At 39.2% G+C, this 136,908-nt stretch overlaps 3 protein-coding genes across 7 annotated transcripts; 2 read left to right on the forward strand and 1 right to left on the reverse strand.

Annotated features, from left to right (window-relative positions):
* The first annotated feature begins 13,950 nt into the window (after positions 1 to 13,950).
* Positions 13,951 to 23,506, forward strand: LOC308631145 (uncharacterized protein C2orf72). 3 transcript variants are annotated; one of them, XM_081262120.1, is made up of 4 exons: positions 13,951 to 14,688; positions 17,876 to 17,989; positions 21,188 to 21,223; positions 21,368 to 21,469. In XM_081262120.1, the coding sequence occupies exons 1-3, from the start codon at positions 14,082 to 14,084 to the stop codon at positions 21,190 to 21,192; spliced, it is 726 nt and encodes a 241-aa protein (XP_081118246.1). In that variant the 5' UTR covers positions 13,951 to 14,081; the 3' UTR covers positions 21,193 to 21,223; positions 21,368 to 21,469. The 3 variants fall into 3 exon arrangements, with proteins under 3 accessions (XP_081118246.1, XP_081118244.1, XP_081118245.1); XM_081262118.1 differs by lacking the exon at positions 21,188 to 21,223 and having other exon boundaries at positions 21,368 to 23,506; XM_081262119.1 differs by lacking the exon at positions 21,188 to 21,223 and having other exon boundaries at positions 17,879 to 17,989; positions 21,368 to 23,506.
* A 5,238-nt stretch (positions 23,507 to 28,744) lies between these two features.
* PSMD1 (proteasome 26S subunit, non-ATPase 1) lies at positions 28,745 to 121,027 on the forward strand. Of its 2 annotated transcripts, XM_081260572.1 has the most exons (25): positions 28,754 to 29,097; positions 33,815 to 33,858; positions 34,840 to 34,913; positions 35,080 to 35,249; positions 38,227 to 38,432; positions 40,528 to 40,671; positions 42,752 to 42,978; positions 47,764 to 47,824; positions 48,624 to 48,752; positions 50,146 to 50,234; positions 50,817 to 50,895; positions 51,379 to 51,552; positions 53,222 to 53,333; positions 53,887 to 54,083; positions 55,386 to 55,481; positions 56,523 to 56,587; positions 89,774 to 89,888; positions 92,697 to 92,813; positions 99,502 to 99,604; positions 105,378 to 105,547; positions 108,370 to 108,462; positions 109,715 to 109,801; positions 110,583 to 110,729; positions 119,233 to 119,388; positions 120,811 to 121,027. In XM_081260572.1, exons 1-24 carry the CDS (start codon positions 29,082 to 29,084, stop codon positions 119,377 to 119,379), a joined length of 2,862 nt encoding a protein of 953 aa, XP_081116698.1. In that variant the 5' UTR covers positions 28,754 to 29,081; the 3' UTR covers positions 119,380 to 119,388; positions 120,811 to 121,027. The 2 variants fall into 2 exon arrangements, 1 of the variants encoding a protein (XP_081116698.1); XR_014017945.1 differs by lacking the exon at positions 120,811 to 121,027 and having other exon boundaries at positions 28,745 to 29,097; positions 109,715 to 109,808; positions 110,589 to 110,729.
* On the reverse strand, positions 62,748 to 78,018 carry HTR2B (5-hydroxytryptamine receptor 2B). Of its 2 annotated transcripts, none has more exons than XM_081262400.1 (4): positions 77,906 to 78,018; positions 76,366 to 77,063; positions 67,799 to 67,999; positions 62,748 to 63,904 (listed from the first exon to the last, which is right to left on the reverse strand). In XM_081262400.1, exons 2-4 carry the CDS (start codon positions 76,712 to 76,714, stop codon positions 63,012 to 63,014), a joined length of 1,443 nt encoding a protein of 480 aa, XP_081118526.1. In that variant the 5' UTR covers positions 76,715 to 77,063; positions 77,906 to 78,018; the 3' UTR covers positions 62,748 to 63,011. The 2 variants fall into 2 exon arrangements, with proteins under 2 accessions (XP_081118526.1, XP_081118527.1); XM_081262401.1 differs by having other exon boundaries at positions 76,366 to 76,836; positions 77,906 to 77,971.
* Positions 121,028 to 136,908: the final 15,881 nt, after the last annotated feature.

Genomic DNA, 136,908 nt, shown 5'->3' on the forward strand with positions numbered 1-136,908 from the left:
GAACAATCGAGTAGCTTGTAGAACAACAGCAGATGTACTGACCCTGAGGAAAAAATAGGTAAAAATAAAGGGAGCCAATTAAGACATGTCAAAAAGGAAAGGCCAGGACTGGGGTTGGGGCTCAGTGGCAGAGCGCTTGCCTCGCACATGTGAGGCAATGGTTCAATCCTCAGCACCACATAAAAACAAATAAATAAAATAAAGGTATTATGTCTGTCTACAACTAATATATATATACACACACACACACACACACACACACACATATATAACTGAGTTAGCCCAAATATAAATATTTATATTTTATATATGTGTATGTATATTTTATTTATATATTTACTTGACTTTTTTTTATTTTTATTTTTTAGTTTTTGGGCGGACACAACATCTTTGTTGGTATGTGGTGCTGAGGATCGAACCCGGGCCGCACGCATGCCAGGCGAGCGTGCTACCGCTTGAGCCACATCCCCAGCCCCTTTACTTGACTTTTAATGGACAACAGGATGACCTCAGACCTTTAAGCGTAATACACACACACACACACACACACACACACACACACACACATATATATATATATATATATATATATATTTTTTTTTTTTTTAAAGGAAAGACTAATGAGGCTCACTCCTGGCAAAGTTGACTAAGGTCATTGTAAAGTGAGGATTTATGGCCATAGGTTTCTCAACGTATTTCAGAAGGGAAATTTCATAAATAGCACAGGCACTCTAAGATGAAGTCTGTTAATGCAGGTGTTGACCCCCAAAACTGAATTCACACAGAACTGACTTGTAGATGAAGTCCCCCTAAATAGGGTGGTCATCATGACAGTTCTGAAGAGGACCAACCAGGGTCACAAGTTCCCCTTCCCAATGTGATCGAGGAGCTAAATGTGATTGGTAAAGACCACAGAATGTGGACCCCAAAGAGTAATAAATTTGGAAGGGACATTATTTTTTTTTTATTGTTCTCTGCTTAGAGTCTCTCTCTCTCTCTCTCTCTCTCTCTCTCTCTCTCTCTCTCTCCCTCTCCCTCTCTCCGCCCCCCCCCGCCCCGTCCCAATCCAATTAAGACATCTGTCAAAAGAGAGAGAGAGAGAGCCCTCTGCTTGATCCTTTCTATATTTTTCACTCATAAAATTCTTTTGCCTGACTTTTGTGTCTGACTAAATTTTCCTTCATTGGAACACAAGAAGCGAGGTTCGGGGCTTCAGTTCTACATGCTTCTGTAACATTGGGACAATAATCTGGTGGGGGTCCCAAAGCTCCTCTGGTACTCTAGTGGTCTTTGTCCTTCTGTTTCAGGGCTGGGAACTTCCACTTTAAGCCCCTATTCTTGCAATTGATTCAGAAAGATTTCAGACATGTTGCTCAGAGTAACAGGTAACAAGCTTATTAGAAGGGATGGGATGGGGGAAAGGGAACACTCTCAAGGGACAGAGTGGGCCTCTCAGAGAAGAGAGCTACTGTGCCCTATCCAGTTTTATTAGGGATCCCCCAGAAGTTTCTAGAAAGAACCACCCAGGTTTACTTCTTGACTTTTAATGGACAACAGGATGACCTCAGACCTTTAAGCGTAATACACTAATACAACTGCCATGACAACTCTACGTCACTTCTGTCCATGCTGACCGGCTCTAATTGGATTCTTAACCATAAATTCTTATAGATTTTATGGTTAGGAGGAATTATCTTTATCTCCCTGAGTTCCAGGATCTGGTCTTCAAAAGGGATCACAAAAGTCTCCCCCTTTACAGTAACTTGGGCTCCTCTTATCGACATTATTTGGGGCCTGCTTTTCTCTGCCAGATAAGGGGTAGTTTGCTGAGGAATGTGACATATCCTGTCCACTTAAGCCAGGCAGGGCTTCAGGTAAATTGTTTCTTGGAAAAGATAGTGTGTGGGGTCACTGTGCTTACTGGGAGAAAAAGTAGGCCCAATTCTCCACCACGTTGGCTTAGGAACTGACTTCCTCAACAAGACTCCTAAAGCACAAGAAGTAAAATCAAGAATCAATAAATGGGATGCTATTTAAAAAAAAAAAAAAAAAGGCTTCTTCACAGTAAAGGAAGCTATCAAAAATGTGAAGAGAGAGTCTACAGAATGGGAGGAAATCTTTGCCATCGGCACCTGAGATAGAACATTAATCTCCAGGATACATGAAGAACACAAAAAAATTAACATCAAAAAAACAAATAACGATCAATAAATGGGCTAAGGAACTGAACAGACACTTCACAGAAGAAGAAATACAATCAATCAACAAATTTGAAAAAATATTCAACATCTTTACCAATTAGAAAAAGGCAGATTTAAACTACACCCAGATTCCATTTCACTCCAGGCAAAACGTCAATTATCAATAATACAAGCAACAATAAATGTTGGCGAGGATGTGGGGGGAAAGGTACACTAATACATTGCTGGTGGGACTGCAAATTGTTGCAACTACTCTGTAAAGCATATGGAGATTCCTCAGAAAACTTGGAGTGGAACGTTCATTTGACCCAGTTATCCCACTGCATGGTATATACTTAAAGGACTTAAGATCAGCAGACTACAGTGATGCAGCCACATCAGTGTCTATAGCAGCTCAATTCACAATAGCTAAACTATGGAACCAACCTAGATGCCCTTCAACAGATGAATGGATAAAGAAACTGTGTACATATACACGGTGAAATATTACTCAGCCTTAAAGAAGAATGAAAGTATGGCATTTTTTCAGTAAATGGATAAAACTGGTGAATATTATGCTAAGTGAAATAAGTCAATCTCCCTCAAAACAAAGGCTGAATGTTTTCTCTGACATGCAGATGCTGATTCACAATAAGTGTGTAGGGGATGTTCACCAGATTGGACAGGCAGGAGTTGGGGGAAGAGAGGGAGATTGGGAATGGGAAAGACAGTAGAATTAATTGGACAAAACATTCCTATGTTCATATATGAATGAATACACAACCAATGTAATTCCACATTATGTACAATCACAAAAATGGAAAGTTACGGGGCTGGGGATGTGGCTCAAGCGGTAGCGCGCTCGCCTGGCATGCGTGCGGCCCGGGTTCGATCCTCAGCACCACATACCAACAAAGATGTTGTGTCCGCCGAGAACTAAAAAATAAATATTAAAAATTCTCTCTCTCTCTCTCTCTCTCTCTCTCTCTCTCTCTCTCTCCTCTCTCACTCTCTCTTTAAAAAAAAATGGAAAGTTATACTCCATGTATGCATGATATGCCGAAATACATTCTACTGCCAGGTATAAGTGAAAAGAACAAATAAAAAATTAAAAAAAATAATAATAATAATATTTTTTGAAAGTGGGGGGGGGGTCAGCACACTGGGTGTATTTTTAAAAAATAAAATTTTTTAGTTGTAGATTGACTCAATGCCTTTATTTGTTTTTATGAGGTGCTAGGATTGAACTCGGTGCCTCACACTTGCAAGGCAAGTGCTCTACTGAGCTACAACTTCAGCCCAACAGTGGGACTATTTTACAGAATGATTCCCTAAACCTCATGTTCCCACCACTCTTGCCTGTCTGTCTCCTATCACTTCAAAGAGGACTCCCTGACGGGTGGATGTGGGTGGAAGAGACAGGAATGGAGGAGGTATGTTGACCAGACACGTCCACCTTTCTCACTCTGACCTCCAGGGGTTGTATATCCTGAGGTGAGCCAAAGACTCATAGCTGGCTCCTGTACTGGGTGAACTTTTAGGGGGTCAGGTATTAAATAATGCCTTGCTTCCAGGCTTTCTCTCTCACCTTTTTCAGAACAAAGTGATCTAGGTTCAGAGCCAAAGATGCATCAGCGGGTGAGTCCTGAGGCAAGAAGATATGGAAGAGGAGGTGAGAGTGTTTGGTGGAATTCCATTTAAATACTAATAGCCGGCCTCTGCCCTCCAAGCCACCCAGGGCCCTCCGTTGCTCCTCTTCAAAAGGAGAGGCAAGGAGAGGCTGCAGGGCTGGGAACGAGGCCCTTGGCACAGGGGATCGGCTGCAAGTTTACCTCTTGAAAAGCAGCTCCCTGGAAACCTCCAGGGGCAAAGTGACTCAAAACACACATCCCAGCATCCCGCGGGCTCTTGGCATGGGCAGCTTCCCGCCTCCTCAGCCTATTGGGCTGGGGCCATGCCCAGCTGCTCCTTTCTCGTCCTCCCTGCACTTTTCACAGGCCATGGCAAACATGCAAAGCCCGTATTCAAAGCCCCCTATTGAAATCTTTCTGAAAATGCAAATTTCTCAAAAGTAAATTCTTCTTTTCAAACACTTCAAACTCGCACATAGCCTTAAGAGGTATGAGGCACAACAGGATTTCCCCTGGCACAAGCAACGCCTTTAGAAATACTGTTTGCATTAAAAGGGGCAGAACTTGGAGCTGGGAAGCCAGGCTGGAAAATCAGAGGCAGGAGGCTCACCCCTGGGAGATGCCTCACTGCCACCTTGGCCTTGGTCTCCTCCACCCTTTTTATTCATTGCTACTCCTTTGGTGCCACATTAGTCCTGGATGACTAGGGACTCAGCAAGACAGATTTGTTGCCCACCAGCAGCTCAAATCCAGTGAGCTGCCTAAACCTCTAGCCAAGCCACTTCCTCCCCTCTCCAGGGGCCTGTTGCTGCCTGTTCCTTTCACTCCCAGAACCAGGGGCCCTGGGTTCAGCCCCTCCCCAGAGGAGCAGACCCCACAGGCATGACTTCTGTCGGGGAGCAGGGCACATTTCTGTCATCCTTCCCCAGCCTGCTTGGCATCACAAAGACTAGCGCCCTAAGCTGGTGCTCCTGGCTCAGCCACCGCCCCCCTACCATTCCTGGGTGTCCTTGCTCCCCAGAAGCTCCCCCAGGAGGAGGGGTGCCTCTTCTTCCTCCTCTCCAGCATCAGAGAGATTGGAGCTGAGATAACTGGGAAAACAGATTTCTTTTCCCTTCTCCACACTTTCCTCCACCAAGCAATCATTTGGTTAAAATGGCCATTTTCCCCTTTGGTTCTGATTTCATACCATATATTTATAACCTGCTTTTCCCACTTTTCAAGAGCACAGCAGGAGACAAGACAGGAGGAGGGCAGAGAGGCTTGGCTCTAAGGTTGCTTCCCAACCTTAGAACCTTGGACAAAAAGCTATGAGTGATGGTAACACGCTGAGGGGAACCCCACAAGGCCTTCTGCTCAGATTCTTCTTGGCCTCTCTGTGCAGCACTCCTTCCTCCTGGGTATGAACAGGACCCTTTAGAATGAAGTTCTTCAAGGAAGAAAGTTCTACAGCTTCCAGATTTTATGGCTTGCTTTGGGGAAGAGAGGTTCTAGGTTCCATGACCTGCCTTGGGAAGAAGAATTCTAGTTTCTATGACTCACTTCAGGGGAGAGAGCACAGCAGGAGACAGAGGACAGGAGGAGGGCAGAGACACTTGGCTTCTGAGGTTGCTTCCCAGGGTTCCTCAGAAGGCCAAAGTGCCATGCTTTGGGGTATTGTATTCTGAGCACCAACTGCTGCCAACAGCATCCTGGGTTGCAATGGGTCATTGGCCACATCCTGAGAGAGTGCCTTTGAGCCTGTGAATTTCCTAGCATTCCAAGTGACAGTCCTATGATGACTCTTTCTGGACCATGTAACCACCAATGGTTGGAAGCGGTAGGTAACTCTTTTTTTTTTTTAATATTTATTTTTTAGTTTTCGGTGGACACAACATCTTTGTATGTGGTGCTGAGGATCGAACCCGGGCTGCAAGCATGCCAGGCGAGCGCTACCGCTTGAGCCACATCCCGAGCCACATCCCCAGCCCCAGGTAGGTAACTCTTGATTGGCTTAAGCCACCCAGGACCCACCATGAGTTGGGTTGTGGTCATCTTCCCTTGAAGCAAGTAGGCTGCATGAGGGAAAACAGATTATCTGAATGGAAATTAGTTTATTTTCATAAGAAAAGGGAATGAGGTAGCCAACAAATGGTTACCAGCAGGTAGCCAATTGTAGCAGGAAAGCATTCACATAGGGCCAGAAATCCAGGTCCATAACCCTCCCTGACTCACCTATTATGTTTTTAGTCTGATTATTTCCTCCTCCTCATAAGCTAGAGACATTCTGCTAGAAGTTTGTCTTGGCATCCTATATTCCACCAGTAGGAAGTCATGAGAGGCTGAAGAACTGTGTCTGTAGTGAATGCTGTAAGGTACTCCCCAGAGCAAGATGCTAATCACCCCAGGGGCCAGCCTGTTTGCTGCTAAGTGTTTGCAGCCACGCCTCTCGCTGGGCACTGCTTTGGCTACAGAAAGTTGTCTCACCCAATACCAAACCACTTCCCAGAGGCAACACAAATTGACAGCAGGTCCACATAGGGGTAAAAAGACCTGGATCTCATTTTAGGATAATTCTGAAAGACCATCCCTGATCCAAAGCTTCTTCTGTGTTTCAAAGTGTCTATTGCCACTGTAACTAACCACCTCCAAAATTTAGTGGCTTAAAACAACAATGAAGCGTTATTTCTTGTGACTCTGTGGGTTGGTGGGGCTCCACAAGGTGGTGGTTCTGCTCTGGGAGGTGGAGTTGAGGCTATTCATGCTGCTGCATTCACCTGGGAGTTTGGTAGGAGCTGGAGCACCCCAGCATGTCTCTCATCCTCCAAGGTCTCTCTCCACATTGGGACTGATTACAGATTTAATACCTCAGATCTTGTATATTTCCAGCTCTTTGAAATTTGTTAACACTTGTTTTATTACCCAACCTATAGTCTACTTTGGTGAATGTTCTATACATTTTTCTCTTCAGCCTGACAATCTCCACTTTTTGCAAAAAAGAACTGATTTCATTAACAGTGAATAACCATTGATATGGTTGAGTTTTCTATTTGTCCCCTATGTCTCCCCCAACCCCCTTCATCCTTCTCTCTCTCATCTTGGGTGCATTGACTATGATTTAATTTGTCTTTTTTTTTTTTTTTTTTTTTTTTTGTACTAGAGAAGTGAACTCAAGCTTTGGGCATGCTAAGAATGCACTCTACCACCAAGCCACATCCCTAGCCCTTTTCAATTTTATTTTGAGATGGAGTTCAAGTGGCCCAGGAAGGCCTGGAACTTATGATCCTCCCTCCAGAGCTTTCTATAATTTGCCATTATTCCATCTATTATCTTTTAAACTAAGTCTCTTTGTGTTTCCAGTGTTTTTTCTAGAACTGAGGCATGCGTCTTTAGTTTATCCATGTTGTTGAACTCAGGCCTGCTAGCTCATCCGCCTCCACTTCCCTTCTGTTACCTCCTACCTGTGAACTGTCTGTTCCTCAACCTGGAATCTGTCCAGTCATTCATTCATCTTATCTGATATACATTTGAGTGCCAGGATAATGCCGGAAGAGTGGTGTTAAGTAGAAGGGGAGTTGACTTTCTCCACCACCAGAAGTGAAAAGGCAATTTAATCATTAACAAGTGACTAGGGGGTGGGCGTGTAGCTCAGTGGTAGAGTGCTTGCCTAGTATGAATGAGGCCCTGGGTGGATCCCCAGCACAAAACAAAATGAGACTAAACAAGACCAACACATGAGAGGATGCCATTGCTATAAATAGGAAGCGGAACACCCTCTTCTTGCAAGCAGACTCAGTCAGCAAAACCCAAAAGAAACAAGCCAGACCAGTGCACAGGAAGACCACCCAGGGACAACCGCAGCCATGGAACCAGAAAAGTCAAAAAGACGCTGAGGCGCCGGACCAGTTTTCTTTTACCTTGATATATTGGAGGATGATTGAAGAGCATCCTGAAATGGTAAACACAGCTCCTGGGTGTGTGCATGTAAGTTTGTGCACAGAAATTGCTTTTTATAATTGCATAAAAGTTCACAGTAGTGGGGCGCTCACTGGGATGAATTATGGCTGATTGTCTACACAATATATTCAGCTGTCTGACATGATGTCAGTCTATAGGTGTTGACATGGAAAAGTATGGAGAAAATATAAACCCAGTGACTAAACCAGATAGAAGAACACTATGAGGCTATGTGATTTATTTGTAGCAGTGTACTATGGGCTGTGAGGTCTGGGGGAGGCATAGAGTGACCATCTAAGTTTTAAACTATGCATATCCCAGGACTTAATCCAGCAATTGATACATAATGGGCCCTCAATAAATATTTGTTGAGCAAATACTTTGCTAAAAATCTAGAGTGCTAATAATAGTAATAACAGGAAAATGGGTGGGTTTTTAAATTGTCCCTATTCTTTTTTCTTTAAAAAAAAAAAGGCTGAGAAGAAGATTGTGAATTACACCAAAATAAATACCCAAGTTTTATAATCAAATAGACATCCAGTTGCTGGGCCCCACTGAATCTACTAGTGACCAAGGAACTAGGGGCCAAGAAGGTTGAACTTCATTACAGATTTGTCTTCTCAATTTGCCTCCAGAACAAATTAGTGACTTTTTTTTTAATGTTGATCTCCCCCAGGTCCATGCCCAAAGAAAGAAGAGGAGAAGAAGAAGAAGAAAAGGCTGAAAAACTCAAAATCCTTAAATTCTTATAGGATTATAACACTGCGTGAAGACATGAATTCCTAAGCATATTTCTAGATGACATTCCACTCTCCGTACAATAAAGATAAATTCATAATGATTGTGTCAGATATCAAGTAAACACCAGATGCTTTCCCATAATGTGGATGGAGAGGAGGAAGGAGCATTCTTGGCACATACCCCCCCCCCCGCCTTTTTTTTTTTTTTAGTTTTTTTGTAATTTTCTGTTAATTTCCTACCAGAATCTTTGCCATGTAAATAACAGAGAAAGATAAAGTCCACTGGCCCTGGACTCCAACCTTTGCTTAACATTCCACCCCTTCTCTGATCTGTCCCTCTTCCCACCTCTGGAAAGTTTGGGATTTGTTACCTGAAAATTCAGGGGCTGAGAATACATGTCTCAGGAGGCAGAGTGTGTTGGATTTAGATCAGCCTCGCGAGAGAGGCTAAAATGAAGGTTCTCTCATCTACAGTCTGGCTTCCCCTGCTCCTCCAAAGGTGACCTAGGTGGACTCGGTTTCCTTTCAGCTCACCTGGTAAGGCCCTCCTTGGCTCTGCCACCTTCTCAGCTTGCGCCCACAGACAAGGTTAGCAGTGTCCTGGAGGCACTGTCCCCTTCCTGTGCATAGAACCCTAAGCCTGCCACAGAAGCAGAAAGAGGCTATGAGGACTGCTAGAAACCAATGTGAAAACACGAGGGAGGGAGGCCTCCAGCACACCCTCCACCCAGTGCCAAAAAAAAACAAAAAACAAAAACGGGGGAGTAGGCTAAGTGAACACCTTACACTGTGCTCTTGTCTTTGGTGGGGACTGTCACCAACCCCACCCATACCAGGCACTGGAGGAGAACACAGCTGTGACCTGGGGTTCCCAGCCCAGAACAAAGAGACCTGGCAGTCCTTCCTCCCCATTCTACGGGTCAGGGACTCCAACTGCAGCCCTCAGCTCATGAGCGAACTGTGGTCAGGAAGGAGAGCCAAGGGCCTGAGCTTGCTGGCTCTGCAGAGAATGGAGGCAGGGGTTTAATTAACCCCCTTTCCCTCTTCTTGCTATCACTGAGCACTCTGAGACTTCTTTTTCTTTTCTTTCTTTCTTTCTTTTTTGTGATGATGCTGGAGGTGAGCCCAGGGCCTTGTGCATGCCAGGCGAGCACCCTGCTGCGGGGATGTGTCCCCAATCCCTGATTTACTTATTGGTGGAATAGTTCCTCTAACTGTGTTTTCAAAGAGGAACTAAATATGACAAGCTTTCTGATTCTGTGTCCACCTGATAATCTAGCTAGAAATCCACATCCAGGTTTAAGGTATAAACTTCAATACTTCAATACTTTGAAACGATTTTCAATTTTTTCTCAGATCCAATGTTGCTGTTTAGATTTGATATCAATCTGATTTTTATTCCTTCTTTAGTTCTTTACTATCAAACTGCTCAGATGCAATGTGATGGCTGGAGCTTTATCTGGCAGCTTGGGTCATGAAGATATGAGAGAAGAACAGTGACCTGGAATCAAACATGAATCCTCAGAGACCTAGAAAAACAAAGCTACTGTATCAACCATAAGTCACCCACTGACAAGTGTCCATGAGAAAGAGAAATTAACTAATGTTGTGCTTATGCCACAATTTAGACTCTGTTATTAGTAGCTGAAGCAAAACTTAATTCGTGTGTGCTTTAAATCAGCTTTGTTTTAGGATTTCCAGAAACCTAATTATTTTTCCCAGTGAGTTCATGTTTCCCTGGATAACAGCCACCTGAGCTTCAGTCTACCTTTATTCTCTGCCTCCTGGGGAGCTCAGGGAATGGGGACAGAAGGGAATTGCCTGTGGCTTTATGATATGAACCTGCCCAGAGAAATGCAAATCAAAACCACCCTAAGATACCATCTCACTCGGGTAAGATTGGCAGCCATTATGAAGTCAAACAACAACAAGTGCTGGTGAGGATGTGGGGAAAAGGGTACTCTTGTACATTGCTGGTGGGACTGCCAATTGGTGCGGCCAATATGGAAAGCAGTATGGAGATTCCTGGGAAAGCTGGGAATGGAACCACCATTTGATCCAGCTATTGCCCTTCTCGGACTATTCCCTGAAGACCTTAAAAGAGCGTACTACAAGGATACTGCCACATCGATGTTCGTAGCAGCACAATTCACAATAGCTAGACTGTGGAACCAACCCAGATGCCCCTCAATAGATGAATGGATAAAAAAAAATGTGGCATTTATACACAATGGAGTACTATGCAGCACTAAGAAATGACAAAATCATGGAATTTGCAGGGAAATGGATGGCATTATAGCAGATTATGGTAAGTGAAGCTAGCCAATCCCTAAAAAACAAATGCCAAATGTCTTCCTTGATATAATGAGAGCAACCAAAAACAGAGCAGGGAGGAAGAGCAGGAGGAAAAGATTAACATTAAATAGAGCCATGAGGTGGGAGGGAAAGGGAGAGAAAAGGGAGATTGCATGGAAATGGAAGGAGACCCTCATTGTTATACAAAATCACATATAAGAGGTTGTGAGGGGAATGGGGAAAAAATAAGGAGAGAAATGAATTACAGTAGATGGGGTAGAGAGAGAAGATGGGAGGGGAGGGGAGGGGGGATAGTAGAGGATAGGAAAGGTAGCAGAATACAACAGTTACTATTATGGCATTATGTAAAAAAAGTGGATGTGTAACTGATGTGATTCTGCAATCTTTGTAATGTTTTGAATAACCAATAAAAAAAATAAATAAAAAAAAATAAAAAAAAGAACCTGCCCACCCTGAGGGCCACCTCCCATCACTACAGAAGTTCCTCTCAGAGAACTTCAGAGCACTCTCCCTGGTCACTGTTCTTTTCATGAGCTGAGTCCTGTGACTGGAATCCATGGATTCTTGAGCCATGAAGTGCAGAGAAGGGACTGCCAGGTCTCATTATTCCATGCTTCTAGCCCAGCCTGACATTGTCATACCCAGCCAGCAAGGCTGTCTCTGCCTCCCAGAGCTGTGGTGGGGTAGGGGTGGGCCATGATCCCCACCAGAGACGAGAGCGCGAATGTAAGGTGTTCATTCAGCCCACTTTTCAACAGTGGGATGGAGGATGTGGGGGTTTCTCATGCTTTACCTTAGTTTCTAAGAGTCCTCATTAACCTCCCTCTTGCTTCTGTAGCATGGTGGGTGTTATGTGCACAGGGGCTGACGTCTCAAGAGACTGCCACCTTGTCAGTCCTGCACTATTATTATTTTTTCATAACATTGATGTTAATCTTTTCCTCATGCTCTTCCTCCCTGTTCTGTTCTTAGTTGCTCTCTTTATATCAAAGAAGACATTTGGCAAACAAAGACGAGTGGGGGGAGAGAAAGGGAGAGAGAAGGGAAAGCATATGGAAATAGTAGGAGACCCTCAATGTTACACAAAATTACATATAAGAGGTTGTGAGGGGAAAGGGGGAGGGAAACAAGGGAGAGAATTGAACAACAGCAGAGGAGGTAGAGAGGGAAGATGGGAGGGGAGGAGAGGGGGGATAGTAGGGGATAGGAAAGGTAGCAGAATACAACAGTCACTAATATGCCATTATGTAAAAATGTGAGTGTGTAACCGATGTGATTCTGCAATTTGTATTTGGGGTAAAAATGGGAGTTCATAACCCAATTGAGTCAAATGTATGAAACATGATATATCATGAGCTTTGTAATGTTTTGAACAACCAATAAAAAAAAAAAAATTGATGGCCATTTGTGTGTTTATTTGTTTATTGTCTCTCTTCCCCAACCCACTAGAATGGCAGCATCTCAGAGGTAGAAACTTGCTGGTTCACAGTTGTCTCCCAAGCACTGCATACAGTAGATACTCAACTAATACAGGTAGAATGATTGTATCTCTAACCTGGTGGTGCTGGAACTCTATCTTGACACCAGTCTAGGGATTCTCACTCCAAATCTGGAGCCCTGATCTGTGCTTTGAGCAGAGATTCCAAGGGAATGTAAATTAATAGCAAGGGAGGAGGAGAGAGAAAGGAAAGGCACTGAGGAATGAGAACGACAAATTATGTGTGTGCATGAATATGGCATAATGAATCCCACTGTTATGTATAATTATACTCACCAATAAAATGAAAGTTAAAAAATTCAAAAGTCACATGAATGAAGACCCTGATAAAGATACAGAACCCTCCCTTCAAACGCTGGCTAAAAGAACTGTTGGATGATTATATTTAGTGCGGGGGTTGTCTTATACATGTTTGAATCTCCACTGTTTGCAAAGAGTAAGGTGTTCAAGAAAGATTTGTTTTAGGGACACACAAAACCCGTCCGGGGAAATGTTTTAGCATAATTATAAAGGGCAGGAAACAGGGAACTAGAAGAAAGAACTGAGGGTTATAGAGTGAAGGACAGGGCTGGGTATTAACATGTTGCTGACACAAAGGGGCCTATGGTGTATTACTTTGCAATAGATGAAGAAATAAAAAGCCTTAGGCACTAGCCACACACAGCTATTTAAATTTAATTGAAATTAAATAACATGTAAAATTCTGTTGCACTGGCCTCGTTTCAAGTGCTCTGGAACAGCCACATGTGGCCTGTGGTCACTGCCTTGCACAATAAGGGTAACAAGTCAGTCTGATGGACAAAACTGACCTAGACCTTTAGGATGAAAGGAAATACTGTCCTGCTTCGGACATGACCTACCAACAGTTTCCAGGCAGATCAGAGCACCAAGGCAGTCCCACTCCCGTTCCCCTAGATTTGCCCCACAGGGAGCCAGTTTGCCTCCATGCCAAGGGCTGTGATCCTAACCAGTAAGCATTTGTGGAAATAGTGGGCCCTCCAGCAGGTTTTTTTTTTTTTTTTTTTTTTTTAAGAGAGAGGGAGAGGGAGAGGGAGAGGGAGAGGGAGAGGGAGAGGGAGAGGGAGAGAGAGAGAGAGAGGGAGAGAGAGAGAGGCTTTTTAGTTTTCAGCGGACACAACATCTTTGTTGGTATGTGGTGCTGAAGATCGAACCCCGGCCACACGCATGCCAGGAGAGCGCGCTACCGCTTGAGCCACATCCCCAGCCCTCCAGCAGGTTTTGATAATGTTCAAGGCCCAGGAGAAGAGCTGGATGGCAGAAGTAGCCCCTGCTTCCCCTCCCTATCCCCTTATCTGCAGGCTCCACCTCCACTCCAAAGCCAACAGCGCACTGGTAGCCAGGCCCTGCCCCCAAATCATGTGGGACTCCTCAGAAATAAATGATCTACTGCAGGTCTTAGAACAATCTTACCTTGTTTACATGATAATTTGTCTTCCTCCACCCTGAGCCTGCACCTAGTAGGTGCCCTGTAAGTATTTGTTGGGTGGATGGATGGATGGTGAATGAATGAATCGAAGACACTCATTTCCCTTAGTCGGTCAAGGCACTGCGGGAGGAGCCACCCTCAGAGGGTTGGAGGAGAAAGCCCCCTCCCTCCACTCCGCCCCCGCGGACCCGCTCTGGGCGGGTGAGCCGGAGCCGTCGCCTGCGGGCCGGGGGTCCGGCGGGGCTCGGCCCTCAGGGGCGTGTCCTCCCGTCCCGGGCGCAGCCGCCCGGATTGACGGGCTGCGGTGCTCCCGGGCCGCGGCGGCCGAGGGACATGGAGCGCGAGCTGGAGGCGCTGGAGACGCGGCCCGCGAGCCCGGCCGAGCCGCCCTTCCAGGCGCTGGTGGAGGCGGCTGGGGGCCGCGGGCAGGTGCTGCTGGTGGGCGAGCTGTGGGAGCGCGAGCAGAGCCGCGCGCTGCTGCGGGACTTCGCCACGGCCGTGTTCCCACCCGAGCCCGCCGCGGGCAAGCCGGGCGGCGCGGCGGCGGAGAGCGCCGGGCCCGGGGCGGCGTGCGGGGCGCAGAGGGCGCTGGGCACGGCGGCGCGCGCCATCCGCTCCCCGCTGGTCTTCGTGCTTTGCCGCGCGTCGTCTCTGGCCGCCAGGGAGCCGCGGCGCCGCCTGCGGGAGATGCTGCGGGACGTGCGCGGCCGGAGGCGGACCGGCGCGGCGCTGGTCGGGGTGCTGGTGGCCGAGGCGGGGCCGGAGGACGCGGTGGCGCCCGGGCTCCGGCTGCTGGAGGCGCTGCTGCGCACAGTGTTCGGCCGCCAGGCGGGTGGCCCGGTGCAGGCAGCCGCCTACTGTCCCAGCCATCCGGAATCCAGCCTGGCTGTCCAAGCGGCCGCCTGCAGAGCCCTGCAAGCCGCGGGGCCCGGGCGACCCGGTGAGGCTTCGCCGCGGAGCAGGGCAAGGCGCGGGCCGGCGGGCGGGCAGCGACTGGGAAGCTCCCCGGGTTGGACCCCTTTAGCACCCCCTGTTGTGCAGCTAAGTAAACTGAGGCCGAGTGCGCGGAGGTGTCTAGCAGCCGTCCCCTCAGCACTTTAGCTTTAGGGGGCGGGCCCTGCAAGTCAGCCCTGGGAGATTTGGAGTGTTTGCCTGATGCAGGGCGCTAGGAAGGCCGAAGGGACGAGCATAAGGTAGGAAGGTGGTAGAAGAAGGATTGGACTGGCCAGGGTTGGTGGGGGGAGGGGGATGGGGAAAGAGGACGGAAAAGCCTTGGGACACCTGTGTGTGGAAACTGGGACTGTGGGGTGCCTGGAGCTTCCAGGACGCAGTGCAGCCAGGGATGCGTTGAGACCTCTAGGCCACCCTGGAGGCTCGGTGGGGAAGTCTGGCGGGGTAAGAGACCGAAGGTAAGGGACTTGTGGGCCTGGAGGAGGCTGCCAGGAACTGAAAATACTGAATTTTCTAGTGCTTCCTGGTTTCGGGCTCAGGTTGCACACCCGCTGCAGAGGGCACCTTTCCATCCTCCTGCTCTAAAGTGTAGAGAGAGGAGTGGGTTCCCCCGGCGCCCCCCCCCCCCCCCCCCCCGCCAGCGGAGACAGCTGAGCTGTCCACAGAGGGAGCAGGCTTCAGCATCTCCCCCATCCTGGTTCACAAGGTTTTACAGGAACTCTCCAGTGTTTGGGGGTTAAAATGGGGACATTTAGTAATGCTGAGTCTGGCAAAACCGGGAGATCTTTGCACTCAGCTCCCCACTCAGCTTGGGCAGCCCTCCAAACCCGGCAGCCTCCACCTCCTGAAGGGTTAATGAAAACTAGAGTGGTTGTGTTGTGTTTCCTGGGGTATCTGGTTGGACAGCTACTGGGAGATGCCGGACATGGGGAGGGGTTGCTTTCTCTGCTGGGAGACCTGCTTCCTGTGATGTTAAAAAAGTCACAGACTCACCCCAAGTCTAGCTTGCCTGGCAAGGGCTATCCCTCTCAGCTGGGATGCACCCCAGCATCCCCACCCTCACCCACTTTCTGTTGAGGCCTCTAGGCCTCAAATTCAGCCACTAGCAAGGGAAATACCTCCTGTGGAGCCTTGTTCTAATCAAATTTTCAGCCCCTTCTTCCCTGACCTGGCCCTCTGGGGGAAAGAAGGAAATTCACACAAATTTTATGCACCCTAATGAGCTGATGCCTAGAAAATTCTTCCAGGCTTTAATCTCTTGGATTCTCCCATTCCCATGGGAGCTTGCTCTGGCCTCCTAAATTTTTGTACCCAAGGCTGCTGCCTGGGCCTGAAAAGCCTTTTCTCTCCTCCTCCTCTCTGCCTGGCCAGTCTCACCTCTCCATTCAAACTGGACTTCCTCCCCCAGGAAGTCCTCCCAGAAAGCTCCCCACTCCAGTTGGCAAGTTCAACGATGAAAACCCAGAACCCTTTGCCTTCCTGCTGTCTAAGCTCTTACCATGTGATTTTGTGCCCGTTCCCTGTGGGTTTAATCATGCTCGTAGTCCCCTTCCTAACACCCTGCCTGGCATACAGAATGAGATAAATGACTCTTCACCTCCTTTTAAATAAATACTTTAAAAAGTTTAATGCTTTGCAAAGGCATCATTTTATGTTAAACTCTCTTCTACTTTTTTTTAAAAAAAGCAAAACACACACACACACACACACACACACACACACACACACACACTGAACAAAATGAAAGCTTTCATTACTGAATAAAGGGACTATAGTTATGATTCATTGCCTGCCCATTTCTTTGCAACTTTTGCAGTGGACAGTGTTATTACCCTCAGGCCAAATGGACTCACGTTGCTAAGGTTTTCCTATTGGATGCTCTGGTTTTTAAGTTTTCTGATTTCTTTCCTTACTGCCTGCAGATAATTCTTATTTTTTTTTTAAGTTGCTTGCCTTGTGTCAGTTCTGCTTTACACAGTTTCAGTGTCTCATCCAGCTGCCTTTGGGTTGAAAGCCTAAGGATCCCATCTTGTTAGAACTGGATATAAATTAAGAGTAAATAATCTGTGAATAAAGACTGTAAACAGGTTTTTTTGTTTTGCCTATCTGCTGCCAGAAGTTTTTATTCTTTTTTTTTTTTTTTTTGCAGTGCCTTAAAAATGATAAGTCAGGCATGGTGGTGCATGCCTGTATTCCCAGTGGCTCAGGAGGCTGAGGCAGGAGGTTCATGAGTTCAAAGCCAGCCTCAGCAACATTGAAGCACTAAGCAACTCAATGAGACCCTGTCTCTAATAAAATACAAAATAGGGCTGGGGATGTGGCTCAGTGGTTAGGTACCCCTGAGTTCAATCCCCAGTAACTCTGATCCCCAAAAGAATGATAGGCAAGTGCTCTACCAATGAGCTCCAACTTCCCCCTGCCTTTATTGGGGATTAAACCCAGTGACATTCTACTTCTGAGCTACTTCCCCTGTCCTTTTTATTTTCTTAATTTATATTTTTGTTTATTTATTTGTTTTGCAGTACTGGAGATTGAACTTGGGGCGCTCACAACTGAGATATATCCCCAACCCTTTTTATCTTGAGACAGGTCCTCCCTAAATTGCTGAGGCTGGCTTTGAATTTGCAATCCTCCTGCCTCTGCTTCCTGAGTTGCTGGGATTACAATCTTGTGCCACCACACCTGGATCCAAATCGTTCTTAAAAAAAAAAAAAAAAAGGAAGAAGAAGGAAAAGAAAACATTTCCTGTTGACTTTATTCCAGATGCTTGGGGATCCCAGGTGATCTCCAAATAACTGGGATGGTACTTTAATTTTGCTAAGAACTAGAATCAATGTCTCAAATTATAATTGTTTCATATGTGATTACCAAAAAAATATTAAATCTATTTCTGTTAAGCAAGAGTTTGAACTAAAAATCAGGGAGGCATTTCTGCCCTTGAGTATTCTCTTTGGTGCTTTGTCATTGTAATTAATTTCACGTTTTGTTGCTACGGTTTTCCCAGCATGGTACCAATGTCATAGAGTAATTTGCGAGGATGACATGAAATGATCACAGTTGAAACTAGGACCGGTGACAGTTGAGACTCTTGGTTTGCTGGACAGAACGTTTTCCAGTCTTATGAAGCAGGAGCCATCTTTCTGACCTTGACCTGAGGGGCTTTGTGTTCTTCCTAGAAGAAGGAACTTGGGAGAGACCTGGCCTCCCAGGACTGCTGGCCTGTTTTACTTGGGGTCCTTGGAGCCAGAGGAAGGACCAAGATGCCACCTCCTCCAGAAGCCCAGCTCAGGGTGAGTGCTTCAGCTTCCTAGACCTTCCTGAGGGCTGGGTGTGTAGACACAGGGGCCTCAAGGACAGAGCAAAAGAACATCCATGGAGCACCTGCTGCATACATGTGGGCATGGGGGGAGCCATGTGAGCTGCCTCCCCTCCAGGCAGTGGGAAGGCAGGGCTTTTGCCCCAGGAGTGTCACCTAGTAAAGGAGGCGTGAGAAGGTCTGTAATGCAGGTGAGCGGCATGGGGGCCTCTGCAGTCAGGCACCCTGAGGATCCAGGGAGTGTCAGATGAGTAACGTGAGCCGGGAATGGAGGTCTTTCTGTAAGTAGGAATGAGAAGGTTGGCGGGGAGGACAGCCGGGGCAGAAGCTTGACAGCAGATATCAGAAAAGCCCTCGGAAGTGTCCAGGGTTGAGGTACAGAAGGAGAGTAAAGGCCTGAGGTGAAGAGGAGAGTTAGGCCACACCGGGGGCTTTGAATGTCCTTCAGGGGTAGAGGGCCACTGGTGATTTCTGAGCAGAGCTGTCAAGATGAAGGGGGTTTAGAAAGGGGGCTGGACTGTGGGGCAGGGAGAGCACAGAGGTGGAGCCCAGCTGTCAGGGACTGCAGCAGCCCAGGAGAGACTTCTTGTGGCCTGGACCCAAGGGTCAGTGAGGGACAGGAGAGAGGGAAGGGAAAGACAATGGGCAGTAGTTTAAAATAAACTGACATTGTGTCCTTTATTTTAAAAATAGTTGATATGTCAGCCTTCTATTGCTGCAAAATAAATTGCCACAAAAGTTAGTAGCTTCAAACTAGAAACATTAATAGGTCCCTGACTTGCTGTTAGTGGGGCGTTTGTTCTTGCTCCCACCAGGCCCCCCCAACAACATCTACTCCCTTGTTTCTAATCTGAGGCCGTGTCACACAGTTGAAGGTAGTTACAGGAGTGACTAGCCATCCCCTCTGTCTCATGAGGCTCCCTGTTCAACACCTGTCTCTGTATTCCCAGTGCCCACTCGAACCGAAGGAGGGGTTTATACAGGGGCAGCTCACTTAAAGGGCCATGATCTTGGGGCTAGCTTCAAATTTTGCCTATTGTAGTTGAAAGCTTAAAAAATATTTTAAGAAAAGGGAAATGAATACTAAAAGTTCACTTGATCCTATCATTCAGCAGTAACAACAATCAATATTTGGGGGTAGACCATTCCATTTGTCTGTCGGTCTTTCCTTCTCTCACTCTCTTTGTACTATTTAAATTTTAATATTTACTTCTAGGTAATATCTAATCTGCAGAATGAAGTAGGTATTCAAAACAGTCAATCAGGGGCTAGGGTTGTGGCTCAGCGGTAGAGCACTCGAGCCTCGCTCGTGGGAGACCCTGGGTTCAATCCTCAGCACCACATAAAAAATAAATAAATAAATAAGTGAAATAAAGGTATTGTGTCCAACTACAATTCAAAATAAATAAATATTAAGAAAAAAAACAGTCAATCACAAAAATGTTAACTTTTAACTTTGAGGTTATCATTTAGCATCTGTCATGAACCTAGCGGGGAAATAAAGCAAAGGAATCATTAACAGTTGACCATAAATTTTGGATAACTTCCTTCTCTGTAGCATATAACAAATCTCATGTAGAACTCAATTTATTAAAAGGCAAATTTCACTTATGGATTATGTACTTTTATCCCACGGTATCCAAGGGGATGGGCTCCAGAACTCCACTTGAAAACCAAAATGTGTGTATGTTCAAGTCCTTTATGTAAAATGGTGTGTAATTTACATATAACCTATGTACATCCTTTTGTATGCTTTATTCACTTATTTATTTTGTGGTGCTAAGGATGGAACTCAGGGCCTCATACATGCTAAGCATATTCTCTACCATTAATTTACACACCCAGACTGCCTGCTGGATACTTTAAATCATCTCTAGATTACTTATATCCCTATAGTATTGTGAAAGCTATGTAAAATAATTGTTATACTGTGTTATTTAGGAAAATAATGACAAGAAAAAAATCTGTATTTGTTCAATACAGATAAAACTTTTTTTAATTGGTTGAATCTGTGGATGAAAAATACAGGGATATAGAGAGTCAACTGTACATACATTTTTTTTTAAAGAGAGAGAGTGAGAGAGAGAATTTTTTAATATTTATTTTTTAGTTTTCGGCAGACACAACATCTTTATTTGTATGTGGTGCTGAGGATCGAACCCAGGCGCGCTACCGCTTGAGCCACATCCCCAGCCCCATGTACATACATTTATAATAAGCATGACAAATATAAGATCTTATACTTGGGCTGGGGTTGTGGCTCAGTGGTAGAGCACTTGCCTAGTGTGTGTGAGGTGCTGTGTGAGGCACTGGGTTCGATCCCCAGCACCACATAAACAAATTAAACAAATAAAATAAAGATATTGTGTCCATCTACGACTAAAGAAAAAAATTAAATTAAAAGACCCTATACTTAACATGGAATCTGTTTTTTTCATCCATAACATATTATGGCAATAATTATGTCAGTAACATCTTTTATCTTTTTTAAGGTAGTTGTAGATTAACATGCAATTATAAGGAATAAGAGAAAGAGCTCCTGTGTACATTTTACTTAGTGTCCCCCATGGTAACATCTGAAGTTCTTTTTTTTTTTTTTTTAAAGAGAGAGAGAGAGAGAGAGAGAGAGAGAGAGAGAGTTTTTTAATATTTATTTTTTAGTTTTTGGCAGACACAACATCTTTGTTTTTTTAGTTTTTGGCAGACACAACATCTGAAGTTTTTGTAACACAATGGAGATACTGACATGGGCGTAATCCACAGATCATATTCCAATTTCCCTAATTTACTGCACTCATTTGTGCTTTTAGTTCTATGGAACTTCATATATCATTTCTAATGCTGAATCCCACCATATGTGTGAGCCATAGTTTTCTCTCTGAGTCCCTTTGCTGGACACTGAATCAGAATCAGGATGCTTTTAGATGCTAGGTAAGAAGCCTGGGACTCAAAACAGCATAAGATATATAAAGGAATTCATTATCACACCTAAAGGACAGTTCAGAGGTGGAGTTGGCTTCAGAGTTGGTTGATCCAGGAACTCAGTGAACTCCACAAAGACTCAGGATTTTTCCTCCTCTCTTCTGGGCCATCCTCAATGTATGTTTCCTCCTTAGACTGGAAGCAAGATGGCTGCAGCAGTTCCACTAATTATTCCTAATTATTTCCTCAGGATAAAATCCTAGAAGTGGAATTGCTGGGTCAAAGGGTATGTATATTTTTAAGGTTTTTGATCTGTATTTTGTTTGGCTTTTTAAAGTAGATTCGCACTGGGGCAACTTCCTCCCTTTCAGTCCTTGCTTACCGACTTATAAACTTTTTCTTCTGATTGGTCATTCCTTCTGTGTTCCAGAGAACTTCCAAGACTCACAGGAGGAGCTGGCACTCACAACCATATTTCCCAACGGAGACTGTGAAGACCGTGGAAGTGGACCCAAAGCCTGTGATGGAGTCGTTCACACGCCCCCTGAGCCCACTGGAGAAACCAGATGAAGGCTGGACCCTCGGACTGTCCCTGGTTCTGACCCACACCCTGAGGCCTGGTCCTTCTCACTGAGCCCTCAAGTCGACCTTGTCTGGTGGTGACTGTGAAAACCCCTCTTTTAGGGGGCTGTCACATTCCCAGTTCGGGAGCAGGACTTGCTAAGACAGGCAGGGCCTAGGAAAACTGTCCCTTGGGACCGGCTCTCCACTTGCCATTTGCTACTGTGATCATAGTAAGGTTATTTTAGCTCTCTGTACCTCAGTTTCTCTAAGCCAAGGAGACTGGTAGCTCTCTATTTTGAGGCTCTGCAGAACTGTGGCACCCCAGGGTGTGTGCAGCTCTGGACACATGCAGGAGAGTGCAGCTGGAAGGAACTCTGGGCCAGATATCATCAGATCTGGGCTGTGACTTGGGGTGTGTCATTCCATCTCTGGGACTTCTGTTTTCAAATGCATGAGGGGCTGCCAAACCACTGGCTTTTCAGCCAGGGGCCGGGCTGCTCTTCCAGGCAGCATTGGAAACCTGTGTGTTGGGGTGGGTCACTGACTGTGGGGCACCCCTGGCATTTAGTGGGAATCCTGCAATGTACAGGGTAGTCTCCAACAGCAAAGAATTGGTTCACTCAATATGGTGACACCTTTGAGACACTGGAAAAACCAGTCCCTTTTTCCTGTCAAATTCTGGGAAGAGTCCCCCAGAGAGTGTCAGGCTTCTTGGGACCTTGGCTCTTAGAACAAGCCAAAATAAAGACCACATTGTTGCCCCGGGGGCCTGTCAGGCCAGAGCCAAGATGGTCCGTGTGTTGCAGGGCCAGGACAGAAATAGCCCTGCATGCCGGTGAGAAGAAAGGGCAGCTCTCTTTCTCATGTTGATATTGACTTTCTGTGCCAAGTCCTTGGAGGGTAAGAATGCTGGGAGCTGTCCACAGCACCACCCAGAGGAAGGCAGGGGGCAGGGGAGGCTCCGGTCAGCTCTAGGTCTCAGTTCCTATCCCAAGGTCAAAGCAGGTGCAGCCCTGTACCTCAGTTTCTCTAAGCCAAGGAGACCGGTAGCTCTCTACCTTGAGGCTCTGCAGAACTGTGGCACCCCAGGGTGTGTGCAGCCTTTCCTCTAAGTGGCCTGATTCAGACAGGGCGATGATGTTCCCTGCAGAGCCGGCAAGGCCTGTGTTCACCCACAGGCGGCTCAGCATCCCTCTCTTGTCGACTTTGAGCGCTGGAGAAATCCAGTCTTCAGACTCAAGCGGGAGGGCAGCTCCTGATTTCCCCGGTGGGAACCCCCCACCCCTCAGGGAAGTGGCCACGCCCATTCATTCCTGCGATTCGATTCGCTCTGCAGACACAGTCGTGCCCACTCTTTAGCTCTCGACCTTCCAAATGCTCTGGACCTTCCAATTGTTATTTCAGCTTTCTCTGCGATGTTGCCAAATTGTAGAACGGAAGCCTAGTCTAGCCGAGGGGCTCTGTGATGTTCAGGAAGGGCCCTCTCTACTCTGTGCCTCAATTTCTTTTCCATAACAGGGAGCCAGGTCCTACCCCTCCCTGGCCTCGCAGGGATGGTGTGAGGTCCCACGAGACAACATCTTCCTTGGGCCTGGGTGGCAGTGACATTTTTTAATAATGCAGGGTTGTCTCCCCAGTAGATAGATCCAGCTGGCATCTTTACATAGCAGGAATTCAAGAAATTTTGATTCATTGATTTTACTTTTAACTGGGGAGACTGGTATATCTGAAGCTGCTATATTTTTCTATTTCCTCATTGATCTCTTTATAATAATTTTGGTTGGAATTTTATCTGGTGGTGGGGAGGGGGCTTGTTATAAGTTAGGAATTTGTCTAAGGCAGAAGTTACAGGGTTTAAAAATCTTTTGTATTTGTTGCCAATATTTGAAACTTGGCACATTAAAAAAAAATCTAGTTTTCTGGGTAGATGTGGGGCATGTTTTCATTTCCTTCTCCACTTGGATGCCCTCTCCTACCTTCCCACCCACCCCATCCCCCACTGCACTTCCTTCACAGGACACCTGCCTGGTGCTGGCTCAGGTGAGCATTTGAGTTTGCAGTCTATGGTTTAAGTGGTGTTTTATACATTATTTTTTCATTGCTTTCAGGATTTCTTTTGAATAGTTAAGAAAAAGGTCTTTGTTTCCTGAGATTTGCGTGCTTGCTCTCAACTGGTAAAACAGAGCTGAGATGGATCTCTGTTTCCTTGAGACATGGCCGTGATGTGCACCATCCTTGAAGGGACAGTCTCAGTGCTGTTTCCTAGCAGACATATTAGTTGGGTGCTACCAGGGATGATCTTGATGGTGGGTCTCTTCCCTGAAGGACTTTAGAAGGCATGAAGTTTAGTAGGCCTGTGGGAAGCCAGAGACCTTGAATTAGATCAGTGGTTCCCAGGAGCCATGGTGAGGGTCTACTAGCCAGCTCAGCGTCTGGGTTTTCTGGTACTAATCTCTAATGTGGCAATAGTTTGCCGCTTCTGACTTGAATGGATAATTCCTTATATCTAATAAAACCAAACAGTACCCCACTGGTGTCTAATCAAAACGGAGTGAATCTTCCCCTTTGTTCTCATAGCGTGTTCCTCACAGGCTCTTGGGAGTAGGGAATCTGAGCAAATGGCCAAAGCCTCTCGAATTGTTGGCAGCCTGAAAGTGACCCAGTCCTGGGTGACAGCCCCACAGCCCTAGTGGCTGGAATTGGAAAATATGTAACAGGAAAGTAGAAGTAAATATTTAAAAAGAGATTTTTTTTTAAGAGATAACAGTTAGGTAGACAGTGTTTTTGCAGAGCTAAACCAGCTTCAACTGAGTCTCAGAGGAACCTCTGTAATATTCATGTCACAGTTTCTCTTCTTTCAAAGTGTTTGTCTCCAAGAGGAATCTCTCAATTGTCAAAGCAAAAAAAAAAAAAAAAAAAAAAAAAAAAGTCAAGGTTAAGGGCTGAAGCCCTCAACCTGAGATGTAAATAAGCCACTTACTCCAGGCCAGAACCAAGGACCTAACCTCTTTGGGAAGGTTAATGACAATGTAAACTTGAAAGCTTTAAGGGCAGCACAGTAACTCTGCATGCTTGTCGCCTGTGGTCAGGAGGTCTGGACTTTGTTCTGTTTGCATGGCAAACTCAGCCAGCATAATGAGCAAGTGGAGGAAGCTGGCTGGCTGTTTGTACCAAGGGCTGCATAAGCCCTCTGCCCTGCTTTTTTGTGTTAGTGGATCAAGAATTGGGACTAAAGCGAAATCTGGCCAGGTAGCCCTGCCACTTGTGTGGCCTTGGAATTTGGGGGGGGTGGGGCCCAGTGCAGGGTGCAGGGTGGTCAACCTGGATCCTACACACATGCCTTCAGCCTCTGAGCACTAGTCCTCTGTAAGATTATACTTAGGGCTGCCTAATTGGGAGCAGAGGCACACAGGGCCCACTGGGTCAAGCTATGGTTCAGAGGGTACCAGGAATCCCACAGGAGTGGTAGGTAAGGAGAACAATGTGGGGTAATCTGGTCCCTAGTGGGGCTGAACCCAAGGGACGATATGGGATCATGACTTTGGTAAGGGTAAGAACCTTGTCTGGGCTTCCTTCCCCAGTTCCCCAACCCCAGCTGTGTCTCCTGCCTCATACGCAGACGTAGGACTTCTAGTGCCTTGACAGATGGAACTCAGACTCTCAGGAAGGAGCTGGGTTCTGAGTCTTACATGGGGCTTGTGCACCTGCTCTCCAGAGCACAGTCCTTGTGACCAAACCCTCATTTTGAATACAGGTTGCAGAAACTGGCTGTTTTGTAGCCCTGAATTTTTTCCCTTCCAGACTGGTTCATGAGAATTTCTCAGAGCCAGATATTCCTTGATCATTACCCTAATCCCAGGCAAACCTGGCCCTGAAGGTCTACCATCCTAGTGTGCTCCCTGGCTCCTGGCTCCCAAACTGGCTGTCAGGATGGTCACTTACAGTCTCTTGTTCTTGGAAGAGAATAGGTCTTCCCTTCAGCCTCTGCATGTGATCTGGCCTCATCCAACACCAGCTGTTCCAGAGATCAGGCTGCTTTTCACATAAATGCGTTTACTCTAAAAATAAGAGGTAGGCGTTTTGCACGTGAGACAGCCCCAGCCTTGAGGCCGAGTCGCCTTGAGATCTGTGAGAGCTCGCGGGTGGCTGGGTCCGGGCCGCCAGGCAGGTGGGTCCGCCCGCCTTAGGGGAGAGGCTTGAGTGCCCAGGGCTCGTCCACAGTGTCAGAGGGGCCCAATAGGGACAGGATTCGGGACGCCGGGGCGGCCACGCCCGCCAGTGCCACCCCGACCATCACTGCAGCTCTACGGGGACTGAGTGACCCTCTAAGACCCGGGCAGTTGCCTGCCTGCAGGCTGAAGCCCCCGCCCCTGAGTTCTCGGCCTTCTGGGAGCACTGTGACCATTGGTGGGCGCTGCAGGGACAAGCTCTGGCCCTCTCCTTCTTCCTGCCTTCTTCCAGACCAGGCCCCCAGCCCAGCTCATACATACCTGGGTGAGGCCACAGATGACCTCAATTAGGCCTCCAGACGTTTTGTGACTCTTCTGAATTTGAAGAGAGTTAGTGTTCATCAGCAGAACGCACTCTGGCGGGAATTCTTTCTGTAAAGCCCAGTGCAGTGGCACACACCTGTAATCCCAACTACTCCGGAGGCTGAGGCAGGAGGATCCCAAGGTCAGCCTGGGCAATTTAGGGAATCCTGTCTCAAAATAAAAAAATAAAAAGGGATGGGGATGAAGTTCAGTGGCAGAGTTCCCCTTGGGTTCAAAGCCCAGTACCAGGGGTGCAGGTGGGATGAGAAAATTTTGTATGTGATTTCACTATGTCCCCCAAAAAGATACATAGATCTCATTTGAGAGTGTTGGGGAGGACAGGGGTTTTACAGCCATAGGTCTGAGTCCAAGCCTTGTGCCAATAACTAACCATCATTCATTCAACAAACATTTACTGAGCACCTTCTATGTGCCTGACACTCTGCTAGCTACTGTAGGAGATAGTGATTAATAAGACATGGCCTTGCCCTTGAGTTGGGAAGGGGGCAAGATGTGATTACAGTTGTGTGAAGTAAAGTCTCTAAGGGAGCATGTGGAGGGGTAGGTCAAGGTAGGCTTCCTAGAGGAGGTACTGCTTGACTGGGCCTCAAAACTAGTGGCATTCATCAGGCTATAAGGGAGAGGGCCTTGAAGGCAGAGGGAAAAACAGGTACCAGGATCCAAGAGAAGGTATCTAACTATATGGCTGTTCTGGGAACTTTAGGGGCTCCAGATGGCTACAGTGGGGCCAGACAGGACAAAAGGGACCTTAAAGATGGTGGAAGTCCTGGGGGTGAGGGTAGTCTTACTTGGCTTTGACTGGCTGTGAAAAATGAACTGGAAACAAGATAGTAATTAGGAAGTCAAATTTCTTGGAGGTTGTGGCAACCAGAAAAGAAGAGGGGGAGACAATCATTGGGTAATCGAGTGAGGATGGGAAATGGCTGGTGCCAGAGATATTAAGGGGACAAAATCTGGTGCTGAATGGCTGAGATGGAAGAGTCAAGGGCACTCCCAGATTTCTGCTTCAGAGGCTTGTTGGGTGCAGAGCAGGCTGAACTGTATTGTCTGCAGGGCAGGGTGAACAGATGTTGGCTGCAAGATGCAAGATAGCCCACGCACTCAAACCCCCCTCTATCTGGTCCTTTATCACCTGTTTGCCTCAAGTCTGAACATTCAACCCCGCTCAAGGCTGAACACTTAACGCCCCCCCCCCCCCTTGGGCCAACAAGGCAGCTTGCAGACCCAGAGGTCCCTTTAGATTTGGGCTATAAAAACTCCCTCCTGCCAGGCCCCCCTCTCTCTTGCTCTCTTTGTCTTTCTTGCGTGCGCTCTCTCTCTCTTGCTCTTGCTCTCTCCCTCTTCATCTCTCCTCTTTTCTCTCTCTCTCTCTCTCTTTCCTTCTTTCTTTTCTCTTTGTTGCACTGCTGCAGTAAAGATCTTTTGGTTGCTCCGAGTGCTGTGGTCACTTTCCTCTAAAGGCTGATGAATGCCCTTTACTCACACAGACCAAGGCAGGAGACACACATGTAGGGAAAGAGTGCATGCAGCTTTGAGGTTGCTGGGTTTCAGGAGTCTGTAAATTTACCAAGCAGAGATATCTAGTAAGTCTGTGTGTCTGGTGCTCAGGAGAGAGAGCACAGCTGTAGGAGTGTATTTTAGCACCTCCACCTTGACCAAAGCAATGGAAGGCATTGCATTCTAAGCAAGAATGGGGAACAAACAGAAGACTGTGGCCAGAAACATAGAAGAGAAGCATAACAATAGGGTCCAAGATGGGGACTGAGGGTTTTAAGGAACAGAAGGAATTAGAGCTAGTTGTGAAAAAGATTACTCTGCCTACAGAGTGCAGAATGGAGTAGAGAAAAAGAAACCTCAGGCCTGGAGGGAGAGTAGAATCTCAAAGGGTGAGAAGCCTGGTGTTCTTAGCCATCTACTCGTTGCCCATGCATTTTCATGTGAGACTCAGGTTAGGTGGTCATCCACACTGGAGTTACACGATGCTCTTCCCATACAGAACGTTTTTTTCCTTGAGGAGCAGATACTTTAAATTGGCCACCTCTCTGTTGGCCAATCGCCCCCTTCCCCGCCCCCCCCCTACACACACTTGGTGCTGAGGATAGAATCCAGGGCCTCGAGCATGTTCGGTGCTCTGCCACTGAGATACATCCCCAGTCAATAGACTTCCGATTCTTTTTTTTTTTTTTTTTTAAGAGAGAGAATTTTTAATATTTATTATTTTTTAGTTTTCGACGGACACAACATCTTTGTTGGTATGTGGTGCTGAGGATCCAACCGGGCCGCACGCATGCCAGGCTACCGCTTGAGCCACATCCCCAGCCCGACTTCTGATTCTTGAAATATGAAAATCTATGGTATTAACTATTCTAAAAGTAAACACAAATCTTAGTTATTCAAAGGATAATAGAACAATTACTTGTGGATTCATTATGGTAATACAGCACTTCTCTGAGAATTTCTTTCTTAGACAGACTTTGCTTTATTAAAAACAAAAACAACAAAACAAAAAAAACCCTCAAAACTCAGTCTCCGCTTGGTGGGGATTGCTGCAATGAGACCTCCTAGACTGCAGGTAGCGCCTGCACGCAAGCGCACGCCTTCCCTAGCATCCTTTCTCTCGGCAATGGCGGGTATCGGTGGGGTCCTATCTTTGTAGGGGTGGCCATTCTTAAGCCTGATGGTAGACGCATACCAATGTCCTCAACGCGCGGGAGTTCTGACCTCCAGGAGAGTTAGCAAAAACAGTGACACTTTCTTTTGTACTCTTTAGTACAGGACGGAGGGCGGCAGCGGCCCGGAAAACACAGACCGGAAGAAAATTCGCGCAGATGGGAGGCGGGGCGGCGGGCAGCTCCGAGGTGGACGGGGTCCTAGGCAAGAAGCGAGCCGGCGGCCTGAGCAGGCGAGTGACTGAGCAGCTCACCCAGGGAGGCAAGAGGCGCGGCGGAGCGAGCGGGCCCTGAGTTGACAGATACACTGAGCTGCAGGGTCGGCGAGCAAACGGAAGGGCGAGTGAGGGACGCAACTATGATCACCTCAGCCGGTGAGTGCGGTCTGGAGCTCACACGCAAAGGGAGGAGCCGCTGCCGTCGCGCCGGCTTTTAGCTGAGTCAGGGCGGGTGACGGGGCACCTCCCGGCGGAGCGCCAGCCTGCGCGGCCCCTCGATGGCCTCGCTGCCCAAGACGCTCCTCCAGTCGAGGGCTGGGAGTCTCGTCCCGCCGCTGCGGGCCCTTTGGGCTGGGAGGAATGGAACCTAGTGGAACGCCTCTGCATCCCTCCCAGCCACACCCCCCGCCCGGACCGAGGGGCTTCCTGGTCCGTCCCGATCCCCAGTTTCCCTGCTGTCTTCCCGGTTCTGGCCGTTGGACCCCGGTCTTTCTCTGTGGGTGGCTGGGACCGGATGGGACCTCTGTGCTGACCAACAGTAACTGCTGCCTGAGTGCTTTGGGACCCGCCGAGACACGTCCTCCGTAGAGTAAAATCCGAAATGAAGTTCGAGGTGGGTCATTTCTGGGTCCCCTCCAGGGGTGTTTGATTCAGCACCGAGTCAGCTTTATACTGAGAATCAGCTGACCTTTTGAGCCTAGGTGTTCAGAAAGTACTATACATTCCAGAAAGAGCTCGGGAGTCTGGAGGAAGGTCCCCACATTTAAACTTTTATAAGTAAATCCATGTAGTGGCATTTGAAATGGGATAAGCTGTAGAGATCAAGTTTAAGTGGAGATTTGTAGGCTCCCCACTACAGACTGATTTGCATATAGCTGTCCACGGCACTCGACCCCCCCCCCCCACCTTCTCGCTTACATACCCTTTCTTTTTTTTTTTCTCTGTACCTGTTCCACACACATTTTGTTGTAAACAAACTGGTGGGCAGAAAGACAGTATTCCATAGAGTAGGGAACTCCAAACCACATTTAACGAAGGTTAGTTAAGAAAATTGGAGATGCTGGGAGACATAGTAGTATTTTCTAACACTTGAAGAGCTGTCACCTGTACCTGTAATTAGACTTTTGTCCCCAAGGGATCCAAATGATTGGGAGATGAAGTGTAGTTCATATGAAGAAGAGCTTTTCCAGTTACCATGCTCTGAAGACAAACACGAAATTTCTTGCCACTTGTAAATGTAGCCCTTGTTCTAGTTCAGATCCTTCCATTTTCACTGTCTCTTTTTTTTTTTTTTTTTTTAAATTTTTAATATTTATTTTTTAGTTCTCGGCGGACATAACATCTTTGTTGGTATGTGGTGCTGAGGATCGAACCCGGGCCGCACGCATGCCAGGCGAGCGCGCTACCGCTTGAGCCACATCCCCAGCCCCTTCACTGTCTCTTTTAACTTGGCCCATCTCTTGCCTGCTGCTATTAAAGCCTTAAAACTTTGTGTTTTCATCAGTACCCGTTTTAAGTCCATTCTTCTTTGTTATCAGTTTTTTTTAAACTTTAATTACATAATATATCTTTGCTTGAAATTAATTTCCATTGTTTTTAAAATAAAATTCAGTTGCTCAACCAAATACACAAGTTGTCGCTGACTTCATCTTGTAATACTTTCTTACTCATTATTCACTAGTCACATTGGCTTTCTTTCTGTTCAGTTTCTCCTACCTGTGGACGCTTACACATTCTATTTCCTTTCTAGACATCACTTTTCAAGGTTTCTCGTAGCTTCTCAATCTTTAGTGTTAACTCAAATGCTTATCTTAACTTGCCACTCTAATAAAATTCATTTACTCTCTCCTCCCTAGCTGCCACCTTTCTCCATCCCAATTCAGTAATTACCTTGTTTGTTTACCTTTCCTGATTAGTGTCTTTCCCTGATACAGTTTTGGGTAGGAAATTTGTCTTCACATTTCTTTGAACACTGCTGAGCTTATGGCAGAAGTTCAGAAGTATGTCTTGAATGAAGAGATTAATCAATCAAATAATTAAATAGGTCCCTAGAGTTTTTAAAGTTGAGGCTGAAAAGAACACTTGGCAGGAATATAATGGAATTCAGACCTCCTTGTGGTGGGCAGAACTAATGATTTTTGAGATGAAATTCTGTGATGATAATTTAGTATATAATTGTTACTGTCGTTTCTTAAATATTTTGGATTACTTGTCATTTTCTGCTTCAGATCTTTTGTAACTTTGTTTCAGGTCTGTTAAAGCTTGTTGCTTTAGGATCTGTCCCAGGTGCTAAACAAGCCAGTGTCATGGTTCTGGTGTGTCAGTTTATTCATTCATTTACTCATTAGACATTTACTAGTCACTAAAAACAGTAGTGAATAAGAAGTCAGTGTGTACTGCTAATTTTTTTCAAGAGTTTTCATATAACAGGGAATGGGGGAGATAGAGCTATTTATTTACTAGAAGGAAATGTGAAATTAAGTGGGTTGGATTTAATATAGTATAGACATATAGGGGGAAATAATGCTGGAAATCTTTAAAATGGTATTCTTCTACCCTTCTTTTCCCTTCCCATCCCCAGACAGCCACTTTCAACTATTATGCTGTGTCTTCTGGAACATACCCCCATATGAGAAATAATATCCACATATTACTATAAATTAATTAAACATTTTGGACATAATCTGCTGAGTTTGTATTATTGCATAACAGTTTTTGCCATCTTCAAGCCTTTTCTTTTTCTTTTTCTTTTTTCTTTTTTTTTTTTAGAGAGAGAGAGAGAGAATTTTAATATTTACTTTTTGGTTTTTCGGTGGACACAACATCTTTGTATGTGGTGCTGAGGATTGAACCCCGGGCCGCACGCATGCCAGGCGAGCACGCTACTGCTTGAGCCACATCCCCAGCCCCATCTTCAAGCCTTTTCCATTCCCATTCGCATCCAAAGGGAAATTCTTTTTCTGTAAGATAGGAGCTATTAGTGTGTGGAGTATAGAATATTTGATTTAGTTCTATTAAATGCCCAGAGGCTGATTTTCCAAGCCAGAGCAATCATGTAGCAAATTAGTTACCAGTGAAATGAAAAAGAGTATAAAAATGTATCTCTGTTTAAAAAAACTTTTCATATACAATCTTGATTGATGGTAGCTAATTAATGGCATTTTTAGCATTACCTGTTGTGATTTGTTCTACACCCCACCTACAATCCGGGTTCTAGGGATCAATCTCGGGGCTTCACAAATGCTAGACAAGCTCTCTACCACCAAGCTATGTCCCCAGCTCTGTTATATATTTTTTATTTTGAGACAAGTTCTTACCAGTTGCCTAGGCTGTCCTGGAATTCATGATCCTTCTGTCCCAGTCTCCCAAGTATCTGGGATTACAGGTGTGTGCTACTGTGCCTGGCCTGTTTTACATTTAGAGCATTCTAGTCTATTCCACATCACTAGATTGTCTTCCCTCCACCCCCACCTAATTGTATTTTTAATTTTCTCCATGCTGTCCATTCAGTCTGGTTTGGACATATCAACACCTAGAATACCACGTTCTTTTTGCTTTTAAGCTTTTGGAATAGTAGTAGGCTCTAGTTTTGCTTGTTAAATTGTGTATCCTTTCCTTTATGGTTCCCTAAAGACTGGGCCCGCTAAAAGGCAAACCTATACTTACCGTTTAGAAATGGCTACATCTCCTAACTAAAATTGTCTTGATTCTTTTTAATCAAATCACAGTTTGAACTCAGTGTTCCAGAATGATTTTAAGATCTACAAGAAAAAATATTTGAGAGGGTTTGGTTTCCTCTATGGTATAAGGACAAAATCTTCCATATCTTTTTTTTTTTCAATAATTTCTTTGACATGACTATATTTCAAAATCTGTTCTTTTGGAGAAGACAGTTACTCCTTTTGCTCTCCTATGTTAGTGCTAGTACCTTGAGGCTAAGATAAGGCATGTGGGGGAACACTTGGGTAATGGGATCATAATGAGTAAGATGGTTCATTGCTTAGTGAAATCATGGTTACATGTGTTAGGAAGGAGATGCCTTAATATAGGCACCTTGAAAAATCATCGAAATATATTATTCTGTTGAGTTGATGATCAAATGTGCCCTTTTTTTCCTAAACAATTTTTTAACTGTTGGTTTATTTTGTCTAAATAATTTATTCTGAATTTTATGGGGAAAGTTTCTCATTTTGGTCAGTAAATTGGGTCAGTGATTCTCAAACTGTAGTGAACACAATAATGACAGGGAAGCCTTTCACTGGACCCAAACCCAAATCAAAAGATTCAGAAGGTCTGAGGCAGAACAAGGAATTTGCATTTCTACCAAATTCTTAGGTAAGGCTAATACTGCTGGGCCAGGGACCATATTTTGAAAACCATCAAATGGCAAATGATATGATATATATGGTGTCATGAAAATTTGATAACATAGGTATTCCTCAGCTTCAAAATATAAACCATACAGTTTTTTGTTTAATTTTTGGTACTGGGGATTGAATCCAAAGGTGCTTAACCACATTCCTAGCCCCTTTTATTTTTAATTTATGTTTTAATTTTTTGTGTGTGTTGTTGGAGATTAAATCCAGGGCCTTGTGCATACAAGGCATGCACTCTATCAACTGAGCTGTATCCCCAGCTTATTTTTTATTTTTGAGACTGACTTTGAACTCAAGATCCTCCTGCCTCAGTCTCCTGAGTTGCTGGGATTACAAGGGTGTACCACTGCACCTGACTCAACCCTAGTGAAATCACCTCTCAAAAAATGCTTACATTTTCTGTAATATCAGTGACAGAAATGCTTGTTTTTGACAAAGCATTAATTTTTATCTGAGTGAGCATGTTTCATAATCATAATATTCCTTTTGCCTTATAGCTGGAATAATTTCTCTTCTGGATGAAGAAGAACCACAGCTGAAGGTATGAATTGAATTCTGTGAAGCTTTTTAAATTTTGTAGTGTCTGCATATCTTCTATTATTTGAAGGAGCCATCCTACACAACCTGTAGCAGTCATTGAAATCTAGCCAGAGAAGATAGTATCTTGGCAGTAGCAATTGGTTTTCCTTGAGTTTAACAAAATTAAAGCAAATCTTAAATAACATTTGAGTAACCCTGCAGTTTCTTTTTTGGGGGGTGGATGGGTACCAGGGGCACTTGACCGCTGAGCCACATCCCTAGCCCTATTTTGTATTTTACTTAGAGACAGGGTCTCACTGAGTTGCTTAGCACCTTGCTTTTGCTGAGGCTGGCTTTGAACTCGCAATCCTCCTGCCTCAGCCTCCCAAGCCACTGGGATTACAGGTATGCACCACCAAGCCTGGCTGCCCTGCAGTTTCTTTTTCTTTCTTTTTTTTTTTCTTTAATATTTATTTTTTATTTGTATACAATACATTTATTTTTTAAATTTATTTTTATGTGGTACTGAGGATCGAACCCAGGACCTCGCACATGCTAGGTGGAGCACTCTACCGCTGAGCCACAACCCCAACCCTTGCAGTTTCTAACAAGTCAGTCTTGTGTGACATGGAATGACGATTAGTCTGATGTTTTAGGATTGAAACAGAAAGGAAATGTGTAAACTCAAGAAAACTTATTAGTAAATTTCTGTCTTTGAGAGATTAAGAGTTTTAGTCAGGCTGGGGTTGTAGCTCAGTGGTGAGAGTGCTCCCCTCGCACGAGTGAAGCACTAGGTTCGATCCTCAGCACCACATACCAATGAAATAAAGGCATTATGTTCATCAACAACTAACATATATTAAAAAAAAAGAGAGAGAGAGAGAGAGTTTTAGTGACTGTTATTGCAGATTCGCCATTGGTTTGTTTTTGGGAGGGGAGACTTTTAAAGGAAACAAAATGGTAAGTGTATTTTAAAATGGAATTTTGTTTTTATCTTTCACAGGAATTTGCACTACACAAGTTGAATGCAGTTGTCAATGACTTCTGGGCAGAAATTTCTGAGTCTGTAGACAAAATGTAAGAAATTGCTCTATTTCTATTAATTTGAATAAGGTATTTGAATAATTGTGGATGTGTCTTGTGGCTTATTAATTTATTTAGAAATTTATGATTAAATTGTGGCTTGAATATTTAGATTTGGGATTTTTAAGGAACAGGGTCTATCCTTTCTAATTTCTTTCAGAGAAGTTTTGTATGAAGATGAAGGTTTCCGGAGTCGGCAGTTTGCAGCCTTAGTGGCATCTAAAGTATTTTATCACCTGGGGGCTTTTGAGGAGTCTCTGAATTATGCTCTTGGAGCAGGTGACCTCTTCAATGTCAACGATAACTCTGAATATGTGGAGACTATTATAGGTAATTATTTTATATCTGGTAAGGCTTTATCTTGTTGGCTTCCTTCTTTTTTTTCCAGAATATGATATTGCTCAGTTTTTTGTTTTGTTTTTTTTAAGAGAGAGAGAGAATGTTTTTTTTTTTTAATATTTATTTTTTAGTTTTCGGTGGACACAACATCTTTGTTTGTATGTGGTGCTGAGGATCGAACCCGGGCCGCACATATGCCAGGCAAGCGCGCTACCACTTGAGCCATATCTCCAGCCCCGCTCAGTTTTATTTTAACAATAAATTAATAATATTTCTATGATAATTTTATGCAAATTGAGTTTTTAGATCTACCTCCTACTGAGCCTGATTATCTCATCAGTTATGGTTATCTCCAGTCCAGTGAGCCTAAAGTTTGGTGAGATGATAACTTAGGTTATTATGAGTAACAGATTGATGCAAATTTATATAGTTGTTTCTAAGAAGACATTACTGAATATTTGTATTGTGGTAGGCCTGATACTAGTCACTCTACATATCATGATTGATTCCACTTTTGCCCTGTTGTACAAAAGAAAAAAAAACTTTGATTCTGATACGTAAAGACCCACGGCTATTAAATAGAAAGGTCAGAAGTTAAAACCTGGGTTTACTCGGTCCAAAATCCATAGTTTTTACTAGTAACCATTGTTTTCTCTTTTGCTCCTTTTTTCCTTCCTTCTGTGATACTACCCAGGGAGCACTTTGCCACTAAGCTATATCCTTAGAACTTTTTATTAATTATTTTGAGACAGGGTCTCACTAATTTGCCCAGGCTAGCCTTGAATTTGTGAACCCTCCTGTCTCAATCTCCTTAGTCACTGGGATTATAGGAGTGTGCCACTATGCCCAGTTTGTTTATTTTTAAAATGAAGGGGTGGTTAGCTTTCTGAACTATAACAAATATATGAGACTATCAATTTTGTAGAGAAGAAAGGTAACTAGTTTGGGACGTTTCATTCCATGATCAATTGGCTCTGTTATTTTTGTGTCTGTGATAAGGCAATAAATCATGGCAGGGACTTGTGGAAGAGCAGAACTACCTATCTCAGGACAGGGAATTAAGAGAGGAAAAGGAAGGGACCAGGGCCCCACTATTCCCTTCAAGGACAGGCTCCCAATCACCTGTAAGCATTCCACCATGCCCCACCTCTAATAGGTTCCTCCATCTCCCAATAGCACCACATCAGGAACAAGCCTTTAACACATGGGCCTTTGGGAAACATTTCCAGTGCCAGAAACTCATAGGCAAGGTTTTGGATTCTCTCTTGTGTTTCAATCAGAATTATAAATTCAAATAACTATGTAAGGTTCAAAGATTTTATAGCTTTAAAAAATACTTGAATATTTGAGAAACGTCTATCTTGTAGTTGGAAAAAGGGGCTGCATGCCCTGTAGATGGGATCATAGTTTCAAAGAGCTCAAGATCATGTTCCCTGTCAGGAATGTACAGTGCAGGTATTTTTCATTGCTCATTAAAGAGGAAATCTGCATTATTTACATAGGCCCTTAGGGGGAAAAATTCATATTCTGCACAGCAGGGTTGAAAGAGGTACCTTCAGATGTCCCTGAAGTTCTAACTAGTTCTCTTCTGTTTTATGAGCCAGAGAGCTCCCTGACCTTGAACTGGTTATCCTCCTGTTTCAGCCTCCCATAGTTGAGATCACAGGTGTGCACTACTGGGGACAGCTTCTAGCTGGGTTCTTTGTTACTTTTTTTTTTTTTAACTCTTTGAATCCTATAGGAAGAACCGATGGTTTTAAAGGATAGACAACATGTTTTTGAAAGTAGAGCACTTTCTTCACATTGTTAGAAATGTGGTTAAATATACCTATTTATCTTTTCTATTATTGGATAACGAGTTATAAAGTGCTATGAGAAAAAATAAAATCAATAAAAAAATTTAAAAAATAAAGTACTATGAGATAGGAGATGCCGTCCCTGTTTCTAAATATAATATCATCTTAGTTTTGGAGGGTGGTTGTTAATCAAGAGACCAGTTCTCTTTACTTTGTGTGGAAGTAGAGGATTCATGCTTCTAAGTTTTGTAGGATTTTTTTTTTTTAAATGTCACTGAGATTTGTGAGTGGGCATACAAAGTAAAATTTGGGATTTTCTTCTTGGGATCTTAATGAGTAGCATAAATATTCATTAGTACCTCCAGAAAATTCAAGACTAGTAAGCTTTCTCCTAGTTATGAGACTTCAGCTGGGAATAAGGCTAGACCTTGGGTTTTAGTTATTACATATACCTGGGCTGTAGTTATGACAAATAAACCTGGCAAATGGGAGAACATGACTCTCCCTGAAACTTGGGCAGTAGGTGCATTTATACCAGGGATTGAACCCTAGGGGCGATTTACCCTGAACTACATCCCCAGTCCTTTTTTTTTTTTTTTTTTTTTATACTTTAGTATTTTACTTACATTAGATACCTAATAGTCAAATTTGTTAAATGATGGAATGGTATAGTAGCTCCCAGGGACAAGAGGAAGGGAGAAATAGAGTTAATAATCAGTAGGCATTGAGTTTCAGCTGAACAAGGTGAGTAAACTTGAGACCTGCTGTACAAAGTGCACATATCCCCAGTCCTTTTTATTTTTATTTTTTTATTTTGAGATAGGGTCTCATTGAGTTTCTTAGGGCCTCGATAAGTTGCTGAGTCTAGCTTTGAACTTGAAATCCTCTGGCCTCAACCTCCTGAGCTGCTTGGATTACAGTGTGTGCCCGTACACCAGGCCTAGAAATGTTTTAAATAATGTCAACCTTATGGGAGTGGGTGCATGGTTCTTTATTGTAACTATTGCAAATACAACAGATTTATTTGAAAGCATAAGTTCTAACATTTTTAATTTCCTTATTACTTTATAATTATCTCACAGGTATATGTGATTATAAATGTGAACATTGCCCTTTTTGGTAGTTTAGCTCAATTTACAAGGTAATCAGAGTTATTTTATTTTTCTCCATAGCAAAATGCATTGATCACTATACCAAACAATGCGTGGAAAATGCAGATTTGCCTGAAGGAGAAAAAAAAACAATTGACCAGAGGCTGGAAGGCATTGTGAATAAAATGTTCCAGCGATGTCTAGATGATCACAAGTACAAGCAGGCTATTGGCATTGCTCTGGAGACACGAAGACTAGATGTGTTTGAGAAGACCATACTGGAGTCGGTAGGTAGATGATGTCATTTTAGAGATTGTTATTGAGGGGAAATCAGCAAAATAAAGTATTCAAACTGAAAATCTGGGTAGTGAAAAGAAAATCTAGTTAAAAAAATAAGGTGCTTTTTTGCCAAAGTTTTTTTTTTTAATATATGAACTTTGTGTTTTATGTTCATAGAATATCTGCTTTTCTCTTGCCACAATTCTTTTTGAAGTTTCACTTGAGGAAGTTGTATTTATTACCTTGGCTTTTTTAAGAAGAATGTATTGATAAACTATTTGAATAAATTTATTGTGGTTAACACTATTAAGTAGATTCCAGATTTAAGAATGTTTTACAATAATTTAGGTAGTTTAAGTCACCAACCAAAGTAGTCACAAAGGTGCAAGACTGAGTTAAGTGGACAATGATTTGCAGGCCCACTTTGCTTTAACACCTCCTTCTCTCCATGAGCTAACTCTCTGTACTCTAGCCATTTTGGTCTCTTCTCTTTTCCTGTTGTACATTGTCCTGTCCCCAATGCAAAAAATATTCTTTATTAACCTGCATCATTCCTGTTCATGATCACAACTCAGCTGTCTTTTGTTTGCAGAGTTTTCCATCAATCTCCAATATCCTTTCTCTACTCAGCCTCTACTACAAAGATGAGGTCCAAATTCTTCTGTTAATCTTAGGGAGCCCTGTATTTTTTTCAAAGTGTTAGTCAGTTTTTAGTTAATTATTTAATAATTGCTTTTCCTACCAGCTTAGTACTTTGTGCCTTTTCCATTACTGTATCATCAAGGTCTAAGCCACTGTTTAGCAGCAGAAGTAGGATAAATAAATGAATGACCATATGATAGGATGGTCTTTGTTTCACTCTCAGTTTAATTTTTGTGCAGGTATAGCCTCTCCTTGTCTTCTTGTGAACAAGATTAAAATATTTGCTGTTATTCATTCAACAAATGCTTTTTGAATGCCTACTATTCTAGGCATTGGAGATATAGTGGCAACAAAGTTTCTGCCCAAATCAGTCAGTCTGTTGGGGGAATCCAGAGGGAAAATGGGCATTGAATAATAGGTAGGTAGGTAGAAAGAAAAGGGGTAATACATGTTTTTTAAAAATAAAGCAATGATGCATGCCTTCAGTGATGCATGCCTTCAATCACAGCTGCTGGGGAGGCTGAGAGAGGAGGATTACAGGTTCAAGGCCAGCCTTGGCAACTTAGCAAGACTGTGTGTCAAATTAAAATTTAAAAAGGTCTGGGGATGGACCTCAGTGGTAGGGTGTCCTGAATTCAATCTTCAGTACTGGTAAATGGATGGATGGGGAGAGAGAGTAAAAAATTCATCTTGTTTTGCATTCTAGTACATATTGCACTTAAGCCTGTACTTACTATTTATGATATAATTCTGACATTTTAAGATTGTATTTAATTTTTTAAAATGCTAGTTACAGCTCATTAAGTTGATTTATTTTTACTTAGTAATAAGCTACAACTTGCTTTTTGAAAAACTTCTGTAGTTCTACAGTATGTTTGTTTATGTTGAAGAACTTTTATAGGGCAGTATCTCAAATATTGGGGCTGCTTATAAGAATCCCAAGAGTAAAAAAAAACATTATGTAGGTTAAGGTTTCCTCATAGAACACCAGACAGATGTAATAGCATTAGTGCCTGAGTCACTCAGAGCTTGAGTTAGTTCTGACTAATAAGTACAGGCAGTAAATCAGGAAGGAGTCTAGTAGCAAGATAGGAGGCAGAAAGCCTTCAACAGACACAGTTGCAAAGCGTAATCACTTAGTGTGTGGACAGTTGAAGCAATCTTTTTATAATAAACAGCATCAATCTGTTATAGTATTCTTTGTTAATATAGTGATGGTCCTGGATGACCACTAAATATTAAATTGCTTTCAATCCATTTTCATGAAAATAAGGAAATATGTGATTATTTACTAAAAATTTCTCTCTAAAAAAGTTTACAATATTTAGGTTTTTATTATCTAAGGGTTTTAAGTCATTGTCTTGAATGGCTAAAGAAGGTATGTTAAAATAATTCTGTTTCTAATAAACATAATGCTTCAGTAACCAGATAATGATGTAATTTAAAATTTATCTCTTTCAGAATGATGTCCCAGGAATGCTAGCTTATAGCCTCAAGCTCTGCATGTCTTTAATGCAGAATAAACAGTTTCGGAACAAAGTACTAAGAGTTCTAGTTAAAATCTACATGAACTTGGAGAAACCTGATTTCATCAATGTTTGTCAGGTAATTACCCTGCACTACATTACTCTACACTGTGCAAAGCCACTTTATACCACATCGTGTTATATTGTATTACATTATTATAATGGCTTCATTATATGTATCTCAGCTCATCTTTTCAATAGCCTTGTGAAGATTAGCTATATGGTTTATATTTCTTTTTACTGATAAGAAATGGAATCTTATAGCCCTAAAGGCTGTTTTGTTATAATGCATTTTTAATATGCATTCTTTTTTAAATTCTGAAAATTATTAACATAATGATTAATCTAAGCATTTAAGGAAATTCTGGAAATGAAGGTTAAAAAGGTAGAAGGTAGAAGATAAAAACATTACTGATGCTCTACTATGTCATGCTAAAAAGAATTCACAGTATAGAAATTATCTGTGGGTTCATTACTGAAACACAACCAAACATTTGGATATAGTTTCTTTATATCTTTTAATTTATGTATTTGCTTGTACATTAAAAAAAAATCCAACAGAAAATATATAAAATGAAAAGCTAGTCTTTCCCTATCCCTTCTTCTGGGTCTTTTCCCAAAGGTAATGCTAGGTGTTTTCCCCAAGGTCCAAGCACATATAGATCCTTAAAGTCTATTTTGCATTTTGTGGACTGGAAATGTGCATAAGTTCACCTGTCTGTGTGTCTCTCTCTCTCTCTCTCTCTCTCTCTCTCTCTCTCTCTCTCTCTCTTTTTGGTACTAGGAATTGAACCCAGAGGTGCTCTGTTGCTGAGCCACATCTTTATCCTTTTTGATTTTTTAAAATTAGAGATTTTGGGGTTTTTTTTGCAGTGCTGGGGCTTGAATCCAGGACTATGCAAGCTCTCTGCCATGGAGTTACTTCCCTAGCCCTAGACTTTTGTATTCTGCAGAAGAGCATAGCATTTTATTGCATATATGCTTTCATGTATTTCTATCCTCTATACTTTTTACAAATTTAAATTTAAAAGCCACTTTTTTTGAAAATGTATTTTAAACCAAATTTGAAACAGAAAATTCGGGAAGAAAAAATATTTACATTTAAACCACTCAAAGTCAATTTAACATTATATTTCTTGTTAGCTCTCTTTATAGAGATTTTTTAAAAATATTTTTAGTTGTAGATGGACACAATACCTGTATTTTTTTTTTTTTTTTTTTTTTTTTTTTTTTTGGTGCTGAGGATTGAACCCAGTGTCTCACCCATGTGAGGCAAGCACTGCACCACTGGGCCACAACCCCAACCCCTCTTTATATAGATTTTTGAAGTTTTTGTTTGTTTCTAAATAATTTTTAATAGGTGTAAATAGGTTTTTAAAAACTCGTATGAATAATAATATTTCACTGTTCTTTGCTTAGAGGTAACTTTATTTTTTTTAGCTTTTTACTCCTTATCCTTTAAAATTTGTATAAGAAAATGTATTGTACATTTAAAAATTTGTTTATACAAATTTACTCATATAATAATATTCATAGATGACATATTCTAACAATAAATACATTTAATAATACAAGATTAGAAACCAAGCATGCTAGGTGAGAATCTACTACTGAGCTCTTGAGTTACACCTCTGGCCCTTGAAATATATTTCTTAACAGGTGATATAATGATTCATATTAAAGACGCAGCCGATCTTGGTGGCACCTGCCTGTAATCCCAGCTATTTTGGAGGCTGGGGCAGAAGGTTCACAGGTTCAAGGCCAGTCTTGGCAACTTAGACTCTGTTTCAAAAAAAGGTGGGGGAGGTGAGGAAGTAACTCAGTGGTAGAGAACACCTGGATTCAATGCCTATTTGTGGGAGAAAAAAAAATTATAGAAACTAAGATTTATTCACCAACTAATATTGAATGCTGATAATTGCCAGGCACAGTATAATTCATGGAATTTTTTTTTTTTTTTTTTAATGAAGAACATTCCATTTTTAGGAAAACTTCATGAGTACTGGGTTCAGAAATAAAAGGGTAGGCTAGATTGTATGCCCCCAATTTCCCTGCGCTTACATTTTAATGTTTTCTATATTGTCAACTGTTTGCTGTTTTAAGTACCTTGTATATGAAGTTTTCAGTTATTGTATACTTGTTCTTTATCTCCATTTCAGTGTTTAATTTTCTTAGATGACCCTCAGGCCGTGAGCGATATCTTAGAAAAACTGGTAAAGGAAGACAACCTCCTGATGGCTTATCAGATTTGTTTTGATTTGTATGAAAGTGCTAGCCAGCAGTTTTTATCATCTGTAATCCAGAATCTTCGAACTGTTGGCACCCCTATTGCTTCTGTGCCTGGATCCACCAATACTGGTACTGTTTCAGGATCAGAGAAAGACAGGTATAAGTATCTTTTTCTGCAGCAGAACTAATTGAACGATCTTTATTTCATTTTGGAGTAGGTATAATATTCATAGATGGCATATTCTAATAATAAATTTAACATTAGCTTTCATAGACTATAAGGTCTTTTTAGGCTATTGCTCTGTTTTGCACTGTGCTAAAGTATGATAATGAAAACCAAATAAATGCATCCTTCTAGGAAGAAAGAGAAGGGATTATCTGGTAGGGAAAGATAGCATGTTTGTTCCTTAATCAAATAAGTTAAAAATCTACCTATAGGGCTGGGATTGTGGCTCAGTGGTAGAGCATTCACCTTGCACATGTGATACCTGGGTTCGATCCTCAGCACCACATAAAAAAATAAATAAATGAAATAAAGGTTAAAAAAAAAATCTACCTGTAATCCCAGCTACTTGGGAGGCTCAATCAGGAGAACGGCAAGTTCAAGGCAAGCCTTGGCAACTTGGCAAGACCCTGTCTAAAAAAGTAAAAAGAGTCAAGGATCTACTACTTCTCATGGATAGAGTGCTTGCCTAGCATGCCTGAGGCCCTGGTTCAATTCCCAGTACCAAAACAGAAGAAAAGGGGGGGGAGTCTTAGATGGGATTGGAGGGCGTGCTTTAAGGTATTTGTCTTGATTGATAGATAGGTAGATAGATAGACAGATATTTGGAAAGAAACATCCTCAGCTTTTTGTGCTTTTTAAAAAACTGAATACATAAACAGGTTAATATAGTATTAGATCTTAGTTTCCTGTATTTCCTTATGCATTTAGAGCACTTATTAAAATGTTTATATATCACTTATACCTTCCCTCCTTAGATTTCTTCCAAAGTTTTCCATGCAGTTGAGTCATTCTTCTGAAACTAAATCAGGTGTCACTCTTCTTTCAGTCTTACCATCCCAGTACATTTCAAATAAAATTCTAAGTCCTGAAAGTAACCTGCAGTGCTATGCATTGTTCCTTTGTATCCACAAGCTGTGCATCCATGGATTCAACTAACCATGGATTGAAAATACTGAGGGGAAAAGCATTAAATCTGTACTAAATATATACAGACTTTTTGTTGTTGTTGTCATTCCCTAGACAATACAGTAAATCAACCACTAGCATTAACATTACATAATTATAAGTAATCTGTAGATGATTTGAAGTATGCTGGAGGATGTGTTCAGGTTACATACAATTATTCAGCCATTATGTATAAGGGACTTGGGTCCACAGATCATATCTGATGGTTCCTGGAACAAGTCTTCTGGATACCAAGACAACTGCACATGGTCTGGCCTCTGTACCCCTCACTTCATCTTCTCTTCCTTTACTCACTGCTTTCAAACCTCACTGACCTTCCTGATGGTCTTCAGATACACCAAAATTATTCCTGCCTCTGAAAGGTTTTCTTTTAGTTTTTATTATTTGTGTTTTTCCTTTATTTTTTATTTTGGGAGCCTCCTTTTTTATAGGAATGTTTGCTCTCATTTGCCTACAGATGTATTTGTCTCTTCCTTATTTTCTTCCATTCTTTTAATTAACAATTTAAATACCAATGAAATGCATACATCTTAAGCATACAGTTTGTTGGGTTTTGCTAGTATAACACCTACATAACCAACACCTCTGTTACCATCCCAGAAACTTTGTGCCCTTTGCAGTTAACCTCTTGCTCCAAAGGAAACCACTGTTTTGATCTGTATCACCATAGATGCTAGTTTTTTTTTTCAATTTTTTTTTGTAGTTGTATATGGACAGAAAGCCTTTATTTTATTTGTTTATTTTTATGTGGTGCTGAGGATCGAACCCTCATGCATGCTAGGCAAGCGCTCTACCACTGAGCCCCAGCCCCAGCTCCAGCCCAGTTTTGCTAGTTTTTGAAAGTCATAAAAATGGAATCATATAGCATGCATCCTTTTGTTTTTGTTTTTGTTTCTGTTTCATTCAGCATAATGAATCTTTTTGGTGAGTGAATTAATATCGTATTTCACCAGATAATTGTCAACACCACATTAATGTATATGTTGAATCTGTGCATACTAATCTTGCACCAAAGACAATGTAGTCATAAATGATTTTTAAGTAGTACGCACACAATCTTTTTTAAAAGCTTCATATAATGGGTTTGACCCACTTTTTTCAAAAGATTCATCATAAACTCTGTAATGATTACATAGTAAAATACGGTAATTGATTTCTTTTCATTGCTGAGTTTCATTTCATTGTGAGTATATCAGAGTATATGTATCCATTCATTACTGATAGACCTTTGGATTGTTTGAATCTTTTCTGCTAAGAACAAAAGTATTGGGCTGGAGATGTAGCGCAGTGATAGCATTTTGCCTAGGATGTATGAAGCCCTGGGTTTAATTCCCAATACTTCAAACAAACAAACAAAAATAAGGCTATGGCCACGTGTATAATCCCAACTACTTGGAGGCTGAGGCAGAAAGATTGAAAGTTCAAGGCCAGCCTGGACAACTCAGCAAGACCCCCATCTCAAAATAAAATAAAGACTGGGGGATGCAGCTTGGTGGTAGAGAATTTGCCTAGTAAACACTGGGGCCTTAGAGTTTAATTCCCAGTACTGCAGAAAAGGGGAAAAGAATAATGGTTGTGAACAACCATTTTTGTAGATACAGATGTGTTTGTTTCTCTTGGCTATATACCTGGGAGCAGAATCATTAAATAATACAGTAACTTAGTAAGAAACTGCTACTCTTTTCCAGTGTGGCTGTACCATTTCACTCTTTTATAAGCAGTGTAGTTGTTTTACATCTTGACCAACATTTGATGTCAGTCTTTTAAAAATGTTGCTCCTTTCATTGGTAAAGTGGTATTTTATCGTTATTTTAATAGAAGTCATTTGATAAAAAAAATATATGTCATGAATATTCTCCCAGTCTTTGGCGCATGTTTTCGTTTCTTAATGACATCTTTTTATGAACAAATTTTTTTTTTATTTTTGATCAGTCATATTTTCAATTTTGGGGCTCTATTTAAGAAATTCTTCACTGGCCTCATGGGTTACAAATACAACGTGCTAATATGCTATGTTTTCTTCTAGAAATTATATAATGTTAGGTTTTATATTTAGATCTCTAGTAGATCTCAACTTTTTGTATATGGTATGAGTTAGGAGAACAGGTTTTATTTTATTTTCCACATGAATGCTTATAATGCTTATTTGTTTCATCACTGTTTGTGTAAAAGATTATCCTTTTTCTATTGCCTTGGAGTCTGACAAGAATCAAGTTAGTATATGTATGTGTTGGTAGATTTTTTTTCTGTTGTTTTTCATTGATCTGTATTTCTTTTATCAGTAAACTTAATTGCTCAAGTTTATTGGAAGCTTGAAATCAGATAATGTAAGACCTCCTTTTGGGAGGGTGGAGGCTACTGGAGATCCTTGTGCATACCAGGCAAGCACTGTACCATGGGCTATATCCCTAGCCCCCAGACCTACAATTTTTTTTTTTAAGATTACTATGACTATTATAGATCTTTTGCATTTATGTAAATTTGGGGATTCTGATTGAGATTGTGTTGCTCAGTTTGTCCCACATTGAAATCTTGGTAATGTTAAATCTATAATACATGAACATGTGCTTTTCTTCATTTATTTACGTTTTCTTTAATTTTTCTCAGCAACGTTTTGTAGATATCGGTGCACAGGTTTTGCATATCTTTCCTTAAATTAAATTCCTTATATTCCTGTGTATATTATGTTTTTTTTTTATTCTACTATAAGTAGTATTTTTAAATGTCTATTTTCAACTTGTTGCTACTATATGACACACATAGTTTTTTTGTGTGTATTAACATCGAATCCTGTAACCTTGCTTAAATCACTTTTTAGCTTTTGTAAATTAAAAAAAAAGATTTTATAGAATTTTCTACATTGGAATCATCTGTAGCTAGAGACCAGTTTACTTCTTTCTTTCTAATCTTTATGCCTTTCCCCCTGTTTTTCTGCACTGGCGGGCTTCCTGATACATTAAAGAATTAAAGTGACAAGAGTAAATATCCTGTCTTTGTTCCTGATCTTAGAAGTTCGTTTATTTCTTTTTAATTGAAATTTTTTCTTCTTTCCTGTCTTCTTTTTCTAAGGTATTATGTGATTATTTGCTGTCATGTTCCTTCTGAGTTAATCTTTATTTCTATAATGGTTTTTTCTTTTATTTCCAATTTTCCCCCAGTTCTATTATTTTAATTTCTGAAAATTTCAAATTCTGATTTTTTTTTTATCTTGTATCACTTTCTTAGTGTCTTTTGTTTTGAAATAAATTTTCACTGCTCTCAATAAATTATTCTGTTGTGTTTGTATTTAAACAAAAGATGGCTGATGTTTCCTTTCTCTGCCCAGCATTTTCTCCTCAGCATGGTGCTTTGACCTAGAAGAGAATGTTGGCTGTTTAGTTTTAATTATTGTTGTGGTCCCTAATGCTTTACTTCATACTGGTTATAGCCTATGGTAGTTTATCTCCATCTGTCCGTTTTGGGAATGGGGAGGGATACATTGCACGCAGTATTTGTTATCCATGGATTTTCCTGACCTAGTTGCTTGGTGTTTTCATGAATTTATTTGGGGAAAGTTCAATAACTGGGCTTCTTTCATCTTAGAGATGCCTAGAGTCTTATTTCTTATTGGTAATACTCATGAAGTAAACCTCACTTTCTTGCAAAATATTCCGTTTGGACATGGTTTGGATCTGTGGTGTGAACAGATTGCCTGCATGCTCGATTTAGAAACAGTGTCAGATTATTGATTGTTGATTCCCTTCATTGTAGTGAGTCGATGGAAACAGAAGAAAAAACAGGCAGTGCACTTTCAGGAAAGACACCAGATGCCGTGAGTATGCTTTTTAAACTTGAGGTTGCCATTTAATATGTTGTATTGTAAATTCACTTAAATTTGATACAAAAGTCCCTTTATAAAAAAAAAAAAACAAAAAACCATTAATCCAAAAAAGCACTTAAAAGAAATCCTGAGACACTTACCAAAAAATGATCTTTGTTCAGAAAACCTTCAAATTAACTGTCAGAAGGTAAGATAAACACGTGGCATTTAACAAATGCCATCCTATTTAGAGGGCAGGTTAGTTGTTTCTGCTGTTTTAATGTTCACAGTGTATGAAAGGGTGGGGCAAATAGTAGAGCAGTGATGTAAATGTTTCCTCCATCAGGGTTTTTGGTTTCTGAGGCTTGGTTTTGTAAATTTCCCCTGTTCTCTTCCATGAAGTAATGGCTTAGTAGTTCATGAGATTATATGTATTTGTCAATTAAACAGTTTTTCAGTTTTTTTCCATCTTTAGCAGGGAGTTTCTCATCTAAAGTATAAGTAAATTCTGCATAAAGTAATTTTTCCTGTGTGTCATTGGTAATTATTCTTTCCTAATATTCTTCCATTTTTGATATTAAACTATTTTACATTGGGAGCAATTCATTGGAATGAATTGTATTCTTCATCAAGCTGGTATATTTTATTGACAACAACAAAGAAAACAAAATTTTCTTCCTTTCAAATAAGGATAAATGCATTTTCTAGATTTTACCATTAAAATGAATTTGTGTATATATGTGTATTAGAGCTGATGAGGTAAAGCTTGCTTAATGAATTTTAGTAATATGCATTTTTGTTGTTTTTGAAGAGTCCAGAGCCCAAGGACCAGACTTTGAAAATGATTAAAATTTTAAGTGGTGAAATGGCTATTGAGTTACATCTGCAGTTTCTAATACGAAATAACAACACAGACCTCATGATTCTAAAAAACACAAAGGTAGGAAATTTATCCACGGTGAAGGTTTTTTTCTTTTATTTGTTGTTGAATACTTTCTTGTATTTTATTCCTGATCAAGGAAATTACTGTCTTGAGCTTTCATAGAAGTAAGTGTGAAGGGTCAGGGGTGTAGTTCAGTGGGAAAGTACATGCTTAGCATTCTTGAGTTAGGCCTTGGGTTCAATCCCAGAACAAAAACTAAACAAAACAAAAAAACAATGAGTGAAACTTTAACTTATTGGAAAAGGGAAGGGAATTAGCAATGATTGGGCAGCCATTTTTATGCTAGTCTCTTGGGAAGTTTAGTGAAAAAAAATTTTTTCCCCTTCTTAAAAACTTTTTATCTTGCTGAGTGTGGTACACATCTGTAATCCTAGCTACTCCAGAGGCTGAGGCAGGAGGATTGTGAGTTCAAGGCCAGCCTAGGCAATTTAGCAAGACCCTATCTCCAAAAAAAGTGGGCTGGTTTGGGGTGGCTTATAACTAGGGATATAGCTCAGTGCTTGGTCTAGTATGTGTGACATCCTGGGTTCACTCCTTAGTACCAAAAAACCCAAATGCTTTTTATTATAATGTATACATGTAATAGTTAGACAAACACCACAATCAGGATATTAATATACCTACATAAACTGTATTTCCTACTGAGTCATTTACTACTCCCTGAGAGTAGAGATTCTTAACCTTGTTACAACCTTTGCTGAGATATTGTTGCTGATAATTATTATTCTTTGAAGATGTATTTTTCGTATTTGATTCAAAAATAGTTTCATATAAAAAGATATATAGCTTAAAAGTTCTTTTTCTTTGTCTCCCTTTTTACTTGATGTCCCTTCCCAAAGACATTTATTCTTTTTTTAATAGCTGTATTCATTCATGGACTGAATAGCTGTTTGATCAAAGCATATGTGAGAGTGCTTTTTGAAACTTTAAAACTAATTTTTCCAAATAGCAAAAAAAGAGTCAAATGATTTGTCTTTGTGATAGTCATTTGAAGCTAGTTTATGTAATATAGTCTCACTAAAAATAAAATTATTTTGGTGGTTGCCAGAGGTATAGACTATATAGGTTATTCCTACATTTTGGAGACCTTAGCCAAAATGCTGAAGAGCAATAGAAAGTTAAAATATTAGAAACCAAAGAATAGAAATTCCACTACCTAAATTCCTACCTAAAATCTGGTATCGACCTTAAGACTGCAAATAAAAACTCTTTGACTTTTTATAAACTAGTTACTTAGTTTTTATAAAGAATGTCCAAAATTTATATTTTGAATCTCAGTTCAGTTTACTTTTGTTTTTGCCACAAAATAGGGCCTCTGAGTATGTGTGAAAGCATGCATGGGTACAAGGCTTTGCCAGTGATCAAAAAAAATCCGCATTTATTTTTGTAGGATGCAGTACGGAATTCTGTGTGTCACACGGCAACTGTTATAGCAAATTCTTTTATGCATTGCGGGACAACCAGCGACCAGTTTCTGAGGTGAATATGATTGGCAATTTCTACTTTAATATAGAGACAGTGTTGACATCATTACATGTAATTGGAGAGCTTTTTCTATTGACCAGTCCTGAATTTTAAATTACATTTTTGTTATTTTTGGTATATTTTAAAATTTAATTTGCCTTCTCATTTTAAGGTAAAATTAATTCCTTTTATTAGGTGGCTTGATGATATGTTTTGAAGGAAATATATGAAAACCTGAAAATAATAGATTTTGGTTTTGTTCATTATAGAATGAACAAAATTAGGATTATATGTTGTACATTTTAAAAATCCTTAAAATATTAAAAACAACTTAGAATAGAATCAGTAGTAAGTTGAGATCCACAAAGTAAAATGATGAGATGGTTCAAGGTTTAAAAAAAAAATTTTTTTTTTTTTTTTTTGGTGATACTGGGGACTGAACTTAGAGCTTGGCACATCCTAGGGTGCTAGGCAAGCGCTCTGCCACTGAGTCACATCCCCAGCCCTTGGGGTAAAATTTTAATGCTTTTGACCTGTGTTAAAAAGTTCTGTGAAATTCATTTGTAAACAGGATTACTGAGTTTTCTTTTCTTACAGAGATAATTTGGAATGGTTGGCCAGAGCCACTAATTGGGCAAAATTTACTGCTACAGCCAGTTTGGGTGTGATTCATAAGGTAATATGTATTATTCATTGTGACTAGGCATCAGAAGAGAAGCAGTTTTTCTGAAGTTAAGAAAAAGTAAAAGCTTCTTATAGTTAACACACTCATTTTGCTAAGTCAAATCAGTCATCTTACAGATAAGGGTGAACTAAATAAGATATTAAATTTTATTTAAAAATTTTTTAAATAAGGTAGAATTAATTAAATAAAGTAGAAATTCTTTTCCTGTGGAAGCTGTCTAAACCATTTTACAAAGTATGAATTAAAATGTTATTTGGGAAAACATTCTAAAACAAAGAAAAGTTTGAAGGATAGACAATGTCTTTTAACTAACCTTGTGAGTGAGTCAAAGACTGTCCTCATTTGAGTGATGAATTTGTATGGGAAAGAACTCCAGGTAGTGAAGATTGTGGAGGAAAAGCAGGAATCAGAAAATATTGTGTCTGTTTTCCTGTCCCTTTATCTTACTGATATCTTTATGGCTCAAATTTACAGGGTCATGAGAAGGAAGCATTACAATTGATGGCAACATACCTTCCCAAGGACACTTCTCCAGGATCCGCCTATCAGGAAGGTGGTGGTCTCTATGCATTGGGTCTCATTCATGCCAATCATGGTGGTGACATAATTGATTATTTGCTTAATCAGCTAAAGAATGCCAGCAATGATGTAAGTATTAAAATAGAAAACTAAATTTCTATTACTTATGAGTTTGTGAAAATGTTAAATTTGCCAAATCATTTTAGTGAATAAAGATTTGATAGGTTTTGGGAATACCCCAAACAGTACTATTTTCAGAAGTTTTGTGGGTTTTTTTTTTTTTTTCACTTAAGGTAATTTCTTTTTTTAAATTTTCTGTAAGTTAAAATTGTGCTTTCCACTCCTTTGAATCCTGTATATGAAAGCAAAACAAAGTACCATACTAAAGTATGTTGTAAAACATGTAATTTCCTAACGCTTGTAGACATTTTGGAATAAGTGATCTTAGAATCTTAACATTGTCATTTTTTTAACATTATCATTTTATAGAAACCTACCACCCCCCCCCCCCCCCGCCAATTACATATGCTCTCAAAGAAATTAGAATTCTTGCTTGTTTTGATTTTGATAATTTTTTTACTGTAATTTCTTTGGAAAAACTAAATAGCCCTATTGTTATCTTATAGAACCCTGAAATAGGATTTTAGATTTTAGACTTTAGCTTTTATGTTCAAGAAAGCTCTTTTTAGAAAGCTATCAGGAAAGTGGCTAAGTAAGCCAGAACACCTTATCCTCACACTTTAGTGAAAAGATGGAGCCAATAGGATGGTCTATCTCAGCTCCTAGGCCCCTTCTCTACAAATCTTGTGTGCATTGATGTGCCTTTACCTCACTTCCTCTAGTATCAGATATGTTTATGGTTATCAAAATCCAATAGCAATAGAAAGTTATAGAAACCTCTTCTGACTGACTTAAACAGGGAGTTTGTCAGAAGTTGCTTGTATAACTAATGGAAAAGCTGATGAACCAGTTCCCACAAAGGTTAAGAGTCAGGCACCTTTGGAGGTCTTTGTAACGGGATCTAACAGAGTCATCTCTTCAGGGCCCTATTGTTAGGATGAATGAATTTGAAACATTTTTTGCCTTTGAATTATAAAATTCCAGAAAAGAGACATTCTATTGGGCTAGCTTGGATCAGAGCTCATACTTTTGTGAAGTTTAGGTAGGAGCTTCCTAAATGACAGTCCCCACCAAGACTAAGTAGTCAAGGAATATATTCCCAAGACATGGTTGGCATGCTGGCACCAGTAAAAGAATATTGTACATTCAAAATTGACATGATTACTAAAGTCTCCTTTTTAAAATTTTTAAGACCAACTTTTGTCCTCTGGCCCCTTTTTCTCCCACTTTATTCACAACCATGGTTTTAGGTATCTTCTCTAGCTCCTCCTCCTGCCTCCTTCCCCTCAGATCACAAGCATACTTAGGTCTTACTTATTCCTCCAAAAACCTCTCCCTGACACTTGCATCTCCCTCTTGGTTATTGTTCAGTTTTCCTCTCCTTCTATAAATTTATTGAAAGAGAGTTGTGGTCTCTCTGTTCACTTTTTTTCCTCCCATTCATTTCCCAACTCTTCTATTGCTTCAGCAAGCATCATTCGTTCAAACTGAAATTGCTCAGGTTACCACTGGCCTTCTGATTATCACATTATTTGATCATTCTCAATGAGCCAACTTCTACATATTTAATGTCCCCAAAATGATTCTGGAGTTAGAATAAAAGCTTGGATTTTAAGTATAAAAGCTTGGATTTTAAGTACAGTGTTACAAATCAATGAAGCTAACATTTTTTCCCTAGATCGTTAGACATGGAGGCAGTCTGGGTCTTGGCTTGGCTGCCATGGGAACTGCACGCCAGGATGTGTATGATTTACTAAAAACAAACCTTTATCAAGATGATGCTGTGACAGGTAAGCATTTGTTTTCTAAAGACAACAAACTTTGGAATTAATGTAATTGTGGATTTTTTCCCCCCATTTTGTCATAGCCTCTTAAAAAATCAAATAGATACTCTACTTGGAGAGTAGATTTTGCCCCATTTGTCAGATTTATCTTATAAGCTATGTTTTGTGGTACATAGGCTTTCTAAAATGGTATAGCCTGTGTGTCCTTGTAGAACTTTTTCAAATAGGAAGTTATTAGATTGGTATCCTTATATCATGAGGATATTCTGTTGTTTGGTGACAGTATAGGAAAAATGCCATAAATTGCCATATATGTCTTCTTTGGAGTTATTGTAGAATTTGATGGTGCATTCTGTCAAGGCTCAAAAGGAAAACAGCTATAAATATTTGAATATATTTTCACATATAGTATTTTTCTTTTTATCAGATGTTTTGAAAAACAGTGCTTAATGGATGTTTTTGATCATTGATGCAATTGGTGCAACTTTCTATTGGATGTATTTTATTGACTTTGTAAACGTTACTCTTGCTTTTTAATATTTTACTCTTTATTCTCTAGGAGAAGCAGCTGGGCTGGCTCTAGGTTTGGTTATGTTGGGCTCTAAAAATGCCCAGGCTATTGAGGACATGGTTGGATATGCACAAGAAACTCAGCATGAGAAGATTCTACGTGGTCTTGCAGTTGGCATTGCATTAGTGATGTATGGGAGGATGGAAGAGGCTGATGCTCTCATTGAATCTCTGTGTCGTGATAAGGTGAGGTCCTGTTTATCCTCTTCTCACTTGCCCTCTCTCATTACGTCCAGTGGATTTATTTGCCCATAAAACTTGCAGGGTATATTAGTTCTAATAAAATTTAAGTTGAATGGGAGTAATTTGAGGATCTTAAATTTAGCCATGGCTTCAAAACAGTGATAACTCAGATAAGTTAATCTAGAAAAGTTATTTAGGAATTTGATTTCTTTTAGAAAAATATTTTTAGAATGATATATATTTTTAATAAGATACTTCATTATTCTTTCATCAGAAAACAATAACACTCTCTATTTATTGTGGTAAGGTTTTTCCTGTTTTTACAATGTGCTGTATATGATAGGTAGTCACTGATAAATGGTAGCGTTCTCTAAAAATCTGATAAAAACAACCACTGTTTTATAAAATTATTGTTAATTTGTTCATCCACCAGACTCTGTGTTTTTTTGAGCGGGTGCCATATTTCTTTCTTTCTTTCTTTCTTTTTTTTTTTTTTATATATATATATATAGAGAGAGAGAGAGAGAGAATTTTTAATATTTATTTTTTAGTTCTCGGCGGACACAACATCTTTGTTGGTATGTGGTGCTGAGGATCGAACCCGGGTCGCACGCATGCCAGGCGAGCCCGCTACCGCTTGAGCCACATCCCCAGCCCCATTTTTTTATTTTTTTAAGTTGATGGACTTTTATTTATTTGTATGTGGTACTGAGAATCGAACCCAGTGCCTCACACATGCAAGGGCAAGTGCTCTTTCACTGAGCAACAACCCCAGTCCTTAGTGCCATATTTCTTTGAGTGCTCAGTACCCAGGAATTACATAATGAGGTAAAAGTGAACGTTACAATAAGGAATTAGAAGTCAGCTTCTTTTTTGTGTGTTTGATAATTGGGAATTGAATATCCCAAGATTGTGGGTGTTAATATTGACTTACGTTTATACTTCCTAGAAAGTGTGGGGTGGGATAGACATGTTGAGCAGATCTTTTATTTCCTCATTCATTTGGAAAATTAATAACCACAATTCTCTTTGTGTTCATTTTTCTTATCTGAAACCAGTTTACTTGGTGGATGCCTCTATGCCTATTAACTGTAGCAATTCCTGTTTTGTTTTGTTCATTTGAGTTTGGTTTGGTTTTGGTTTGGGGGGATTGGGTCCCACTATGTTGCCCAGGCTGGCCTTCAACTCTTGCTCAAGGGATCCTCCCACCTTAGCCTCTGAAGTAGCTGGGACTACACAGGTATGCCACCATGCCTAACAGTATTGTGCTAAGTTGACGATTAGTGTTGAATTATTCTTTCTTAGGACCCAATTCTTCGAAGGTCTGGAATGTATACTGTCGCCATGGCTTATTGTGGCTCTGGTAACAACAAAGCTATTCGACGCCTACTGCATGTTGCTGTAAGTATTTTGTCCTTTCTTGGAAATGGGGCAAAAGGGAAAGTTTTCAGGTGGATAGTATGTATTTAGATGACAGCAGCACAAATACCACATGACTACCAGTAGTAAGTTTTAAGTTGGAATTCTTTTTCATTACACAGTAGACCATAACCCAATATTAGGTTCATGTAGGTTTTCAGAAGGAGATGAGAAAGAAGAATAATACCAGTAGGAATGGAAGTCTTTAAAGCCAATTGAGTGCAATTTCTGAAATCTCACTTTAAGGGGCACCCTCGTTTATAAACAAGACCATGTAAAAATGCAGTCATCCTAAATAGGGAATCTAATGATCAACAAGGAACCATTTCTTTTTGTAGCCCATGAAGTTAGCTTCCAAGTACCCCTTAGGGACATGCTCAGTTACAAAAGACGCATTGTACAGGAAAGCCCATGCTCATTTTTTCCAATAGGCATCATCTGTAGTCTTCTCAATACAGGTGTAGTTTATCAAGAATAAATAGTATTGCCTGGTCACACAGTCCACATTCCATGTGTGTTAACTTACTTGGTTTCCGTCATCATCCTGGTGTAAGAAGGTAAACCCAAGGTCACCTTCCCATGCAGAAAGATGTAGAACTTTTAATTAATCCCTTCTTTCCAAAGAGATTCACATCCTACAATATTAAGGAGTAATTTAAACTTGGGACATACTTCTTTGGAAAAAATATTGAAGGAATGGTATGATGCAGCTGAAATAGTTTTAAGAAGTTGCCTTGAATCCCAAACTTCACCAGGCTTTAAAGGCTTGTAATTCTTGAAATAGAATTTCGAGATGATTTTTTTTTTTCTACATCAGGGAAAGACTTTTTACATACATGTGTCATCGTTTTAAAATTTTATTTACCATGTATATCAAAAGTATACAACATGATGTTTGATATATACAATAGAGAGAAAGCATTCTAATGAAGGAACATTATACTTAAACAATGTGACCCACTCATCAGTTTCATCTAAGGATAGAATGCATGGTATAATATAATCTTTCAACTCTTCCCCTAGGTAAGCGATGTTAATGACGATGTCAGGAGGGCAGCAGTGGAATCACTTGGGTTCATTCTATTCAGGTAATAATTTCTAATTTCTGATTCTGTATATTTCATTTGTTTTATTACTGTTCATTTAAAAAAGAACAAAGAATGTCATGGGTTTTGAGAAACTAATTGATAAGAAGTAAAGCAATTCATTCTGTTCATTTTTTAATAACATTTTGCTCAACTATTTAATTCCAAACAACAGCTCCAGTATACTTTTGTGTGTATTAGTAATTCAGCTAGGAATGCTACCTGTACTCGAGTTTATAAAGTTCTTAAAGATATTTAAGGACAGTAGAATATAAAAGACCTTGCTTAAATTCAAAAACGTGAAAACTTTGCAGTTCATAAATATTATTTTGGGCTTGCAGATATGAAGATACCCTTGACAATATAGTATGGTTGTATTTAAGAAGGCACATTCTAAATCATTCTGCTTGGGTTGAGTCTTGGGCAAGTTACTCAACTTCTTTGAGCCCCAGTTTCTTCATCTGTAAAAGGGGTATAATAATACATAATGGAGACTAATTTTTTCTGACAGTTAAATTAATATGCTTAATGCTTTTAGAACTGTGTATGGCACTAGTTGGATTACCTAAACATGTTAGTAGTGGTAACTTGAGCAGTAACTGTGGTAGTATTGGTGGTGATACATGTGGTAGTACTTCTTCCAATAGATTTCATTACTTTCTACTTAGCTCCCATCTCAAATAACAATTCTTCTTTTAGTAAAATATGTTAAAATACAGTGAAAGAAGGTTAAAAAAGAAATTGCACAATAAAATTCGTTCCCAAGATACATGTCAGATGAATCAGGTGTCTCATATCCTTTTACTCTCTAGAAGACACTTTCTTCCCCAGGTTCCCTGGGTGTGAAGCTTTGTTGTAAAGATGTAGTGTAATTCAACATTTATATACTTGAAAATCCACTGGGATTACAGGATAGTTACAGGATCCTCTCCATAATATCCCAGATAGGTAGTTATCCATTCACTGCAAGCTGTAAAATATTTTCTTTCTGTTGTGGATAAAGATGTCAAGTAAAACAGAGCAAAAACATGACTGGGAATATAGTCCAGTGGTAGAATGCATGTTCAGCATGCTTGAAGCCCAGAAAACTCCCAAAAAAGCAAAACAAAAACACAGAGCAAAATAAAGGTCCAGGGGCTGGGGATGTGGCTCAAGTGGTAGCGCGCCCGTCTGGCATGCGTGCGGCCCGGGTTCGATCCTCAGCACCACATACAAACAAAGATGTTGTGTTCGCCAATAACTAAAAAAATAAAATAAAATAAAAAATTCTCTCTCTCTCTCTTTAAAAAAAAAGAAATAAAAAAAAAATAAAGGTCCCTATAACATGCTAATAGGCGTTATATTACACCAGTTTTTTTACAGTGAGATTGTTCAACTGACTGCTAGTCTTTTTGCTGTGCTATTTATTATTCTCGGAGACACTAGAGAACATTCACTGAACCCTATCAACGTTAACATTCACCTAGATCTACTAGTTCTGGTACTTCTACAATAGCATATGTGATTAGTTTGGTATGATTTTCTTATGTGACACTTTTCATGGAAGTGTCAGATGTTCACTGATGCCTTTTGTAATATCTGACAAAACCTATATATATATATATATTAAGCTATTCTGCTTTTTTTTTTCTTTTAAAAGATCTACAACAGGGCTGGGGTTGTGGCTCAGAGGTAGAGTGCTCACCTAGCATGCATGAAGTAATGGGTTCGATCCTTAGCACCACATAAAAATAAAATAAAGATATTGTGTCCACCTATAACTAAAAATAATTTTTTTTTTTAAAAAAAAGATCTACAACAGACTTTACACTTTTAATTTCTTGAATTCCTCATTTTCTGTTTTTGAACATTGGAATATTAGCCACTTACAGGTCTTTGGTACATTTGCTAGTAGAATTTCATAATTACATCTACAAATCTATTTTATTTCAGGGAACTAATTTATTTAACTTTGGATTTAAAATCTAAGGCAGCCAGTCTCTTCATTTGTTTTGCATTTTGATGAGTCTTTTTTATCTTTTAAAATCATTTTCTTAAGAGAAAAGATGTAAGCAAAATAGAAGATAGTTTTGGGGCTGGGAATGTGGCTCAGGCGGTAGCGCGCTCGCCTGGCATGCGTGCGGCCCGGGTTCGATCCTCAGCACCACATACCAACAAAGATGTTGTGTCCGCTGAGAACTAAAAAAAAAATAAATATTTAAAAAAAAAATAGAAGATAGTTTTATTTCCTTCCTGCGATCTTTGTCACGCCAACCAGCCAGGCTTTGATCGCAACCTTTCCCTATTCTTGTTAGGTCTAGACACAGTTGAAAAATAAAAACAAAAACATGGTTTGTCATTGCCATCAAGAATGGCATTTTTTTTTAATACCTTTATTTATTTTTATGTGGTGCTGAGGATCGAACCCAGGGTTGCGCACGTGGTAGGTGAGCACTCTACCACTGAGCCACAATTCCAGCCCTTGTTTTTTTTTTTTTTTTGTTTGTTTTGTTTTGTTTTTTAAAGAGAGAGAGAGAATTTTTTAATATTTATTTTTTTTAGTTCTCCGCGGACACAACATCTTTTGTTTGTAAGTGGTGCTGAGGATCGAACCCGGGCCGCACGCATGCCTTTTATATTTTACATCAGTATAATTAGTGACCTACTATATGTATTTTGGTACTTGAGAAATTGATTGGCTTAATGAAACACTTTTTCCCTTTTAACTCAACAGTGCTTCTCTCAAATTATCAAAATTTATTTCTGCTCTTTTATTTCCTGTAGCTCACACATGTACTGAATTCCCAGTTTTGGCAGCAGATGTCTCCTATGAGCTGTTCTTAGGCTTTGCCACACTTTCTACTAAGTACTAGGATAGTGAGATCCAGCTGATGAATTGTTAATTAATGTGCTACTTTGAAGGGACCTTTCTGAGTTATCTTTTCATAATATGGTTCTTTAAGAAATAGGGGCTAGGAGACGTGAGGACATTCTAGCTATGACATCTGTCACCCCATTGATCACCAGGGTAGATCTGGCTGATGACATGGGTGTTCCCTTCCTCCCACACAGCTCCTTATGCATTCCTCCCAAAGCTGCATGCTGTCAAAGAGGACAGCTTTCCCCATGGAATGGGTCCTCATTCATGAGTCAAGGGTATATGAGTAGCTACATTCCCCTGCTAGATTCCAAACTCACTCTCAAGAAGTAGAAACTGGAAATGATTTAAAGATGATCTTGTCTAAAACTTAAAGATGAAGAAAAGTAAATATATTCAACAATTTAAGGACTGGAGCTAAAATCAAGTTCTTTAAATTGTAGTTTAGTACCATTTTCCTAAGAGTAAAGACTTTTAAAGATGGAAGAAACTTAAAAATTAATAAATATTCTGCTTTTTTAAAAAGCATAAGGAAGTTGAATTCCAAAATAGTTTCCATTATCATGGACTAATGATAGAACTGAGATTCTGAATAGTTTCATGGTAGATCTGGGTTTTGTCCACTGTGCCTTTCAGGCAGAGTCCTATCTTCCTCTGATAGAACATTTTTATTCTCAAATTTCTTCATTAACTTCAACATTTAGGAATTGTCTGTCCTATATTCTAAGGCTACTACATGTTTTTTGATGTGCCATCATTTACTTTCTTTGGTTTTTATCTTTTATTTCTTGTCTTTTATTCTATCTTTTATTCCCCATTATCACTTTTGAAAATGACTTTTCAGACATTTGGCCTTGTACCATGTTTTAAGGATTTTACCTTAATATTTTTTGGACTTCTTTCAGATATGTTTATTGGCTAGCAATACTGAAAACTTCTTAGTAAACATTTTATTCATGCTTCATTAAACTATGATGAAATTTTCTTTGTGTAAAATTCTCATGTCTCCTTTATTCATAAGACAGTCCATGGGGTTGCAGTATTTTCTCTATTTCTGTAGTTGTGTATTATTATTCATTCATTATGATTATGTTAGAAGTAAAAAACAGACCTGTTCTTGTTAAGTTAAAATGAGTGTAATTTTTATCAAAATAAATGATCTTAAGTGAACACCTAATATGTAAGTGATTGGCCCCATTATTATCAGTGTGGTCAGCACTTTTTTTTATTATAGTAACTCTTTGTACAATATTGTGCTTAGCATTAACTGAACCTCATTTGGAAATGAATGAAGTCTAAATTATTTTAACTGAACATTGGAAAGGAAAATGAAGAAAGAAATCAAAAGTAACACTGGTCTTTATGTACTTATTAAGTTGCTCTATTGGTGAACAAGTTGATAATCTGAAATGGACATTTCTTAAAATTAATGTTGAAAGTCCCTTGTTATTATTTAGTTTGTTATAATTTGAAATTAATTATTTCTCAATGTATATATTTATATGCTTTGAGATATAAATAGATCTTGCAAGATGAGTAAGAGATTCTTGGTGCAGAAATTTTTTTAGACCACACAGATTCCTTAAATATAAACATTTTGCATCATCTTGTCCCTTATAATTTGAAGCAACTTTAGCAATCAGCCACTTGCACTGAATGCAGGATTCATCTTTACAATATTCCCATTCTCAGTTTTTTTAATTTGCCATGTTAGTGATTGAACCCAAGGCCCCATGGATGCTAGGCATGGGGCCTTGGGTTCAATCATGCTAGGTTCTACCACTGAGTAACATCCTCAGCCCTTTTATTCACAGTTTTATATAAATTTGATACATATTCACCACGTTCTTTCCTGCTTCAGTATCTTTGTATTTACATTCTGGATGCTTCAACTTTTCTTTCTTTCTTTTTGTCTTTTTCCTATACCTTTGTTTTCCCCTCTCCTTTAACTGACAGTAATTCGGAATAGAATGAGAGCTTTTTTTTTCAAAATTATTCTAGACAGCTGTAACCTGTTTCCCTTTGAAAGTAAGATTATGAGATGTAATCTCTTTGTTGCCTTAGGGATGTTTAATTGTTGGATTTGCTTTCAAATTATAGATTTCTTTATAAGGTATCCAGTAAAATGGAAAGACGAGATATGTATCAAAGTGGTAAAAATTTGAAATTATAATATACTTTTTTCAGAAATAGTTGATATTGGAGTTGTATTTCATTTTGTGGAATATTCTGGCAAGACTAGAATGATTTCATTAACTTAGTTTTGTGTTTTTCTGTTTTGTTTTGTTTTTTAGGAATGTAAAGTTTTTTGCTTCTTATCTTAGGTAACCTACCTTTAATATTGCTGAAAAATCTTAAACAAATAGGGAACAGTGCTGAAAGCTTTGATTTAAGAATAAATTTGTAAGATGTACTTTTCTTAGCAGATGAAATAGGGCCCATAAGTAAAGGTAACAGATCAAGATCTATGTATTAGATTCATGTTCTAGGAAAGGATTCTATCACTGGGACAATATATGCCTGGTTGACTAATGCTGAGGTTCTCCATGGTCAACACGTTTCTTGAAGTCATTATCCTAAACTGAGTAAGTGATGGAGCTGTGGGCTGAGGCGTAAGTATGGATCAGCTTTAAATGGAAAAGCTAAGGCAAGGACTGTTTTCACTGTTGATCTACTCAGCCTAAATTTGTTTACCATTTATAGGTAGCATAAAAAAAAGTAAATAGATTGAATTGGCTACCATTTACTGAGTGTCTACTATTTATTCATCTTATCCTCTTGAGTATTGCACAAAATGTAGATGAGAAAACTGAGACTCAAATAAATTAATATCATTTCTAAATTAAATCTGCTATTCAGTAAGTAGCCTGGAAAGGATCAATGAAAAAAGATTTTGGGCCAGAAGTTCAACTGCATCATTGGGCAAACACAGGCACAGTGATCTGTTTTATAAGCTCACTTACTGTTAAGTCTCCAGATTGAGATTCCATGCTTCCAGTTTGTGTGTGTTCACTAATACTTTTAAGAAGCATAACGTGATTCAGATACCCAAGACCACTTTAATTTGCTTTCTCCTCCTCTTCCAGTTGACCCAGTTCTGATTAGATGCATACTACAGTGATTTAACAGATAGGATCATCATTTTATATACTTATCTTTTGCTCTTGTTCCTGTTGGCTTTTGCTTTAAGACCTTAAAGGCAAGGCTATGTTTGTTTATTCTATTTCATTCTTAGCACAACTTTGCTTACTCTTAGGAACCAAATAAAATGTTAAATTGACATTTTTTTTAAAGCCTGAACTTTATTGACTTATTTAATTTTATTTCCTTTGAAAACCACATTTAACCAGAGTGCTGGATTATTTTCATTTGTAGCTATACAGGATTATTTTTTAATGGAATAATTTTGCCCAAATAAGGAAAATTAGATAATCTTAATACTTAATTCTTAGTTCAAAGAATTGATTTAATATATGACATAAAATTCTTCGTTATCTAATTCTTGGTGAACTTACATCTTGTTCATCACCTTGCTTGTCATTATGTCAGGTGAAAACTCTGTCAGTTCTGCTATACATAACTGACTTGCTCTTCAGTTTTGTCACCTTCATTTTCAGTGAGGAGGAGTGTATCCAGTAGAATGATTGATGAAGACTGAATGGTGGAACTTCGGAGCCTCACTGGGCTCTGGTACATGGCAGGACTAATCCCATTTCGAATTCCATGTTTCATGAAAAATTTAGAGTTCTCTGCCATTGCATTCTGGAAGTAGAGCTTACCAGAGCATTTTCGCAGAGTTTTTACAGACTTTGTAGCCCTGTAATTACAGGTGATGTATCGGCCAAATGCATCCCGAAATGTCTTATTGAAGAGGGTGTAGACAAGAGGATTTACCCCTGAAGAAATGTAGCCGATCCATACAAATATCTCCAGGAGCATTTTAAGAGTAGTTTGGTTACAGGAATCACACAAAGCTAAAGTAATATTTGTAATAAAAAAGGGACACCACATGAGCAAAAAAAGGAAAAACACAATTCCAAGGACCTTCGAAGCTCTTTGTTCATTGGAAATTGTTTGTGCTGACTTTTTTCCAACTGTAGACATTCGTCGCATAAGTGTTTCTTCATTTGAGTTGGGCACAGTCTTGTCCTGACGAGAACCATACAACATTGCCACCTTTTCAGGTGATGAGCAAGGTGTTTCATCCCTTTGGAAAACTGTGGACACAGTCAGCCATGTTAGGCGTTGAGGTGGCTTGTTTTTGACCCAATAAGCTTTCCTCTGTAACGCTTGGATAGTAAGAAAGTAGGTGACAATCATGATCCCAAGAGGTGTGAAGAAGGCAGCCATTGAGCCAAAGAGCATGAAATTGCCAAAACGTTCCTTAGTCAGCTCACAGGTAATATTGTTTGGGTTATGCAAATCAGTGTCTATGCCTTTAATGGGTACTGGAATGGCAATGCCTATGGAAGAGGAAATGAGATAAATTGAGTCATTTTATAAATTGTAACACTTAGATTTAGGTCCCTTCAGGTTTTATCCTAGTAACTTTATGCTGGTTAGTGCATTGTAATTCCTGGACACACAGTGTAGAATCTGTCAAGGCATTGTATCAGTGGAACTTTTGACAGAACCTAAATAAGCAAGTCTGCCATTTTTAAACAAAGAGGTTGGTTAGTGATATTAGGTTTATAGTGAGAGCTTCCCTAAAGCTATAATATGTCCATGATAAAGTAGGGAATGTCTTTATTTGTTCTGTGTTTTTATAAGCTATTTTTTAGTTTTGATCTATCCCAGGTTAAGGAAAAGAAATTCAGAAGAGAAACTGCTTTTATTTTAATATTCAGTATAGATAATCTAAAGAGCCTTCAGACAGCTAGTTGTTTAGTGTCTTAATTCTCAGTAGGTATCTATTTTACTTATTATCTTTGAGGTTCATTTAACAGGAAGTTTAATCTTTGTCTTTTAATCCTTTCCTTTTAACTTCTTATGGAAAACTTAACTTTTCTTTTTAAAAAATGGTACTTAATTTGAGAGAATGTGAATTGTGAAATTTATTTCAAGATTTAGAGTTTTTCTAATAGACATGAATAAAAGGTACCTCGTGTGAATTTCTTAATATTTTAAATACCAAGAAGTAAGTATTTAAATGTGCTGTTTCTTAGTGAAGTAGCTTATTGGAAAATTAATAGTGCAAGGGTTAGACTAAATACTTTCCCCTTGAAGTATTTTTTAAAATGTCTGAATTAATTGATCTTTTGCCTTGTGTTGTGTGAATTCAAAAGCACTTCATTATCTGCATACCATTTTAATGATAGCTAACGAGCCCTTGACAGGAATATTTTCCTCAAACCCTTTCTAGTGGATACAGCTACAGTCCCTGCTTTTCCTCATGTTCACCACCAGAAAGAAGATTTCCTTAGAATAAGATAAGTGTACAGAATCTTGGGTCAACTACTGTGGTTTTAAAAATTGGCTCACATTCTGTTTTTGTAAAAGTTTTATTGGAACACAGCCATACCCGTTTATTAGCGTATTGTTTATGGCTGCTTTTGTGGTATGACCAGAGAGTAACCATGAAAGAAACCACATGGTACCTGCATGCCTGAAGGTACAGACTTTCTTGACCTTTTAAGAAAAAGTCTGCTGACTCCTTTTCTCCCCTGTTGCTTCAGGGTCGTCACTCTAGTATTCCTTCTCCCCTCCAAACACTTCCCTTTTGAAGTCTATTAAATTGATTTATACCACTCTTTTTTCCATCCTGGTCATTGAGTAGCCTCTCCAGGACATTTGTCCATCTCTCTCAAAGGTTTTAGTACCTTGCTGTAGTCTTCCTCTCTCTTGCTCCCTTGCCATCATCTTGCATAATCATTGATCACTCTTCTAACACTTAATTTTATATCTTGAACTCGACTCTTATTATTTGTACTCCTGCAGGTATCCAGGAGTTCTCTTGAAATAATCCCATATCAAAAATCATGAGCTCCAATCTGTTCCTTTTTATCCTTCTATACTTCTTGCTGGACAGCTTCTCTTTACATTATCTTAGTGAATAGTCTGCCTAAACTCTCTTTTCACATTCCAGTAGCACCCCCATCAAGGCTTACATTAGCTTCCTGTCCAGCTTCTTGATCAATAACTTTTGAGTTTTCACTGGCACTTTGTATACCCTTACCCTCTTTTATACTTACTGTTTCTAGGTGTTACTTAGGTGTTTTAGTTCATTTTATGCTGTTATAACAGAATGCCACAGACTGGATAATTTATAATGAAAAGAAGTTTATTTGGCTCACAGTTCTGGAGATTAAGAAGTCCAAGATCCAGGGACTGCTTCTGATGAGGATCTTCTTGCTGCATCATAACATGGTGGAAGGTATCACATGGGGGAGAGAGAGAACAAGAGAGAGGCCCAAACTCATCCTTTATAAGGATGAACCCATTCCCTTAATGGCTTTAATGGTTCATAAAGGCAGAGCCGTCATGACCTCATCTCTTCAACATTGTTAAGATTAAACTTCCAACAAGTGAACTTTGGGAGACATGTTCAGCCCATAGCACTAGGATAACTGTAAATTCAAAAGAAGAAAGTGAGCTCTCTTCAGCACTTTGTAGAATTTTGAAACTGAACCTACCCTGTCATCCCATTTTCTTTTTTTACAGTTACTAAATTGTGATTGGTTCTATAAGGAAGAGGGTGATGAAGCAAAAGGAGCATTGGTCTTGGCCTTGCTGCTATAAAAATCCTTAAGCCAACTATTTAAAATTTTTAGGTTTCTCTTTTTGTATCTATAAAAGGAAGACAGGTTCTAACATCCTTTCCAAATCCATAAACCTGGAGTCTTCCTTTTTCTCCTGCATACTTTATCACTTTGTATTTTGTTTATGTATTTGCTTTTCTTGAATGTAGGGATTCCTATTTCTGTGTATTCTTATTACATAGCATATTATAGACACTCAGTTGACATTTGATCAATTTATAAATTTCATATTATCCTGACTTTATTTAGATACTATTTCTAACCAACAGGTTGTTTATCACACCGGTTTGATCATATTTCAGTGTCAAATATTTTAATTCTTCACTAAGGAAATGCTTCCCTTTTTCCTTTGCTTCTGTTTACTCCCTCCTCCCCTTTATCCCAACACACAAACCTCACTCACATTCTTTCCTTCTCACTCATTGAAGTGAGCTTTTTTTTTTTAAAGTCATTTGAAATGAATGACTACACACTTCAAAGTTTGTTATTTAACACCCATTATCTCCCCTTCTCTTTCTCTAGCTTTTTTTTTGGGGGGGGGGGGTTGTATAGAGTTGCTGTTCTGCTCTGTCCATCAGCCTCTGCCCCTTAAACTGGCCTTTTCTTGCTGCTTGCAAATCTCTCTGTTCTGAATAGACTTTTCCTTAACCCTGCTTTCTTCCCATGCCACAGCAGTAGCATGCCTTGATTTTATCTGCAAATTTTTCAAGATGTTTGGCTTTAGTACCATTATTTCAGGAATATGTAGGTCAATTTCAGTGTCTTACTTATTGGTTTTTTGCATATGTTCTTACTCTGATTACAGAGAAGTAATTTTTTTTTCTTACCTTCCTTTTAGTATTGTGTCTCTTTAAATTTTTCCCTTTTCTAAGATATTTTTCTAGGAAGGGTGAGTCCGCTGGTCAGATCATTGTGTTTGTTGCAAATCTGCTTGTTTTTCTAATTAACTTAAAGAGCTTTGAGTGCTGTACTTCATGCCAAGATAGTCCATTACAGGACTATTACATTATCTTTAAGCATTAAAGATAAGCACAGAGTCATAATAGTTTAGAAGAGATGTGACTTCTCTCTACAAGTCATTTCTAAACATTAAGTAAACATTATTTTAACCTAAAAACTTTGAAACATTTAAAACACTAATGCAGACATTTAGATGCCTCTAATCTATATATATATTGAAATGTTGGCTTCTAAGATGAATTTATGCTCTGAAAGCTGCTTGTAAAATGTTTGAGTTGGTTTTTTTTCTCTTTTCCTATTCATCTTCTTAGATGTGATGTAAGATAATCACATCAAGATAACAAAAAATGAAATTATGGGATGCCTTTACTAGCTAGGTCTTAATGACGTGTTGACAAATATGAAGACTCAGCCTTCCTGCACATCATTAAGAGATGAACACTTTGCTACTTCTTCAGTTTCTGTACGGTTTAGACACTACATGATGAATGGAACGACAGAAGCACCTTGTGTTGGGACATCAGTAGTCTGCCTTGACTTCTCATGCTGAGTTTCTGGGCCTACCAATCCTGACATTCTCCTAGCTGAAAGGAACCAAAGGCCGTATATGCCACCCGTACCCTGGTATTCCCCACATACCTATTGAAATTAACCACACCACTGTAATCTTGATAAACGCGGTAGCTCTGGAGTTATATTGATTGGCCTGGATTGGCTTTTTGATGGCTATGTAACGATCCACTGAAATGGCACAGAGATGCATGATGGATGCAGTTGAAAAGAGAACGTCAAGAAATAACCAGGCAGGACACAGAACTAGTGGGAGGGGCCACATAGCCTCTGAAAGAAAGAAAAACAATTTTTCTCTAAGAATGGCAACTTCAATTTATAGTTTCTTTTTTTTTTTAAGTAATATATATTTTTTAGCTTTTTTTTGTTTATTAACCTGAAATTTTGATGTAACCACTACAAGATAATGTTTAATTCAGATTGTGAAGATAATATTAAATACGTTATTTCTATAGATGGAAGCTTTTAAATACATTTGCTATCATGTAATAATTATGACTCTCTAAGTCAGTAGCAGTTAGCATTTTATGATTTTGCTCTCTTGTCAGTTCCATTTGTGACCTTTTAAAAATTTACACATTGCAACTGGAACTTAGCCTTACTATACAAATAAAAATTTATTTTTCAGTTGGTATTGTATTAAAAAAAGAAAACAATTTACCATGGAGTAGGCAAAAAGCCTATCCAAATGGGAGTCTCCTTAAGGCCTGGCATTTTCACTCAAGTCTGGCAATAACCTGAGGCATAGTCCTAAAACATTTATTGTATAGTTAATATAGTTTTAAGCACTTTAGAAATATTTTTTTTATTATTAGTTGTTCAAAACATTACAAAGCTCTTGACATATCATATTTCGTACATTTGATTTAAGCAGATTATGAACTCCCATTTTTACCCCAGATACATATTGCAGATTCACATTGGTTCCACATAGAAATATTTTTTAAAAAAAAATTGAAAGTGATATTAGTCTTCATAGTTTTTCAGTAAATTTACTTCCACAAATATCTGTACATGTTCAGATTTAATGCATTATGTATTATACATACACCCACTGTGTACATGTTTACAGTTTCAAAAGGACTAAAATTTATTTTAGGATGTCCCTACAATATTTCAGTTAGAATGCATTTTACAAATACACACTTACATATATACATAGATTTTATAGAAAACAGATGTCTTGCATATGAGATTATCTATGCCTCTTTTATGGTTTGATTGTTGTATGGCCACTGGTAAAATGTAAACTACTTTTCTTGTCCTGGTTATTCCAAGTGTATCTAACTTTGACAGGAAGTGATAGGGATAATTAAAGAAAGACCAAGATACTCATCTTAGGAGTTTCAGAATTACTGGGCAGCAGGAGATTTTTCAGTTGTGAATTGTCTTTTTGTTTTTTGGTGCAGGGGATTGAACAGGGCCTTGTGCATGCTAGGCAAGTGCTCTACCACTGAGCTACACCCTCCACCCCCCCCACCCCCCCGAACTTTTTAAAATTAAAGAGCTTAGGGATAGAGAAAGATTAGACTCCCAAACCAAAACAACAACAACAAGACGCTGTACTTGAGGGAAAGAGTTTTTAGATAGACTTGAATATGGTATTTTCAAGAGTCAAGTAGAATTTCAGTGAAAAATATTTGGAGACTTGACAAAAAAGCTCACTTTTGGTGTCTTCTGTTTCCAGAGTTGGTATAGGAATATTAAAATATTTCTTCTAAGGACCAAAATAACAAAATCAGTATGAATTTTATTTAAAAAGAATAAGTGATTGCTTGGTACTTGGTTCCATGTTCAGCAACAACTTAAAAAGAAATTGAAGCATCATTCATGCTATTAAGTAAATTATTAAGTATATTATTATAAATGAGCGTTTCCTACTTCACCTGTTGGATTGGGGGTAGAAAGGGATGGAAGTGGTAAATTGTAGATTCATTGAGCCTGGATGTATCACCGATTTTGCAGATGAGTACATTCAGGTACAATTAAGCCTTTGAATATGGGTGTGGGGAAGGAAAGACAATTCTTTATCAAAACCCTAAATGTTAATTGAAAGGGCTCTTTATAACCTTACTACTCAGAGTGTGCTCTTCAGATCATCATCTGGGAATTTACTAAAAATGCAAGCTCTTGGGTCTCATCCCAAACATACTGTGTCAGACTTTTCAGTTAAATCAGATCCCCAGATGATTTGTATGCAAAGTACAGTTTACAAATGACTTTCTAGGAGAGGTTGTGTCTGTCTTAGAAGATGCATCTGGCTTTGCTGGTGTAGGATAGGTACTCAGAAAGCCTCATAGAACTCTATAGGAAGCCTCTCAAAATAAACAAAGAAATTAAGTATAGCAGAGAAAACTGTTCATAGAGAACCCAGGCACTTTTCTCCTGTCTCAGCTGTAGCATTCAGATTTTCTGACAGCAGTGGGAAAAGACTTTGGACAAATGCAGCAGTGCATTCTTTGACCTAACCTTAAAAGCAAACTAACAGTCTAAGTAGAATGCAAAAAATCACCTACAATTGAGTTTTGTAATGAAAACTGAGGTGAGGATATAGATATAGATACATTCTAAGCTGAGCTGATCTGAAGTTCTCGATTTAGGGCTCCAAGGAGGAAATAACAAAAAATCCTCAAATCCTTTTTTTTTTTTTTTTTTTTTTATGCAGTGCTGGGAAGGAATCCAGGGCTTCACATATCCCAGGCAAGCACTCTACCTCTGAGCTACACCCCCAGCCTATATACTCAAGAGCTATAATCAGAGATTTTGGTCATAGTTATAATTAAAAAGGCAGAAAATTATTGTGCTGTATCCTTGATCATATGTTCATTTTCTATCATCTCTTAAAATGGTTTCCTAATAATTCCAACTTGGTATTAGCTATTCTAATTATGGACTATATATATATTTTTTTCTTATACTGGGGATTAAACCCAGGGGCACTTTACCACTGAGCTGCATTCCCAGCCCTTTTTATTTTTTATTTTGATATAAGTTGTTGAGGCTGGCCTCGAACTTATAGTCCTTCTCCCTTAGCCTTCTGAGTCCCTGGAATTACAGGCATGTGCCACTGTGCCCAGCATGGACTATATTTTTGAAGATTAAGGTCTAGAAAATGAAAGAACTCATAAAATGTAACTGTCTGACCCACATATTCCTAATTGTGGATAAAAGGAAAGTTTTGGGTGCTGATTTAATTAAGCTTATGAAGCCTTGTTAGCCTCACTCTTGAATAGGATGGTCTTATTTAAAAATTCCAAATTTGAAGCATAACTGAAGTATGTGCAGATCATTGGAATTTTATTAATGTTTTCTTATTGTAAGCAGTAAAAAATATTCACATGGGATATTGAATTTTCTTTAAGAAAGAATGAGACTCTGAGTTTTTAAGACTAGAGAGAGAGATCTTTAAAATTCTGAGTTTAATGAAATACTAATGGATAGATTGTTTTTAAATGAAACTAACATAAAAGTAATAGTTAACTGCATTATTGATAGAAATTATAGAAATCTTTTATGAAAAGCACAAAAAGGGAACTTGATAAAGTGATAGAGTGCTTGCCTAGGATGAGAAAGGCCCTGGGTTTTATCTCTTTTTTTCTTTTTTTAATTGATTTTTTAAAAATAAATGACAGCAGGGTACATACATGTACTTTGGATAATGATGTCCATCACATTCCACCATCCTTGCTAACCTCTGCCCCACCTCCATTCCCCTCCCGCCCATGGCATTTGCAGGTAAATGTATGGTGTTGGAGAAGATAATGTTAAGTGAAGTTAGCCAATCCCCCCAAAAAACTGCCGAATGTTTTCTCTGATATAAGGAGGCTGATTCATAGTGGGATAGGGAGGGGGAGCATGGGAGGAATAGATGAACCCTAGGTTCTATCTGTAGCACTGCAAAAAAAAAAACAAAAAAGGCTTTTGTAATTGTTTAATAGACTGAGGTAACTAAAAATGAAAAGTGAAAGTGTTCTTTATAACCTTACTACTTACTACTCTTATTCTGTAAAGACTTTTACTGGGTCAGAAACTTTTATTCTAAAATTGCTTTTCAGTTAGTAATTAATTTGGAAGACTCAAGGTCAAAGAAAAACTGAATAAAGGGTAAATTGGTATAATGACATAGTTTATTCTAAACTTATTTTTCTTAGAAATTTTAATTTGTCTTAAGGATTTATGGTTGTATTTATTTGTTTAATGTATTAAGTCCAACTCATTTCCAAAAAGACTTGAACACTGCTTAAAATTTGAGATAACCAAGTGAAACCATCACAGATTTAAATTAAAAGAAAACGAAAAATGTATCTAAGAGTGAGTCTAAGGGAAATAAGTTACCAGGTACATAGACTAAATATTGCTGTTCCGAGGCTCTAAATTTGATTCGAATAAAAACTAAAAAAGAAGAAAAGGGGCTTGGGATGTGGCTCAAGCGGTAGCGCGCTCGCCTGGCATGCGTGCGGCCCGGGTTCGATCCTCAGCACCACATACAAACAAAGATGTTGTGTCTGCTGATAACTAAAAAATAAATATTAAAAAAAAAAAAGAAGAAAATATTTAAATTATATAGTATTTGGTGTCACATAAAAGAAAGCCTGTGATTTCTCTGAAAAATCCCATGTTCTGTGTCCTTCCCCCTGCCTCTGAATTAAATGAACTCAGAGAAATTAATTTCAGTAAGGTTTGAAAGATAGCATTTCTGTGGATGCCTGAAGTAATTATAGGCTGACTATTACAGGAACAGCTATTAAAGAAGCGAAACAAGTCTTAGATGGGTCTTAGATTGTAGACAACTAATTAATTAATATTAGCACACATATTTTGTCATTTAAATTGAAAACTATGTTTTAAATACCACCATACGTAGTCACTTAGATACTTAAGTATCTGTCTCCCAGACAAGGTCCATCAACTTCATAGGCATGGGTCTAGGTCTAATTCCTTCTTCAGAAAAGAAGAGAGGTCTCAAGGATTTCTACAAGTTTTTGTTGAGACATGAATATTCTATACCTAATATTAAATATAACTACCTGAAAAAAAAATACTGAGTTCTGCCTTATCCCTAGACCAAAATTCTTTAGCACTCTTGTTAGATGGAGTTAAGATATAATTGCTAGCTTTGTTTGCTAAATAGTGACAGTTTTGACTAGTAGAATTTCTCATTTGTGTTTGAGAAAGAAGACTAATAGAGGCTGAGTGTGAATTCTAGACTCAGTCCTCCTAGGTTCATGTCATATCTATGCCACTTATTTTGTGATCTTGAACAAATTGGTTATCCCTTTGTTCCTATGACCTCTGTAAAATGAGGAAAATAATACCTGCTTAATAGGATTGCTTCAAAGGATTTTTAGGGTTGAGATTGTTGCTTTTCCGCTAAGGTATCTGAGTATATGTGACATCTAGGGGTTAGATGTCTAACATGATAATGTGTGAAGTAATTTAATACTTAATGAACATTTTTTCTTAGCTTTATAAAATTTCACTTACAAAAAGAAGTGATTTTAGTTGCTTTGTTCCCCTACTTCAGAATTGGGCAGAGTAGCATTTCATTGTTTAAATTAACAATTGACTTTTTTTTTTCATCATCTCTGGTTAGATTTTCATCTTAATCACATTTAATTGGCATGCTCTGCTAATACCCACCAATAACTAGTGATTGGTAGTAGGCTACATAACAGTTTCTATCTGCAGTAAAATTCTGCACACCCATTTTACAGACAAGTTGATGGAACTAATAAGATATTAAATGGTTTGTCTTGGTCAGCACAGGAAAGGTAGGGTATTGCTTTAGAAGCCCATCTTTCAACCATTTTATACACAGCCTTTCAGCTGTTCCATAGATACTGTTGCAACTGATCCTGAGGCATGGATTAAAACTTAATTTTTATTAAGTAACAAGTGGATAAATGCTGTATTTTTCCCTTCCTATTTTAAGTCATTTACTTGATAAGAGAAGGAAAAGTTTTGAGAAGTTCTTAAATGTGAGCCTTCTTTTTTCATATCTGCACAGGTTATTCTGTTTGGGGGGTTTTGGGGAGTTTTTCTGTTTATTTTGCTGCCCAAGTATTTCTAACATAGGTATTTTTAGGCTTTATGTTATAAGCTACTAAGTTGTGACCACAGTTTTTAGGTATTATGGACAAACAGTTAAAAACTAGAGTTATAAAGATAGAATCTAGTGTTCTTGGGAAGAAATTAAAGAAAAATTAATCTAGCATTACCTGTTTAAAAGACAGTGTTGTGCCAAAGTTGTCATAATCTTGGTAAAATAGAAACTCAAAAAGTATGTAACTAAATATTATACAAATTGGTGGTTAAGTAAAATATCCCTCAGTATAAGGACACAAAAACCACATTTTTTTAAAACTGTCTTTTTTTTTTTTAGGCATAATTTTATTAGAATACCATCTGGTTTAAAGTTTCTTCATTAAATTTCCCTGAGATAGCTAAAATTGCTCACAGTGGCAATTAATCTTTCATGCTTATAAAACTAGGGACACTTGTTGGTAGATTGGGAAAGTTCTGGAGAGAAAAATATACTATAAGATCTACTTCTGCCTTTTAAAGTTATCACACATTTTTGTAAATGCATTAGTTTAGAAAGTTTTAGTATTCATCAGTGTATGAAAGGCTATACTCATATCCTATTTGAAAAAAAAAATTAAAAGATCCTATTTTTTGAAATCAGGTCCCTGTTGGTACGTATAATTTCTAATTTACGAATGCATCCTTGGAAGCTTTTAGAGGACTGCTTGCATTTCCTTATATTTTGTTGGCCGTGCTAGGGATGGAGCACAGGGCCTCACACATACTAGGCCAGCACTCTGCCACTGAACTACACCAGTCCTCCTCATACGCTTTCTCATGGTAATAGAGTTGGGTTGAATTAATACAATAATTTTAAAAATAGTTTTTAAGTTTCCTGGAGTTCACTTTTAAAAATATCTACTAGATCCACTCACTGTAAAACTAATTGCTGATAGTAAAAGTGTTTGGAACTTTTGTAGCTAAAAATTAGCAAACACTTTGAAAAAATGAAATACTGTTAAAATATATATATATCTTAATTAGTTGAGACAAATAGAAAGATATTCAACATGTTTTTAAAATGTTTTGAAATATGTTAAAGTGTGTTTGGTTTTTCTGCTAACTTACTGCTAAAAATATGGTAAGCACCAAATTTTTAGATTAAAGACTTAAATTTTTACTGTGTTATTATCATATAGAATATATGGATTATCTGTTAACTTTTCTTTGTTAGCTCACTTTCATATTGTGGAACTTTGTTATAAAGTCAAAAGTCACTTCTGCATATCTCATTTATTCAACATATCTATTAACTTTCATGGTAGCCTGAAATAAGCATTTTGACATTTTCTGAGTGTCCAGTAAAGCACCGTTTATATAGAGTTGGTTAATATCTTGAAGCTACTATTATAATTATGGACATGTAAGCTTAAATCCTTTGCCTGTGCAGTCTTTACCAAATACACATATATATGTTTATATAGTCCTAAGTACTTTATTTCTTTAAAATTTTCCAGAATTAAGATTGCTTTAGGTTCTCCATTAGAGTAAGATTTCTTAATTATTTTTCATGGTTACATAAAGCAGTAGATTATTCCAAAGATTACAAATTTATAGAAGAGGGGGATATATAGAAAATACTAATGAGGGACTGGGGTCATGTAGAGTGCTTGCTTGCCTCGCAAGTGTGAGGCAACTGGGTTTGGTCCTCAGAACCACATAAAAATAAATTTAAAAAAAAAAGGCATTGTGTCCATCCTCAGCTAAAAATATTTTTTTTAAAAAAGAAAGAAAATGCTAATGATATAAGAATCTGATTAAGACAATAGAACCTTATTCGTTGTTGCTTGTCCTGCAACAGAATTTTCTTGATTTACTTTAAAGCCTGGATAAGTGTTAATTTACAATACTAAGTTTAAACCCGTCATTACCTTATAATATTTGGGGCATCAAGTACTTAATTTTAGATATCTTTTTATTAATTCTCATAAAAATAGTTGAAATAGAAGTTTTTCTTTACTATCTAATTTAATAAATTAGTACATTCTAGCTTAAATTTTCCTTCTATAACTTGAAATGTTTTTCTGCACTACGTAAGTAAATATAATTCTTAGAAGCCATATCAGCTATATATAACATTTTTCTTAAGCAGTTTATGAATGGAATATCAGTTTTGCCAGTGTTGACTAAGTTAAATCCTTTTAATGCTGACTCTGAGGTAGGAGCCTTCATAATTCATCAACAGAATTATTTGTGTTCACCCAGATTTTATGACTAAAGATGATAAGCGTAAATCAAAAACTATTATGTCTATTATAATGTAATTATCTTTTTTATTATAGGAAAGATTTCAGTATCAAACTATGTTATTATCGCAATAACTCAGGCTTTGGTCCACTTACTTTATTAACTTAGAAATCTATCAAGAACACAAATGGTCAGATATCATAAAAAATGAAACAGATGGATCATTTCTTGGGACACCCTGAGCCATTTCCTTAAATAGTCCAAGTCCATCTTTTATTTTAAGGAAAATAAGGATAAAATGACTGTCCATTTCTCTAACAGTATGTCAAAGTGGTTTGATGTGTGGAACAAAGTGAAATACTTACCAAACATTATTGTCAAGAGGGCAATTGGCATCACAAATAATCCAACCAGCAAGTCAGCCACCGCCAAGGACATTAGAAAGTAATTGGTAGCATACTGTAGCTTCTTCTCCAGTGAAACAGCCAGAATAACAAGGATGTTTCCACCAATTGTGGGGATTATCACCACTAGTATCAGAAGAGCTGCCCAGCGCAGTTTATTTCCTTGTTCTTCAACAATCTGTTTCATTTCCTCTGGTATTGATTCTGTCGGTAATCCAGACTGGTTAGAAGAGATTAAGTGATCCAATAAACTCTGCAGAACATGCTCAGGAATTCTGCTTTGTTCAGACATTCTATAAGAGAGAGCCATTCACCATTTTTCTCTGATTCAATCCATTTGGACACTAATCAGCATGGTCAGTAGCTAAGCTGGTCAACTACTTTAAGGTGTCGTACCTATGCCAAAGGATCCATGCCAAAGTTGACTCCTTCCTTTTAAAAACAAGTTGAAGTTCTGTTAAGATGAGAGTATACACACATCTGTCCATGCTTGTAATTAAGACCTCAAATTTTTAGTATTTCCTAGAGCTTAGATTTTAGAAGGCTCAGTGAAAGATACCAGTAGCCAAGAGAAAATATAGTATTGGTTTCTTTCATTTTTTTGTATTTTTGCTGCAGTTGTAGAGTTATAGTTGAACTTGATTGCCAGAGAGATGCCCCTAAATATAAGATATAGATATATAAGTTGCATTATTTGTTTCCAAAAAGCAGTAGAAACACTTGAACATAGCAACTAGGCCCTCCCTTCTCAATAGGCCCATTGTGCTATTGTGACAATGCAATTAGTTCCCATAAAAAATATTAAATTCCTGACTTGCTTCAAAGTTAATGATAGGGGAGAGATACATTATTTTTTCAGTGGCTTATAATAAAAAGCTAGGTGTTTCCTGACCTGTACTTTAAAAAGAATTTTTAAAAAGTCAAAGCACTAAATAGTTTTGAATAGAACTTTAGTCAAAGTTATGTTACACGCTAGCCACCCACCTAGGAAGACTTTAAGCCTACATAAAGTCAAAATAAATGATTTATCAGCTAGAATCCTTACATGCAATTGAGTTGTCTTATTGGGTTTATCTTAGTGCTGATTTAAATGCCATTTTTTATAAGCATTTTGGAATCCCTTTTGTTAGAAGAGAAAAATATTAATAGGATCCAAAAAATTTTATCTTTCACAGCATGCTACTTCGAGAGGTATTTTTTAATTTAATCATTAGATTTGCCGAACTTGAACCAGTTCTTTTTGTTGTGTTTTAAGTACTAATTTTTTCCTTAACCTTCCTAGTTCCTTGAGAAGGGAGGCTAAGACCATGATTAAGATATTTGTTCATTATATTTACAAATCCCATATTAAAAATCTCCCCTTTAACATAAGTAAATTTTTCATTTTGGTCCTTAAACCACTGAATATAAATAAAAGATTATGGAAGTAGAGTTCTTAAAGATTAAGTAAAAAAAAACAACAAAATCCCTTAGATAAATCTATTTATCTGTAAATACGTACCTCTCATTTGCTTGTGACTTTCCCAAGTGTGTTGTCGTCGTTGCATCTGTTCAGCGCTTGTTGCTGTGACTGAAATCCTCCTCCCATTGACTTATTTTGAGCCTCTAGCCCTGGAGCTTGCAGGCAGTGAAACAAGCGTGTTGCATAGCTGTAAGCATGCCAGGGAGGTTATTTCCTCTCTGATACATTCATTTTTAGAGCATGGCAACATTCATTGTAATTCATAAAGCTGCCAGTTAAGCATGTCAACCCAGTTCATAACCCTTATTCAAGTAATATTCTGAAGAGCTCTGATAATTTGGGGGACTGTAATAAACTCTGTTATTTTAGCTTAAGATAGTTTTATTTAGGATTAAGCCTGGGCTGTTTCCTCATTGGAGAAAAAAAATCTAAAGATTCTAGAGCTTTTATTTTATGCAGATTCTATCCTGTTAGCCGTATAGTGTTTTCCACAGTTCTCATTTCTAGCAGTGAAACACGATTCTTATCCAGCTCTTATGCCTTTGCTTGGAACACATTTAATTTGCTCTGGCTGCAACCTTATATAGAAGAGCACAGAAAGATCTGAATTCCATATGTATACATAGGTTTTAGCAGAAACTTTGTCACTGCTCTTTTTTAAATAGCCTCTGGTTTGGAGAGTTGGTTCATTAGCAGCTTTTCTCTCACAGATTTCACATTGGGGAAAGTATTATATGTAATGATAGATTTTTGATTTATTTCAGAAAATTGTTATGTAGATCTTAATAGTATGCTCTTAAGCTTTTCCAAACTGTATATTAGCATTTTTAAAATCATAGAACACTCAGATTTTTAAATTATTTAATTATTTCTAGATCAGTGATGACATTTGTGCCCTTTTGCTGCTTGAAGTTTTTACTCTATAGCTTGTATTGAAAGCCATTGGAATATATTTAGTTTATTTTAGTTCTGAGAACTTCAGTTTTATTCAGTATTTTTAAAATTCAGTATTTTTTAAAATTCAGTATTTTAGAAAAAAAAATATTTGTTCAGAATACTAGATGAAAACAATTGAAATAATACTCATGAGCAATCAGATGGATTTTAATGTGATAGAACTTCTATTCAGGAATACAAAATATTTTTAAACACTGCTTTACTCTGAATCATAATTTGGTATCTGCTTATGCAGGCAGGTAGTGGTCTGCAAAAGAAAATAACGTCAGATTGGAAATAGCAGCACCATTATATCCAATGAAAAGACCTGTATGAAAGCCTTTGTTGCTTTTTGCATTTTTTTATACCTTTATTTTATTTATTTTTATGTGGTGCCAAGGATCGAACCCAGTGCCTCACACATGCGAGGCGAGTGCTCTACCGCTGAGCCACAACCCCAGCCCAAGCCACAACCCCAGCCCACTTTTTGCATTTTTAAATTGGTTTAATGACTAAGGAACAAAACTAGTTAGAACAGCCACTTATTTGGTACTCTCAAGTTTATCAGAAACATAGCTGAAAGTCAGAAAGCAAGTAAGTATATATATAGAAGAATAGATGAGTTGGCAAATAACTAAACCTGTGCTCTTTAACAACCCCATGCACTTTAAGTAGAAGATAACCTGTGAGTCCATATTCTTAAGTATTTTTACATACTCTCCATATACACACATTTGTTTCTCCCAAACCCTTTAAGGAATGTAACATTTTGGAAATAAATCTGAATGGTACAAAAGAATGTTCATTGATAAATTTGTTGACAATTCTAACAAGTGTGTTTCTCTGCATATTCCAGATTAGTATAACAAATTGAAGGGTGGACATGTACTTTGATAATAGGCTAGGGGTGTGGCTCAGTGGTAGAGTGCTTCATCACCAACCATTGTTGAAGAATTGCCTTCTTCTGTTTTTTACCACACACATAGTCTTTAACTCTTAAAATACAGTTTTATCCACAAAACAACTCTTGCAAAGTCACTAACATTAGTTGATGATGTGCACTGTTCAGCATTTGTTGACTGATCAGTTCTTAAAACTTGAACTTCATGGATAGGGATATATATATATATATATATATCTCGGTTGGTAGAGTACTTGCCTCCTATGCACAAGGCCCTGGGTTCAGTCCCCAGCACCACAAAACAACAAACAAAAAAACCCTTGATCTTCTTTTTCTTCTTCTTCTTCTTTTAAGAGAGAGAGAGATTTTTTAATATTTATTTTTTAGTTTTCGGTGGACACAACATCTTTATTTTATTTTTATGTGGTGCTGAGGATCGAACCCAGCGCCCCGTGCATGCCAGGAGAGCGCACTACCGGTTGAGCCACATGCCCAGCCCCTTCTTTTTTATATCTTTGTTTTTATGTGGTGCTGAGGATTGAACCCAGTGCCTCACAAATGTGAGACAAGTGCTCTTCTACTGAGCTACAAACCCAGCCTAATCTTTATCTTCTTTTGGCTTCAAAGACACACTCTCCTGGTTCTTTTATCTTTCGAGAATTTTTTTTCTGACTCTTTTGTTACATTCCCTTAATATGTAGATTACCTACCACCCCAGGTTCCTGTCCTCAGTTGATTTTCATCTTCCTGTTTATTTATTTTCAGTCACTTTTATAGTTTCCATAAACTCGTTAAAGAACACTCCTAGAGCTATTTTCATACCAGTGACTTAAATCTGTAGTCATGAAATGGGACAAGCAGCCTGTCTAAGAGTTAGGAGATCCTAGACAAACTTTCTTAATTTCTCTGAGCTTTAATTTTTGCATGTGTAGAACACATGTGCTCTGTGTTTATCATATCCCAGTTGGGCATTTCCTCTTCTGACCTCACGGGCTGTTTCTTCATAGTTGTCTTTGCTCGTTTTGTTTATCTCCTCAACCTCTTAGTGTTGGAGTTCCTTTGGTACTTACTTTTGGATCACTTTTTCTTTCTGTCTGCACTTAGTGATATCTACTTTTACAGCTTCAGGTACCATCTACTGAAACTCCCAAATTTGTATCTGTAGCCCAGACCTACCTTTTTTTTTTTTTTTAAGAGAGAGAGAGAGAGAGAATTTCAACATTTATTTTTTTTTTAGTTCTCGGCGGACACAACATCTTTGCTTGTATGTGGTGCTGAGGATCGAACCCGGGCCGCACGCATGCCAGGCGAGTGCGCTACCGCTTGAGCCACATCCCCAGCCCCAGACCTACCTTTCACTTAATGTTTAACCCATTTTCTACCATGGTCCCAGATGTGGAACACCTTAAAAACTCAAATACAGTGTATAATATATAATGTAATTACATAATAGTATAACAACAATATAATATCAATTAATATAACATGTAAGCTCTAGATTATGATTTCTAATCTGTTTTAATGCACCTGTGTCAATTTTACTAAACTATTTGCAAAATTGAAAGCCTGGGGCTTAATGGAATACTCAGTATTTCCCTTAGATGTCTAAATAACATCACAGACTCAAAATATCCAAAACTGAACTTCCGCTCTTCCCTTCCAGGTCTGCTCTTCTCACAATATCTTTATGTCGGTTAATGGCAGTTGCATCCTTTGAGTCTCTTTCTCTTACATCCTGTGTTTTATCCATCAGGAAATTCTGTTGATTCTACCTTAAAAATGTATACCAAATTCAAACTCTTTCCCTCACCTCTACTACCACCTTATCCACGTCACCATTGTGTCTTGACTGAGTTTCTAAAGTATCCTCTCAAGTGGTCTTCCTTCTACTTTTACCACCCTCTATTTTTAATATGGAAGCCAAAATGGCCCTTTTTAAACAAGTCAGGTAACAGCATTCTGTTTCTCAGAATCCCCTAATTGACTCTTCTTTTTACTCAAAAAATAAAAGCCAAAAATTCCTGACCTATAAAATCCTACATGCTATAACCCTTCTTTACCAATAGCTCTTTCCCTTCTTCACTAACCTCAAACCTTTGGCCTTCTTGCTGCTCCCTAAACATGCCAAGCATCCACTCTGGGGCTTTTCGTGAGCTATTTCATTCACCCAGCACACTTCTCCGGAAAAACCATATAAATTTGTTGACAATTCTAACAAGTGTGTTTCTCTGCATATTCCAGATTAGTGTAACAAATTGAAGGGTGGACATGTACTTTGATAATAGGCTGGGGGTGTGGCTCAGTGGTAGACTTGCTTCCTCGCTGCCTTCTTTTCTTTGCTTATATATCTCCTTCTCAGGCTGGGGTTGTGTCTCAGTGGCAGAGCACTCATGTCACACCTGGGAGGCACTGGGTTCGATCCTCAGTAGCACATAAAAATAAATAAACAAAATAAAGATATTGTGTCCATGAAAACTGAAAAAATATTTTTTTTAAAAAAAATCTCCTTCTCATTGGTGCTCTAACCATTTTAATTATGCTGTGCAACGATTATCTCTTCTCCCTCTGAGACTCTTTATGCTTATTTCTGGTGTACTTGATGGTATCCCTTGAGTCTGTTAGGCTCTGTTCTTTTTTTTTTTTTTCTTTCTGTTTCTCAGACTGAATAATTTCAACCTATTTGCAAATTTACTGCCTTTTTCTTCTGTTAGTTTTGCTGTTGAACCCACTCTAGTGAATTTGTCAAGTTTATTGGACTTTAAAGATTCAGAATTAGTTTCATCTTTTTGGTACTGGGGCTTGAACCCAGGGGCACTTAACCACTGAGCCACATCCCCAGCCCTTTTTAATATTTTATTTAGAGACAGGGTCTCACTGAGTTGGTTAGGGGCTCACTAAATTGCTGAGGCTGGCTTTGAACTTGTGATCCTCCTGCCTCAGCCTCCCCAGACACTGGTATTACAAGTGTGGTCCACAGCACCCGGCTTGATCTTTTTTTTTTTTTTTTTTTTTTTTTTTAATAATTTCTCTCTCTTTATTGGAAATTTTGTATTTGGTGTTACATTGTTCTCCCATTTTCTTTAGTTATTTGCCCCTGCTTTCCTTCAGCTCTTTGAATATTTTTAGATAGTTGACTTAGATCCAATGCTTGGGCTTCTTCAGGAACAATTTCTGTTGATTCCTTTTTCTGCTATGAATGGGCAGTATTTTCTTATTTCTTCACACACCTCAGAATTTTGTGTTGAAAATTGGACATCGTGAACATTATAATGTGACAACTCAGGAAAGATTCTCTCTTTTGTTATTGGTACTTATGCATTGCTGTTTAATGACTTTCCTAAAGTATTTTTATAAAACCTGTATTCTTTGTCATGTATGGCCACTGTAGTCCATGTTCTGTTAGCTTAGTGGTGAGCTGGTGTTTTGACAGATTCCTTAGACATCTTGATAACAAGAATCACTCACCCAGTCTCTACATATCAACCCAGAATTGGAGCAAGTCATTTGCCAGTCTGCCTTAGCCTTCCCCTGCTGCTTATGCAGAGCCTTAGGTGAAAGTTAAGCCTTTCCTGAGCATATATCTTGGCCACATATGTGGCATTCTCAATATTGCTGGTATGCCCTTGGCACCCCACACACCTCCTTTCTCAATCTCGTTTCCCAGACTGCTGTAGCCAGTACCTTTGCCTTTAAATGTTATGGCAAATGCAGCCTCCAAGGCCAGTGTGGTCTTGGGAAAGCTGAGTAAGGTGAAGCAAAGTCAAGCCATTGTGCTGAAGGCCAAACTAACCACAATTCTAGAGAATAAGGTTTGTGCTAGTCTCTCTGGCAGTGGTAACCTATCCCCGTAGTGCAGGTTGTCGTCTCCAATGCCACTACCAGCCTGCTGTTGTGCAATGGTGATTTCCTTTCATCAAAGGAATTTTTATAGCTGGAATTATAGTTGATGATCATGAATGTCTTTAGGTGTAGATTTGCTCAAAACTCTGCACTTCTTTAGCAATCAACTTTTGGAAGTGGACTTCTATCATCAGAACACTTAAATATCAGGAATGAATTGAACTTTTCTGAGTAGCAAAGTATATTTGGGGACCGTTATTATAAAATCAAGGAAAAAGCAATAAAGTTTTTAATATAACTGAAAGAAATTGATGACTTCTTGGTTTGATTATTAGAAATGGGGAAAATATATTAATGATGCAATAATTTTTTGAATATCATAGATTTCTCTATGTCTAGGAATGCATTGTAAGATTTATGAGAACTGGGCTGGGGATATAGCTCAGTTGGTAGAGTGCTTGCCTCGTATGCATAAAGCCCTAGGTTTAATCCCCAGCACTACACAAAAGATTTTTAAGAACCATATTTTTTATCATGGTGGAAGTAGCAAGTCTGCTTTCTTCTCATTTTGAGACCTCTCTTCCCCATTTTCACAGCACCTGAAAATAATTAATCTTTTTGGAAATGTACTGAAAGTTTGCCTAATACTATCCTAATTTTTGGTTTGCTGAAGTCCAGGAAGATGGAAGAATATTAAAAGATAATATGCTACAATTGTAAGATTTATGGCACAGTGTGGTTTGCTTTTTTCTCTCCTTATGGTATGTTACGTTTGATGTGTAGTCAGTAAATATTACATTCATAAGTAAAACCTTATAAGTAATAATAGCTTAGGATACGAATTCATATGGGACAAAACATATTTGGTAAAGAAAATTGTTTTATTTTTCAGTTGTTCTTTTGAAAATGATTTTATGCATGTCTTGTGATAAACACACACAAAAAAATCTCACCACCCTTTTACTTGTAATTGCATTATTTATCATTATAAACTTTATAAACTAGTCAAAGAATAAAATAGAACAAGAAAAGTTCCTGAAATTCTCAACATGTAGCTCCATTGTTGAAAATACATACATCTAGTAAATTTATAATTGGGTAAATATGCTTTTAAATTCAGTGTATCAAATGTATGTGAAATGATTTCTCAAGGACTGATTTCCTTCTTCTCCATCTATCCCTCCTTAAAATAAAATCCACTGTTTTTTCTGTCTTGACCATTTCTAGACATTTATTTTAGTTTTATTTATTTATTTTCAGTGTTGGGGATTGAACTCAGGACCTCATGAATACTAGGCAAGCACTCTTCCACTCTTCTAGGGCTACATCCCTAGCCCTAGACAGTTTTTAAAAAAATATTTTTAGTTATAGATGGACACGATACCTTTATTTTATTTATTTACTTATTTAATTTGGGTGGTGGATACCAGGGATTGAACTCAAGGGGGCACTCAACCACTGAGCCACGTTCTTAACCCTATTTTGTATTTTATTTAGAACAGGGTCTCACTGAATTACTTAGCACCTCACTTTTGCTGAGGCTAGCTTTGAACTCGTGATCCTCCTGCCTCATCCTCCAAAGCTCTGGGATTACAGGCCCGCATCAGCCTGGCAACTTATTTATTTCATGTGGTGCTGAGACCAAACTCCAGTGCCTCATATGTGCTAAGCAAGTGCTCTACCACTGACTCACAACCCCAGCCCCTAGGCATTTGTTTTTGTAAATATGTTCATGGAAACATAGAAATGAGCTCTTATTGTTGATCAGAGATTAGTCATTTAAATACTTTGTTAATAAACGCTTATCCAAGGGTATTATAATAAACCAGAGGAATATTTTGTGACGTCATGAAAGTCCAGTGTTTATGTAGAAAAGCTGAGATTTAGCGAGTGTCAGAATTATCTAAAATAACTAAAAGAATGCCTAATGGACTATTTCTAAGATTTAGTGTCCTTAATCTCTGATTTTCCTTCTCTTGCTTTACCCTCTTTTCCTTTCCTTTTCTCTTCCTTTCCTTGTTTCTTCTTTTTCTTTTTTTTTTTCTCCTTGCATTTTATTTCTTGAAGAAACCAGGCCATTATTCCTGCTTAATTTCCCACAATATAGATTTCAGTGATTGCATTTCTGTGTGTAGTTTAACGTATTCTCTTTCCTGTAAACTAATAATTGGATCAGGAAGCTTGATCATATTCAGTTTCCATTTTTCTCTCACCATTTTTTTTGTTTGTTTATGTATTAAGGGGCAAGGCTGGCAGTACACATAGGTCTGCTTCTTTTTATTAACGGTTAATTGAAAAGCTTTATACATATATCATATGTCTGTGTGTGTATATAAGCATAAAGATGAATGTGCACAAGTTTTGCTTTCAGTGAATGTTTGCATTCCAGTCATTGCTTAGAAAGATTTCTTTGTCCTTTTAGAGCTGCCTGGTGAAACACTAAAATAAACATATAAGAATATTATGATTTTATTGTATTCTTGAAGAAAGTGAATGTCTAACCTAATCTATTAAATAATATGTCATTTCTTATCTTAAAACTTGTTTTTTCTAAGGAATGTGTCAAAAATTGGAAATGTTATTAGACTGAGAAGCTGACAGTTTCTTTAATATACACCTTTGAGTTTATTGCCTTCAAAACCTGTTTTAATCTTTATTGCATCCAGCTAGGTAAAGCTCTACATTAAGCTCTAGTATTTATGTTTCCAGGCAAAACTTTTCTAAATTTTCATGAAATTGTTGGTGTCTTTTGGAAAATAAAGTCCAAATCCAAGTTCTGTTATCTTTTGGGTAATTTTTCTTCTAAAGAAAAGAACTTGAATTTTTTGGTTGGTTTAAGAATAGTATTAGGATATCTTATATAGTCTCAGTGTAAGTGTGTACGTGTGTGTTACTCCCAGCCCTTTTCTTTAATTTTCATTTTGAGACAGGGTCTCACAGTTGCCCAAGTTAGCTTCAAACTTGGCCTCCAAAATTATGGGATTATGGGCATGTGCCACCACACCCAGTTTCAATATAATACTTTTCTTAGCAAGTGAAAATTATAAAGGAAATGAAATTCTAAGTAAACTTTTAGGTAAATTCTTTCCTGTGAGTAAATTTGCCCTGGAATAGCTTGCTCCTGCTGCAGCCAAGGGGCAAGTTGGTTTTTGTGTGCCATTACCTCCCTAAAAAGTTGAAATGTGAAAGTTGGATTTCTAAATTTAACCATCTTTCGATTTTATATTGTTTTGAAAGACTCGTTGGCCATGAATTGCTCTTTTTTTTTTTTTTTTTTTTAAGGAGCTATAACAAAATTCCTTGTTCTGATCCAAAGCCAAATTCTGGCTGTATATTTGCATTTCATTGATTACAGCATAATGTTTTAGTCTGTCACCACCAGCTCTCCTCAGCCTGCATAAAATGGAGCAGATATTCTGATGATTAAACCAGTTACCTCCCTAAAAAGTTGAAATGTGAAAGTTGGATTTCTAAATTTAACCATCTTTCTGTTTAAGGATTCAGTTAAGGATTAGAGGTTTAGTGCTTGTTACCCTACTAATAAATGATGGTACTAGAATTGGAATATAGATCAATCTATCTTCCTCCCTCCCTCCCTTCCTTCCTTCCTTCCTTCCTTCCTTCCTTCCTTTATTTTTTGTGGTTCTGGGGATTGAACCCAGGGCCTTGGGCCTGCAAGGCAAGTGCTCTCCCACTGAGCTACATCTCCAGCCACTGGAATCTAGATCTTTCTGATTTTAAGCCTGTGTTCTTTCTATCACAACAAACTGAAGTAAAACAAAAGGAGACAGATTATTTCAGGAATCACTGTTTTAATTCCAATGAGAAATGATCAAGGCCTGAAACAAGACAATGGAAACAGAACTAAGACTTAAAGGTTTCACTTGACTTGCTGGCTGATTAGGTGTGGAGAGGGAAAGAATGGAATGGTTACGGTGTGAGGAGAGGAGGTATAGGGGAAAGATGCCCTTCTTGATTCCCCTTTCTGTGTGGGATTCTGTATGTTGACTGACGTATCTGGCATATTTGATTAAAGACATTCAACAAGCACTTAGAAATTCAGGATTCTGGTTAGATTATTTGGAATCTATTGTACAAGGGCTTTAACCAGGGGTGGTACTTAATTCCTTGTATTGTGTTAATCTTCTGACACTGGCATGTACCTAATGAGGATTATAAATTCATAATTCTACCTGAGGTTTATAGCCTCAGAAGTTACCTTTTTGATTCCTGCAAAAAACAATGTTTCTGCTGCTTTTCCTCCACTAGTGAAAACAAATTGGGGTTGCTGGGGTGTCCTTGGATATATCTTGATTTATCAGTATGATTTAATGTAGAAATTGCACAAAACATTCAATAAAGAAACAACAGTAAAAAGCAGTAAAAAGTGAAAGAAAGGAACTCATATGTGCAGTTTATGGTCGAATGATATGTCAGTGATTTGTGCATATGGCCTTGCACAATCCCTGCCCTGTGGAAGGTTTAGACAAAATAATAACATTGGAAAGATGGCTGTTAGCTGCAAGCCAAGACATTTTATTTTTTTTTAAAACCAAAAGTTACAACTTTTTTTCATTGAAGCTTAATTATCGGGCTTAGGGTACACTTTAGTGGCAAAGCGCTTGTCTAGTATGTGTGAGGCACTGGGTTTGATCCCCAGTACCATAAGACAAAACAAAACAAAAAACCCACACATACACACGTACACGCCTGAATTGTATACCAGGGATTGGGTAATGTTTTTACTTATTGAACCTGCAATTTTGTACCTAATGGTGGTAACAATGCTTAAGAGTAATAAGGTTGATTGTGTTTTCATTTTCTTTACAAGATGCTATTTGAACTAGATTTTAAAACCTCAGAGGATACATTACCTCATTTTACAGTTAGAAATTAGGCTTCCAGGGGCTGGGGTTATGGCTCAGTGGTAGAGTGCTTGCCTAGAATGTGTGAGGCACTAGGTTCAATTCTCAGCACCACATGAAAATAAAAGACCAACAACAACTAAAAAAATATATTTTTAAAAATTAGACTTCCAAAATTATGTTTATCCATACATTTGGGGAGGGGGCATGACTCTGATCCAAAAAGTAATTTAGAACCACTGTATCAGCTGATTGGCAGATAATCACACCTTTAAATCTTGGGGGAGTTTAAACCAGGACCCAGTACTATATTTTCAGTTATTTGCTCACCCATTTTTGTATTATTACTGCAAAATAGTCAAAAAAATCTGTCTCTAATTACAAAGAAAACCTAAATGACTTGGGTAATGTAACATAAAAATTAGCAAAGCCAAGACTAGAACTGAGTTCCTCTATTTCCTATAACATTACTTTTTATTTCACCATACTGTTTTTCGATATTGTTGCTATTAATTCCAGAATCACTTACATAAGGCAGCACGGTCAGACAGAGAACACTTAGAAAAGCGTGACGGACTCAACTGTGGGTGGAAGTATTCCAGCCTTCCCTTATATCATAGCGTTCATTTACTAGACCTAGCTTTTGTAAACTTGGCACTGTTGCATTTGAAATTAGAATTTGCCACACATTTTGAATTTGAGGTTAGAGGACAATGCCAGCTTAGAATTTTAGATGGGAATTGGTTTGTAGAAATAAACTGTTTTTATTCATAGCAGGATTGTCTTTAAGAAAAAGAAAACAACAACTTTTTGTTGACACTTAATACCACAACAACAAAAAATAGCTAAAGGCAAAAAAAAGTCAGAATTTCCTCATTATGAAAGTTATAGTTTGATCTATAACTAGAATAATACTGTGCTATTTAAATATTTCATGAAGCTGTGGAAACATCTACAAGTCTCTATAAATGACATTTTTGTCTGCTGGAACAAAATGTGGAGTGACCAGGAAACAGGAAAGTGGCTGTAGAGCTGGGTGCTGTTTTCCGCATGGCTGTCCCCCCCCCCATGAAGGGCACCCAGGAACAACTAGAATGCAGAACTGTGATGGAGGATCCCTGATATGGTCTTTTTTTTTTTTTTTTTTTTTCTTTTTTTTTTTTTTTTTTTGCACACATTCTCTGAATATAGAAAATAAATTTCTACTACTATTAATTAGAATTCTATGGGAGATTTTTAATTCTGCAATTTATTTGTTAAACATTCGATTGTTTCCTGACTTAAGAAAAAAATGGTTAAAATTCTCTTGTTTGATTTATAATATGTTATCTATAACACGACTTCATTTTCTCCGTCTCTCTTCAGGACCCCTGAACAGTGCCCGAGTGTTGTTTCTTTGTTGTCAGAGAGTTACAACCCTCACGTACGCTATGGAGCTGCAATGGCCCTGGGGATCTGCTGTGCTGGTACAGGAAACAAGGTAAAGCTCAGAGCCAGTGAGTTCTTTCCTGGCGCCAGACTGTTTTCCCTTGCAGAAGAGTTTATGCAACAGCTGTAAAAACACAAGTATAGTGTGATCTCTATGACTGAACTTGCCTCACAAAGCTCTCCGGGACTTCCTCACCTTGCTATACGGGGTTGCCCAAAGCCACTTAAGAACAAACTGTCACACAATGTGGATATATAAAACGATGACACTGAATTTCTATTTTAAATCATTTATTTCCTTTTTTTAAAAAAAAGAAAAAAAGGAAAGAAAAGAACTGCTCCGGTTGTTTTACATGGTTATTTTCTGTGTTTGTATAATTAGTATTATGAAAATCCACTTTCTCATCTGAAGCCAAGAAATCAGTTTATTTGATAATGTTTCTATTTTAAGCAAACCGCTTATTTACTATTTTTATTTCTCATCTATAACCCCTACCCCTCACCCCACACCCTTGGTGCTAGAAATTGAAGCCAGGACTTTGCATTTGTTAGGCAGGCATTCTACCACTGAGCTATATCCCCAGCCCTTCTCAACACTAACCTTAGTAGGTAACCTGGTATTTGTTAATCCCTCAAGAGTAACAGAATAAAGAGTTGGGTTAGGCAAGATGTTGAATCATAAAGAAATGCACTGCTTAAATAATAGGGTTATGTTTGTTTCTTTGTTTTGCCTATATAGAATAGATTCCTAGAAGTCAGATTCTTGTTTCATGTCATCAAATTACTTTCTAGAACATTTGAATGGATGTGGATTTTACTAAGTATTTCCCCCTCAGGTCTTTAGTTGACATTTATGTCAGGCCTCATAAGTTAAATGTAAATTAGATTTTTTTCTTTCCAGATTATTCTAAACTTAATATTATATCTAGGAGCAAATGTTCTTTGAAACATGGCATCTGACATGTTAATTCAATAGAAAAATATTATTATTCATCTTAACCAAGTCTGCTTTATTTCTAGATAATGTGTGTGATCTAGGTACCAGTACATATCTGAGATTTGATGTTCAATTATTTTTATTGATTAAAAACCTGAAACATCAATTTGTTGCAAATATGCCTTTGAATTTGTATTACACACCTCAGAGGCCTAATTATGACTTGACTTGTACATCAGAAATTTAATTACATTTTATCATGAAGAATATCAGCAACAAATGGCTGAAATCATATTCCTCTGCACAATGTAATATTTTTCAGTGAAGTGGAAAGAAAGAATACACATCTCTGGTATATGTATTATATGTTAAGAGCTCTGTTTTTTAAAATATGTAAGTCCACATGTAGAGGAGTCTAAAGTCATTTTTCCAAAAAAGGATTAAATTTAGTCTTTTTTTTTTTTTTTGTCTTAGAATGAAGGATACTTGAAAAGTAACATCCTGAATTAAGAAATAAATTTAATAATTTTGTAGACCCATTTCTCTGGTCCTTCCAGATTTATTCCTATTTTAGAACCTTATAGGGAACTTTGCATCACAAAGTGGCAGTTCCCACATGGAAGGGTCTTAATAGAAGTTGTATGGGGCAAACAAGTTCATGGTCAAGAACAGTGGACAAATGCTGAGACAAAATGTGTAGTTTCTTGATTTAAGTTGTGTTAAAGCCTTGTGGTATGCACATGCTTAGAGCCTTTGATACCATGTTGCATTTTGAGTCTGCAAGAGGAGGTTATATATGTCATCCCACTTATTTAGCCAAAGAATCCTTTTTTCATAAAATCAGTATACTGAAGAATATATTATTTGGGAAATACTGGTAGACAGTTTGGAAAATCCCGTTACCTTTGATCTTAAGAAGTAGTAATATGAGGGCTGGGATTGTGGCTCAGAGGTAGAGCGCTCGCCTAGCATGGGCAGGACCCGGGTTTGATTCTCAGCACCGCATAAAAATAAAGGCAATATGTTGTGTCTATCTACACCTAAAAAAATAATTTTTTTTTTTTTTTAGAAAATTTTTAATATTTATTTTTTAGTTCTCGGCGGACACAACATCTTTGTTGGTATGTGGTGCTGAGGATCGAACCCGGGCCGTACGCACGCCAGGCGAGCGCGCTACCACTTGAGCCACATCCCCAGCCCCCATAAATATTTTTTTTTTTTTTAAAAAGTAGTGTCATGAAATCCTTTCTGGTCTATTTAATTTGTTTTGTCATTCTAAGTAAAATCTTTCTTGTTTGTGTTGTTTCTTGTGTTGGTTTTGTTTGTTTTGATTTAATTTTTAAAATTAGGTCATGTAAAATCATCTGTTACTACCTTTCACATAAGATTTTAGTATTTGAAGGAGGTTGAAAATATATATATATATATATATATATATATATATATATATATATATATATATATATATATATAGCATTTTTGGAGCCACACTGGCCTGGGTTTGATACCCGTGCGACTCTGGGCAAGTTTCTTAATATTTTAAACTCTTGGTTTCTTTGTTCATAAATATTGTTTTGTGTTGGTTGTTGGTTTTTTGTTTTGAGTATTAATTGGATTATATGGTTTGGAATATATGCCTAAAAAACAATGGGTTCTTAACAAATGTTAATGCCCTCTAAATAATTTTTCTCGTAATTTCTTTACAATTTGTTTACTTAAGACACGAACACCCAGGTTCTAAAGCTTTCTTTTCACTATGATCAATTATGTTGAAACTTAAAGACACTCAGTTCCGACTTATTTTGTTCAGGTAGTCTTAAATTATTACTACCCTATTAGAAGAAAATACTGACTTAGAGTGATTGTAATTAATCTGAAAATCTGGCTATATCAGTTTAAAGTTGTTATTTTTAATGCTTTCAGGAAGCAATTAATTTGCTAGAACCAATGACAAATGACCCTGTGAATTATGTGAGACAAGGGGCTCTCATAGCTTCCGCCCTCATCATGATCCAGCAGACTGAAATCACTTGTCCCAAGGTGAGCAAACAAAGAAATTCTCTGCAAAAGGAAAAGAGCTGATTTGGGCTTTTCTTTAGTGACTTTCCTTCCTCTAAGAACATTTTAACTTCAAATATGGTGAATACTGAAGTCACAGGAAGTAAAGAGGAAAACTTTAAATATATATTATTTTCTCTCTTTTTGGGGGGGAGGGTGTCTCTCACTGTTCTTTAATTTTTTTTTTTTTCCATTGGGATGACTCATTACTCTGACATAGAATGCAAATTTAAGTCCATGACTTTTCTGACCCATCCTTCTGGGGTAATAAAAAATCCTAGCATCACTTTATTTGTTCCATATAATCTCAGTTTAAAAATAAGTATGCCCAGGGCTGGGGATATAGCTCAGTTGGTAGAGTGCTTGCCTTGCATGGGTTCAATCCCCAGCACTACAAAACAATAATAACAATAATAAAAAGTATGCCCAACCAAATGTGGTGGTGCACACCTGTAATTCCAGGAGGATTACAAATTTGAGGCCAGCCTCAGCAACTTTACAAGAACCTGTCTCAAAAAAATAGAAAAGGCTGAGGGTGTGGGTAAGTGGTAAAAGCAACCCTGGGGGTCCAATCCTCAGTTCCAAAAAAATAAATAAAAGCATGTTCATATTCTGTGTGGACTGTCATTGCCCTTCAGGGTGATCTTCTTGGGCAAGGTTTTCAGATGGCTGCAAGATGGCTTTCTTTCCCACTTGATGCCTTCTGCTTTATAGAAACACTTGTGTATTTTGCCCTTCTTGGGGGTGGGAATGCATTAGGCTGTCAGTACTAGTGCCTCTCACTCTGTCAGACATCAGTGCATAATGACCCCTGAAGTATTGAGTGCTCTAAGAGATCCCTCTGAAGCCCCTTTTTCTAGACTTAGAATGTGGGAGAAAGATTCACCATCCAACTTCCCTAAGAAACCATATTCAGGTGACTTCCATAACAAATTTTAAGACATCTGTTTAAAAGTTTCCATATGACAATCTTTTTTTTTTTTTTTTAAAGAGAGAGTGAGAGAGGAGAGAGAGAGAGAGAGAGAGAGAATTTTTAATATTCATTTTTTAGTTCTCGGCAGACACAACATCTTTGTTTGTATGTGGTGCTGAGGATCGAACCTGGGCCGCACGCATGCCAGAGGAGCATGCTACCGCCTGAGCCACATTCCCAGCCCCTCCATATGACAATCTTATAAACTTAATTTTAGTGTTTGATATTTAATGTATCCTATTGCTTCAGCCAAAACTTCCCATCCTGTTTAGAAATACAAAATGCATGTAACTTATTTGCATGTACCAAAATTACCATGTTTGATGCTAGCTAGAACTATGTTAACTCAAAAGAGCATTTAACAACCTTGTGTTCTGCTTGTATATGAGGTTAAAAAATTGGTAACAGAAGTAAACAGTTGCCTTTCTGTTTTCTGCCTTTCTGTTTTCAAGCAGATATAGAACAACCTCATTTTCAGCAAATTAAGTTTGGAGAGATGGAAAAGAATATCCAGAACACATTGGTTATTCATTCTAACTTTATAGAACTTTTTTAAATAAATTTCAGATTCTAAGCAGTTACTGTGATTTTCATATCATATTAAGCATAGATAGGATCTGACCTCTCATCCTATTTTATAATGTACTGCTTAATATACTGTTATCTTCTAGAGCCATAAACATCTTTCCAAACACAGACCACATTTCTTTTTCTTTTTAAATATAGAGGCTATGGGGGCTGGGGATGTGGCTCAAGCGGTAGCGCGCTCGCCTGGCATGCGTGCGGCCCAGGTTCGATCCTCAGCACCACATACTAACAAAGATGTTGTGTCCGCCGAGAACTAAAAAATAAATATTAAAAAAAAATATATAGAGAGGCTATGAGTAGCTTTTATTTCTGCTTTTGATCTGCTGTTGAAATTTTGGAGGTTGTCCAACTGAGGAATGTCATTAAAGAAGCAAGTTTAAGCCATGGACTGCACCTCCTCAATCACAGAGAGATATCTTTTCACTTTGACTTCATGTGTTGCTTTCAAGTTACTTGTATTGTCAACAAATGTTTTACTATCTTCCCATCCTTGTTGTAGGATTTCCTTGATTTTTTTGTATGTATAATCCAGATACCAACAATATCAGAATCCTTTGCAGGTAGATTGTTTAGGTTGGAAAAGCATTTCAGTCTTAAATTTCACATTTAGAAAAGTGAAAAGAGGTTTAGGTGTATCTCTCAATGGAAGAGCACTTGCCTAGACTACATAAGGCCCAAGGTTCCATCCCCAATGCCCACACCTACACCCCCCAAAAAAAAGAATGAAAGAAAAAAGGGAAAAGGTACAGCAATTTAAATAATTAATATTTTTAATCATTCCAAGTTATATTGCTGTCTTTAAGTAGATTGACCTTAGCTGGTATGAATACATGGGGCACACTCCTATCTTCAGGTTGTATCAAAATCTGGGGTACTGATTAGGAATGTAGAAATGAACTGATGTAGCCATGGCCATTAATATAAACTGGGTAGGCAAATGTAAATGTGTACACTACTGACTACAAAGACAAAACTATGTATGATAGTGTAAAACTCAACGTTGTTTCAGGAAACACTACCCCCTAGAGTAAAGTTGTCATTCAGCTAAAGTTTAAGCTCTGTTTCATTGTTTTCTGTTATTAAACAAGTGATAAAGAACTTCTTGTACTACCATTTATACCATCTTTGCTTTATCTGATAATAGCCAACAAGACAAAATTGATATTCTTGAGGGTGGTTTGGCATATTTTGTCCAGAAGGAAAAGCTGTTAACCTCTGAAGAGGGCTTAATTCTCAAGTCTCTGGAGTCCTACTTGGAGATTTGCAAAGCAGTTCATGAAATGAAGTAGAAACTGCTGAGAAGCAAAGATCAGGTGTTAACTTCACCAAAAATGATAACACCCCCTGTCTCCTGTGAAAGGAATCCAGAAGAGAAATTTCTTAGATATGTTGTGAGATTCACAATGGGAAAAAATTCCAAAGGAAATGTTTTGTAAAATCATTAGTATATGTCACATACCTAACACTTAGCTCTACACATTGTGGCCTTAGTTTCGGTAACTCCAGTAAATCTTTGCTTTACTTATATAAGTTTTCCATGACTCATACAAATGTAGACCCGGGAACATGTACACACTCCTGGATTGTTAAAAACTCTATTTAGAAAGCTCTTAGAGGTTCACATTTAACTAGAATAGTATTTTTTTGTAAGTTCTTGGAATTGGATTCTCTCAGGAATCCAACTTTCCTCTTTATGAAGCATCTATCTTGTTTTTCTTGTTACATGAAACCCATCTTTAGCAATTATTTGAACAGGTACATATTAAATATCATGTATAAAATCAGACTTAAAAATTAATTTAAGCTGGGTACAGTGTCGCATGCTTGTAATCCCAGCAACTTTGGACACTGAGGCAGGAGGATCATGAGTTCAGAGCCAGCCTCAGCAATGGGGAGGCACTAAGCAACTCAGTGAGACCCTGTCTCTAAATAAAATACAAAATAAGGGCTGGGGATGTGACTCAGTAGTCAAGTGCCCCTGAGTTCAATCCCAAGTACCAAAAAAAAAAAAGACAAGTAAGGCCCCAAAATGTAAATGTACATCATACTACTTCACACTACTGAAATACACACTTTAAAATGGTTAAAATCCCCAGTACCAAAAAAAATAAAATAAAATAAAATAAAAAAATTACAATGTAAGAGAGGGATCTTGTCTGAGATCACCTGGCCTACTTTCTGACCTAGGGAAGCTTCTCCTGCCATTGACAAGTACCATTTTTGGAAGTAAGATTATGTTTAGCCAAGCTTGGTAAGCTTCTGCTTTTCTAAAATTAATTGTGGTTTGGATAGATTATACTTTTGGGGGCCATCATGATTCATCAGAAATGACCCTGAAGAACTTATTCCTTTCTCCCTGACATCTAAGAGTAGAATTTTTTCCCAGCAGTATTTATCATATAGAGTTTAGAATATGATAAATATTAAAAATGCATGATTTTAGAGAAGGTGGATTCATATACAATCACACACCTAGATCACAGAGTAGCCTAAGATTTTAATTGCCTTTTTGGGTTTATCATATTATAAAATGGAAACTTAATATTATTTTCTCCTACAAATTATCTTTCTTTTAGAGGAGGGCATATACTGTTCTTGATGAAATTTGAGTTAGAAAACCATGATCCTCACCCTGATTGCCACTACTTAACTGTGATGGGCAGCAAGCAAGTTGTTTACCTTACCTAAAACAGAGAGAATAGACAAGGTGTTTTAAATTGTCTTTCAAATTTAAGACACTTACTCAACTAAAATAATGATTCTTTGCCAAGAACTATAATAATAAAAATAAGGAAATAAAGTGAATTTTTTTTTCTTTTGTACCAGGGATTAAACCCAGGAACACTTAACCCTGAGCCACATCCTCACCGCCCACCCGTTTAAATTTTTATTTTTTAGTTTTAGATGGACACTATATCTTTATTTTATAATTTTTTTTTATGTGGTGCTGAATATTGAACCCAGGGCCTCACCTATGCTAGGCGAGCACTCTACCACTGAGCCACAACCCCAGCCTCCAAATGTAGCTTTTTTAAAGAATGTTAACTGAATAAGTCTAGTATATGTTTACATTAACTTAAAAATACATTTTTAAATTATACTGAATGATTTCCTGTTGTTGTGGATACAATTTTATATTCAGATTCTCTTCTGTAATGTATATACAGTGCTTTGTCCAGTGTTTCTTTTTGTAAGTTCATGAAATATTTCATAAACCTTTAGCACATAAAATTTCCATCCTATATAAGGTAATGTAAGTGTTCATCTAAAATAAGTTCAGAATCGAAGGAATTTGACCTGTTGAACCAGAGTAAAAGCATCAAACTTCAGGATTTTTAAAACAAGAAGGGAATTTTGTGATGATTTAATCGTGCTGAGTTTTATAAAGTTAAGGCTTAGAGAATTGACTTTAAAATGGTCATATGCTAGGATATTTTTTTCACTATTATTATTTTTTTGTAGGCTATGAATAAAAAATGAGGACTGTGTTTAAGAAACATTATTTTTTAGCAGTATTCAGATTGTAGAGACAACAGTGGAGAAGGATTAGTGGCTAGGTATGGTGGCTCATGCTTGTAATTCCAGCAATTTAGGAAGCTAAGGCAACAGGATCCCAAGCCTGGCAACTTAGTGAGATACCATCTCAAAATAAAATTTAAAAAGCTGTGGAAGTAGCTCAGTTGTAGAGCACTTGCCTAGCATACAAGAGGCTCTAGGTTCAATTCTAGAACTGGGAAGAAAAAAAAAAATTAAAGAAGTAGGAGGACCAGTAGGATTCTGACCCCATTTGGAAGACAGACATGCTTATTGGAATTTGAAATACCTTCTACATATCACATGACATATTTGTTACATAGTCTTTACAAGAGTCGGGAAAGATAAATGCTACAATCCACTACAGATGAAGAAACTAATACTCATAAAAGCTAGTAATTTATCTAAGAAACTTAAAAGAACAGAAATATTCATAAGCCAAGGTTGTCTGGTTCTGTTACTCTCTCACTGTATCTCAGTGTGGCATCTCAAACCAAGACAGATGAAGAGGGGAAGAGATTCTGAAAGAATGTGTAATGCAGGTGAAATCATTATATTAGGAAACTCAAATTTGATATTTTCTGCTTTGGGCAGATATGGGGAGCTCCATGAGTTTTTGAACGAGCCGACTTTTTCCTGGGGACCTACCATTTGAAAATCACTGTTGGGAAAACAGAGAAGTGTTAGACTTGGAAGAAGTATAAAATAGTTTTTTTTATCGCCAGCCAGCCAATCGCTTACTTTATTCATAAAGATATATTTTATAAATTTTATTTTAATTATAAAAGTAAAACGTATTAATTTTAGACAATGCAGAAAAACATAAAGAAGCAAACCAAAATACCAGTAATCTCTGCATAAATGAGTCAGCACATTTTCTGTTTTGGTATGTTCCTTTTGATAAGAATGCTGATTCTGACAAGTCCTCAGAAAATGTGTACATAAAGTTTTTTTTTTTTTTTTTTTTTTTTTTTTAGTTGTAGATGGACAATACCTTTATTTATTTATCTTTTTGTGGTGCTGAGGCTCGAACCCAGTGCCTCACACATGGTAGGCAAACATTCTACTGCTGAACCAAATCCTAGCCCCAGCATAATGAAATCTTTACTATGTGAATATATTTATTTACCTCACACAGCCTTGGTGAAGGATAGTTTACTTTAAGATGGAACTGAAGTACTATGCCTGTTAGGAAATCTTCAGGGTTGATGGTAAGCAGCATAGCTGTAATTCAAAGTTCAATGAAAGCTTTAGTATTAGCTTGGATTGTTTAGGCCTGTTGACTAAAAGTGTTACAGAATGAAATTGCATTCAGCAATCCTTTCAGCCTGATTCATCCACTGTGGAATGAGGATTGAAAACAGAATCAGTGCTCCCATACCATAGCAAAGAAGTCATAGAACCCGTGGTTTCTAGCAGGAAACTGTTCACAGCCTTCACTTCTGGTCCATTTCTCTTTCTTTTCTAATGTTGTGAAACTCAAAGCTCATTATTGTTTCAGCAATTGATTGACTTGTCTAACATGGAACAGCAAATACTAGAATTAGATGATAATTCTTTGTCTTGCTTATTTAGGTGAATCAGTTCAGACAGCTGTATTCCAAAGTCATCAATGATAAGCATGATGATGTCATGGCCAAGTTTGGCGCTATTCTGGCCCAGGGAATACTGGATGCAGGTAAATGTTTTTAAGTCTTTCAGATTGTTTGGTTGATTAATTTATACCAAATCTAGCTATGTGACAGTAGAAATTCAGTTTGAGGCAAATTATTTCTAGAGAAAATTGGAGTCTGACATTCATAGATAATTTTAATAGAGTTGTTAAAAGTTGAATCCTATCCTTTACATAATAGCTATGTAAGTTTGTAGAGTTGTTTCCCTGTTTCTGCTTGCTTATCTTGTAAAATCTCCCTCATAATGTTAGAAAGATTAAAAATACAGAGAAAGCAATTAGAACAGTGCTTGTTATGTATAAAGTACCCAGGGAGTGTTGGCTGATGTTTTTAATACATGTTTTAAACAAGTTGACATTGAAAAAATATTTGAGGAAAAGATTATGTTTTAGACAAATTTTAAAAGCCAGAATCACTCCTAAAATAAAATACGTGGAACATTTGCCTAATAAATACTCAGCACTCTGTGCAAATCTGTCTCCAGAATTCACATTCTTCACCATTATATTGTGGCTTATTTCAAAAGATAGTGTCCATCAGTACCTTAGACTTGGTTCATTTGCTATATTCCTTAATTTTATTATTGGTGCCATCTCAGTAAGGTAAAAAGAAAAGAGCATATACCTTCTTTATTGTTCACATGTAATTATTTTTCTTATACTTTTAAATAATTTTTTGTTAATTTGAAAGGTAAGTTAAAGCATCTCAGGGTCTTTATAGCAATGCTATTATTAGGGGATCATTTTTTCATATATATATTACCCATCTGTTTCTTCTAATAAAAACACTCAGCCATATTTGTGGGGTTTGTTTGGGGGTGTTTTTTGGTACTGCATTTTGAATCCAGGGTCTCATGCATGCTGAGCCAGACTTCAACACTGAGGTATACCCCCAGCCCTTAGCCATATTTGTTAAAGCCATTCTTTTCTCACTCAACTAGGAATGTGTATATATTTGTAGTGAAGAAGATCAAAAAAGAAATTGATTTTTTGATAAAATTGTCTAATTTTATGTTACTAATTTCCTGGGAGTTCTGCTTGCTGAGAATGTTTTTATCATATAGTTTTCAGAGTTCTTTTATCATTTTTGATATATGGTCTTTTTAAAAAATAATTTCTTTTCTAATTTGGTTTATTTTATTTTTGCTAATTAGATTAGTCAGTTTTTTTTTAAATTTTTGCATTTATTCAACCATTTTTCCCCTTAATTCTTTATTTTTGCTCTTTATTATTTGCTTTCATCTTAGGACTTTGGTGCTTTTTTCCTAAATTATTGAAATAAATGTTCTCTTTTAATCCCTCTGTCCAATTGTGGTTTTTGTTTCTTTTTTCACTAACAAGAGTTTTCTGCTTAAGCTTTTAATGTAGAAGTAAACTTCTTTTTCTCTCTTTAATTTACACACATTTCCTTGCAGCTAGATTTAACATAGTATTGATTCTCATGTATAAACAGTGAAGACATTAATAGCTCATAGTTTTTCCTCCTCATTCTTTACTGCCTACCAATATTTTTTATTTTATATTGCATTGTCCTCAGAAATCATAATTCTTATAGTTGTACATGGTCTTAGTTCCATATTTTAATGGATTTGTTGTTTACCACCATTTCTTTTATTGTTTTCATATCTGAGTTTTACCAACTATCAACACAATTTTCTTGGTTTTATCAGCAATTAATTTTTAATTATTTATCTTTTTAAATTTGTCGATTATAGAAATATTTGAACAGAAAGTACAGTTTCCCATGTGTCCCCATGTCCCTGTCCAGCTTCCCTGTTCATTAGTGGGTGCTATAATTGCAGAATCAGTATTAATACATTATTATTGACTAAAGTCCCTAGTTTATGTTAGTGTTCACTCTTTGTATTATACACACTTTGTGAGTTTCAACAATGTTTAATGACTTGTATATATGATAATAATGCCATAAAGAGTAGTTTCATTTCCTGAAAAATCCCCTGTGCTCCACCTGTTATCTCTCCCCGCAAGCCCCTGGTAACCACTGACCTTTTTACTGTCCCTATAGTTTTGTTGTGATTTGTTTGGGATCAGTATTTATTCATTTATTCAGTGCTGGGGATAGAAGCCAGGGCCTTGCTCTTAAACTGAGCTAGGCCTCCCACCTTTTTTTGGTTCTGGGGATTGAACTCGGGTGCATTCGACCACTGAGCCACATCCCCAGCCCTATTTTGTATTTTATTTAAAGATAGGGTCTCACTGGGTTGCTTAGCACCTCACTTTTGCTGAGGCTACCTTTGAACTTGTGATCCTCCTGTCTCAGCCTCCCGAGCTGTTGGGATTACAGGATGTGCCACCATACCAGGCCCCACCGTTTAGTTTTAAATGCAGTTTAGAATTTATGGAGAGAAAACTTTTCATAATATTCTTTTGGTTTTTTTAATATCTGTGGAATCAAAATTGGTGTCACCTTTTCATGCTGTATCTTTTTTAAAATTCTGTTTTTATTTAGGTATAGTTGGCAGATAGAAATTGTATGTATTTACAAGGTATTCACATGATGTTTTGATATGTATATGTTATACAACAATTAAATCAAGCTGATATTCATTTCACCATGCTGTATATCTCCTGAATATATTTATACTGTCTAACTGAACTATATCCATAGGAAGATTTTTGGGTTTTTGTTTTGTGGTTGTTATTGTGCTGAGAATGGAGCCTAGTACCTTGTGCATGCTAGGCAAGTGCTATATCACCTAGCTGTATCCCCAGCCCTGAATCCATAATTTTGCCTTTTCTAGACTATCATGTAGTTGGAATCATACAACATATAGCCTTTTCAAATTAGCTTTTTGGTAATGAATTTTTAAATCAGGATTTAGAAGTAACATTTTACTACTCTAATCTTTTAGCTGCCACTTTATGAAGTTTATGTTTTTTAGACTGCAACCCTTGACTTGTTCATTAAGCACTACAGATTTTTCCTGGCTTTTTCTTTTTTTTTTTTTTTTTTTTAAGAGAGAGAGAGAGAGAGAATTTCAACATTTATTTTTTTTTTTAGTTCTCGGCGGACACAACATCTTTGTTGGTATGTGGTGCTGAGGATCGAACCCGGGCCGCACGCATGCCAGGCGAGCGTGCTACCGCTTGAGCCACATCCCCAGCCCCCCTGGCTTTTTCTGTAATAGTTATTTGTTAAGAATTTGAGGGGGGCACAGATTCAGTTGCGTATGCCTGTAACAGTGACTCAAGAGGTGGAGGCAGAATGATCACAAATTTGAGGCCAGCCTTAGCAACTTGTTTCTCAAAAATAAAGTGAGGGCTGGGGTTGTAGCTTAGTGGTAGAGCGCTTGCCTCACACAACATGAGGCCCTGGGTTCGATCCTCAGCACCACATACATACATACATACACACACACATACATACATAAATAAAGTCTGTCTACAACTAAAAAAAAATTTTTTAAATAAATTAAATGGGCTGGGGATGTAGCCCAGAGCACCCTGGGTTCAATCCCTAGTTTAAAAAATAAGGAGGAGAATTCTGTGTTCGGCTATATTTTTCTATCACCATTATTGAAAGATATTTCTCTGGTTTTCCCACCTTCCTTTCTCTTTCAGCCCTGTTCTATTTGCTATGTCATGGACCAGTCAAATTTTGATGCTTCTTTTGATTTCTTTTTAATTATAATGTTTTTTGCTTGGGGTACTTAGTGTTATAAAGTACCTAAAATTATTTTTGTATCTATTTTTTAACATCTTATTCTTAAGTAAAACAATGTTATATAACTGCATTAGAAAAAACTTGCCTCATGCCTGATCTCAGTAAAAATTAGTAGTGGTAGAGAAGATCTGGAGAGGACACCTTCCAGGGAACGACATTTATGAGAACACACTTTTTTGGTGTCTTTAGGGAGAAAAGCTGAAAATTAAGAAGTTTTATTATTGAAGTATGTTAAACTGTTATTACAATCAATAAGATAAACTCTGATTTATTAAGTCTCAGAATGTTAGAACAAAAAGCTAGTTTAGTTTCTAAGTCTGAAGAAGGTGGATTTCATTGTGATGAGGAAAGTCAGCTTCAAACCTTCAAATGGCTCATGCTCCCTGCAGCCTCTCCCTCTCCTCTGTCCTGTCCCTCACACGTGAGTTATCGGGCTTAGCTTGTTCTCAGCAGCGCCCAGTTCATAGCATCACAGTGCATGTATCTTATTTTATATTATCTGTTTACCTGTCTTTTGCACTAGACCAAAGGCTCTTCGAGATCTTTTTCAGTATTTTGTGCACATTTCTCAGTAGAGAGTAAGCATTCAGTGAATGTGGGGATAAGTAAGGAGAAAATAATTAGATAATAAATGTATATAACTATAGAAAACCAAAAGAATTTTTTCTTGTACAAGGGATTAGACTCAGGGACACTCAACCACTTAGCCATATCCCTAGCCCCTTTTATTTTTCTTTTGAGACAGGGTCTTGCTAAATTGCTTAGGGCCTTGCTAAGTTGCTGAGGCTAGCTTTGAATTTGTGATCCTTCTGCCTCAGCCTTTCAAGCTGCTGGGATTACGGGTGAGCCCAACCCAAATTTTAAGTGTGTCTTTTAAAAAAAAAAAAAATCTTAAATAAGCTGAGGGTGAATGCACATGCCTATATTTCCAATGACTGGGGAAGTTGAAGCAGGAGAATCACAAGTTCAAGGCCAGCCTCAGCAACTTAGGCCATATTTTAAAATGAATGGCTTGGGGCTGGGGATGTGGCTCAAGCGGTAGCGCGCTCGCCTGGCATGCATGCGGCCCAGGTTCAATCCTCAGCACCACATACAAACAAAGATATTGTGTCCGCCGAAAACTAAAAAATAAATATTAAAAATTGTCTCTCTCTCTTTAAAAAAAAAAATAAAATGAATGGCTTATTCATTTTAATATTGAATATTAAGAAGATCCCAGTTATTTGGGTGAATTGTAGACTCTTGATTCTTATGAAAATTAAATGTAATTAAATGCTATTTAATTTAGTGCTGCAATTAAGAGACATAACTTGAAAACAACAGAAATTCAGCCCTGGAAATCAAATTAGGATCCTGAATAGGCACAGACAAGTCCCATTTTTATAGCATATGTTATGTATAATTGAAAAGTTTACATCTCAGTTCTGTGTTGTTTTATTTTTGTTTTTAGCAAGAAGTAGATGTTTTTGTTTTTGAGATAGGGTCTTAAAATGCTGAGTCTGGCCTCGAATTTGCCATCCTCCAGCCTCAGCCTCCTGAGTTGCTGGAATTATAAGTGTGTGCCACCACACTCAGCTCAGGCTTATTTTTTTTTAATATTTTTAATTGTAGATGGACACAATATCTTTATTTTATTTTATTTTTTAATGTGGTGCTGAGAATAGAATCCAGTGCCTCACAGGTACTAGGCGAGCAGTCTACCACTGATTTTTACAACTCCTACTGACACTCTACCACTTGTGTATCTTCCACCCAGCCCCCAGGTTTACTTTTTAAAACTATGTGCCTGTAGGGCTGGGGTTGTGATTCAGTGATAGAGCACCTGGCTAACATACAGGGCTCTGGGTTCGATCCTAGCCCCACATAAAAATAATAAATAAAATAAAGGTATTGTGTCCAACTACAACTAAAAAAAAATAAAAATAAAAAATAATATATGTGCCTGTAGAGAAAGAAATTCTAGATTTGCCCTGTGTCCTCTTAAAGTATAATAATCAGATGTTTCCCTAGTGCAATAGTTAGAAGTAATTTGTTGAAGTTTTTGTTATTGCCCTGCTGGATTGCTATTCATGATTTCTCTCCTTTTTTCTGCAGGTGGTCATAATGTCACAATCTCTCTACAGTCCAGGACTGGGCACACTCATATGCCTTCTGTGGTTGGTGTCCTTGTCTTTACCCAGTTCTGGTTCTGGTTTCCTCTTTCACACTTCCTGTCATTGGCTTATACCCCTACCTGTGTCATTGGCCTTAACAAGGACTTAAAGGTATGTTTTTGAAACCTCAACTTTATGGTGTATCCTGTTCATATCCACCACTCACTCATAAGGGTTCCCATGAAATTTTATTTTTTTTTAAATTTTTTTTTATTATTATTAGTTGTTCAAAACATTACAAAGCTCTTGACATATCATATTTCATACATTTGATTCAAGCAGATTATGAACTCCCATTTTTACCCCGTATACAGATTGCAGAATCACATCGGTTACACATCCACTTTTTTACATGCTGCCATACTAGTGTCTGTTGTATTCTGCTGCCCTTCCTATCCTCTACTATCCCCCCTCCCCCCCCTCCCCTCCCATCTTCTCTCTCTACCCCATCTACTGTAATTCATTTCTCTCTCTTGTTTTTTTTTCCCCCTTTCCCCTCACTTCCTCTTATATTTAATTTTGTATAACAATGAGGGTCTCCTTCCTTTACCATGCAATTTCCCTTCTCTCTTTCCCTCCCCATGAAATTTTAAAGATGAGTTAGCATCTCATCTGTAGCATGTCTTCCCTTCAAGTTGAGTCATCACTGCATCAAGTGGAGTGTGTCAGTAGGAGGTATAAAAATCAAATGTTGGGGCTGGGGCTTTCGCTCAGTGGTAGAGCACTCGTCTCGCATGTGTGAGACCCTGGGTTCGAGTCTCAGCACCACATAAAGATAAATTTACAAAAGGTATCATGTCCATCTGCAACATACATACATACATACATAAAATAATAAAATAATCAAATGTTAAGAGGGGGCATAATACAAAGTTAGGAAGAGACTTTATAGATCACTGAGTGATTGGTTTAATAAAGGCTGCAGACGATGTTCAAGGATTTTATACAGATAAATGACATGAGGTTTGTATTTTAGAGAACTCTTTCTGAGGGCTAGGGACATAGCTCAGTGATAGAGTGCTTTCCTTAACAAGTGTAAAACTCTTTGAGTTCAATCTACACTACTGCAAGAGAAAGGGGAAGGAAGGAAGGTCATTCTGGAATCAGTGGAAACCTCTTGCATAATAACCTGGGCAAGGAAGAATAAGGACCTAAACTAAATTTTTTTTAAATATATTTTATTTTTTCTTTTTTTAAATTCTTTTTTAAATTTTATGTGTTTGTTTGTTTGTTTGTTTGTTTGTGGTTCCAGGGATAGAACTCAGGGGCACTCAACCACTGAGCCACATTCCCAGCCCTATTTTGTATTTTATTTAGAGACTGGGAGTCACTGAGTTGCTTAGCACTTTGCTCTTACTGAGGCTGGCTTTGAATTCTTGGTCCTCCTGCCTCAGCTCCCCCAGCCACTGGGATTACAGGCGTGTGCCACCGCACCCAGCTCTAAACTAAGTTTTTAATATCAATAAGGAATGAAGGATGGAAACAAGTACACATTTCAGAGTTATATGATACTAGACTGACAGATGGAAGAAAGAATTATGCTACAAGGAAAAGCAAAATAGGAGGCTGTCCCTTTGGTAGTGACAGAAAATAAAACCAACAGCGAGGAATCCAGGAATCTGACAAAATGAATCAGGTCAAAGACTTAAGGTCCTTCATGCTTTGTCATCACATTTTTAATCATATTCCTAATGGTGTTTAAGTCTTTTCTCAGTCCTGTGACCTAATGATTCATCTTGTTCTTCTTTAAAGGTCAAGGGCTTTTAACCTTTAAACAATGACATCTGGTCATTACTATTGTTAAAATGTTCCATTAAATTTTCAGAGTGGAAAGTTTTTTAGGCTAAAAATTGGCTGATTGAGTATTTCATTTTATTGATTTTTTCAGCAGCTGTATAGCCAGTTATCCTTCATCAAGTGTTTTGGTACTAAAAGTGCTTATGTTTGTAAACATTTTAAATTTTTATTTCTCAAAACAAGAATTATTTGGTTTCCCCAATCCCTAACTTTTAACACTGTAATTTAATATTCTATGTAGTCTTTTTTTTTTTTTTTTTTTTTAGTGGGTATTGAACCTAGGGGCACTTTACCACTGAGCTATGGTTCCCAGTCCTTTTTATTTTTTATTTTGAAATAGGGTCTTGCTAAATTGATGAGGTTGACCCACTGCGATTCTCCTGTCTCAGCCTCTAGAGTTATTGGGATTACAGGCCTCTGCCACCACACCTGGATCTGTTTTAATTCTTTACAGTGAAAGCAGAATGGAAAAGATAAGGTTCCTTGTCCTAGTAAACAAGGTGCTCATTACCATTTTCCATTGATACAAATTAAGTAATAGAGAAAAGTGTAGGCTAGAGAACTTTCAATCTGCTCAGTAGGTAATAGATAGCTAACTTGCCATTAGGCACATGTAGATTTATAAGCCATGATTATATGGTGTGGAAACTGTCTGTAGACTTGGGTTAGTTTTCAGTGCAGTGCAAGAAGGGAACATGAATGTTTGGTGGCATGAAATTTGGTGGTAGACACACTTTACAAAGGAAGTAACATCTGATCTGTTAATTAACCCACTGAAGCAGAGCAGACTGTCAGGAAAGAAGGTACAGAGCTTCAGGAACGTAAAGGAAAATGCAGATAATTCTGTAAAAGCACCTAAAAACTAATTTAGGACTGGGGACTATAGCTCAGTGGTAAAGTGCCCCTAGGTTCAATGCCCAGTACAAAAAAAAAAAAAAAAAAGATTACATAGGATGTTAAATTACAGAAAGAAAACACAGAGAGAGGTGACCACATTGATTAGATCCGTAATTGAATGTTATGTGGAATCTCCTGGTGTCCCTTGCACCTGAATGCTTATTAAAAACATAGAATACTTAAATCTTAATAGTGATTATTTTAATGGAGGGAGCAAAAAGTTCTTTTTTTTCCTTCAGATGCCAAAAGTTCAATATAAATCCAACTGTAAACCATCCACGTTTGCATATCCTGCCCCTCTGGAAGTACCAAAAGAAAAAGAAAAAGAAAAGGTGAGTTCCTTGTTCCTTTGAGTAGCATTTGTTCCTATAGAGGACATGAATATTTCAGTTGGGTTTGTTTTAAATGACTTATGTTTTTAAAATAATCTGTTAAAGTCTAAATTACACAAGAATATAAAGTAAAAACTCTTTCCTTCTCTTGGTCATCAAGCCCCACATCAAGAGCCAAGTCCTAGATAGTCACAACTTGTGAATCCCTATGAAAGTTTATGTGCACATTCAGAACTTTTTTTACACAACAAATGGAATCATTCTCTGAATGCAGTTTTACATATTATTTTTTTCACTTCAACAATATATCTTTAATGCTTTCAATGTATAAAGATTTCATTTTTTTCCCCAAAGCTTTAGAGCAGTGCTTTTATGTATGTGCCACCTGTTTTATAGTTCTTTATTTGATGTCCTTTTAAGGTTATTCATAATTTGTCACTACACAGATAAGGCTAGGATAAAAGACTACACATATAATACTTGTGCAAGTAAATCTATTGGTTTGAATCTTAGATGCAAAATGGTTTGATCAAAATAACGCATGTTATTTATTTATATAGATATTAGCTAATTTGCCTTTCAAAATAGATACCACCAAATTGTATTCTTACCAATGGTGTTTGCACTCATTGATAACTCTCTAAATACGTCACATTTGCCTGTCAAGTTTTATTGAGCAAAATTATCTTTTTATGACATCTTATGTATAGGAAAGTCATTCTTTGTTTCAGATTAATGTTTCCATATTAGCCAGTTGTTGATTATTTGCCATAAATTCTGTGTGTAAGTAGGGTAATTATATAATTCGCACATTTGTGGGTGACAGGTAACGAATATCCTTTAGCAATAACATTTTGTTACATCAGCTCCTTCAGACCTCCTCCCACCCCCTCTTTTTGGGTCTGAAACAAAACTGGACGAGAGGAAATTTTATATTTTCCCTTTAAAGCAAGAAAGATATAGATCGCTTTCAGAAATAAATAACAACGGATTCATATCCAGGATATGAATCAGAAAAAAATAAAGTTATGTTGGACATCACCTCCAAGAGCTAAAGAGTCACCTGGTGATGAACGTAGTAAATTATGCTAATAGTGTCCCGCTTGCTTTTCGCATTTATTCTCTGATATTTTGTTCTTTATAATACATACTGCCAGAAAACAGGAAAGTATTATAGGACTGAGTTCTCTTTGGGCTTACATGATTGTATATTGGTAAGATTACAACAATTTACCCTGTTCGCTTTCTCTAGGTTTCCACTGCTGTATTATCTATCACTGCCAAGGCTAAAAAGAAGGAAAAAGAAAAGGAAAAAAAGGAGGAGGAGAAAATGGAAGTGGTAAGTAGTCATCTGTGGTCCAGATTCTTCCTTAGTTGAACATTATTATCTTATTCTTAACTTCTTTCAAATAACCATCCTGTTTCCAGCATATAGAATTATATATACTTATAAGCCTCTAGAAACTATCTATTTTTAGGAAACTTAGAAGCATACAAATCAGGAAAGAAGGAGTTCCTAGAGAAAATGACAATTAAAAAAGGTTTTAAAGGACAGAGTAGGATTATTCAGCAGAAAATGAGATATTGGTAGGAGACAAAAAGGCCCTTTCAGGGAAACAATTATAATGTTTAAATAGACCCTCTTATTGGGGCACAGTGGTGCATGCTTATAATCCCAGTGGCTTGGGAGGCTGAGGCAGGAGGATCATAAGTTGAAAGCTAGCTTCAGCAAAAACAAGGCACTAAGCAACTCAGTGAGACCCTGCCTCTAAATAAAATACAAAAAAGGACTGGGGATTTGGCTCAATGGTTGAGTGCCCCTGAGATCAATCCCAGGTACCTAATAAATAAATAAATAAATGCACTCTCTCTTTATAATTTCTGTTTATTTAAAAAAAAAAAAAAAAAACTTCTCATCCTTTAAACCCAAGTTAAATAAACATTCTCATCCCCAAGCAGAGTTTTCTCCCTCCCTCATGTGAGTTTGGTATCATTTTAGTTGTACTTTCATTATGTCTACCACTACCTTTTGCTCCGAATAGTTACTCAGTAAACATTATTCAGTGATGTGGAACAGAAGTAAGCCTTTATTGAACTGCTTTCCACCCTTTCCCCCTTAGGATGAGGCAGAGAAAAAAGAAGAAAAAGAGAAAAAAAAAGAACCTGAGCCAAACTTCCAGTTATTGGATAACCCCGCGCGAGTGATGCCTGCCCAGCTGAAAGTCCTAACCATGCCAGAGACCTGCAGATACCAGCCTTTCAAACCAGTAAGTTACCACTGGCTCTTAGCTGGAGGAGTCAGTGGAATATTATCTCTAAAACAATGAAAAATTGATAGAGAAAGAGAAATCTCCAAAACCTTGCAGCAAGGTCAGTAGTACTCAAAACTTCCTTTTAGCAAAAGAGAGAACATTCCCTCCTGTTTCATATACATTTGGGGGGAATTTTTTCCTCTCTCTGTAAGTCTGCAAATTCCTCCTCTCTTCTACTACAGACTTAGGCCATAGAAGTTCCTAATACAGCACAATAATTAGGAACATAGATCACAGAGCCACACATACTGTCTTATAGAGTTGCTATGTTATTTTTTTTAAATATATATATTTTTTAGTTATGAATGGACACAATTATTTGTTTATTTATGTGCAGTGCTAAGAATCAAACCTAGTGCCTCACACATGCTAGGCAAGTGCTCTACCAAAGAAAATGTAAGAATGATGTTTTACAAATAATATAATTGAAGAGATAGAAATTATAAATTATTAAAATTATAAACTATAAGAATATAATATAAAATTATAAATTATAAAAATAACCAAATAGAAATTCTGGAATTAAGAAGTACAATAACTATAATGAGAAATTTTCTAGAGAGGCTCAACAGATTTGAGTATGCAACACAAAGAATGACAGACTCAGACTGGGGTTGTGGCTCAGTGATAGACCAGAGCCTCAGAGACCTATGAAACACTATAAACCATACTAACACATAATTGGAAGTAAGGAAAGAGAAGATGGAGAAAAGGGTAGAGGAATATTTGAAGAAATATCTGAGAGCTTCCCCATTTTTGATGAAAATCGAGTTGGTACATTCAAGCTCAATCAGTTCTAAATGATAAACTCAAGAAATCCACACCTACACACATACTAACCAAACTGTTGAAAACCATAGACTCTTGAAAGCGGCAAGAGAGAAGCAACTCATCATGTACAAAGAATCCTTAATAAGATCAGAAGATGATTTATCATTAGAAACCATATCAGGGCTGGGGATGTGGCTCAAGCGGTAGCGCGCTCGTCTGGCGTGCATGCGGCCCAGGTTCGAGCCTCAGCACCACATACAAACAAAGATGTTGTGTCCGCCAATAACTAAAAAATAAATATTAAAAAAATTCTCTCTCTCTCTCTCTCCCTCTCCCTCTATCACTCTCTTAAAAAAAAAAAAAAAAAGAAACCATATCAACCAGAAGACCCTGTCATGACATATTCAAATACTGAAAGAAAAAGACTCAGCCAAAAATTCTGTGTACTAAAATGCTATCCTTCAGAAATTAAGATCTCCTCAGATGAACAAAAAATTTGTTGTAGGCAATCCTTATAGGAATAAAGGGAACCTTTGGGCTGGTATTAAAGGACATTAGATAATAACTTATATCCATGTGAAAAAAACAGAACACTAGTAAATGTAACTAAATAGGCACTGCATGTAGATAAATAAAGGTCCATCAACAAGTAAAAACTTTTTTTTTAAAGAGAGATAGTATATATGCATTTTTTGTTTTTCTCTTTTTTCTCCTATCTGATTTAAAAGACTTCTACATAAAACAGTAATTATAACTAAATTGGTGGTGATGTGTACACAATATGTAAAGGTGTAATTATACATTATAATAATAGCACAAAGGAATGAGGGAACGTTAAATTAGCATTAGTTATACTAGAGATGGTAATTATAATCCTGAGACTTTAAGAAAATTACTCAAAAATATAAAGTAAAATAACAAGGGGACAGACATGATGTAATCCCAGCAGCTTGGGAGACTGAGGACAGAGGATGACAAGTTCAAGGGAGACCAAAATAGTAATAATAATATATAGTGAATAAAAGATTTTTCCCAGCTACTCAAGAGATTGAGGCAGGAAAATCACTTAAACCCAGGAGTTAAAGGCTAGCCTGAGCAACACAGTGAGACCCTGTCACAAAAGGGAAAAAAAAAATGTTTTTGTAATTTAAAGAAATGTGAAGCCAGGTGTGGTGGTGCGTTCCTATAATCCCAGAGACTGGGGAGGCTGAAGCAAGAGGACAGCAAGTTCCAGGCCAGCCTCAGCAAGTTATCAAGGCCCTGCCTGTCTCAAAACATTTAAAAAAGGTCTGGGGATATGGCTCAGTGCCCTTGGGTTTAATCCCCACTACCAAAAAAGAAAAAGGAAAAAGATCTCAAATAACCTTCCCTCTTAAGAAAATAGAAAAAGAACTAGTAGTTAAACCAAAATCAAGGAGAAGGGAGATGATAAATATTAGAGGATAAATTAATGAAACATTGAGAAAACCAAAAGTTGTTTGTTTTTTAATCAGGAAGGAAAAGGGATATTACGACCAACCTTACAGAAATAAAAAGAACTGTAAGGAGCTGGGTGCAGTGGTGCACTTGTAGCCACAACTGCTCTGAAGGTTGAGGCAGGAGGAACACTTGGCCAACCTGGAGAACACAGTAAGACCCCATCATGAAAAATAAAAAAGAAAGAATTAAAAGGGAATACACGAGCAACTGCATATAAATAAGTTTGATAGTCTAGATTAATTCCTAGAGAAACACAAACTATAAAAAATGACTGTAGAAGAAGTAGGAGGGGGCTAGGGTTGTGGCTCAGCAGTAGAGCACTTTCCTAGCATGTGTGAGGCACTGGGTTCAATTCTCAGCACTGCATATAAATACATAAACAAAATAAAGGTCCATCAACAACAACAAAAAGAAATAGATAGATATAGATATACATGAATAAATATATATTTTTTAGAAGAAATGAGAGATCTGAATATACTTAATAATGAAGATGTTAACAGAAATCAGAAAATTTCTTACAAAGAAAAATTTAAAGACAGAGTGCTCACTGGTGAAGTCTATCAATGTTTAAAAACAAAAAGTTAATTCCAGTCTTTCACAAACCATCTTTAAAAGTAGAACAGGAACTCATTTTGTGAGGCTATTATTATCTTGATTGTAAAGCCAGACAAAGAAAACAAAAGAAAATTATAGACTGATCACCCATACTCATTGATTAAAGGATGTCAGTATTCTTCAGTTTTCCAGGTGTGGTAGCACATTCCCAGTGACTTCAGAATCAAAGGTAGGAGGGTTGCAAGTTCAAGGCCAGTCTCAGCAACATAGTGAGACCTTATCTCAAAATAAAAAGGGCTGGGAATGTAAATCAGTGCCAGAGCACACCTGAGTTCCATGCCAGTGCTGGCAGGCAGGGGGATCCTCAGTTTGACCTATAGATTTAATACATCCTTGTCAAATTCCCAGCTATCATTTTTATAGAAATGGACAAGTTGATTCTAAAATCCATATGGAAACACAAGACATCCAGAATAGCCAAAAGAATCTTGAAAGAGAAGAACAAAGCCAGGCGTGTTGTTGCATGCCTATAATCCCAAGGGCTTGGGAGGCTGAGGCAGGAAGATTTTGAGTTCACAGCCAACCTCAGCAATGGCAAGGCGCTGAGCAACTCAGTGAAAGCCTGTCTCTAAATAAAATACAAAATAGGGCTGGGGATGTGGCTCAGTGGCTGAGTGCCCCTGAGGATACCCCCACCAAAAAAAAGAACAACAAAAAAACTGGAAGAATTACATTTCCCAATTTTAAACCTTTCTACAAAAGAACAGTACTCAAGACATATGTAGTACTGTTATGAGGATAGACATGTAGAGCAATAGAATTTAATTGAGGATCCAGAAGTAAACTCATATATTTATGGTTGGTGGATTGGTTGATTTATTTTGACAAGGGTAATAAGATCATTCAATAAGGAAAGGGTTTTTTCCCCCAAGAAGTGATGCTGGAATAATTTTCTACTCACTTGTGAAAGAAAGAAGTCAAACCCCTACCTCACATCATATATAAAAATTAACTAAATGGAACAAAGAGCTAAAAGTATAAAACTTTCAGGGGAAAAAAAAAAGAATAATAATTTTCATGACTTTAGGCATTGTTTTCTTACAGGATACAGGTTGAATATCTCTTATCCAAAATCCTGGGACCAGAGTGTTTTGGATTTTGGAATATTTGTATATACATGATGAAATATCTTGGAGATGAGACTCAAATCTAAACAAAATTTTTTTTTTCATGTGCACCTTGTACCTATAGCGCAAAGGTAATTTTTGACAATATTTTTAGCACTCCCGCCTCTTTACTGCAACCTATCACATGTGATTAAGTATGAAGTTTCCCACTTGTGGTATTACTCAGTCAGTTTTGGGAATAGTTGGGATTTTTATATTAGCAATGATTGACCGTATATATCTAAGGCAACAAACCAAAGAAAAAGGAAAAAAGGATGGATTTGACTTTATCAAATTAAAAACTGTGTGTGGGGCTGAGGTTGTAGCTCAGTGGTAGAGCGCTTGCCTCGCATGCGTAAGGCCCTGGGTTTGATCCTCAGCACCACATGAAAAAAATAAACAAGATAAAAATAAAGATATTGTGTCCATCTACAACTAAAAAATATATATTTTTAAAAAAAACTGTGTGTGTTTGGTCCTATGGATAAATCTAGAGCCTTGCACCTGTTAAGCAAACTACCACTGATCTACATCCTCAGCCCTTCAATTAAAAACTTTTGTGCTACAGAGTTCCCAGCAAGAAAGTAAAAAGACAGTGGGACAGGAGGAAGTATTTTCAGGTCATAAACGGGGAAATTTTTGGTTTTTGTTGGGAATTTGTGCGCCCCAGCTTCAAATGAGCAAATTATTTAAATAGGCATTCACCAAAGAAGATTCAAGTGACCAATAGGCATGTGAAAAGATGCTTAATATCACTAGTTGTTAGGGAAATGCAAAACAAAACCACAATGACATGCACAAGGCCCTAGGTTCAACCACAATGACATCATACCCATTTGGTCTATTAGGAGATTCAAGTAAAGTTTTAGACCATTGAGGACTAGAACACTTTAAAAATGAATTTATATTGTTTGCAGAGATATAGGAATTTTAACTATTATATCCACTGTGGAAAACAGCTGGGCAGTTTCTCAAAAAACAAAAGTAATCTTACCATATGACCTAACAGTTCTATTCCTAGGTGAAACGAAAATGACCTAACAGTTCTATTCCTAGGTGAAACGAAAACTCTATTAGTGCACCAATAAAAAAAATATACAAGGAGGGGCTGGGGTTGTGGCTCAGTGGTAAAGTGCTCACCTAGCACGTGCAGGGCACTGAGTTCGATCCTCAGCACCACATAAAAATTCAAAAAAAATAAAGGTATTTTGTCCAACTACAACTAAAACAAAATATTTAAATATTACATATTAAATAAATATATATGTATATAATATATATATACACACACACATATATGCAAGGAAATAAAGAACTATGCTTATACAAAAATCTATACAATAATGTTTGTATCAGCACTTTCATAGTAGTAAAAAAAATTCATCAGCTTATGAATGAATAATGTAATATATGACTAGAATAATATTCAGTCATTAAAAAAGAAAAATATACTGGGTGCTGGGGATGTAGCTCTATAAGAAATATTCAGAATAGGCAGATCTGTAGAGAGAAATAAGTTGTTGTCAGGGTCTAGAAGAGAATGGAGGGTGGCTGCTAATGAGTACAGGGGTTTTTGTACATTGTTGTAGGTGTTCTTGAATTAGATCATGGATGTGGTTGTGCAGATTTATGAACGAACACTTTAAAAATGAATTTTATGTTGTATGAATCATATCTCAGTTTGAAAATGGAAAAGACTACCTCTGTGAATGTACAGTGAAGAAAGGGGTGCCCAGTGACTCACCCCCACCCTCAGTGACAGGTTCAGAACCTTCTCAGGAGGTTCATTGGAAAGTTGGGTGACATTCCTGCTCTGCTCCCTTTGCATCTTAAAGCAGGAAGTGTTCCATGGCCTGTGTCTTCAGTTGTCATCAGTGTTCCCAGAGAACAGAGTATCTTATTTTCTGTTTAAAGATGGTGAACTTTCTTAGCAACATACAGAGTGTTTATAAATCTAAACAGTGTAGAGCTATAAATAGTTTTTTCTATATGTTGATTTTATTGCAGGATTTGAGTTGGATTATTTCATTCCTGTTAAGACTGAAGTAGTAGTAATAACCTAGAGGCTACATTATTTCCAAAAAATATGAAGTCATCTTATGAACATGGATATTTTTTCCTGTTTAATAGAAGATTTATCTCCATTTGGTCCATTAGGAGATTCAAGTAAAGTTTTAGACCATTGAGGATTAGAACAGTAGTTATATACTTTGATTGTTCCTGGGGAATAAAGGCAGAGTCTTCATAAAATGCATCCTTTTCAAAAAAAAAGAAAAAAAAACGTTTATCTTTTTTTGGTAGTACTAGCAGGCCAGGCAAGTGCTGTACCCCTGAGCTACATCCCAGACAGACAGACACACACACACACACACACACGCACGCACGCACGCACGCACGCACGCACCTTGTTTTTGGTGTCAGGGATTGAATCCAGGGCCACTTAACCACTGAGCCACACCCAAGCCCTTTTTTATATTTTATTTAGAGCTGAGTTGCTTAGGTCCTCACTAAATTGCTGAGGCTGAGCTTCAACTCATGATCCGCCTGCCTCAGCCTCCTGAGCTGCTGGGATTGCAGGTGTGTCACCACAGCCTAGCCCTTTTTCAAATCTTATTTTGAGAAGGGTTCTCAGTAAGTTGCCTGTGCTGGCCTTGAACTTGTAAGCTGCCTGAGTAGCTGGCATTACAGGCATGTGCCACTGGGCCTGGCAAGAAAATCAAACTTTTTTTAAGGGAGAAAGTTATAGATTAATGTGTGTAGATGTGTGTTTTGGGAGAAGGGAAATAGTTTAGGGATTCATGAAGGCATACAGTTTTATAGCATGACAGGGCAGAGTCCTGATGAGTGAAAATCAGATTAGGTCCAACTGCAGAGATGTTCATACATATGTGAATCATCAGACTAATGTGCTCATGCTGCTTTTCCTTCCCAGTAATGTCCTTTGGTAGAATATGCTCTTTCCAGATGTGCCCTGCCACTGTTGACTAATTTAATTACAGAGAGCAGCTTTCCATTTCCTTTGACACAGGCAAGCAAATAGAATGATTAGCACACAAGAGATGGGTGAATAGTTTGGTGTTTGGATTTACCTTCTGCTAATACACTGAGAGAGGCTTAATAGAATTGCTGCTGCTGACTCCTTTCTTTTTATTTCCCATCTGGTTTTTCATTGGCTTGCATTATAGGGCTTTATAGATTCACATGAAAACACTCAGATGTCTGTGGTACTTGTATTGTTTTCTTCATCCTTCTGGAATTGCTAGAGAAAAATTTGGCTTTTCTTTTATAGATTCTTTGTCTAAAATGTGTCCATCTCACCAACAGTGTAGATTAAACTAGGATCTTTCTCAAACTTCAATGTATTCAGTATCAACTGGGGATCTTGTTAAAATACTGATTCTGATCATCCAGAGTGGGGCCACCTTTTCTGCATATTTAGCAAGCTACCAGGTAATAATGATGCTACTGGTCCAAGAACACTTTTTTTTGTTTGTTTGTTTCTTTGTTTTTGTTTTGTTTCTTTGTTTTTGTTTTTCTTGTCATTGAAAGTGATTTTTTTAAAAATATATTTTCTAACCTGGAAAGAAAACTTACCCCTTTTTCAGCCCCTTTCTACATACAAAACCACAAACTCAAAAATTAAGCAAAATTTCCAACATAAAGTTTAGTATTCATTACATATATTTACAGAGTACTTACTGCTCCATAAGCAAACAAACTAAATCTCTTCTCAGTGCTGTTTTAAAAATAATTGTGCATTTTTATAAAGATTTCTAATAGCACTAAAAAGTAATTCCACAGAATTTTTCAAAACCTTATCTCTGGCTGGTGGAGTTTTAAGTATTTTAAGATTGCTATTTCACTTGCTATTTCTCTGGATATTCTAATGTTTGTAAAATGAACATATTTTGGGGTAATGAATATAATACATACAAAGGGACTATAAAAGAAATGAAATAATAGGGATGCTATTACAAAACTGGTAATATTTTATGATATGATAAATATTTTTTATTTAGAAATTGATGTTTTTCAGACTGTTTCTACTACATAGGAGATGGCAAGACAGATGGTAACCATCTTCCAGCCCATGTCCCAAAGTGACCAAGTAGCTTGCCACAGTTGTACTTCCTTGGTTCCCAAAGTAGATTCCAGATGCTCCAATTCCTAGAAGAACACTATCTTGATTAGGAAGGCATTAGAATGACATATTGGGACATTAAGCGTTCTACTGGTAGCCATACTTCCCTGTGGCTGGGAAGTTCTGCTGTTGAATTGGGATACAGCATCCATATAGAGCAGCAGCAGGGGTTATATCATCCAGAGATACTGCGCTAAACTTACCAGTACTCCTTAGAGGTCACAGTGATCTTTATCCTAGTATAGTTCCAAGTAGTTTAAGGTACACTTACCAAGTTAGAGCTCCATGGAACATCTTGAAATATTAGTGGAGCTTATGCTGCTTCACTCCTCTGTGCTTACAGCTCTCTATTGGAGGCATCATCATTCTGAAGGATACCAGTGAAGACATTGAAGAGCTAGTAGAACCTGTGGCAGCACATGGCCCAAAAATTGAAGAAGAGGAGCAAGAGCCAGAACCCCCAGAGCCATTTGAATATATTGATGATTAAGAACCAGAGGTGAGCATTTAACAAAATTATATTTATGAGGGGAAACCTCTTTGTTAAGACTTTAAAAATGTTTTGTATAAGGACATTGTTTTACTTCTTCCTCTTCTTTTGTGCTTGGTCCTTGTTGACCTCAACAATATTAAACTTACCCCTTTTTCAGCCCCTTTCTGCATACAAAACCACAAACTCCCTTTTTCTTTGACTCTACTCTGTAGTATTCTACCGCTGTTATTCAAAGTGGCTGCTCTGCACACTATTTTTAGAAGTTCATAGGGAGATATAGTGGTTGTTCCCAAATGTGCAACTACTCAGTACTTCTTTTATCCAGAAAAAACTATTGAAAATAGTCAGCTGAACTGTGTAGTTTGCTTAGTGATGGCATTGATGTACATGCTGTATAAGCTGCTTGTGGACCAGTCATAATTTGTGGGCCAACATTGGTCCATAGATCACACTTTTGAGTAGCACAGGTGTAGACTTCTCCCCGATTCTTTTCTGACTCTTTTGGCAGTACTTTTGGCACTAAAACTTTAATATTTGTTTATTCAGTGAAGCTATTAAACATTTAGTGTACATAAGAATTGCTACTTTTAGGGACTTTGGTATCAATTAGACAATACCACAGAGCTTTATCCAGCTGAAAAATGTGATAATGCCAGTGTTCTGACAGTGTCGAAGAGGGTCTTTTGATTTGGAAGATTGGAATAACCTGCATGAAATTGTCACTCTGAATTCCTCCATTTCTTATTAATACTCAACATACATATGAAGACACCTATATGAATGACATGTAATCAGGTTTCTCTAATTCCACTAAGCTATTTTTATTCCACTCTAAGGGAAGCAGGAACAGTGTCATTTATTACAGTATGACAAAATTTAAAAGTACATTTGAAGGTCTGGTTGCAAATTTAGCATGGTCAGTGTTACACGTTGACTAGCAATTAATGAAAACTTTATAGAAATCTCTAAATATTAAACAAATACTCTGCCACAGATGGAAAAACATTCATGCCTCAGGAGAATACGCATTACAGAGAGATTTATACTAACTTCTCTGCCACCTAAGCTTGCTTTTGAAAATTATCTTTCAGCTTGATGGTTTGCTAAGCTTTACCCATCTACCACGTGACAGTGTGGATGTGATGATCCTTCACAGAATTGAGTTGACTCATGGTAGCCCCTTTCAGCTTTTCGTAATACCTACTGATGATGTGTTTTGGTACTTACAAAATGGCTTAGAGGTGTACAGCTGGAAATTGAATTTTTCTTACTTTTTCAAAGGATAAGAAAGAATATTCCATCTGTTAGGAATTTAAAAACTTGGTATCTTGGCACAAACTGTCATACTAGGATCGCAGAAGCAGGTTTTGGGGGCTTTTTAAATAAAAAATAATGCCAGCTTCTACCACCATCCCTTTCCCTTTCCAGGATCTCATTTGCTCATCCAAGGATGACTCTCCAGGCTCATATTGGAAATGCCTATGCAGAAGTTCTTCTGAGATCTGTTACTCACTGCATGTATCATTGCCTCTGTGCTGACCTGAAGAACCTTGACTCCAAGTCTTTGGTTGAAAAGAAGATGTATGACTATTTAGTGTGCTCTTTCACAGAACTTGGTTTTCAAATAAATATATTAAAATCTCCAGATGGACAAGACTTTCGATGGTTTGTTTTCAGCCTGAGTTTTAAAATAAATCTAATTACCCACCATGGAATGCGAATTCTACATCCAAAGGCTAATACTTAATGTGGTAGGATGAGTATCCATGATTTTTATATTGATGAAAAACAAGCTGTTCGTGAGTCATAAACCATTTAAGAAGGTTCAGGCTTGTGTGTAACTCCGATACTATGTTTTTTCCCTGTACTCACTCATCTTTTCTCCTTAAGAAATAAATACATTTTAAACCATTTGGAAATCATGGAAAACTTAAACCATATTCAACATCCCCAGAATTCTCTGCAATTTTTAATGGGATGGAGGGGAGTGCTTTCACTTATTGAAGACCTTTTAATGACCCAAGAGAAGTAACTTCTGAAAAACAGCCTTTGCTTATTTTTTGTTGATCCTGTTAAGGGCAATAGGTAGAGATGATTTTGTTTCATTTAGCCACAGGATCTGATAATGTAACTTTTTTCCTTATCCCTTAGCCACTTTTTTCATGTTTTTTTTTTTATTGAATTTAATTTTAAAACAATACAGAGATTTAAAGCATATGCAGTTTAATGAATTTTTTAAGTACAATAATTTTAATTTCTACATTATCAGGACTTTCATGAGTGTTAGGGTTTTAGAATAAGCAAGCAGGGTCATCATGGCTGACAGTTACTCATCTCATTTTTCTAGCACATGAAATGGATTTCTCACATCTATTTAGGACATAGTTGAATAAGAGCCGAACTTGAGAGGTTTTGTATTTTTGTGTTGTTATTTTGTGTTTTGGTCTTCAATTACATATTTTTAAAAGTAGGTAACTTTGAAAATTTTACATGAATGACACGTGGTTCTTACCTTGGTTCTTTGACTTCCTAATTGAAGTCATAGCCTACAACTATTTAATGTATAAATTAAAATTATTGTTTTTACAAAAATTCATAACAATGAACAACTGTTCTTAAGAGAAATGAACCCCTGGATAGATCAACCCTAATGCATTCATCTGCCACAGCCTTCTTGATAGGTCTAGGTCTAAAGGTTATTGATCCCCAAGGATAGCACCACTTGGTTAATTTCATTGTGTCCTCTCCTTCGTAAATTCCTTGTTTCCTCAATATCAGATGATTCTATAAAAGAGATTATCTCATTTCCTAGCCTCTCATTAGATGAGTCCTTCCTGTTCAAGCTCCTTAATATTGCTTGCATTTTAGACAGTTATCTCATACATTTCCCTTAATACACAAAATATTCAAAAAACAGAAACCTCACAAAGATGTCACTGTCCAAACTTGAGTTGACTAGGAGGGGTGATACCTTCACTGGCCTCCTGCCAAAGTTAAAACATTTTTTGTTATTTCGATCTATTATTCTTTTTAGAAAGAATAATATATTGAACTTCAGGGAGTAGTCAGCACTAGTTCCTCAGAATTTAAATCTTCAGATTACAGCTTTAAAGAGTGCAAGCTAGGGGCTGGGGTTGTGGCTCAGTGGTGCAGCACTTGCCTAATATGTGTGAGGCACTGGATTCAATCCTCAGCACCACATTAAAAAATGAGAAAGAAAATAAAGATTGTGTCCCTCTACAACTAAAAAAATTTTTTTTTAAAAAGAGTGCACGCTAAATAAATAAATAAATAAATAAATAAATAAATAAAAGAGAGTGCAAGCTTGGGCTGGGGATGTGGCTCAAGCGGTAGCGCGCTCGCCTGGCATGCGTGCGGCCCGGGTTCGATCCTCAGCACCACATACCAACAAAGATGTTGTGTCCGCCGAGAACTAAAAAAAAAAGAGTGCAAGCTATAAAGTAAAAGGGCCATTTGGGTCAGATTATGATGAAACTGTATCTGCTTTCCTATTGGATTTTTTTTCTACTAGAAGATTTCCTTAGAAATGCACAGCACTGCAAGCTAACCAAAGATCGAGGAAATCTAGAGTGATATAGAGCCGGGTGGAATAAAGTTATATATGAAGACAGGATAGGACCTAGAACAGACACATTTAATAAAAGAAATGGAAGGGAGAATGAAGGCAACTCTGCCTGGGTGGTATCTTTGTGGCACTCAGTTCCAGAGTGGAAGGTAAGTGGGGTGCACAACATTGAAACCAGTGGGAGTAAACTGGTGTCTTAAATTGGATCTAATCCTGGAGTCTGGTCTTTCTTATAGTGGTCTGCAGGAAAAGGACTCCTGCCTTCCCCACCCACTCCTGGTACTGGGGAGTGAGCCTTTGCACATGCTAGACAAGGGGCTCTGTTGCTGAACTACCTCCCCAACCCCTATTTATTTGAAATGGTCTTGCAAAGTCATTCACCTGGCCTTGGACTTGTGACCTTCCTGCCTCAGCCTCTGGAGTTGCTGTGATTTCAGGTGTGCAACACCATGCCTGACTTAGCTTTTTAAAATATTCTCCTTGGGGCTGGGCACCATGGCACAGGCCTATAGCTTCTTGAAAGACTGAGACAGGAGGATTGCAAGTTTGAGGCCAGCCTGGGGCAACTTAGTAAGACCCTATCAAAATAAAAGGGCTGGGTGTAGATCAGTGGTAGAGCATCCCTTAATTCAGTCCCCAGTGACATACAAAAACAAAACTTGGCTTCTCTGACTTGCTCTAATTTTCTTCCTATCCTAATTGGATAAATGTGTTTATTTTATCATCTCATTATACAGAGATTTTTTGATTCTTTGGCAGTCCCACTTCCTCTGACTGCTCTTTAACTACTAGCCTTCTTCAGAAATTGGTCTTTGTCCTCTTCTCAGTCTGCTTCCTTCAAGTGACGTCATCCATCCTACATCCAGGCACCATCTTTGTGCTGATGACTCTAATATTCACATTCCTCCCATTTTCTTCCTCTGAGTTTTTGATGGCTACATTCAGCACTTTGCACACTCCACATCCAGCCTCTTCTATTGATTTGAGCTAATGTCAAGTCGTCCATCTAATTGCCCACACCAAAACCCAGTTTCACCCTGGACTCTGTGCCTGACCCCTCCCATATCTCTCCATTTCATCTGCCACTTCCTCTCTGCTGCCAGACTCTGTCTACTGCACTCTTCAAATCGATCTTTCTGAAATGCAAATCATGTTGGTCTCCTGCTTAAAAGCATGCAATCCTTCAGTGTTGAATAAAGCCCAAAATCTTCAGTGTGTGTTCATGGCTGCCCAAGGCTTTAGCTGCTGTTTGCTTTTCTGGCCTCCAGTCTTTTCACACTTCTCCCCCCTGGGCACTACTTTCACTTCCTCCAAAGACCTAGGCTCTCTTTCTCTCAATCTTTGCACATTCCATTGCCTGAAATACCCTCCTCTTTTCACTCCCAACATTTTTCCATCTAGATCTGGCAAATCTAAGGTGCTCCTTACTCAGTGGGAATTATATCCTGGTAAACCTATCACAAGTTCAAAATGTACTTAATACTCCAAACATATCAAACATTGTAGCTTAGCAACAGTACACAGCAGAGGATCCGTTATTCCCTTCATGACCACATGGCTGACTGGGAGTTGTGACTCGCTGCTACTGTTCAGCATTGTCCAAGAGTATCAGTCAGCATACAGCTAACCCAGGAAAAGATTCAAATTCTAAATTTAAAGTATAGGGTCTGGGGATGTATCTCAGTGGTAGAGTGCACTTGCCTAGCATGTGCAAGGCCCAGGATTGAATCCCCAGTACTGGAAAAAAAAAGTACAGTTTCACTGATGTGTATCTGTGGAGAGTAATGACTTGAACCGGAGTCTCTGGTTGCCTCGAGGCTACCTTTGTGCTGGGAACTTCCTGTGCAAAGGTGGAAGTCAAGATGGCCTGGTTGCTATGGTGACGCCTGGCCTGCAGAGGCTCTGTGCAAAGGTGCAGAGCTCAGGCACCCACTCCCATGGATAGAGAATTCTGGGCATAAAGAGAAAACCTCGATGTCTCGCAAGTTTCATTGCAACCTTCAAGTCTGTCTGCTTTACTGAAACTTTCCCACAAAAAAAACCTTTGTTAACCTGTATAATAAACATGGGTCATTATTTCTCCATCAGAGGATAGTGTCCCACCGTGTCCCAGCTTTCTCTCTGTGTCCCAGCTTTCTCTCTAGGTGTGTCTGTCTTCATCCCCTATCACCCCTCACCCAGGCTAGATGCAGCATATATCACTTTCACACCAACAGAAAATTGAAAAGTTCTAGGTCTAACCATTGTAGGTAGCGGACCACCTGTAGAGATTTTGTTTTTAGAAACTTAACCTTTAAGACGCCCTCCCTGGTTTCTCCCACCAGGACCATACTGTGTTCTTTACTCTGGGCCCCCATTGTCCTCATACCCCAGGGCCTTACTGTGTTCTTTACTCTGCTTCCTTAGAAACCAATATTGGCCCACATTGTCCTCAGACCCTATCATTCATTGCCTTGTTCACCTACCTAACTGCCCCCCACATCTTCATGCTGACTGTGTTCTTGAGAATGGTAATTGGGAACCACAACTGAGCACTAACAAAACAACTTGAAGAGTCCATGAGCACAGAAGGTGATTAATTCACCTGTCTCAGAGCTGCCTTCCCCAGGGGCCTAAATGTCTCTCCTCACTCTTTCTGCAGTAACTAAAAGCATCTGCCAAGGACTAATTTTCAGTTGGTTTTGTTCTTGAAAAACCCTGGCTTTTCTCTGCATGCACAGAGGGTGTCTCTGGGTCTATACCAGCCTGAGATGATGAAAGAAAAGAGTTTAGGCAAATAAGCTTTTGTGGCTTTGTCCCAAATACTTCCTGCCAGCCTTACATCCATCATAAATGAGATACTTCCACTTTCACAGCCCTTAGCTGTGGAAAGGAACTCTGAGGGCTCAAGTTCCTTTCCGTCAAGGCTGAGGGCCCTTCCAAGCTAAACCATGCATTGGGAACAACATGGACTTTGGCTTCAGACTGAGGTTCAGATATCGACCCTGCCCCTCACTGGCTTCCTCATCTGCACAGAGGAAGCAGGGTTCATCTCAAGGTCGTTACAATATTAAATAACAGCTAATGTAACAGGTTTTCTGTGTGCCAGCCAACTGTGCTAAGTGTCATATGTGCTGCCACTCATCCCTCACAACTGTTCCAAGAGGTAGACCCACCCTCCAGTAGCCATGTTAGAGAACCCGGCGCTCAGGCAGGCATTCATTGCATCTCATTCAAGACATGTCTAATGCTCATTCAGACACTGAGTGGATGGACACGGTCCAACATGGAGAGCCGTTTTTACAGTTGTGCTTCCAGTTCACCTTCCCACTAAGCTAGATTCTGGCCTTTGAATTCTCTGGGACTTTGATTCAGTGGGTCAGCAGACCCACCAATAGCCATTTCTCTGCACATTCTATGTTCATGCTCTCTTTTAATTGGTGTCTTCTCTGCACTCCTGAGTCTATATCCTTTTCAGAAAGGGAGTGTTAACGAAAGCCTTATTTCTAGCTCCTGGGGGCCTCTACAGCATAGCCTATTGGTAATGGGCATTTCCCATCTGTTTGCACAGATCTGGGCAGTTCCTTTGGTGAGTGCACTCAGTGTTCTAATCTGCGAATTAGTGATTTATAATAAAATTGCATCCGGAAGATAATTACCATTAAAGATCTTGGGCATTACTCAGAGCTGGGGCTTGGCAAAGAGTAGGTCAGAGATAAAGTGTTTCCCATCAAGTCTCGTTCCCACGACCGGGTGTGAACAGCCTCCGACCCTTGTGCCATCATTTCAGAAACCCTGATTCGTGTCCCAAAGATTGAAGTTTTATAAGTGTCCTAGGCTTTTTGCTTATACTGGGTTTGAACTAGCATCCTCAAAATAAGGACAGGTAATGGGTCTCTAGGTAAATCCCTTCCCCGGTTCCTGGATTAGGGGCCTGGTGGGGAGATTCACACCTCACTGTCCACCCCCAGAAGTCTCTTCCGAGGACACATCACACATCATTTGCAAGGCAACTCGGTGTTCTCCAGCGCTGTCCTGTGTGTCTAGGATTTTGGTTTCCCAATCAGTCCATTCATCAGCTCTTTAAAGGCAAGCCCAAAGTACCCCCTAAAAGTCCCTGTGCTTTAGCAGTAACGCCTGTTGGTTTCAGATGAAATCATTGGTTCTGCTTGGAGGAGTCTGGCGATGCCGCTGACCCTGGCGGATTTTTCTCCACAGAACTCACAACCACCTGGCATATGACGTTTCTCTGTTTATTGTCTTTGTCCTGATTAGCACATGAACTTAATAAGGATGAGGAGGTTGATCTTGATGGTTGTCCTATTCCTAGTGCCCAGAGCAGTTCCTGGCTCACTGTGGGCATCCAGTAAACATTCATTAGATGCACAGATGGCAAAACGTACTTAGCCCCTGTGTGCCAGGCATGGGTTCAGCACCTTCCTCACATCACCATCTTTAGTCCTTGAGATTCTAGTGTGAGGGAAGTATGACTATCCTCAGGTTACAGTTAGTGACATCGAAGCAAAGTTACAGGACTGGAATTCAAATCCAGGTCTAACTATAAAACCTACTTTTTTTTTTTTTTTGCTTTTGGTTTTGCTTCTTTCTTAAACACAGTAATACAGCAGAGGTGGAGTTCAACTCGGGATCTTGTAAGTGTAGCAGGCACTCAGTTGATTCTGCTACAGTCAAAGCTGCACAAAGCTGCTTCTAGAAGACCCGCATCTCCTTGCCATTTAGATAGAGTGCAGGATAAGGAAGAGGTCCCCCGGGCCCTCCAACAGCATGGAGGAGAACAGACATCAGCAAAAGCCCTCCTTGCAAGACAGATGTGTCCAAGGGCGATGTAAGTGGCACCAGGTGGATAGGCTGTCTTGTGGCCCCTTGGACAGGTCCTAGTACACAGAAGCCTGGTGGCTTCCAGCATGCTTTGCTGTGGCACTTGCTGTTCATTGTCAGGAAGGCCTCTGGGTTTGTACGACTCCAGCAACAGCTCATTTTTTGAGATGCTTCTTGCTCCTCTAGCAAACAGTGCCCAGGAATGGATGCCATGTGTCAGTCCTGGTCCTTCATTCTCCAGGCTTCAGGCTTGCCCCATGGTGGCCTGGCCATAGGTGCGTCACCATGGAGGCCTGGGCATAAGTGCCTCAGCCATTCCTCTCACCAGTGCTCCATGGGGAACTGTGTCTAGTCCCCAGTAACACCTCAGCCAGCAGCAGGGGGAAGAGAGAGGGTCACCCTCCAGGGTCAAGAGAGGACAGAGTGCCAGAAGAATATAACAGGCAAAGCTTATAGGCTGCAGCCAGCACAGCAGAGACCAGGAAAAATAATTCCATTTTTTCTTAAAATAATTTGATCAAAAATAATTTGATCAATATATATGTAATTAAATATTCTTTTTTGGAAAAAATGAACACGTTCTAATTTCTTACATTTGTTTTGTGGAATAGAGGTTTATTTATTTCATTATTTTTAGTGGGAAAAATAAGGAAGGTAGGGGCTAGGGTCGTGGCTCAGGGGTAGAGCGCTTGCCTAGCATGGGTGAGGCACAGGGTTCGATTCTCAGCACCACATATAAATAAATAAAAAGATCCATCAACAACTAAAAAAAAAAATGAAAATAAAAAAAAGGAAAGAAGATAAGTAGGAGACGGCCTAAACCTAATCTTCTTAGAGCTTCAAGTCTTTAAATATCTTCCTGCAGCCTGAACAGGAACACACAGTCTGTCTGTCTCTCAATGTTCTCAAGTCACTGGTTCAAGACAGAGTCGTGCTCCACAGTGGAGCCAATACTGAATAATAATTCTGACTGACGGACATGGGAAGACATTGGCTTGGAGCAGAAGGTCAACTGGCCAAACCACACTGTGGGAAATTCAGTCCACAGGCAACTGGGTCCGGCTCCCACTTCTGTACCACGTTAGGGGATCAGAGCCCCATGCAGTCACGTGTTCTCTAGTAAACCGTGGGGAATACACTCGCCTGCCCAGGCCCCACGAGGGGACGAAGAGACACAGGTAGAGCAAAAAGCCAGCCTTGACTTTAATGGCAATCTTGCAAGATTGGGTGCCTGACAGTCAGGGGCACACAGATGGGGTACAACCAGCATTTTATCCCCTAGAGTGCAAGATCCCTCCCTCAGATCCTCATGGCTGAGTACTGTGGGGTACACAATCCTCCCAAACTTCACTGTTGGGGCACACCCAAAATGGCTCCCTCACCAAGACTCCAGTGGGCTATGTGATGTGTTTAGTGTGTAGCTAGGGCGGGGAGCCAGCTATGTTATGTTAGTCCAGGCCAGAAACACTCTGATTCAGCAGAGAGACCCAAGGTCACAAACATTAACTGAAGCAACCTGTTGGCAGTGTGCTTCTTTGTTTGGTCTGCATTTAAAAAGGGCCTATGGAAAAGACTTGGGGGCTAATGGGGACAAAATGGGCAAAATGGAACTGGCCGGGGCTGAAGGTAAAGCTGGAGGCTGTGGCCACCTCAGAATGGAGCGTGTCTGCTTCCTAACTGCATTTTGCATCTTCTTCCACCTGCAGAGCCCTGAATCTGTTTCCTGGGAAAGAGCCCCTGCACCAGGTTCGCCCAAGTTTTACTGACTTACAGGTTATTTAAAGAAATATGCCTTTAGTTGTCCCCATCTCCCTTTGTTCTCTTATGGCAGGGAAAGCCCCCCTGAATTGAGTGCCTTTTGGCACCTACACAGTTTATCTCTGTTGGTCAGGTGGCCCCTTCCTTCTCCCCTTCTGTTTGCAGAGGGGCTGTAAATTTTACACTTCAGTGTTGCCTGCTTGTAACTTGCCATCTTGCTCTTCCCTCCAGCTGCCTCTCTTACATCCCAAGTCATTTTACATTTAAGGCTACATACTGTATTCTGAAAAATGGACCGCTGGACTTTCCTTCTTTGTTTTTTTGGGGGGGTATTGGGAATTGAACTCAGGGGCACTCCACCACCAGTGAGCCACATCCCCAGCCCTATTTTGTATTTTATTTAGAGACAGGGTCTCATTGCCTAGTACCTTGCTGTTGCTGAGGCTGGCTTTGAACTTGTGATCCTCCTGTCTCAGCCTCCGGAGCCACTGGGATTTCGGGTGCGCGCCACTGCGCCCTGCTGGACTTGCGTTCTACCAACTAAGGTAGACCCAGCCGCTCAGCTGGATTTTCTATTTCTCACAAACTGTGACTGCAGTCCATCAGACATTTGCATCCTTTCTGAAACGACCTCTGTACTTTCATTTCTCCTTAAGGGAGTGGGCCACCTCCTAGCTTAGCCCAGATGCCAATCAGGCTGCAGTGATTGGTTCAGGGAAGACCACACAGCCAGGTCAGGTCAGATCAGTCAGAGCTAACAAGACCAAGTCTGGTAACCTCTTTCTTTCTTTTTCTTTCCCACTGCTGATGTGGCCTAAACCTGCTCCTTCCACCACGTGGAACCTACATGGTGTGCAAAGCCAGAGGAAGATGAGCTAAGATCCCGAGTGGATCACCAAGCCCTGATCCAGCTGTGCCTTTCTCTCCAGACTGTGAAGTTCCTTGAGAAATAGCTTCTCTTCTTTGCTGCAGCAAAACATGAGGTACTCGGAGTTGAATTTCTGGCACTTGAAGCCAAAGGAGCACTTCAAGAGGGAGCTATTGTGGGTGACATGGACTGAATTGCCCTTCCCTTAAATTCATCTGTTAAAGTCTTACCCTCAGTACCTTCAGAATGTGACTATTTTTGGAAATAGGCTTAATATAAAATGAGGCCATTTGTGTGGGCCCTAATCCAATCTGACTAGTGTCCTTATAAGAAGAGATTAGAACAGACAGCGCACAGGCTAAGACAACCACGTGAGGACACAGTGAGAAGGCAGCCACCTGCAGCCCAAGGAGAGAGGCCTCAGGAGAAACCAGACCTGCTGGCACCTCGATCCTGTGCTTCCAGCCTCCAGAACCGGGAGACAGCAAGTCTGTAGATGGGGCCCCACAGGCTCATCTGGGTGGAACCATGGAACAGGGACATGGGGCATGAAAGGAGCAAGTTAGTCAGTCCTTCGGAAGGATGAAGCTTGAGCTCAGGAGGAGGCCCAAGGAATCAGTGGAAGAATATGGATTGAGCCCGGCTACTGCTGATGACCCTGGGCATAGAAAGGAGACAGCTTCTGGAGCCTTCTGCACTGGAGGAGACGGGACCTCTGCCTTATTTGTCTTTACCACACCCTGTGCCTCTCCTCACACAGCTCATTAGCTCCTGGGCTGGACTTGGGTCAATTCCTTTTCAATTCCCACAGCCTATAGCACTGGTTCCCAGAATGCAACACTGACGCCCCTGGGAGGACATTTGTACACCAGTGGGGTATTTTGGTTTCAAGTGATCCTCCTGCCTCAGCCTCCCAAATAGTTGGGACTACAGGAGCATGCAATCATTGTTAACTCATGCAGACAAATAGGTTATATTATGCAGGGACTTCACTTTAGGAGAGGGAAGAGGATATTACATAACATGTTATTAAAGGGAGAGACTGGGAGGGTGGAGACTCACTGCCCAGGTCAGCCAGGCATTCTGCTTGAGGAGCCTTAGACTCCCCACCTGTGCTTCCCAACAGGCTTGGGCTCCTGCACATCCTCAGTCTCTACCCTATAAGGCCATGAAAGGGCTGAGCAGACAGACAAAATGAATGGGATCCCCTGGCTGGTGGCATTCACAGCCTCCTGTAGCAGAGTGTGTGGAGGGCTGCAGAGAGATGGGGCTGAGCACCCTCCCAGGACCTAGGCTCTGTGGCACTCTGGCCCCGGGAAGCCCCCAGTCAGACACAGGCTCCAGGTCTGATCCTGGACTAGCTAGACTCTCAAGTGAAAGTAAAAAAAAGTTGTTCATGTTGACTCCTGTGACTTCCCTCCAGAAAGGCGCACATACATTCTCAAGGGACAAATGGCTCTAGAAGATATTAGTCGGGGCTGAGCAAGGCCCCGAGGGCTCTTTGGGCCAGGATTGGGGCAGGATAGGGACTGGACTTGGGTCTTGGCTCTTTCCCCAGACCTGCATCCTGGTGTTGCCAGTACAGATGGCCAAAGGCTACCTGGACAGCTGTGAGGCCACAGGGGCCTGATCTGGGACCTGGCCATTCTAAGCCTGGACAGCTTAGATGTGAGGGGCTTTGGGGCCCAGTCCAAGGTCTTGGTGCTGCAGGGGCTGGCTACCATAATGCACCACTGTCCTCGGAACCTCAGGATACAGTGGTGGGTTGGCCAGAGCCCACACTGCCCCCAAGGGCCAGGGCCACTCCCCAGCCTCAGCTCTGCTTTGGCACTTCCAGGTTGGCTCCAGGGAAAAAAACTGGGAAGAAGCCGACCCTGCCCTTCCTTCCACAGTTGTTCTTGGAAACCAAAATGTTTATTTCCCAGCCTTTTGGTAGTCCCTCCAGGGAGGAACTGTCACAGACAGGCATTGGAGGCATAGGGCAGGATGGTGACTCACCAGGGCCATCCTGTGCCTCCCTGCCCAGCCCTGCTGTGTGTGGAAGCCCAGGTCCGAATCATGTCAAAGCAAGCCTGGGTCCCAGTTTCCTGCTGGGTCCCTCACAGGGAACTTCCCTGAGCCTGGCCCTGGGGCCACCAGAGAAACAGGGATCTGTGGGGATCTGCTGGACTGCCTCTGGGACCACCTGCCTTGACCTGGCATCTGAACCACACACAGCCTTCAACCTGTCAGGACACACAGGACAGGCAAGGTCAGGCTGCCAGCACCATCCCCCCAGCTCACAAATGGTAGAGTGCAATGGGCAGGTTGAGCAGGCCTGCCCGTGACTGTGGAAGCTGGTCTGTGTGGGCAGGCAGGGGCAGGGCACACCCTGAGGGCCTGGACAAGGACAGGGGCCTCCGATCCACATTTCCTCCAGGCTGTGCCTGGAGAAGGTCAGAGAACTTGTGGGGCCCTTGTGTGCTGGACCGTGCAGCAGAGACAGAGCTAAGGGACCCCAGCTGCCACCACTATAGGGGCCTTTCCCAAGGTCATTTCATGCCAAGGCAGCACCTGTACTTCAACAGTACACCCGCATTCCAGCCCCTGGAGAGCAAGGGCTAGGAAGGCCAAGCATGAGCCTTCCCTGGACGGTCTCTTCCCGGCCGACACCTCAGTTCTGCCTTCATCCCCTGGGCCAGGGTTGAGGCACCTAGAAAATGTGCCTCGCTAAAGATGGTTGCATTTTAGTATGGAAGAAGGGAGAAGGTGTTGTGGGGCTCAGATCCAACAAGAGCAGCAAACAGGCATCGCAGAGGGGAGAACTCCAACTTGATTTTACACTGGCAGGCCCAGAGGAGACTCTGACCTCCATCTGAGCCCCGGTTCCAGTTTCTCACAACATTTATAGGCTATCTGGTGCCATAAAATTTCTGGTCTACAGAAAGAAGGCCGGGCAGGGGGAGGGCAGGGCGGTTCTAGCTGGAAGCCTGTTTACAGAGGGAGTATGTTAAGGGGAAGAACTGTCTCCTCTCACAGGGCCTCCATAAATCTCAAGCCTTGGACCCAAACTGCAAAGGGGGCGTTTACACCTCAAAGGGAGTAGTTAGATTCCTAGAGTTATTTACAATCCAAAAGGTGAGGGTCTAAGGTGCTAATTGGGTTTCCCAAAGGAGGGCTGACTACAATAGGAGGGGAACTCTCCTTTCCAGACAGTGTTCTTGTAGTTTATTTTACATTCAGGCCTGGGAAATGGGGAAATACTGCACACTCCACAAGAAACAACCCACCTCTCTGGATGTTTCTGGTCCCCGAGACCCTGATGGAGACAGCACCTTCATCCTTCCCCAAGCAGCACCCTACCTTGCTGGCTCCCTTCCTCCCCACTGCAAATCCCCTCTAACACAGGACCCTTCAGGGCAGTCCCAGAGCTTCCAGAGCCATCCAGCCTCCCCTCCCTCCCAGGACAGGGGGTGTGAGCTCCCAGCCTCCTTGGAAGGCAGAGTGCTGAGGCCTTGGGGTCTCACCCTGCTCCTCTTACCACTTCACCCCAAAGGACTTATCCAAGTATTGTTTCCAAATGAATCCAATGTTCTTCCTAAGAGGAAATCTGGAAGGATCTTTCCTTCATCTTAATACCAGTGAAACCCCATCCGCTTCCCAGCCTCACGGGGTTGACAGGGCCTCACCACCCACTGCTCACCCGGGAAACCTTCAACCAGGGGCATTTTCTCCCTTTGAGCCCTCTAGATGGCCCAGAGCTGAGGTGCCACTGCACTAAGAGGCTCAGCCTCTCAGTCTGGGAGTTCCAGAAGGATAGATTGAGGGCTCCCTTGGCAGCCGGGGTCCAGGGTCCCTGCAGGCCTGTCCCATAGAATTCTCTCTTTCTCCTTGTGTTTTCTGTTGGGGTGCCAGCCATTCCAGTGCCTCCCGCTACAGCATTCCCAGAGATTTTCCAGTTAGGAGTGCCTCCTTGGAGCTGGGACCTGCTACATCCCTAGCAGGTAGAAGTGGACGCCACGGCTTCACTGTAAAGTGGGGGCACTATCTTGATGGGTTCTGATGGGTTCGTCTTGACCACTGGCATTTCAGGGACCAGAGATGCTGTCAGAGCCTCAGAACTGTGCTACACTTGATGATGCTACCCCTTCTGTTCACACCATGCCTTCAATCAGCCAGACCCCCTGCCTGCTGACCTCTGTCAGAACTGCTCCAGGCCTCAGGCCATATTTGTTTGGTTTGGTTTGGTACCAGGGATTGAACTCAGGGGCATTCCACCACCACTGAGCCACATCCCCAGCCCTATTTTGAATTTTATTTAGAGACAGGGTCTCACTGAGTTGCTTAGGGCCTTGCCATTGCTGTGGCTGGCTTTGAACTCATGATCCTCCTGACTCAGCCTCCCAAGCCACTGGGATTACAGGCATGCGCCATCAAGCCCTGCCATATTTATTTGAATGTAAGGAGTGGCCTGGGTTTGTATCATTTTTTTTTTTTCTGGTTAGTTTCTCAGCCCCTCTTCAAAGATGGAACTGCAAATCCTCAGGGGAGGGAATGATTAATTCTATGTCTTAGAAATCCCTGAACCTGGACAAGCAGCTACAGCATGTCTGCCAGCTTCAGCACCTCCCCAGGACCCTGGGACTCCTCCCCAGATGGACTCTAGGCTGCAGAGGAGGACAAGGCTGCTCCCCTGACCTGCAGCAGGAGGGAGGAGGTGGCAGGGCTAGAGGTCAGGCTCTTTCTTCCTGCCTCCTTGCTGGGAAGCTTGTCCTCAGGGACAGGCAGGGAGGACCTTGAAGCAAAACTAGCACTGTGAAAACGAGAGAGAGAGAGAGAGAGAGAGAGAGAGAGAGAGAGAGAGAGAGAGAGAGAGAGCGCCTTGTCGAATACACATAGAAACATTTAGACGGGCTGGGGATGTGGCTCAAGTGGTAGCACGCTCGCCTGGCATGCGTGCGGCCCGGGTTCGATCCTCAGCACCACATACCAACAAAGATGTTGTGTCCGCCGAGAACTAAAAAATAAATATTAAAAAATTCTCTCTCTCTCTATCTCCCCCCCCCTCTCACTCTCTCTTTAGAAAGAAAGAAAGAAACACTTAGAAAGTCAAGGGCAGAGAGCAGATAGCAGTTAGTGAGCATGCCTGTTATACCAGTGACTTGGGAGGCTAAGGAAGGAGGATCACAACTTGAAGGCCAGCTTGGGCATCTTACTGAGACCCTATCTCAAAATAAAGATAAGATGCAAGGGCTGGGGGTGTAGCTCGGTGGTAGACCTGGATTCAAGACCATGCTGAAAAAAACAAAGGAAAAAAGGAGGCTGGCCAGGAAGAAAGGGTGTCAATCAGGGCAGCTCTGTGTGGTAGGGACTGGACCCTGGCAGGCCCAGACTCTGGCAGGACCAGGTCTCGCCGTCCTCTGATTCTCAGAGGCAGGCCACTCACCGCTGCAGGCTTTAGGGCGACGGAGAGAACGGCTGCCGGCCCTAGGCCACACAGAGGGAAAGCAGGCAGAGGGACAGAAGGCGAAGGCCAGGGCTTTGTCCAGCACTGCCCCCGTGGAGCCCAAGAGGCCCTTTTGGGCTCAAGCTGTTTTGGGAAAGGTTTCTGTCACTGGGTTTAGGAGCCATCTCACGAGGGAAGGGGACGTCAGGAGCGGAGCCAGCCTGGTGCAGGATGGTGCAGGGCAGAGGGGGCCAGGTGTCGCCAGGCTGGGTGGGGGAGGGGGTGGGGATGGGGTGGGGCAGGGGCCGCTGGGACGGGCGGCGCCCCAGCAGGTTCTCTCCCCCCCCCAGCTTCTGGACAGCAGGGCCAGCCCTTCCCGCTGCCTCCTCACAAGGCCACAGCTTTTCTTTTGGCTTCAAATGTTTGTCAGCATAAAAGACATCATGGTGCGGCAGAAAGGAGTTTTGTGGTTGTTGTTTTGCTTTTTCTTTTTGTACCGGGGATTGAGCCCTGGGGTGCCTTACCACTGAGCCACACCCCCAGCCCTTGGTATTTTTTATTTTGAGGTTGGCCTTGAACCTGTGGTCCTCCTGCCTCAGCCCCGCCCCAGTCACTGGGATTATAGGTGTAGGCCACCATACCTGGCAGAAAGGAGTTCTTTATTTTATCCTTGTCCCAGGTTCAACCCGACTCGTGGGACAGTCACTACAGGTGGGGGCAAGGGTAAAAATGGAAGATTTAATGTTACTCTGTGAACTTCCTATGATTGTGAATTAGGTGGACTCAGAAGAAAGAAAAAGGGGAAAAAACCCTCCAGAATGAAGGTGCTTTTAAAACATTTGACATTAGCCAACTTGTTGGAGACTGATTGTCACGCCACTGGATGGCAGGTGGAATATTACAGTCCAATGGTATGCAGGAGAGTTCCTCTGCAAAGTCCTCAGCTGCCTGAAGCTTTTCTCCATGTATGCCCCAGCTTTCATGATGGTAGTGCTAAGCCTGGACCGTTTCCTGGCTATCACCAGACCACTAGCTGTGCAAAACAACCGTAAGCTTCAACAGTCCATGACC

Source organism: Spermophilus citellus, assembly GCF_964194105.1.
Source record: "Spermophilus citellus genome assembly, chromosome: 11".
Classification (NCBI taxonomy): domain Eukaryota; kingdom Metazoa; phylum Chordata; class Mammalia; order Rodentia; family Sciuridae; genus Spermophilus; species Spermophilus citellus.

What these genes read in the sequence shown, in the direction of transcription:
- LOC308631145 (XM_081262118.1), top strand. Translation starts at nt 14,082, where the DNA reads ATGGAGCGCGAGCTGGAGGCGCTGGAGACGCGGCCCGCGAGCCCGGCC. An exon ending in CGCGGGGCCCGGGCGACCCG is followed by an intron (nt 14,689 to 17,875) that starts GTGAGGCTTCGC and finishes TGTTCTTCCTAG; the next exon opens with AAGAAGGAACTTGGGAGAGA. An exon ending in CTCCAGAAGCCCAGCTCAGG is followed by an intron (nt 17,990 to 21,367) that starts GTGAGTGCTTCA and finishes TCTGTGTTCCAG; the next exon opens with AGAACTTCCAAGACTCACAG.
- PSMD1 (XM_081260572.1), top strand. An exon ending in CAGGAAAGACACCAGATGCC is followed by an intron (nt 47,825 to 48,623) that starts GTGAGTATGCTT and finishes TTGTTTTTGAAG; the next exon opens with AGTCCAGAGCCCAAGGACCA. An exon ending in ACCAGCGACCAGTTTCTGAG is followed by an intron (nt 50,235 to 50,816) that starts GTGAATATGATT and finishes CTTTTCTTACAG; the next exon opens with AGATAATTTGGAATGGTTGG.
- HTR2B (XM_081262400.1), bottom strand. Translation starts at nt 76,714, where the DNA reads ATGGCTCTCTCTTATAGAATGTCTGAACAAAGCAGAATTCCTGAGCAT. An exon ending in CCTCTTGACAATAATGTTTG is followed by an intron (nt 68,000 to 76,365) that starts GTAAGTATTTCA and finishes TCTTTCTTTCAG; the next exon opens with AGGCTATGTGGCCCCTCCCA. An exon ending in GGTGTGGTTAATTTCAATAG is followed by an intron (nt 63,905 to 67,798) that starts GTATGTGGGGAA and finishes CCTCTTCCATAG; the next exon opens with GCATTGCCATTCCAGTACCC.